This window comes from Rosa chinensis, chromosome 6 (genome assembly GCF_002994745.2).
Source record: "Rosa chinensis cultivar Old Blush chromosome 6, RchiOBHm-V2, whole genome shotgun sequence".
In the NCBI taxonomy this organism is placed as follows: Eukaryota; Viridiplantae; Streptophyta; class Magnoliopsida; order Rosales; family Rosaceae; genus Rosa; species Rosa chinensis.
In genome coordinates this window covers 67,462,750-67,599,895 of record NC_037093.1, presented here as the reverse complement: position 1 = coordinate 67,599,895, position 137,146 = coordinate 67,462,750, and the positions used below count along the sequence as shown (strand labels likewise).

At 39.0% G+C, this 137,146-nt stretch overlaps 12 protein-coding genes, 1 long non-coding RNA gene and 1 pseudogene across 41 annotated transcripts; 5 read left to right on the top strand and 9 right to left on the bottom strand.

Moving 5' to 3' along the window:
- The first annotated feature begins 7,899 nt into the window (after window positions 1-7,899).
- On the top strand, window positions 7,900-9,050 carry LOC121049664. The gene is made up of 4 exons (XR_005801000.1): window positions 7,900-8,069; window positions 8,166-8,192; window positions 8,303-8,387; window positions 8,939-9,050. It is a non-coding gene; the product is annotated as an uncharacterized LOC121049664 (long non-coding RNA).
- A 7,307-nt stretch (window positions 9,051-16,357) lies between these two features.
- On the bottom strand, window positions 16,358-21,829 carry LOC112168978 (annotated as a pseudogene).
- Window positions 21,830-22,924: 1,095 nt separating this feature from the next.
- On the top strand, window positions 22,925-25,615 carry LOC112172175. 2 transcript variants are annotated; one of them, XM_024309414.2, is made up of 7 exons: window positions 22,926-23,236; window positions 23,327-23,368; window positions 23,562-23,690; window positions 24,100-24,335; window positions 24,706-24,742; window positions 25,042-25,099; window positions 25,194-25,615. In XM_024309414.2, the coding sequence occupies exons 1-7, from the start codon at window positions 23,093-23,095 to the stop codon at window positions 25,265-25,267; spliced, it is 720 nt and encodes a 239-aa protein (XP_024165182.1). In that variant the 5' UTR covers window positions 22,926-23,092; the 3' UTR covers window positions 25,268-25,615. The 2 variants fall into 2 exon arrangements, with proteins under 2 accessions (XP_024165183.1, XP_024165182.1); XM_024309415.2 differs by lacking the exon at window positions 23,327-23,368 and having other exon boundaries at window positions 22,925-23,236.
- Window positions 25,616-25,838: 223 nt separating this feature from the next.
- On the bottom strand, window positions 25,839-29,586 carry LOC112172174 (squalene monooxygenase SE1). The gene is made up of 8 exons (XM_024309413.2): window positions 29,168-29,586; window positions 27,939-28,050; window positions 27,640-27,814; window positions 27,314-27,482; window positions 27,000-27,218; window positions 26,614-26,889; window positions 26,219-26,497; window positions 25,839-26,135 (listed from the first exon to the last, which is right to left on the bottom strand). The coding sequence occupies exons 1-8, from the start codon at window positions 29,405-29,407 to the stop codon at window positions 25,998-26,000; spliced, it is 1,608 nt and encodes a 535-aa protein (XP_024165181.1). The 5' UTR covers window positions 29,408-29,586; the 3' UTR covers window positions 25,839-25,997.
- A 7,538-nt stretch (window positions 29,587-37,124) lies between these two features.
- On the bottom strand, window positions 37,125-37,868 carry LOC121049875. The gene is made up of 2 exons (XM_040508180.1): window positions 37,510-37,868; window positions 37,125-37,210 (listed from the first exon to the last, which is right to left on the bottom strand). Exons 1-2 carry the CDS (start codon window positions 37,847-37,849, stop codon window positions 37,176-37,178), a joined length of 375 nt encoding a protein of 124 aa, XP_040364114.1. The 5' UTR covers window positions 37,850-37,868; the 3' UTR covers window positions 37,125-37,175.
- Window positions 37,869-40,551: 2,683 nt separating this feature from the next.
- Window positions 40,552-42,501, top strand: LOC112173161. Its single transcript, XM_024310734.2, has 4 exons — window positions 40,552-40,953; window positions 41,071-41,266; window positions 41,358-41,444; window positions 42,023-42,501. Exons 1-4 carry the CDS (start codon window positions 40,736-40,738, stop codon window positions 42,176-42,178), a joined length of 657 nt encoding a protein of 218 aa, XP_024166502.1. The 5' UTR covers window positions 40,552-40,735; the 3' UTR covers window positions 42,179-42,501.
- A 2,789-nt stretch (window positions 42,502-45,290) lies between these two features.
- LOC112171820 (putative glycine-rich cell wall structural protein 1) lies at window positions 45,291-46,825 on the bottom strand. Of its 3 annotated transcripts, none has more exons than XM_040507714.1 (2): window positions 46,697-46,825; window positions 45,291-46,135 (listed from the first exon to the last, which is right to left on the bottom strand). In XM_040507714.1, the coding sequence occupies exons 1-2, from the start codon at window positions 46,816-46,818 to the stop codon at window positions 45,643-45,645; spliced, it is 615 nt and encodes a 204-aa protein (XP_040363648.1). In that variant the 5' UTR covers window positions 46,819-46,825; the 3' UTR covers window positions 45,291-45,642. The 3 variants fall into 3 exon arrangements, with proteins under 3 accessions (XP_040363648.1, XP_040363649.1, XP_040363650.1); XM_040507715.1 differs by lacking the exon at window positions 46,697-46,825 and adding an exon at window positions 46,280-46,686; XM_040507716.1 differs by lacking the exon at window positions 46,697-46,825 and adding an exon at window positions 46,507-46,686.
- A 5,909-nt stretch (window positions 46,826-52,734) lies between these two features.
- On the top strand, window positions 52,735-55,486 carry LOC112172600 (amino acid transporter AVT6A). The gene is made up of 5 exons (XM_024310002.2): window positions 52,735-53,178; window positions 53,270-53,422; window positions 53,549-53,752; window positions 54,242-54,707; window positions 55,116-55,486. The coding sequence occupies exons 1-5, from the start codon at window positions 52,776-52,778 to the stop codon at window positions 55,231-55,233; spliced, it is 1,344 nt and encodes a 447-aa protein (XP_024165770.1). The 5' UTR covers window positions 52,735-52,775; the 3' UTR covers window positions 55,234-55,486.
- A 17,019-nt stretch (window positions 55,487-72,505) lies between these two features.
- On the top strand, window positions 72,506-75,918 carry LOC112171126 (probable xyloglucan glycosyltransferase 12). Its single transcript, XM_024308355.2, has 5 exons — window positions 72,506-73,727; window positions 73,808-74,116; window positions 74,295-74,585; window positions 74,688-74,801; window positions 74,917-75,918. Exons 1-5 carry the CDS (start codon window positions 72,963-72,965, stop codon window positions 75,538-75,540), a joined length of 2,103 nt encoding a protein of 700 aa, XP_024164123.1. The 5' UTR covers window positions 72,506-72,962; the 3' UTR covers window positions 75,541-75,918.
- A 6,520-nt stretch (window positions 75,919-82,438) lies between these two features.
- Window positions 82,439-86,144, bottom strand: LOC112173753 (transcription factor bHLH74). Of its 2 annotated transcripts, none has more exons than XM_024311437.2 (8): window positions 84,318-86,144; window positions 83,960-84,193; window positions 83,809-83,874; window positions 83,651-83,719; window positions 83,401-83,472; window positions 83,131-83,184; window positions 82,961-83,042; window positions 82,439-82,869 (listed from the first exon to the last, which is right to left on the bottom strand). In XM_024311437.2, the coding sequence occupies exons 1-8, from the start codon at window positions 84,915-84,917 to the stop codon at window positions 82,844-82,846; spliced, it is 1,203 nt and encodes a 400-aa protein (XP_024167205.1). In that variant the 5' UTR covers window positions 84,918-86,144; the 3' UTR covers window positions 82,439-82,843. The 2 variants fall into 2 exon arrangements, with proteins under 2 accessions (XP_024167205.1, XP_024167204.1); XM_024311436.2 differs by having other exon boundaries at window positions 83,131-83,274; window positions 84,318-86,137.
- Window positions 86,145-95,249: 9,105 nt separating this feature from the next.
- On the bottom strand, window positions 95,250-100,312 carry LOC112169406 (AP2-like ethylene-responsive transcription factor ANT). The gene is made up of 9 exons (XM_024306430.2): window positions 98,351-100,312; window positions 97,677-98,265; window positions 97,482-97,564; window positions 97,291-97,299; window positions 97,113-97,201; window positions 96,947-97,020; window positions 96,799-96,849; window positions 96,626-96,702; window positions 95,250-96,283 (listed from the first exon to the last, which is right to left on the bottom strand). The coding sequence occupies exons 1-9, from the start codon at window positions 98,664-98,666 to the stop codon at window positions 95,598-95,600; spliced, it is 1,974 nt and encodes a 657-aa protein (XP_024162198.1). The 5' UTR covers window positions 98,667-100,312; the 3' UTR covers window positions 95,250-95,597.
- A 4,272-nt stretch (window positions 100,313-104,584) lies between these two features.
- Window positions 104,585-106,627, bottom strand: LOC112173296. Its single transcript, XM_024310907.2, has 5 exons — window positions 106,239-106,627; window positions 106,030-106,157; window positions 105,831-105,943; window positions 105,484-105,669; window positions 104,585-104,901 (listed from the first exon to the last, which is right to left on the bottom strand). The coding sequence occupies exons 1-5, from the start codon at window positions 106,589-106,591 to the stop codon at window positions 104,872-104,874; spliced, it is 810 nt and encodes a 269-aa protein (XP_024166675.1). The 5' UTR covers window positions 106,592-106,627; the 3' UTR covers window positions 104,585-104,871.
- A 762-nt stretch (window positions 106,628-107,389) lies between these two features.
- On the bottom strand, window positions 107,390-108,958 carry LOC112173295 (RNA-binding protein 1). Its single transcript, XM_024310906.2, has 3 exons — window positions 108,941-108,958; window positions 108,596-108,845; window positions 107,390-108,415 (listed from the first exon to the last, which is right to left on the bottom strand). The coding sequence occupies exons 2-3, from the start codon at window positions 108,815-108,817 to the stop codon at window positions 107,627-107,629; spliced, it is 1,011 nt and encodes a 336-aa protein (XP_024166674.1). The 5' UTR covers window positions 108,818-108,845; window positions 108,941-108,958; the 3' UTR covers window positions 107,390-107,626.
- Window positions 108,959-132,032: 23,074 nt separating this feature from the next.
- LOC112173239 (GEM-like protein 5) lies at window positions 132,033-135,230 on the bottom strand. Of its 25 annotated transcripts, none has more exons than XR_005801281.1 (6): window positions 135,091-135,230; window positions 134,380-134,560; window positions 134,038-134,295; window positions 132,781-133,694; window positions 132,363-132,476; window positions 132,033-132,265 (listed from the first exon to the last, which is right to left on the bottom strand). XR_005801281.1 is itself a non-coding variant. In XM_040507866.1 (4 exons), the coding sequence occupies exons 1-3, from the start codon at window positions 135,127-135,129 to the stop codon at window positions 134,080-134,082; spliced, it is 432 nt and encodes a 143-aa protein (XP_040363800.1). In that variant the 5' UTR covers window positions 135,130-135,228; the 3' UTR covers window positions 132,033-133,694; window positions 134,038-134,079. The 25 variants fall into 25 exon arrangements, 5 of the variants coding, with proteins under 5 accessions (XP_040363800.1, XP_040363796.1, XP_040363797.1 ...); XR_005801278.1 differs by having other exon boundaries at window positions 132,033-132,649; window positions 132,781-132,805; window positions 133,029-133,694; XR_005801282.1 differs by having other exon boundaries at window positions 132,033-132,805; window positions 133,029-133,095; window positions 133,268-133,694.
- Between the last annotated feature and the right edge of the window lie 1,916 nt (window positions 135,231-137,146).

Here is a 137,146-nt window from a genome sequence, read left to right as displayed (position 1 = left end):
TACATTCTTAATTTGTCGTTATCTAGGGTTTTAGGGTTCATTAATATATAATAAAATATTATATAAGAAAATAGTCCTCAAATTGGTTAAATTTTTTAACCTCCAATTTTGCCCTTTGCTTATTCAACTATTGAGCTAATAATACTCACTTAGATGGAATAAAACTGTAAATAAATATATAAAATCTGCAAATTAGTTTATAAGGGTTAGACATCTTCATTCATTGTTAATTAGTTTTAAATGCGATGTCTATATTAGTTCGCCAACTGATGATGAGGTGTTGTTGGTGTAAATATTGAAATAATCTATCAAAAATAATTAGCAGCATTATTTTGAGATATATTTTTATGACATTAGAATCGATCTAACCAGTAATTAACATTTTAATACAATTTTAGTTGTTTGTAATGGATAGGATGATGGTATGTTGAAGGTATGAGAAAAGTCCCTTAATGTTTCCATGGATGCACCGACAAGACAACGTCATAAACTTGTGGTCTAACTGTTTAAAGTACGAATGTCTTTTGATTATCAACTTTCAGATCAGGTTAAATAATTGGGATTTGGATCGATAATTAATCAAAACTACATTCATAAAAGAACATAACGTACTCTATCATATGCATGCATGCAGTTCAAATTAACTATCTAGCAACATCTTACGTACATGTAGCTAGATAATTAACTAGCTAGACAGACCAAAATAACTTCTTCCTATATAACCAAATATTTAAAACCCTATATATGAATCAACTCTGTATTTAACTTCTTCTTTTCTTTTCTGTTTTTTCATTTTTTTTTAAGATATTTAACTTGTTTTCATATGCCTGACTGAAATGTCCAAATGATCACTAGTTAATTTTTTTTTTGTGTATTAACCAATGATGATGCAATAAAATAAACTGTTTCGATGATTGAATTATAAAATATTTCATCCAAATTGTGATATTTGTATTTTTTTTTTTTTTTTATGTGTCCGAGCGGTACCTAGTAGTCAATCATGGCCTGGAAACCAGGAGCTCTGGCAATATAAGCAGAGTAACCTCAAATCAAGCAACCCATTTGGAGTACATCAGAGACTTTTGTGAATTCACTCGGCTATGTTTTTATTAGTCGAAAGAGCTCCATGATTTGAGTAATCTCGACCTAACCAGCAAGCTAGTACACATTCTTATCTATCCAGAGCTTCAGGGTGGTCCATGGCCACCAACCCTATTAGGAAGAAAGTTTCTGATAATGGCCGCTTGCGCCACGTGTTCGATCCCAAGCCAGACCCTGGGGGTCCATAGGTATCTTTGTAATGCTCCTATTGAGGTTGAGCAAAAGCAGTGCAGAAAGGTAGAGAAAATCCAACTGATCTGGGGTCCCTTCAAACCCTCATTTCCTGTCGACCATTTTCTCACCGTCTCCCATCAGTGTTTTTCACTTTCTTTACTTTTACTGTATTTTGGTTTTGGGTCTTCGATCAGTCCCGAGTTTAAAATTGCTTCAGCATTTGATATGAGTTTCTGGGAACCTAAACCAGATAACGATCGAAAAGAATCCAACTACACGTGCCCGATTAATATACAACCAAAATGCATAATTAGGATTAAGGCAGTGACGGAAAGGAGTTGGTGTGGAGTATTTTCCGCCCATTGCAGAATCCTTGTCTTGTTTAACATAATCACACGCGTTATAGAGTGAGGTACAGCTCGATGGCAAAGATTTCTTCTTGATTCTTTGGCTTTGATCAAACTGCAATTAATTAATTAACTTCCACGGATGTATTTATGTTCTGTCTTAGAAAAATAATTTATCTAGAACTTCAAAGGGGTGATTTTAATATTCAATTATTCATGCAAAGGAAGTCATGCTAGGCTATATTATATATTATTTTGGCAATGGTAACCATCATGATGAGCTGCCTGAAAATGAGTTACATCATGAGTTAACGCGGTTTTGTAATATGCCAAAACTCATTTTTTCTGCTTAATAGGGCTAATGGTTTAATTAATTATGATTCAATCTTTTCATTTGATTTTGAAGTGGGCTAGCGCTAGGTTTTTGCTTCGAGTCAAAGTCTCTCTCCCTTTGCAGTTAGCACACCAAATGACCAAATGGTAACTTGTTTTCTAGTGAGTTGTTGATGTGTTTTGGAAATTGTTACCTTCACTGTCTTTCACCAAAAAGTTATTTAGGAAATAAAGTTGGGATTGGACTAGGTAAAAAATTTGGTGAGCCTTGGTGGTAAGTACTTTCCCCAAATATAATTTGGGAAAATTTTCTAAAACTAATAGTATCGATCTTAACATTTTCGTAATGTGTATCTCTTTAAAAGCTCCATGTATGACAGTACTATTTTTGTGCCATCATCTCCATGAGGTGATTCTTCTTTTGAATCCGTCAATTCGAGCCTCTATAAAATGCAAGATTAAATCTAGCCGAAGTTATAATAACTTTTCTGCGACTTCAGTCAGTTGAGTTCATAATGCGAGCGTACGCATCGAAACCAGAAAAGAAAATATTAGTACGCACGAGATGATGATGTTAGGTCTTGTGGGAGCACACCCAGTGTAGTGCCATGTGGAAACCACGATTGATCAGGATGAGGTACTCACCCTGGTTGAATGACTTTAAGGCAACTGGAAAAGACCCCAATATATGCTTTCTGACAACCAAGAAGGCAGGCATACTCTAAATATCTACCAGTAGTTGGGTAATAATACATACTAGCTCTCATTTAGGGTTTTTCTTCTCTCTCTTTCTTTCTTCTCCTAAAACACTTCTTGAATCAGCAACTGATCGAGAGATGATGACATTGGATTTAATTTGCGTTTCAGTATATAATTTATGTCTCTTGGCTAATTCTTCGCTCGTTGTAAATTGCATTGAGCCACACGTGGTTTAAGTTTATAGGAAGTTAAGCCTTTCTAATTTAGATCGCAATCCTTTCTAATTTAGATCGGAAATATTGGCATGGAGCTTTCAGACTACATAGTAGATGTGACTTATTTTTCGAAGTATATATATCAATGATGAGATGCTTATGCAAGGAGGTCGAAGTCAAAAAGTCAAAACAAACCGCAAACAAGATAGATCAATATGAATTCTATGAGCTGTAAATCTTTGACAGTGATCCAGAATAAGTACATAGTAAATAGTAGTACTGCTAGTAATGTGTCTGTTGTTGAGAGTTAGGGAGTATGGGTTTCACATGGGAAAATGTGGATTTTATCTATGAGTTTATAAGAATTTAGGTCACTTCATCTATTGCCTATTAGTTTATGATGTGAACTTCATATTTCTTTATCGTAGTCTGGTGAATAATGAAGAGTAGTTTCAACTTGACGGATATAGGGCGTGGGACCTGTCCTGTAAATTAACAAACGTTCTACTGCTATAGGCTCTTAATTGTCTGGTGAATAAGCTTCGAAGGACATAGAGTCTGGCAATACACTGAGTTCTAACTTGGTCTGTAATCTCAAGTGGTCAACGATATTCAGTCATGGACGCAAGCTCCAATTATTTAAGCTGGCCGGCCCATTCTTGTTCTCCTAAAACTTTCACGAGGAACTGTCCTGCCCTAAATAGAAGAAGAACAAGTTTATGTATGGCCTCTCCTCTTTTTTTTTTGGGTACAAAAATGTTGGGGCAACTTCTGTACTCTTCGGCTTATCTCTTCTGCATCTTCCCCATTTTAGCAAATGTCGTGAAGTATACGAACTATATATGTGATAACTGATAACACATGATGATGACAAAACCCTAGCTAAACAAACATATCTATCAATAATCAATCTATCATATAATACCTTATTGAAGTCATCACAGCTTGCAAGCGACACCTAAGTCTAAGTTTGTAGATCATGGGATATGGGATTTATCCGATTAACTGCCAGCTCCTTAGAAGAATGTACTTATCCTTGACAACTTTTCATAACACATTATCCTAAAACTCTAAAAGATAATGAACAATTTTGTCTGCATGGAAATTAAAACCAAGAAAGTTTCTGTTTTTGTTTTTTATTATTTTTGCCTTCCTAATCTCCAAACTCTCATGTGAGTCATGTCCGAAAATATTGAAAATCAGAGAGAACTTCCTTAACGATTGTTCTATGTGAGGAACATAAATTTAAGAAATGTACGTAGTGCAAATCGCTTTTCTTTGACGATCAAATATAGCATGATGCTATTATCGCGCGTGCGTAAGAGAAAATGTGGTAACAATAATTGGGGAGGGGGGGGATGATGTGGTCCGGATGAGTGACATATGGAAACCACAATACATTGATCGGGACGAGTGGATCGAATGACGTTACCACCCCAGCCCACTCTGACGTTGTATATATGCCATAAGTCGAGAGGAACCGAGTACATATTCAGTGACAACTAGCAACTAAGTTGAAGGGGTTTAAAAGCTGGTTTAGTTATGATAGTGGTGGTTGTGCTTACCGGTAAGTTGAAGGGATTCGAAAGCTAGTGTAATCGTGGTGGTGGACGTGGTTGTGATGGCGGTACGTGGTTGTTCTCCCCAACACACACAAAAATGAATAAATAATAAGGCACTAGTATGCTGTATGTAGGTAGCAGCTGTCGTATAGATTACATGTACTCTTTGCAATTCCCATTTTGGTTTCATAACAAGTACTCTTGTTAATCGGTTGATCAGTGGTCGATCTCCAACTCATAAAATGACTGGTAATTATCATAAGTAGAAACGGTATCCCTATTGGCGCTTCAAGGAGGGATAAGCGTACGTAGACAATTACGTCCGGTCGATTGAATTCCTTATGTGTCTATGAAGGTGCGAAGTCTTTTTTTTATAATAAAAATATATATGAAGGTGCGAAGTTATTTAAGTATAGATTCATTAAATAAATAAATAAATGGATATGAATATATTTAGAAGAATGTATAGAGTTATAATGAGTATATACAGAAGTTCTAAGTCAAAAAAAATAACACAAATTCCAATGTCTAATGAGCTAGATCGATTTCATCGAGTACTTGTATATGTTAAGCATAAACAAGCATACTAATTTCCTGGTCAACTTTGGATACATTAGAGGTCATTCAGATCCTAGTCTATTTGTAAAAGCTACTAGTCATGGAATTGTGGCCTTGCTCTTATATGTGGATGACATTATTATAACTGGTTCAGATAAAGATGCTGTGTTTGATATGAAGGATCTTGGACCTCTATCTTATTTTCTTGGAATTGAGGTCCAGTACAAGAAGAATGGCTTGTTCCTGTCACAAGAAAATATGCAAAAGAATTGATTGCTAAAGCTGGTCTTGAAACCTGTAGAGAATGCAATTCACCTTGTCTTCCTCATACTCAGCTTCTCAAGAATGAAGGTACACCTCTCTCTAATCGCACTCTTTACAGAAGTGTTGTTGGAGCTTTGCAGTACTTGACAGTATATAGTGTAAATATCTAACGGTCTACAGCAACCATTAATTGCAATATACTGTTGGTTTCTCGGCAGAAAGCTAGCCAGAGACAAACTATACAGTACCAGCTAGCTAGCTAGCTAGCTAGGCTTCTCCGGTAAATGAAGATTTGAAGTACATAAGCTTTTGACCTCCGAGTACCAATACTGAACCGTGCAACTTCCATGGTTGAAAATCATCTGCATGAGGCTCTTATTTCTAACTCTAATAAGCACGCAGTAGTAGTACGTACATACTCAAATAACTCAAACCTAGCTCGGAGTTGTAGCTAGAGTACTTAGCTAGGTGCCTAGGTCTTGGAAAAAATGCCATATATGGCCAGGCTGCAGCCAGCCATAGATTCACGTTAATATCTGATCGATCATCCCTCTTTCATTTGGAAGATGACAATTGATAAACTTGGTCCGTGAATGCATGCCTGCGCTAACTCAAGTCAAGGATATGTTCAGTCATGGACGCAACCTCGGATTATGTATGCCGGCCGGCCCATGCGTGCCTCGTCTTAATCTTTCACGGGGACAAGTCATGCCCTACCTAAATGAGTTAAAAGGACCAAGAACTTGTTTTTCTAACATTCACCTGTCCTGCACCGGAAAATCGACGTTCAACTAGGACAACAAGGTTGAAATTTTGGCTCACCGGTCAAGTAATGCGTATTCCCAGATCCGCTTAGTATGTCTAGGACAAGGTTGAAAAATATGACATACTAAGCAAAACAAAGAAATGTAGCTAGTATATTCTTGAACTCTAATCTGTATGCGACACCTAAGCCTGAGTTTGTCGTGGATTGTAGGGTTATATCCAGAGCCTGTGTTCCCACTGAAGCTGGTAGCAAGTACCTTATTCTGCTAGCTTGGCAACCATTAATAATATTAGCTGTACGTAGAGTACATCATCATAAAATGAAACTGAACTCTCTTTTCTTTTTTCTGATCAGTACTTGGTGTCTACAAGGAAGCTCTTCATGTGCTTGCTTCGCTGCTTTGCCACAGCAACATACATCATCATCATCATCTGCTTTAATCGATTTAGTGGACTGTGAATGATGCGATGGTTAATTGTACCTCTATCTTATCCCCTGAGCATCAACAACAGGTTATGCTGGTTTTGTGGACTGTGAATGATGCGATGGTTAATTGTACCTCTATCTTATCCCCTGAGCATCAACAACAAGTAGGCCATTGGCATTGAGCTTTCATGGCAGTGGCTTCCATATCGATGTTGAAGATGTGATCCACCTCATGCTATATACAATTTTCTGTTAATGATAGAGGAGCGAAGTGTAATTCCAATCCTAATATATGAGTGGAACACAACAACAAATAATCCTATCAGAAGCCAACAAACAAGAGGAGTATTGCAATGCAGTTTCAATCCTAACTCAGAATTGAAACACCAAAACAATCCTACCACAAATGCAGTGACCTAGAACAAAACAAGAATGACTTGGCATCTTTCCAGTCACCAACAACACCTGCCATCAAGTGTCCTCACAACCTTATCAAGACACCGTCCGGTGCTGCAAAGCAAGTCTGAACATAAAGCAGAACACACCGAGCCTAAAAAGGGATCCTCTAAGTACACCATGGACAAATGTCCTGTGTGCTGTTGTAAATCACACCACAAACTCAATCATGATATGTACTCATAGATCAAGCACCATACATCTGTATATCATCTCAGTTCATACTAGGGTTTTAGAATTTGAACCATTGTGAATGAATATGCAAAGTTATATATCAGATTTCTGTATTTTGTATTGAAATCTTAGTTTTTCTATCATTTTGGTCTATATATGTTGATTAATGGGTTTGCTTTGTTATTTGCTATGCTCTAATGAAGGCACGAGTTGTGCGACTTTGTCCCGTGCACAAAACCCGATGATTACAATTCATTGTTTTATTTTTATTGTTTGACAACAGATTTTCATAAACTGAAAAACCGAGAAGTAATGAAAGAATTGGTTTGGGTTTGGTAACTAGAAAAGGAAAACAAAATCTAAACAATTACCGACACTACTAGAATTTTGGCCTTAGACATCACGACAATTACATCGGTGAGGAATTCACGCGATGTAAAAAAATGTCATTAACATCGATTCCTCAAATACTGATTTCTATGCATATTACTGACATCGATTTTTAATGTTGACCGATGTCTATATTTTCATTTTAAAATTTTCAAAAACGCGGAAATACTAAGTTAAAACTTTTCGGGAACGCGGGGAACAAAATTTTCATTCCCCACACTTAATATTTTTCCAACTCACTTTCTCTCCTCTTATTCCCCGAACCCTAGCCCTCTCCTCCGTCCTCTCCCACTCTCTTTCCACAGCCACCAGCACTTCCCTCTCTTCCGCTCACTCCCGCTATTATCTCTCTCTCTCTCTCTCTCTCTCTCTCTCTCTCTCTCTCTCTCTCTCTCTCTCTCTCTCTCTCTCTCTCTCTCTCTCTCTCTCTCTCTCTCTCTCTCTCTCGGATCTCGGATCTCGGATCTCGGATCTCGGAGGACTAAAAGAAGGCAAAGAACCTTCAGTTTCAGTTCTCAGTTACCGACATTCAAAAACCGGAGATGGGATCTGGTGCTGGAAGTTTCCTCAAAGTTCTCTTTAAAAACTTCGATGTTCTTGCTGGGTATCAACTGCTATTACCCACTTTACCAAAACCTTTTTTCTTTTTCTTTTTCTTTTTTTGGTTATGTAATCTGATTTGGGGGTTTGTTTCTTGCAGGCCTGTGGTTAGTTTGGTTTAGCCACTGTAAGTTTTGGTTCAAAGATTATAGCTTTATGAATTCTGATCTTTTTTTTTTCTTATGCATTGTTCTGTGTTCATGTTAAATCCTCTGTAATCTGGTTAACTGATTCTAGGTTGTTGTGGAGTATGGCTTTGTTCATTTCCAGAAGAATCGTACGTTCATTTGGTTCTGGTTTAGCATCAGGCCATGTTTCCAAGGTATTTCTAGCATTGCATTTCAAGTTTTCTAAGCTTCTTATACTAGTTTATATTGTAATAATCAGATCAATGATGTAGATTGTTATTTATTCATGGGTGCTGCTGATTTATGTTGATGCTTTGTTTTCTTGTATATATAACTTCCAATATAGGGTGGATCAGTGTTTTGTGCTTGTCGAATGCTTTCGACATTAGTCTTGACCCATGAGTCGAGTGGAGGTGCATTTTGCTCTGATTCATTGTCCTTATAGCCTCCCGGGGCTTCGGAGTGCACTACAGGTATGTGGAACAAGGTCAAAACATAACATGTCACAAGTTTCGGTTTATATGTATTGAAAGTTACCTGCAAGTAGTTGTTATAGAATAGATTACAGAGGATTAGTTACTTTCTATTTATTTTCGTTGTTAATTTAGTTATATATCTGCATTTACCTTTTATGGTTTCTGTGTGAATTTCATTGTTGTTTTCTTTTTTCAGATCTGACCTTAAACTATATATGAGTTTGGATGTACTTATCAAATTGGACTAACACTTGTATAAATTATTTCAGAAACTACAATTTCCAGACCCAGCGACCTGTTTCTGTAAAACTGTAATTTTCTGTTAATAATTTGAAGTTATTTTCTTCTGAGAATTTGTAGTGGACTTGTTAAAGAGTATTTTTTTTTTAGGGCAACGGAAGACTAATCCATTGATGAAAATCATAACTACCTCACTCGGTCAAGCATGAGGGGTACAAGCACCCTTCATATTACAATGCAAGCTCATCAAGAACTCAAAAAACCAAAAGGAAATCCAGAAAACAAAGTTCAAAACCAAAGAAAAAAACTACCAGCAAAAGCATAAGAAACTAAAAAGTAATAACCCTACAACTACCGAAAGTGTGACACCTCCTTGAGTCAGTTGACGCCTAAGACCCTTCTGGTGTACGTCGCCCAAAACAAACAAGCAATATCACACCTAGTAGGCATGGGAATCCTCTCCTAAACAGCCCGGGAATCTGGGGGAGTTGTCGCTCCCTCAAGTCCAGGAGCATTACCAATGCCATCCTCAGGAGAGACCATGGACCCCGAACCCTCACTCACAGACATCACCTTCTTGACCTTATTTCTATGTCCTCGAGGCCTGCCCTTCTTCTTGTACACTTTGGGAGGCGACGTTACCTTCACCTCCACCAAACCCTCAGATGAGAATTCCAGCCCGAGGTTCTCCGGTTGCAGAATGCCTGGAACCAATGCTAAGCTATGTTTAGCTCGTTTTCCACCATCCTCATTCTCCTCTTCCCTAGGGCGACGCATCCCAACCACAGGGTCAAGAACAGAGGTATCTTCAGACCCAGGCGAAGATTCCACCTCCGGGAGAGGACGAATCTGCACTGGTTTCTTCTTCAACAGAGTTGGGACCTTGAAATTCGAAGGCAAGGAAAAAGGTGGCTGGGTATTAGCCCTAAACACGAGCCCTGGAATAGCCAGCCTTGGAACTTGCTGCGAACCATCGTCCACCACAGAGTCAGTCGCCTCCACCTCCTCCCTTGAACACCTCTGTCCTCCGTGGTTCAAGAAGGTACACAATCTGCACCTTCCCAATAGCCTCTCATACTGAAACCTCAAAGTGAGAACATCAGTGGGCGAAACCCTAACACGACGATCCAAACGCACTGGATCATTGATGGCCAAAGTAATCCGAACCCGAGCATCACCACGTCAGATAGCCGGTTGATCAACCTCCAAAACCTCACCGATCGTTCCTCCCACCAGCCGGACAGTGGGTTCCGTCAAGATACCCGGTGGAAGGCCATGGATCCCAACCCAGATCCAAACGAAATCAAGCTTCACCGCATCAATCACTGAAAAGCCATCGTAGTCATTCAACAAAAGCATAGCCCGTTGAAAACTCCAAGGGCCTCCCTTCTTCACCCGGGCGACATCACGTTCAAGAGTGAACGTAAACAGAAAACGATCCCCGCGTGATTGAACCTCCACAATCCCCGTCAATCTCCACATTGAACGCACCGCGCTCCTCAAAGAATCCAAAACCACCGCCCTACAAGTGTTGAGTTTCCCCACCAAGTAGAAACGGCGAGCGAGAAATTCCTTCCCCGGAATCCTAAGGTTTCCCAGGTCAACCGGTTCCTCACCCTCTCTGAGCGACAACTTGGTCGCTAGCCTGGCTGTCATGGAAGCAATAGCTGCTGCCATGAAGTGGGACGCCGTACAACTTTCAAAAACTCCAAACCCTAACCCTAGCAGAGCGAGAGAGAGAGGGGAGAGAAAGTCGGGATGTTCAAAAAAAAAAAAATCTTCCTGTTACAAACCTTCACTTGTTAAAGAGTATTTGAGACTTGGAATCTCCTAAAAAAGATTTTTCTATAATTAGTTATGATTTTTCAAAGTTACAGGTCTGTTGCAGGAATTTCTGAAAATAGTATCACTGTCATGTTCTTTGTTTTTCTTTTAATATCTTTTTATGTACAATCTTGCTTCAAGAAACCAGTACTTCAAAAGTAGGCATTCCCACCTTTCATATGAATCTAGCCTGCCTCCATTTGGAGTTCGTATGAAAGATTTATATCACAACAAATTTGGCTTTGTGCATTAGCATTTCTGCTGCACAGTTTTACTTTACAAATCAGATCTCAAATAACCATTTCTAGATGTTCAATGTGTGCTATAATCCAATATTTCTATTGTATGATAAAGCAATTAGTTTTTTTTTTATTTGGGGGGGCTACAAGGTGATATTATTGTTGCAACCTTGGACCTTAAAAATGATGGGGTTCCTTGAAAAGGAAACCACTTGGGAATTTTAAAAATTTAGCTGCTTGTTCTATCATATTGTGGAGTGCTTTTACATTCTTCTTGTCTAATAATGTACATAAATATGATATTTATTGGTTCAGATCCGCCTTCTTTTGGCTATCAGTTAAGACATAGGAGAGGAAAATCAAAAACTACTCGTGCTCAGAACATAAACACAAAGGATGTGAGGTTTGTCTATGTTTTTCTACCTCCTGCAATGCTAGGCCTAGAAGTAGCACCAGTTTGGTTCTTAATGGAATTTCCTGGGGCACATTGTTTCAGGTAGGCTGACAATAAGCACTTGGAATGTTGCTGGAAGAGTTCCGGATGAAAAGCTTGATATTGATGATTGGATTTCTTCAGAAGAGCCATCGGATATCTACATGTTTAATCGAATGGCAGAACTTTCGATGACTATAGCCAAGCTTCCAGTGTTTTATAAGCACAGAAAGCTGCTCTTCTTTCCACCATGGGCATATGCACTTCCAGCATGGCTCCTCAAGATCCCTCTCACCTGTGTTGAAGTTGGTGTTTGGGTATTTATCACCTATTATGTCATTGGCTTTGATCCAAATGTTGGAAGGTAAAAGTAACATACTAGAAGCAAAATTGTTGATCACTTTCTCCTTAACATTTGTTTTCATGTTGGTTCTGACCCCAAATCATATACTGTCATGAACGTGTAATGCAGATTGTTTAGGCAATACCTTCTCCTCCTACTCATGAATCAACTGGATTATTCCAATTCATTGCTGGAGTAGGTAGAAGCTTGACTGTTGCTAATACATTTGGCTCATTTACACTAGTCATGCTTTTCGCTTTGGGGGGCTTTGTCTTGTCAAGAGGTAAAAATCTAAGTAAAGATACTTGACGTCTGGTAACTAAATTTCTGTATCAATTAATTCCATGTTTCTCAATTTTTTTTGGTTGACTCCACAGAAAATATAAAGAAATGGTGGATATGGGGCTACTAGATATCACCTTTGATGTATGGGCAGAATGCAATTGTAGTTAATGAATTCCTTGGCAAGAGTTGGTCACATGTAAGTCCTTCATTGAGCCATTTTAAACATTTTGTAGTTGTTCATCTCTAAGTAATTCTCTGATTTTGATCTATTACTGTTAAAGGTTCTTCCAAACTCAAACAAATCATTAGGAGTTGAAATTCTGAAATCTCGTGGATTTCGTACGCATGCATATTGGTATTGGATTGGCGCAGGAGCATTGGCTGGATACATGCTCTTATTCAACATTTGTTACACTCTGGCTCTCACTTATCTAAACGGTGAAGCAATATGGATACTTGATGTTTCAAGAAAGGTTGTAGTTTTACTCAATTTTTGATGTACTTAAGGAAATAAGATGTATTGATTCGATTTTGGAGTGGTTTGTATGTCCAAAATCTGTTCACTGGCTGATGCTTTAAGATTGTGTGTAATTAGATTGCTTGAATTAATGCAATATATGCCCCATATTTAAGAAGCGATGTTAAAAAAACTAATGGACGTCGATGTAAACTACAGGGAACGATGTCTAGTATCAATATGGATATCGATTTACAATTTGGAAAATGATGTATAGCATCAATATGGACATCGATTTACAATTTGGAAAACGATGTCTAGAATCAAAATGGGACATCGATTTACAATTTGGGAAGCGATGTCTAATATTATTATGGACATCGTTGTTAACCTAAAACCTGATGTAATATAGTAAAATGGACATCACTTTATAAAAGGAAACGATGTTTATTATAATATTGCACATCATTCATACAATACTAAGGAATGTAGATTGAATCTTAAATAGTAGGATATATGGAAAATATGCGTGAACCTCACAAACGACATGCAAAACGAAAAGAATCCGATGTCTAATACCATATAAAACATCGTTTCTAATATGAGTAACGATGTTAAAATGAATACTTCTGCTATTGGACCTATACTTCATTAAGCATTAAATGCCAAAATATGAAGATTTAACAATATCTAAACACACTAATATGTCATCGTAATAACGGTTTTACATCGGTTCCATAAGCTTATTCGATGTCTATTGTTGAACTGGACATCGGTTTTTGACCGATGTCTTTTTGTTCGTGATCTTGAACATCACCCACTAAGACATCGGATGAATTTTTTTTTAACATCGGTTTCTAGCCGATGTCTAAGGCAAAAATCCTAGTAGTGCGACAAGAATCAAATTGTATCCAGAAAATCAAAACATAAGCTGAGATATAACATGAACTGATGCTTACATGTGTTTTTAAAGAAATGGATAATTTCATTAAATTAACTTATCATTGGCCAGAAAACATGTACATCAGATGCTGTCTCATACCAGAATTAATCATAAATGGTATAAGCTAACAAACAAAAGACAAATACCCTCATTAGTAACACATTTGCTGATCACTTATTGAGCCTAAAAACAAGAAACAAAACCCTCCCTACCAACCTCTCATGAAGTAGCAATATAGTAGCGTAGAGACCTTAATTAGTGTACAACTAGAAAAAAAAAGATGAAAGTAGTAGAAGACTCCACTTCTAGCATTAGGCAAAAAGGAAGCCATGAAATCAAAGTTTTCCTTTGCCCTTGTCTCTAGGGCTAAAATCAGAACTAGTGGTTGTAAGATAGGTGAGCTTCAGAAGGCCACCATTATTCTTTTTACTAGAGCGTTGATTCTTATTCTTGCTGCCAAGAGGCCTGCCAGTCTTCTTCTTAAGGGTTACCAAAGCAACATCACTGTCATCTTCAATCAATCCCAATGCATCAGCCTATAGGATTGGAACCTTTCCACCCAATATAGTTTTGAATTTCTTGGGGGAAGGGTTGCAAACACTAGTGCGGTTTCGTTTCTTGGAAGACAAACCTGTTTCTTACTGCACCCGCATACCTGTAGAACCATCCAAAACACATGTCTCACTGGGAAGTTCTAGCGCTGGACCCTGATCTTCCTCCAATTCGTGCTTTAAAGGAGAATTAGCCACAACAAAGTCTGTTGTAGGGACTGAACCCGAAGGAGAAGTAGGAGGAATTGGCCGCTCCATTCGACGAATGACTGGTTTCCTCTTCAAAGGGATGGAAGAAGAGGTAGTGAGAGATCATTCTTGTCCTTTGCCGAGAAGGAGAAAGAACCCCCAGAAGTCAATGGTCCAGGAAAATGCAAAACCCTGGGAGTAGGGTTTGCCATACTCAGTTTCGCACAGGTAATTCCAATATGAGTGACAAGTCCACACTGAGAACATCTCCCTTTTAGATGTTCAAACTGAAACTGCAGAATAGGTTCAACACCAACAACTAGATAAACTCTCCGTTCAAGCAAGATCAGCTTGGAAATATCATGAGTGAATAAAACCCTAATCGAGCCTTTCTTGATCTCCTTCTTATCATAATCCAAGAAACCCCCTAGGAGATTCCCGATCAGTGTAAGATTCTCAGGCTCTTCATAAAGGGGTGGGATTCTAAAAACCCTAACCCAAACTCTGAGGTGCTTGAACTGAACTTCATGCAATGGTTTGACTCCATCATACTCTGCAAAACACACAGGGGCTCGATCATAGCACCAGACGCCTCCCCGTAGTACTTTATTACGATCTCGAATAGATTCAAAAGAGATTAGGAACAGATCCTCAGCCCTCTCCTGGATCTTGAATTCCTTATCCACCATCCAAGTTCGGTGGAAGTGAGTTTTGAAAGCCTTTGGATCAACCTGCTTTCAGGTCAATGGTTTGCCAAGAAGAAAGGATTGGGATGACCTGTGCACAAGGCCACCACCAATTTTTCCTAGATCAGGGGAGCTGCCACCCTCGGCGAGAGGCAAGAGAGGCAGAAAGCTCACCATAACAACATCAATGGAGGCCATGGAATTGGAAGAAGTGGTAGAGTAGGGTAGAAAAGTTTGACGATGGAGGCAAGGGCACCGTAGGCTAGCTAGGGTTTGAGGGAAAAAAATCTCGCTAGGGTATCTCAAATTGACCTCACTAATGACTTGGAGAATATTATATGCTTACATGTGTTTTTATCAATAGGTTTGATACTTGAACAGTTACATATCAAAATTACGGACATAAACCCAAAACTCTCATATCCAAAAATTTGGAGACAAGGGACCTTTGTTTGCCCCTTTTTGTTAGGTGATATTAAACAAACACAATCAGTCAATAAGACCAGCAAAAGAATTAAGGAATGTATACTGGGAGGGGGAAAACAAAAAGGTAAATCATACACGTACAATGCCTTTATCAAATGTACAACAGCTTCAAGTGTTTACTTTGATAAGCATCCTTATTTCCCTATATTACTACAAAAGTGAAGCACAAAAATAAAAAATTTAACAATATTTTGGCCTGAATGTTGAAAAGATGAAATCCTAGATTGATTCATCTTGAAAGAAACTAGAGTGCAAACAAGACTACAAGAGTATACAGACCTCCATCTCAAATTACAGCAATGAATCAGAAAACCTAATTTATCTGACACAGCTGAGCACTCATGACTCACCATACTAATTCATGCTTCACTTCCAAAACAATTTCAATAAAAGAATAAACATATGAAAAGAATAAGGCTACACAGATTGTGGTAAGTATTTCTGAGCCTAGCAGCTCCGAGATAGTTGTATAGTGTAAGCCCCCTTTAGGATCGTTATGTTTTACTACTTAAGCAAAATCAGAATAATAGATAACTAAAAACATAAACAACACAGCAGCTTTTAAAGTGGTTCAGCCAAAACTTTAGCCTACGTCCACTTCGTGATCTCTCTTGAGAGATTCACTAGCACTCTGAAGAATTTAGGTGTTTACAAGTACTTATTGCAGATCCCTCAAACCCCTTAGACTAGTTCTTATCTCTCTATCACCTTGACTCTCAGTTTTCTGCACTCTCTGTATTCGTTTTCAGAAAACCCCATGCAGCTCCTATTTATAGGACATAGAAGCTGCTGATACGACATGAGATTAGGGATTCCTAATCCTAATAGACTAACCTCTCTAAGCCTATATTACAAATCCTAGCAGATTCTGAAAGATTAACTTTCCTAGAACTTATAGAAAAGTTGTGTGCAAACCTCTTTCCTTTCTAGACTTGGATTTGAATTATGCATCCTAATTTTCAGATTGTATCAACGAGCCAAAAACACAACAAGTTGCAAATATGTTAATATGTCAATTGAATGACCTGAGGTGGAAAACTTGACAATTTGAGACAAATGACATCTTTGTTGCAGCAATATTAAACTTCTTGCTAGCACCTTCGTTCTCTTCTAAGCTAACCTGCCCAAAAAATTTAGTCCACCAGGCTTTGTTCCTCAATTTAGCCTTCAAAAAGAAACCAATTCACCATTTCAGTTTTCGAGCGAATAAAAACAATGATATATACCCTGATTACAAATTAAGATATAGTAGAATGATAAGAGGAATAGTCTGAGTAATGATTCTACTATTTATGTATATGAAGTGTGTACCAAAGCAACCCTCCCTCCAACAAAGGAAAAACATATTTAAACATTACTGCCCCATGGGGAAATCATTAAAATTGTAAACGAGTACAAAAAGACACTGACAGTCCGAAGGATAGGAAGGCATTCACAACTGAACACCTAATTACTATCCATTTCTGGATACTGAAGGTTCATGAATAATTTACACAAAATATAGGAAACTGGGCAAAGACTTGGAAAATATTATGCAATTATTAAAAAGTTAAATTTATAGGACAAGAACTTTCAAAAGATTGTCTCGATCACTATCTAAACTAAGTAGGATCCTTTCAGCAGCGGTTACTTACCACCCTACCAAATTTGGAGACCTCAACTGCTTTAGCTCTCTGCTTTCCAAGAGAGCCTACATGGAAAATCACACAGATCTCCCAAAGTCAGACGCTTTTGTATCAACTTTCTACTAAAGTATAAGTTTGATCTTGCACTTGACACTATTAGAAGATTATAGTCCTAAGAAGAAATAGACAAGATATTCTCAAACAACCAAATATATAACACAAACCGGTGATCATTATGGCAGTCAAACAGGAACACTTCACTAGAAGAAAACAAAAAAATAATATATAACACAATCATTTCAAAAATTACATGAGATGTTCTTTTGAGCTTCTTAAAGCAATTTGATAATGCCAACTATCATAATCTGTTGAGCTTCTTAAAATAGAAAACTTGGCCAAAGAAAACAGAGGTGAAAAGTTTTCCAAATTCAAATTCATGACCTAGGGTGTAAGGAGATAAGATGACAAGTGTAGAAATACATGAATGAGGTTTACATTGTTTCTTAACATCGATAGTTTGGTGTAGGATGCAGCCTGGCCAATAACCAATTATTCATTGTGGGGGGTAAAATGTGCAATGATGTAACTATAAGTAAGTAACATGAACCTCAAGGACAACAAGAGTTTGTTGAGTACAAAAGAAGCAAATACAGTGAAAATATGGTTCGACAAACAAAAGACTTTCTAATAACACATAAGAGACACAGTTATGAGATCACATGTAGAAAGCAACACAGATAAATGGATTTTACAAGTTGACATAAGATCTTGCCTGTAAAGATTACAACACCATCAGCTGATACCCTAGCCAGATCCAGAAGGGTCTTGTTGAGGTATCTTTCAGACAAATAATCCAAAGAATCCAAAACAATGACAACAGAAAATGATTTTGGCCTGTATGGAAGTGGCTACTTGATATCATCAACACGCACTATGCCTTTTGTTAAATATGATTTTCATTGATCTATATGTTTACAATTGTACCATTATATAGCTAAGATTTGCTCTACTGTTACCAACATAATTCAATGCTATAAATACAAATATTCAAAATTAATCTACAGTTACACAATCAGTTTTGATTGTGGAGAGATTACACAATCAGTTTTAATTGTGGAGAGGAAATCAATGGAGGAGAGTGATTTTCTCGAACACCCCCCTTCAAACTGGGTGGCTCAGGACGCACAAGTTTGGTACACAGGAGATTATGGCACTGCTTGTGAAGTGGTTTAGTAAGAAGATCAGCTGGGTGATCGACGGAAGGGACAAAATGAACTTGATGACTCCCAAGAGCTACCTTTTCACGAACAAAGTGATAATCTAACTCGATGTGCTTGGTGCGAGCGTGGAAGACCGGATTAGAAGCCATGTATGTGGCACTTAGGTTATCACAGTAAAGCAGAATGGGGTACTGAATATGGAAACTAAGTTCATATAGTAAGAAGCCTAACCAAGTTGTCTCGGCACTGGAATGAGCAAGGGATCGATATTCAGATTCTACACTGGAGCGAGCAATGGTAGGTTGCTTTTTGGAACACCAAGAGACAAGGGTATTGCCAAGGTAAATGAGATAGTCGGAAGTGGAACGGCGAGATTCTGGGCAGTCGGCCCAATCGACAACAGAGTACGCATAAAGGTGGGCAGGTTGGCTTTGAGGACTAAAATGGAGTCCATGGCCGAGTGTGCCTTTGACATAGTGGAGAATTCGTTTGGCTACAATGAGATGCGGAGCACGAGCGATGGTGGACTGAGCAGGCGCATCCACCGGTCGGTGACGGCAGCAGTAAGTCATGATCGGAGGAGCGACCAAAGGAGCACGACCAGGGGGCTGCGATGAGGGCAGCTGGGCGGGTGATGAAGGAAGCGGAAGCACGAGATTGATGGAGTGCCTGTCTGATTCGAGAGATGCCAAGGGTGGATTTTGACCAGAGTGTGAACTTGGGGCATTGGGCTGTAGACTTGGAATTGGGTCAATGGGCTGTGAACTTAGACTTGGGTCATTGGGCTGTGCTGTGAGAGAAAGGAAGGGTAGATTGCTCAAATTGGTGATCAGTTGGGAGTGGGCCAGATGACACTGAGCTCGGCAGGATGGCCTGAGGAGGTACAATGTTAACTCGATTGGAGAGAAGAGTGAACTCGAAGGTAGCAGAAGATGAATTAGCTTGTACCTGCAAGTTTTTGTAGGGAAAATTGGTTTCGTGAAATAAAACATAACGCAAGATATAGACACGACCAGTGTTTGGATCGAGACAACGATAACCTTTGTGTTGGGGACTATAACCAAGGAAGACACACTCGACACTACGACTAGACAATTTGTTGGGAACATTTGTACCTAGGATAGGAAAACATGAGCAACCAAAAACACGAAGGGATGAATAAGGAGGAGGATGACCATAGAGACGTGTGTGAGGAGTATCCCAATTTAGAGTAGGAGTGGGAAGAAGGTTAATGAGATATACAGATGTAAAAAAAGCATCAGCCCAAAGATTTTGAGGAGCACCCAAGGTGAGAAGTAGAGTGCGAGCCATAGTGGCAATATGTCGATGTTTTCTTTCAGCAAGCCCATTTTGTTGTGGAGTGTATGGACAAGAAAATCGTTGTTGGATGCCCGAAGAGGCACAAAACTGGGAGAAGACATTGTTGACATATTCTGTATCATTGTCACTTTGAAGATATTGTACAAAATTGTGGAAAATATTGCAAATCATGGCAACAAGGCTTTGAAAGTGAGTAAGGACCTCATTTTTCTGGTGCATAGGATAAAGCCATGTATAAGGAGAGTATTCGTCTGTGAAAAGAACATAATATTTGAAGCTAGTGACAGACAAGGTAGGAGACATCCATACATCACTATGAATTATAGAAAATACAGAAGAGGCAGAAATATGGTTGGAAGGAAAAGGTAATTGATGGGACTTGCTAAGTGCACAATTATTACAAAAAGAATTAAAAGAAAGTGTGGAACCAAGAGTAGATCCTAAAGGAGCTAAAACGGAAGAGGAGGGATGACCTAAGCCATTGTGCCAAAGAGACGAGTCAACAGAGGAGAGTGCATGGAGAACCGTGGACTCGGAAGACAAGCTAAGCGGATAGAGACCATCTTTGCATAGGCCCTGAAATAACAAACGACCAGTACGTAAACAATAGATTTGATAGAAATATGGAACAAATAGGAAGAAAACAAGATTATCCTTGGTGAAACGAGTCACATAGAGAAGATTTCTACGAATTGACGGAATGCGAAAGACATTTTGTAAAGAAAAGTTGGAAGAACCTAATGACAAGGGGAGGTTACCAGTATGGGAAACGGGCATCGAGTCCCCATCACCCATATATACATTATGAGGCCCACCATAAGATTGTGAATTGTTGACAGGCATAGCGGTCATGTGATGGGAGGCATCGGTGTCCGGGTACCAAATTGGATCAGCAGTAGAATGGACTCCAACAAAAAGGGGAGCAGTATTTGGGCCAAAAAAACCTTTGTGGGCCTTGAGAATAATAGGAAGCCTAGGTAGGAGAAGAGAACAACCGAGGCACATTGTGTTGCATCGTGTACAGAGGTTGTGGGAAAATGAATACTACTGCTGCTGCTGAGAGAAAGGATGACCATTCTGGCCAGTGTTTGATGGTAGGAAAAGGAATATTGTTGTTGCTGCTGCTGCAGGATGAAGGTATGATACCTAAAGGAAGATGGAGGAATATTGGAAAAGGAAGAAGGAGAACAGAATAGGTAAGGATCCTAGTCTGATACCATATTGAATATGATTTTCATTGATCTGTATGTTTACAATTGTATCATTATATAGCTAAGATCTGCTCTACTGTTACCAACAGAATTCAATGCTATAAATACAAATATTCAAAACTAATCTACAGTTACACAATCAGTTTTGATTGTGGAGAGGAAATCAATGGAGGAAAGTGATTTTCTCTAACACCTTTGCGCACAAGAGCTTTGCAACTTCTATCAGCATCCTCTACGTCATACGGATCCACACCCCAGGCTTCAGTTTCCTCTTCACTACACAATTTAGAAACCACTGTACAAGTATCAGGGCCAATGTGCAAAACCTTATGCATGCTGTCACCATATGCTTTTTTCAAAACAGGAATTGGTTGTTGGACCTCCATTGTGCATGAGTAATCACCTGCAAGTAAAATCTTCACATTAGATAACTAATCAACAAATTCAAAGACCACCAAAAATTCTCTCCCATAAACCAAATGACACCACACACCTGCCATAAACCAAAACCAGCTCGAAAACAAACTTTGAATCCTAATGAACGCAACTCATACCATTTTTTACAGTAAAAATTGAGATTTAATTTCACAAGAAAACAACAACATAATTTCCACTGCAACAACATGTTTCTCCTATCAATGTCACACAAGCAAGAATCTTAAAAAGCAAACATGGTCACATAAAAAGCACACCAAACTTACCTTGAACCCTGCTAATAGCCCCTCTAGTATTACCAAGTCCACCTGCATTCAGTCACAAATACACAACTCAATTCCACCAGAGCATAAAGCAAAACAATTCAAATTGAAACAAAAAGAAAAGTTAAAAAAAAAAAAAAAAGTGCTAAAAAGCAAAGACCTTTGCCACTGTGTGAATAGGCAAGAATAAGCAATGCTCCCTGAAAAGCAATAATCACCATGCATTATTTTTTCTTTCAAACCAGAAAAACAAAAGAGGAGGGAAATGGGTGTTAAATTACCACGGCAATGAGAGTGACATATAAGATGGGAGAAGACCTTGATTTAGAATAGGACGAGCCTGAAAGCCAACCGCCTCCGGTATCTCCCAATCACCGAGATAGGTTCGCATTCGCTTGCCTCCTCGACATTGCTTTGTTTTTATATAAACTTTATATAATAATTGATTTTACTATGTGAATAGTTTAGATTGGAGTTGATATAGAACCGACATTGGATCGGATTGGTTTGTCTGGTGCGCCGTGCGCGGAGTGAGACTGTTTGAGAGTCTGTTATGTGTTTCAACGACCTTAGTGAGAAATGGGCTAACTTGGGTGTGTCTTTGGGCCAATTGACATTAGCCCATTATAATATGGGTCTATCATTTTTTTCTTTTTTCTTTTCATAATTCAAAATGCTCTTATGCCTCTAATCTCTCAAATGAAACTATGATATTTATAATATTAATTTCATACCATTTTGGGTACTAATTTCCTTTTCCTTAATTGGTATTTTTACGTTAGATTTAATTCTCTGTGATGAATTGTTATTGGATTTATCAATGTTACAAATCCAATTAGATTTAATTCCAATTAATAGTAAACATTGTCAATGAAAATCATTGTGTGAAGTCATGTCCTCTGTTCAGTTGTGTTTGATTGTCATTAGATTTAAATCAGACAATGGAGAATAATAAGGTGATTGAGTACAATTGAGATGCAAACTTATTAGAGATGTAGCAAGTTGTAAGGAGTTTTTGAGTAGGGATTGGAATGTGTCCCTTACCCATGTTTATAGAGAGTGTAACTCAGTGGCTGATTTGTTAGCAAATATTGGGCCTGGTTATGAGCCTGGCTGCAGATTCTTTAGCTCCCCTCATGCTAATGTTGTGTCTCTTTTGAAAGCTGATCTATTGGGCTTGTCTAAGCCAAGATTAATTGTGTTTTAGGTTTTTGTCATTTGCCTTCGGGCATCCTTGTAATAAAAAAAAAAAACTTATTAGATATGTGAACAAGACTCTCATCGATAGTATATTTCGATTCAACATGGTTTAAAAACAAAGCCAATGTGAATGTACCAATTCCCCCACCCACCATATTAAGTTAAGTTAATTAACTGTGCTTCATGAATTTCGTTATTTCAAGTGAGTATTAAAGTAAAGGAAAATATCATTATAACCCGAATCTAAGGCCCAAAGCAAGAAAGGCCCAACTCCATTCGCAGAAGAGTGTCTCTCTCATATTTGATAGGAAGCGGTGGAACGTGGAAGACCGGGGAAACAAATAAAATCAAAGCCTGGGTTCTGTGTTGGTTTGAAACCCTAACCATGCGTGCTGGGTTTCTCGTGCATTCACTATCTGCAAAGAGGAAGAATCGCTGAATTCGATACTTAAACTTTCATATTTCGCCGGAAAATGAGCGGCGACGATGATAACCGGAAACGGAGCAGCCAATGGCCGCGGTCGCCGGGCAGGCCCTATCAGAACAAAGAGGAAGACATGAAGCTCTGGGGGATTTTCGTCTTTGGCTTCATTGGCGCCACCGCAACTACTTTGGCGGTAAGCTCATTTCCTCTCTCCTTTTCTTTGTGAATGCGAATCGAATCTGCAATAGCTTGGGAATTGAGAATTGCGTGGGAAAATTGGCAGGTTTTTCAGCTTCGTAGGACTGTTGATTGGGTCTATACTCAGGTAGATATCGATTTGATGAAGACGAAAGCCTTGTGTGTTACTTCTGTGATTGAATGAAGTCCTTAGTTAATAATGTAGCTATTGGCCTTTACTTGGAATCAATCCGCTTTTCGTTCTTTTTTTGCTTGGAGTTGATTTATGTGTTGGTTGGAAATTACTGGAGCTGATCATGTTTGTGATTGAATTACAAAAGTTGTTCAGATCACAGTCATCATGGAGAGGAGGGAGTGGTGGTACAAGTCGGACATCTTTTCAGGAGGAAGCATGGAAAAGATATAATCGGCGCATGCAGGAGGAGTATGAAGAAGAATTGGAGAGAGTGGTGAGTTTTCTTCCGCAACTTTTCTTTTAATTCAGCCAATGTAGATTTTTAAGCTTTTGCTTAAAAATTTTTAGCAATGGAAAATGGTAACATGACATCTTCCACCGTTAGGCTAAAATGCAATAATACCGGGTCCTCTGTGAATTACTATGAGAGCTCTTTTTCTTTCTTAAGCAAATCACCAGAATTGCAGTTGCACCTCTACTCAAACTTTTTGGCTGCATATCATCATCACATTGAACCCCTGAATCCTGCTTAGCTCAGAGTTTACGTTTTCAACCCTAAAGTGTTAGAATACCTCTTAGTAGGTTGAACTACATTCTGACTTAATATGTCAAGCCTTGCTTTAACAAGTAGTATTTCTAAATTGACTTGTGCGTTTTCTATACCATGACTATATTGTGTGTAGGAACGTATAAGGCGTATGCAGAATGTGTTCAATAGAGAGAGGAACAAATACAAAAGGAGCTATGAGACCTGGAGGGAAAATGGTCAGGGTCAGTATCATCAACATTTCCAAAGAGAGGATTGGTATTGGAAGACTGAGACATCCTTCAAAGACCGGAGGAGTAACTACAGGGAAACTCCTAGAGAACATGGCAACTATTTGTTATCGCAGCACTACTCAATTTTAGGCCTTGACAGGTAAAGTTGCTTACATAAACCTAGAAATGATCAGAATTGGAAATGTTGTCAAACATTTATTTCACTTTCAAGCAAGATGCGCAAGTTTCACTTTGTGTAGTAGGTTAAGACTTGATCACCCTTTATGTTCGGTGTTGATAGTTGATATTTGGCTGATGTACCAAGTTGAGCTTTTCTAATTTCTATCACATGCAGTGCTGATTGATAATGCTGGAGTCTTTTGTTATCCAGTCAGAAAATAGTTCTGAATTCACTTTTCAATTTTGTTCCCCGTGTACAGAAATCTAAATCTGTTGGTCATGCATTTTCACAATTACTTAATCTCATCAGTAGCATCAAGCTTGACATTTTCCCTCTTGTTTTTTGACAGGTTTAGAAAAGCACCATACACAGATGCTGAGATTAAGGTATTCAATTTGAGGACTTCAACTAGCTCCTATGTTTGATAGTTCACAGTTCGTTGACTTGTGTCATTTTATTTTCTTGAGAGGAATATTATGGTCCTATATTAACTTACAAGTTCTTGTAAATAATTGTGTCCCTCTTAATGAAAAATTTGAAAATAGAAGGGCTGATGTATGCAGTAATCACAGGATGGTTCTCTGATAGTCATAGAAGAGCTTCATAGAGTAACCGAGTTATTTCTTTTTATGTCTTGTTTGTTTGCTTTATCCTCTTATCCTCATATATACAATAATGCTTGCAGACAGCATTTAGGACCAAGGCAAAGGAATTTCACCCAGATCAAAACCAAGATAATAAAGGTGTGCATCATTGGCTCTTACCCAATTTTTGGAAGTGTGTGCCATTACTTCGCATTGGGCTTATCTCAAGGTTATTGCTTGTATTCTTTTGCAGAGGCCGCTGAAGCAAAGTTCAAAGAAGTAATGGTGTCCTATGAGGCCATAAAGAAGGAGAGGGGAAACCTATGAATCTATGAATTTGTTGGGTACAGATTTATGAATCGTTAAGTCTACTGGAAGCACGAAGGGTTATGAAGCGGCAACAGGGCACCGCATTTCTTTACCTTATTAGTCAACGGCAAACAACCCAACTTTGGGGTAGAATAATTTTCACATTTCCAGGAAGAGCCCGAAAGTGAGTCTGTAATATTGTATTACACAGGAATAATTGCTAATTTTTGATACCTGCATAAAGTAGAGCTTTGTATTTGGCGAACATGCTTTTATACATGCAGAGGCTTTGTAATATATTCTTCAAATACGTTTCACAGAATGTATAACGTATATAATTCTCAATTCTGTTGCTAGTTGTGACCATTTATCATCTACTGATCTTCGTGACATCCTTGTGGTTAGTGATGAAGCTGCCAACTAATATGCAATAATCTTGAAGACTTCAACAGCATTTACTTTGTTCATCACGCCAATAGAAGCCAATATAATTTACTTTTCCTTTCGGCTACTTTTTTTCATAGCCTATTCTTCTGAACCTATATCGGATCTCACTTGGATCGATCAATAAAATAAAATCAAGATTATAGACGTCCAATAAAATGAGCAATGCATTAGAATTTAGAAGTACCGTCTTTTTTTGGGTCAATTATATACTAGAAAGAATGAACTTATGAAGTCCCTAGGATACAAAATCTACTTCCAAGGATCTACTGTCCATTTAATGCATTGAATTTTCACGGCATCTTCAATTTCTGCCATCAGCTTTCTTTGTCATCTTTTCACTTGAGACGGGCGTTCTGTAATACGCTGGAACTGTTGCAGGAAAAAACATTTGTCTAACCCCTTCTGCCTTAATTATGGGGTAAATGATTCCCGAGGCACTCTGCAGCAAAGACACACATTTAGAACTCAGATAGAAGCATCTCTCTACTCTATTGAAAGAAAGAAGAAACAGTTTATACTCACAGAAATTAGTCTGGCACCAATCCAAACGCGTTTAGGTGATGGGAATGGCAGCAAAAGTCGACCAACACCATATACTGCAACAGCAAAGAAATGGGTAACCAAACTCAAGGGGCGAGGGTTTAGTCCTGAGAGTAGAGAGATTGGTCCCATAGAGAATACACCTCCGAGACTTAGATAATCAAAGCAAGCCTGGCGCATTTCCTTCCTTGCTTGATCAGGAGAAGAAGAAAAGACCTTATAAAGGGCCCCTGCCAATGTATTTATGGTGGATGCCACTGGCTGCAAATTAGGAGTTCAGACAGATTGAGTTAAAAACTTTTTCCATGGTTCAGAAACCAGAAGAAAGAACCACAGTTGCAGCTACTTTAAAGCATCAGCGTATTAACAGAACTTACCTTCCGCAGAGTGTAAAAAGATTCAAGATATTTGGACAGAGTAGGTGCATCATTTAGGGCGCGCAAAGGCCTGAGAAGATCCCGGAGCACAACAATATCAGACAATGCCACAGTCATTCCTCCCCCAGTTAGCGGGTGGCGCATATTGAATGCATCCCCCATCAATAAGGCTCCAGGAGTAGGATAGGGAGCGGCAGGCATGCTTCTGTTAGGCATTGTCCTGATGTTACCTTTATCAACTGCAGCTATGAAGGCATCATAAATTTGAGGGGGAATCTGCAGCAGTAGTGTCATATGGTCAGCCTTGGAAACCATAAGTTTGTAGAAATCTTAAAATTGTATATCAAATGTTATCTGGACAGAAAAATGCAGAGCATATAATGCACCTGAGAAGCCACCACAGTCTTCAAATACTTGGCCATTTCACCATTTGAAATGGAAGGAACCTTTTGTCCAGGTACATCAACCAGACAACGAACCTCCGTACTACTGATCTGATAGAACAAAATAGGGGAAGGGTCTGCTAAGATAACATGCCCATGATTTGCATGTGGAAGATCACAGTTCTCCAGAACCAACCCAACAAAACAAGAAGGCACATCCACCTGCAAAACACAAAACTGATGAATAAGATCCTAGGCCAAAAAAAAAGGGTTTGTCTGCTCTTAATTACTTTGCATGGTAACCATCCAAACCTCACCTTAGGATCGCAAAGAGAGCGTCGCAAGTTAGAGAAACAACCATCACAAACAATAGTAAGAGGTGCATATGCTGTCATCTCTTGACCTGTTTTAGTCTTGTATTGCACACCCTTAATTGTTCCCTTTTCTTCAAGCAGAGAAGTAACTGTTCCTTGCTCCAATTGCACACTGAAGGAGGGAAAAAAAAGGAGAGCACATCTATTAGCAAATAGAAAGTCTTCAAACAAAGAAAGTTTGTAAAAATCATCAGAGTCTAAGGACCAGAAATAAACAGTAGAAAGACCCCAACATTTAGTTTACATCAACCAAGGGAGAAAAGATATACTTGGGAAGAGTTGCCGCTTTCTCTCGCATCCTCTGTATGAAACGGCCATTGTGAAAGCTCCTCCCAGACACATCTGAGTGAAATTTCTCCAAGGGGTAAGAGAGTCTAGTATTTTTCCCATCCTTGAAAAGGGCATAACCAAACACCCTCTGAGCATCAATTTTTTCCACACAATCTACAGTGAAATATAACTTGGTCCATTAATACCGTTGGATTAATTGAAACTAATACATTATCAAAAAAAAATCGTTGCACTTCATTACACGGCCACATGGTTAGAAAGTTGAGAATGAGACTACCTTCAAGTCCCAGCTCAATTAATTTGAGGTAGCCTCCAGGTTGTAATAGTTCACCAACAATTCGGTCTGGCTCTGTCAAGTCTCGTTCAATCACATGCACTCGACGTCCATCCTGTATTTCAAAGTATTACTATCAATGTGCAAGTCTAACAAAATTAAATGTTACTGCCAATTTCCTTTTGAATAATGATATCTGCCTCGCACCAGCATGGCTAGAGTAAGAGGTGTGGGATCCGAACCCATTTGAAGCATGAGTTCAGTTAAACATGGATAATATTAACCAACAATGGATAACAGACAAACTAATAAATAACTCTTATGCTCATTCATGGCAGAAGCTGATATATATACACTATCAGGAATTCAGGATATAAATGTATTTCAATCTTGGAACTTCCAAAGTCCCTTTTTGATTACTCTTTTTGCTGGTGGGTCGGTCTTCAACTTAATGTGTGTTTGTTATCAAAAACGAACAGTTGCCTATTTCAACTGTTGTGTACAGTATAAACAAATGTAAAAGGTCAAGCACAGCAGAATATGAGCAAGAATAATAAGGCTGCATCAACCCTTTATATCAGTTACAACCTCTATTGTAAGCTTGGATTCGGTGATCAAAGTGAAGTCACACAAAACTGCAGGCCATTGTAACTACAGGAATTGACAAAAGCATGGGGTACAAAATGGATTCTTGCTTCAGCACATTTTCCTTTTGGTAGGAACACTAGGTCAAATTTAGACATCTGTTTTTGACTACATCATCAGAAGGCCGTACAACTACTTTGTCCTTTACAAACCCTCAGTTCTAGCTGGTAGAACATTTCAGGAAATACGTAATTATTCAAAGGTATTATTAGAAACAATAATATAAAATTATAAACAAGAAATACAAAAAAAAAAATGCAGATTTTCACCTCTGAAAAAGTCATCAAGACGTTTAATCTTCGATTAAGTGTTGATGATGAGAACAAATGACTCACAGAATTCGAGTCACTTTTCTTATCAAGAAAATGAAATATTTTTTGGTGCTGCCTAACATGATCGATAGGTTTATTAATAATATGAACTTGGAAGCATCTGTTCTCAACATGCCTGAAATGCAATTATCTGATTTGAATCAAGGTAATTAGAGTAATCATCATAGAATTCCGTACTGACGCAAATCACCAGAAAAATGTGTCAAAATTTTTTTACCGAGCAAAAAGTGAAAAAGAGGCCGAGGAAATCATCACCTTTCCGAGAGTGTGAGCCAGAGCAGAGCCGGCAACACCGGCTCCGACGATGATGACGTCAACGTCGTCGTGAGCCGATCTGCATTCCGCGTTTGAGACGGTGACACTGCTCTTGAGGCACTCGCCGCTGCTTCTCTCCTCCGGCGAAGCTCGGGGATTGTTGCTCCGCCTCTTCACCACCGCTATGAGACCTAACACGGAGGCGAAGATCCAGGCCAACAGGTACTGCACCACCGCCATTTTGCCCTAATGCGAATCGGAGGCGACGCGTCTATCTCTCTTCTCTCTCTCTACTCACTCTGTCGCTTTTTGCTTTGCCTTATTGTTGGTTTGATACCTGGCTCTCTCTCAGTCACGCTTAGCTGGATAGCCTGGATGTGCTGCCTGGTTTTTCTATTTTTGTGACTGCTACCATTCACATAGTTGTTACGCTATTTATAGGCCTCACAGGTCACACTTACTGCGTTCTGTTACTTGCTGACTTGTTGTTGCTTCTAAATTAGAGCCCTGTATTATTAATCAACACTCTTCCTACGTGGTCAAATTTTCTTCGAAATTTCTGTAATTTTATGTTATTGGTATATGGTTGAATTTAAAAATACAGTTGAAACTGTATCTGACTATTAATATTGACCGGTATTTATGAAAATTTCAATAGACACTTGAAATTTTCATTGAATTAAAATTTCTTACTATAAATCGCCTAATTTGCCTTTTGATTAGTTAATTTTTATAGAAAATTACACACAAGTGTTATTTTGAAACTTTAATTAGCCATAAAGCCACCTGATTTTTCTTGTTTACATAAGGCCACTTACATCTTCAAATTATTTAATTTTTGACAATTTTGCCCTTTCACCCAAAAAATATTCCTATATTCTGATCTGATTCAAGCTCTCTCTCTCTCTCTCTCTCTCTCTCTCTCTCTCTCTCTCTCTCTCTCTCTCTCTCTCTCTCTCTCTCTCTCTCTCTCTCTCTCTCCGACTTGCGACTGTATCTCCGGCGACATCACCAACCAGCTAAGCTCCGGATCTCGAGGTTGTCAACGGTTATGTCCAAGATCGCCGGGATCCGCTTCTCCAGCGAAGGTAACTCACCGTCGTTTGGCGCATCTTCACTGAATCTCAGTTTCTCACCGGCGAAGCCATGTTGCAAAGGTAACTCGCACTCTTTCATAATCTCTTCCTCAAAATTCCATTACACAATCTCCGATCACTTTCACCGACGCTTCTTTTTCTTTCTTCTCAGTTCAATTGTCCAATTCTTGTTGAGTCGTGCAGATCGGAGGATCTAAAGTCAGGCATGTAAATTCTCTTTTGCAGATTTGTCTATGCATTCGTCGATACTAGTTCACATTCAAAATTCGCAGCAATTTTAGTTAGACTATAAATTTTGATTGTTGAATTTTCACGCGGGGGCTGTTTGGATGATGGCGATGAGTCTTGGATGGTGAGATCAGAGGTAGGGAAGAGCGAGAGTACTAATTCCAGAGATCAAAGCTTTGTTTTCGGCCATTCCAAATACAACTATGGTACCTTCCTCTTCTTCCTCTTGTTTCATGTTATTTGGAATTCATCAGCAAAGACACTTCTCTATTTAGATATCACTAGATTATTATAGTTGTTAGTTTGTTCTTAGGGTTTGAGATGATTGCTGATGTTTGTATAGCGCTTATTTGATACGGTTTATTGGTTTCTTTTATTGATTTTATGCGTCCTCAAGTTTACATGACTCTTTGTTCTTTGACAATCTGATTGCTATTGCGGGCATGAGTTTGCAGATGGCTTGGGGTTGAGATAGCTATAACACTAGAATTACTGTATTTTTTAGGTTCCTCATGTATGATGCTTTACTAGCCAAGTGTTGATTTAATGCAAACAAGGTGAGTTCTGGTAAAAAAATAAAAGATAAAAACTTTTTGCATTTTCGTGTATTTTCAGTACCAACTTGGTTTAGATGGATTGTAGTTGTTATTGGTGTGCTTTAGGAGCATTTTGGTTGCTGTGTCGGTGGTGTTGCCAATTTTTGTTCTAGGCTTACATTGGTTTAAGCTAACAACTCATTCCTTCTAAATAGATATGGCTGGTCAATTGGTTTGAAGATAGGGACCTTGTCATAAATAATTTTATTTTGAAATAAAGCCATGCTGGTATGTGATATAGTGCCAATTGTATCGCTGACTTTTCAACACAGTGAGAGTAGCTTTCTATCCCTATGTTAGTACCTTTCAATCTAATGTTAGTAGCTCTTTTGTTTTCACTTTGATTGATTTCAAGATAACAGCTCTCTATAACTGTTATAGTGGTTTTTCAACACAATGATAATAGCAATCTATCCATATGTTAGTAACTTTTCAATTTGATGTCAGTAGCTTTTTGTTTCCATTTTTATTGATTTCAAGTCATTAGCTCTCTATAATTGTTATAGTGGCTTTTTAACACTATGATAATAGCTTTCTATATCTATGTTAGTATCTTTTCAATCTGATGTTAGTAACTTTTTGTTTTTATTTTGATTGATTTCAAGTAGTCTTTTGTTAATAGCTTATCAAATTTAGAAAAGCATGATTTTGAATGAAATTTAATTTTCTTTTTGTTATGATTTCGTATCTCTAGCATTTCTTGTTTGAGATTTTTGTTACACTATAAACACGGATAATCAGCTGGTTTTCTGCAATCAGTATGTATGTCAGTAGCTTTTTATTACTGGTTTAGTAACTTTGTGCATGTGTCATAGTAGCTTTCTGTGTCTATGTCAGTTTATTTTTAAATTGCTTGTTTTTAGTCTACATTTCAAATACTAATATTTTGTTGTATCTTCTTGCAGAATTCTTTCCCTTTGCATTTGCAATAGTAGATTTCGAAAATCATGTGAATTTGAGTACTGAAGCCTCCATTGACCAAGAGATTATCCGGCCAACCAAGAAATGTTGAAATGAAGTTTGATGTTGAAGGTGGCAAAATAATGTCTATGGTTAGCGTAGTGTGGTAGAGTTTGACAGTAGTTTTATACAACTATTGTAATAGATTTTCACAACTGTGGTAGTGGTTTTTAACAACTATGGTAGTAGCCTTTTTACATAATTATATCATTGTTGAACCTGCATACTTTTTGTAGCATTGAATATGTTTTCATTTCTCGATCAATTGCAATAGCTTTTTTATTTTGGTTGTATCCTTTATATTTCCATATCTTTGTTAATCTTTGAGAATAGCTTTTTCAGTCTCTCAGAGTAGCTTTCGTTTTGCTTAGTTATTGCTTTTGGCGTTGTTGGAAGTAACTTTTGATGATGGTGAGAGCAGCTTCCTGATATTGGTGACGTAGCTTTCTTGTGTTGGTGACAGTAGTGTTTGTTAGTGGTGAGAGTAGTTTTTGGTGTTGGTGACAGTAATTTTTGTTGGTAGAGATAGTAGCTTTTGATTTCATAGAGCGTAACTTTTGTTAGTGACATTAGTTTTTGTTGCTTGTAACAGTAGCTTTTATGATCTCGTCAGAAATCTCACACTAGCGTAGTTTTTGTTGCTGGTGATAGTAGCTTTTGTGACCTCGCCGAAAATCTCACCAGCGTAACTTTTGTTGCTAGTGACAGTAGCTTTTATTACTAGTGATAGTAGCTTTTGTGACTTCGTCGGAGGTTGCCGGAAATCTCATCACAGTAGCTTTTGGTGTTAGTGGTAGTAGCTTTTATGGTCGCCGGAGTTCGCCGAAGGTCGGCCGGAGACTAGCCGGATTTTGGCCGGAGGTCTGCCGGAGACCTGCCAGAGTTGACCGGAAACCTCGCCGGAGAGGAGAGAGAGAATGATTGTTGACTTTTTACTCTAGTGGCATTTATGTAAATATATTGATTTTTATATCCAAAATATAACACCTTCTTTAATCTAGTGGTCTTATGAGGGAAAAAATTAGTTTGTGGCCTTATGACTAAAAAAACATTCAAAGATGCACTTACATGTAATTAACCCTAATTTTTAATTAGATGAGTATTCAACTTGAGTGTTGAACAATTTTTTTTTTTTTTTAATATATCATAGAATGTTGAACAAACTTGATAAAATTTTCGGCTTTGATTTGATTTTTTATTTATTTTTATTGTGGTTAATTGAATTTCCTGTTATCATTAAGCTTTGCTATTGCCTTTCCTCGACAAGAATTGGACAACTATCCATGAACAATAATAGAGGTCAAATAGGGGTGCGTCTGGCCGTTGTGGGCCCAATTTGAGTTGTTGGTTTCTGTCCACAGATTTTGAAATAGAAGGTCATTGATGTAATTGCAAACTTAACTATCGTTATAAGTAAAAACTGAATCCGTTACTATAAAACTAAGTCTCACAAACCGACAAGTGAACGAGAATGAAACAGAACACGACCCATTTTCTATTTCATCCAACTCTCTCTAGTCTCTGCATTCTTGAAAACTCCTTCAGTTTCAATTAGCAGGAATTTATGACTGAAACATTCAGAGAATTTCCACACTAAATTGAATTTCAATACTTTCCTGCAAATCTTTCATTTGGAGCAAACCTATTCTTGATTTGTCATGTTTTTTTAACTGCTGAGTTGAAATCTCTCATGAGGAGCGAAGAAGGAAGAACAGAATGACTCATTATGGTTGTAAGTGATCTTTACAAAACATATTATAAGCTCATGATTCATTATCCTCTTGAAACAAAAGTCCTTGTTAAAGACCTCAGCACAAATTTAACAGATCCCTTCACCTCTATTGCCGCCCGAAGCATAACAGATCAAGAGGAATTATATGCTGATAAACAGGAAACTTCCTGAAAGAAAGAAGATTTGGCTGAATTGAATTTCATTGATATGCAGCTGTGTACATATACAGGAAGTAATTCCTATCCTCACGTCATCTACTCCTATAATTAAGCTATATTCTAGGGAAGCAATCTACAATTAAGGGATACAAATATTTATAGATTATCACAACTTAATATATAAGATATGCTAAATCAACTTCCTAACACTCCCCCTCAAGTTGGAGGAGAGTGAATGTCCTGTACTCCCAACTTGCGAATCATAGGAGTAAAAACTTCTTTTCCCAAGGCTTTAGTCAAGACATCCGCTAATTGATGTGCTGAGCTCACAAATCTCGTAGCAACGGATCCATCCTGAATTTTATCTCTGATGTAATGGCAGTCCATTTCAATATGCCTCGTTCGCTCATGGAAAACAGGGTTGGCTGCAATATGCAGCGCAGCTTTATTGTCACAGTACAACAAGGCAGGTTCTTGATGCAACAATCCCAAATCTTTGAGCAGATATCGTAGCCAAGTTAACTCACAGCATGCTCCAGTCATAGCACGATACTCAGCTTCGGCTGAAGAGAGAGACACGGTTTTCTGGCGTTTCGACCTCCAAGAAATTAGTGAAGGTCCAAGGAAAACACAATAACCTGTAGTGGACCTTCTAGTAAGTGGACAGCCTGCCCAATCTGAATCACAATAAGCTCTCAACCTGAAATCACTATTTGAAGAAAAGAACAACCCTTGGCCAGGCGCATTTTTGAGATAACGCACGACCCTGAGTGCCGCTTCCATATGAAGCTTCCGAGGTTGATGCATAAACCTGCTTAATACATGAACAGAATATGTGATATCCGGCCTTGAAACCATAAGATATATCAACCTACCGACCAATCTTCTATAAGAACCCGGATCCTTGAGCAAGTCACTTTTGTCAGATAATTTTAATCCCCGCTCCATAGGAGTATCAACAGGGGCTGCACCTAACAGTCCTGCATCCTTAATGATCTCTAATGCATACTTACGTTGGGAAATAAAAATCCCATTTGTAGAAGCAGAAACCTCAATGCCAAGAAAGTATTTCAAGCTACCAAGATCTTTAAGGCGAAAATGACTATGCAGGAATTTCTTAATTGCAGCAATACTCACAGGATCATTTCCGGTAATCAAAATATCATCAACATATATCAAGAGAGCAGTAAAGGACTTGCCTTGCTTTCTGGTGAATAATGAGTAGTCAGCTCGTGACTGTACAAAACCGGCAGAACAAATAGCCTCCGAGAACTTTGCAAACCACTGCCGGGATGCCTGTTTTAAACCATACAATGACTTATGGAGGCGACACACTAAGGTTTCCTCCCCCTGTCGCCGAAGCCCTGGCGGCGGAGACATGTAGATTTCTTCATGCAAATCGCCATGAAGAAAGGCATTGTTAACATCCAATTGGTGAAGTTGCCAGCCACGAGAGGCTGCCAAAGCAAGCAAACAACGAACTGAAATGATCTTGGCGGTGGGGGAAAATGTCTCCTGATAATCCACACCCTCCAATTGAGTGAATCCCTTGGCCACCAAACGGGCTTTGTAGCGCTCGATAGAACCGTCAGAACGGTGTTTAATTTTGTATACCCATCGACAACCGATCGGTTTCGTACCGGGCGGAAGATTAGTGAGTGTCCAGGTGCCATTGGCCTGAAGAGCCTGCAATTCAGAACGCATCGCGTCTTGCCACTCAGGATGAACGGCGGCCTCTGAATAAGATTGGGGTTCGGTGGCATGACTGATTTGGGCAAGGAACGAACGGTGTGCAGGTTGGTATCGGTGATAGGAGATATAATGAGCCAGTGGATATCGAGTGCCCTTGGTTGGACCTGGAAGCAAGGAAGATGACGGATCGGAGCAAGGATGCGTGACTTGAGAGCAGATATAATCTTGGAACCGCACCGGCGGTCCGGTGGAGCGGCTGGAGCGACGAAGGGGGCAGGTGGTTCAGGGGAAGGAGCTGGTGGATCGGGTGAAGGGGCGGGCGGGTTAGGCGAATGAGCTGTTGGATCGGATGGGGGCGCCGGCGATGATGGCGCCGGCAAGGCCTGGGTAGTTTGGGTAGAGGGCGCGATGCTTTCTGGGAAAGTAGATGATGTGGTCGTGGGATCTGGAGAAGAAGATGAGGGAATAGGAGCAGAGTTAGAATTAGGTGGAATAAAAGGAGTGGGGTCGTGCATTGGTGTGGGTATGGGTCCTGAAGAGTGGGCCAACGAAGGGACAAGGGAAATGGGCTTAACAGAAGCATAAGGGAAGACTTGCTCATGAAAAACGATGTCTCTGCTAGTGAAAAAATTTTTGGTGGAGAGATTCAACAATTTATAAGCCTTTTGACCAACAGGGTAACCTATGAAAACACATGCCATAGCACGATGATCAAATTTATGAGAAGTATGGACATTGGTAGCAAAAGCCAAGCAACCGAACACACGAAGGTGTGAAAAAGTGGGTGGTTTCAAGTAAAGACGTTCGAATGGAGTTTTGAAAGAGAGAACGGGTGTAGGTAAGCGATTGATAATGTGTACCGCGGTAAGTGCACATTCTCCCCAAAATTGAGTGGGGAGTTGAGCTTGAAATTTCAGAGCTCGTGCTACTTGTAGAATGTGGCGGTGTTTGCGTTCCACCACCCCATTCTGTTGGGGGGTGTAAACGCAAGAATGTTGGAAAAGAACACCATTATCTTTGAAAAACGAGTGGAGTGAAAGAAATTCGCCACCATTGTCACTGCGAAAGATTTTGATGTGAGATGCAAATTGAGTGGATACGTAACTAAAAAAACGCTTTAAAAGAGATTGTGTTTCATCTTTGTGCCTCATCAAAAATATCCAAGTAAAGCGTGTGTAATCATCGACAATAGTAAGAAAATAGTGTGCACCAGAAAGTGAAGGATTTTTATAACGACCCCAGATGTCACAATGAATAAGGTCAAATGGTTTTTCAGAGGAAATTGCACTAGTACCAAAAGGTAAACGATGTTGTTTTGCCAGAGGACAGATAGGGCAAGCATTATTAGACTGAACTGTAACATTCAAAAAGTTCTTAGCAATAAAACTTAAACGGGAATGGGAAACATGGCCTAAACGGTTGTGCCAGAGGTCGGTAGATGAGGTGGTGAGGTTGCACGTTGGTTGAGTATGTGAGGATGAATGAGGGTTGTTTGTGGTTTTCTTCGTCGCTAATGCCACTAAGTAGTATAGCCCATCACGCTGCTTACCCAAACCAATCATCTTCCTCGTATCCAGATCCTGCAAAATACACCAATAAGGAAAAAAAGTCACTGAGCAATTGAGACCTCTGGTCAGACGACTAACTGACATTAAATCCACTTTGAATGTGGGCACACATAATACATCATGCAAATAATATATAGAGTTCAGCGGTAAGGATCCCTTTGCAACAATGTTTGCCTTTTCTCCACTTGGTAACAATACCGGAGGTAATGAGCTATTTTTATCCTTACGCAAGAATAACTGTGGAGATGAAGAGATATGATCTGTCGCGCCACTGTCGATGATCCAGCGGCGAGAAGAGATTTTAGACAAACCTGGTTTGGTTACTGCCGCATTTGCTTGAGAAATTGTATTTCCGTCTTTGTCCTTGAGAAGAGACAAAAGCTGCTGTATTTGAGCCTCAGAAATTTCAGTTGTCACTACCGACTTTCCTTCATCTCGGCTTGAACCCTCAGAAACTTGATTGGCTGCAGGAGCATTCTTGAAACGGTTCGATTTAGAGTTAGAGCCCGATCTTGCTTTTGGGTGACCCGGAGGATATCCGTTCAGTTGATAACATCTCTCAATAAAATGACCCATCTCTCCACAATAGGTGCAGTGAGGCCGCCCTCTGAAAGAACCTGAGCGGCGCTTATCTTGGTCAAAACGTCGCATGTCCTGTGGATTGTTGTAGGTACGATCTGTTCTTCCAATTTCGGTTGAAACAGTGGAGTTGTTGGGCCTGTTGCTTCGTACAGCCGTGGCAGCACTTGAGTTGGTCTCTGCAATCGCATTGGTGGCACTAAGAAGTCTTTGTTTTTCTTCTTGACAAACCGAGGAATAGGCTTGGCGGATTGAAGGGAGAGGATTCATCAATAGTATTTGTCCCCGAGTAGCAGTGTAAGATTCATTTAGACCCATTAGAAACTGCATCAACTTTTGTCGATCTTGTTGTGCTCCACATGAACAAGATGACGCATCAGTATAGGAAGCCAACTCATCCCATAGACTCTTCAGCTTGGTGTAATAGGACGAAACAGACAATTGTTCTTGCCGGTGATAAGCAATCTCTCGCTGTATTTCAAAGATGCGAGGAGCATTACTTTGAGAGAAGCGCTCACGAAGATCCTCCCAAACCTCACGAGCGGTGGTGTAGTAGATGACACTGTCAGAAATTTCAGGAGTAATCGAGTTGATGATCCAAGAATGAATCATATCATTGCATCGAGACCAAGTCGCATAATCATCAGGATACTTGTCTGCTGAGGGAGGTTTGATGACACCATTGACAAAGCCAAGCTTGTTCTTGGCATTTAGGGCTATTGTCATGGCTCTCAGCCATGAGGAGTAATTATCTCCATTGAGTGGTTTGGAGACCAATACCAAACCGGGATGATCTGAATGATGAAGGTACAAGGGATTTGAGATATCAGCTTTGGATGAATCTGATCCTTCTCCCATGATTTAGGAGATTGAAGAATGAAGTTTTGCTGCACGAGAAGGAAAAGCACAGCGGCAAGAGAGAGTCAAGATTTTACTCCTGCTCTGATACCATGAAAGAAAGAAGATTTGGCTGAATTGAATTTCATTGATATGCAGCTGTGTACATATACAGGAAGTAATTCCTATCCTCACGTCATCTACTCCTATAATTAAGCTATATTCTAGGGAAGCAATCTACAATTAAGGGATACAAATATTTACAGATTATCACAACTTAATATATAAGATATGCTAAATCAACTTCCTAACACTTCCCAATCACCATTTTCAACCTCAAGAACTGATCGAGACATAGCTCCAACCATTTTTAAATGTGGACTAGGGTTGGAATTCAACCAAGGGCAGACAATATAGCCGCCGTGAAACGGAATTTCGCTGGTGGCCGAAACCACTCCAAATACCCATTCTTCCAAATTTGAAAATCAATTATAGAAAGACGTAGAGCACGACGAGAAGATCGTTTTTCATACTTCATATAGCATCGATTTCGGCTACAGTCGCCTGAATTTGCAGAACATTCGCCGGCAAAAACTCGAAGCTTTCGAAATCCAAATCTCCTCATCCAGTCGATGGTACCGGTGTCGAGGTCTTATTTGCACTGTCAATCTGAACCATTTGCCACCAGGAAGACCTCGGGAAGCTGCCGGAAGAGGGAGTTCTAGTCGGGTTCTTCGCGTTCCGATAAACGGGTCCAGATGCTTGTGAGTTCATTCAATTCGATAATTATGTAGTCCTCAATTGTACTCAACGGCTATGGCTGTGATGAAGCGGTAGAATTCCTAAACCCAGACACGAGGTCTTCGAAGAAGAAGATGAGGCCCATTGAATGGCATGTGAGAGGGAGGTGGCTCGGTTAAAACTCATTTACCATTGACATGGAATTGACGTGAATGCCCCTCCGTTAACTGATGTTTAAGGCGTAGGTTACGCCCGGCGTAACCAAGAATTGTGCGTGAAATAGATATAGACTATTGAGACACCCCTAAACCAAGTAGCCAACAGAATGAACAAACAAAATAGTAGATGCTTAAGACGCCGGCCGCACCAAAAGAGTAGTAAGATCAATGAAGACCAAGACAAACTTGCGTACAAACATTGAAGAATCACATAGTCAACAATGCATTACCATTATAATTAACCAAAAGATAATGACGGAAGTTACTCTATCAATTACATATGTCATCAAAACAACTTTGTTGGTCATGCCAGAGTAGTTGATTAACATCTTTACTTTGGATTTGGATTTATCGATGTTTTCTCTTAGGTGTTCCTCTTTTCCTTCTCAAAAGTTAAAAAGAGGGACATTTCCCTCTTAGTGGCTCAACTTTTGTTAGACAGCATAGTTTTTATTTTTTTATGGTATGAGTTGGGTAGCGTACTTGGTTTGGCTAATTAAACCCCGAGATTTATTTATTTATTTTTATATGAAAGTTAAAGCCCATTCAAGTTGGAAGCATCAATCTCACCGTCTCACTCTCAAAGTATTTTTTATAATTAATAAAATACATAACGTATATAATACGAGAAAAAATATGTACGTGTATTATTTGGACATTTCGTTAGATAGTTTGTTGAAAGGTTAGACAAAATATTTAATTATTCATTAATTTTAATTTTAATATATTAAATTTTAAAAAAAAAATTTGTTTAATAATATGTGTAAAATATGACAAAAAACATAAAAAAAAATCGTGTATAATATATTTATAATAATTTTTGACTCCAAAAGTACTGAAAATTTAAAAAGCCCCTTTTAAAATAAGAAGTCTAGAAAGATTAAAAAAAAAAAAATGTAAGTACATATTTTATTTGTGAATTATACAATAAACCAGTAACACAAAGTATGAAAATACAGGGGCAGGGAGAGGACACTTTACCTACATGCCGAGAGCTGTAAGAAGGGTCCGGTCCAACAGGAGGTAACGGATCACTTGGGGAATGGAATGAAGAGCCCATTTCGAATTGAATAACCAAACCCAAGTCCAAATCCTTGCCAGAAACGCAGAAATTAAAGCGGGAAGGGAAACCCACCAGAAGGCGGCAGGCAAGCAAACGGTTATGGAATTCGAGTGTGCTTGTCTCAGTCTCTGGAAGGAAGCCCTCTCTTCCTATTCATCTCGCATAGAATCTCTCAACAAACCCGATTTGATTTCCCTGGACGACTTTTACCGCAACCAGCTCCCTCCTCTCCTCCGCCACCGGAACCCTAACCCCCACCTCACCACCTCCGAGCTCTCCGATCTCATGCGCTGGAAGCTCACACGTGGCAAGTGGCGGTACCACCTCTTAATCTCTACATTAATTCCATTACTTGCATATATTGTGTGTATTTCAATTTAATTTGGTATGGAAGAGTGAAGAGCGTGTGAAATGTTGGATTGTGAATTGTTGAGGCCGAGGCTGTTGGATTTCGTTTCGGCATTGGACGAATCGGTGGTGAAATTGGCTTCAGAGAAGGCGTTTGGGTCGCTTCCTGATCTCTCAAAGGCGGTCTCTGAGCTCACTGTGCTGAAAGGAGTGGGACCGGCCACGGCCTCGGCTGTTCTGGCAGCTTATGCGCCGGATGTGGCGCCTTTCATGTCCGACGAGGTGCGTTTTAGGCTTTGTATGGTGACTTGATTTCGGTAGGTGCTATTGGTTTTGGATTTTGAAAGTCGTGTTGTTGGTAATTGATGGAAAGGCTATGGAGGCAGCTCTTGGAAATAGCAAGGACTATTCACTTAAGCAGTATCTGTTGTTTGCAGATAAGTTGCAGAAAAAAGCAAAGGTCAGTCTTACTCACGACCATTACAGACTGTTTATCGTTGTAATTATAGAAGTCATTTCTTGATGCGGGTAGAGTGTACTTGCCCATTTTTTCGTATTAGAGTATCATCTTAGATGACCGAGTTTGTAAATGCCCATGGTTTTTGAGAAGAGGGAGTATGGTAAATGTAATTGGGTTTACCGGTTTATGATGAATTGATCTAAAACAATCATTATTTAGAAGTTAGAACTAACTGATTTTTCATGAAGAAACTTTTGACTCACGCAGAAACAAGATCAAATGTCTTGAGTTCTACTTTAACCTTACGAAATTGTTTCAGATATCTCTTTTAGTTTTGATTACTGCACATCTGACAGCATTGCCTTATTGGTCAAAGCAACTGTTAGTTAGATTAGTAATAGCTTAGTTTGGAGGTAATCAGAAAAAAACTTTTTCATTTTCATGGTATGTGAGTGCATCGACGTAAAATGAATCATATAACTAGTCAAATTTTTTATCCAACTTATAGAGCTTTGCCCTTTCATCGATTAAATGTTCTGCTACCATAAGCATCTGATCTGTTGGAGGATTGTGTGCAGGAATTGAGTGCAGAAGGGGAAACCTTCACACCATCAGATGTAGAAAGGGCTCTATGGAGTTGTGCTGTGGGGGCCAAATTGCTATCTTCACAGTCAGATCCAGACCCCAAAGTCACTGATGAAACTAAAAACCACAAGAGAAAGAGAAAGCGCTGATTTGCTCCAAGAGCTTAACTGGCAATGCTTGAGAGTTATAACTTTGAAGAGATCCCAAATGAACTGTATTAGTCCAAGACAATGATGTGTTGTAACATATCTGTCTCTTCTTCTACTTTGTATTCTCGGAAGTATGAACTTGTTGCAACCCCTACAATTTACTTGGTCAAATGGTTCAGGCGATCAGTTGTGGTTCGGTTGTAGAAACTCAATTCCTAAATCTGAGTAATGGTGCATCTTCATTGTTCAACTTAGTGGAATCTTTGTCATTCTATCTTTGGTCATTGCAGATTATACTAATGTTGTACTGAAAGATTTCGTTGGGTTTTGGCAAAAATGTTGTGCATAAGCTAAATTGAACTGCTGGTATTCAGGTGCTGGATTTTATTACTGCAGGAGAAAGTGAAAGGGTAATTTGCAGATGTGGCTCATCCCTGTTCAGACAGGAATGGAGAAGCCATTATGAATCAAATCGATGACAGAATTGTTGACAAGGAACCAGGACATGAAAGTTTGTTGGGTAATATACTGAGGTTCTGATCTGAGTTAAAAGATGTCATATGAACTATACTTGGGATTTAAGTACACCTGGTATACACGAATCTTTATTAAAAACTGAATTACAGCTGCTTTTGAAATTTGAACTATAACATCTCAAGCTTTCTGAAATCTCAACGGAGAAAAACACGAAGACTCAGATTAAAACATGCAAGTTGCGGAGGTGAATGAAGTAACAGAACCAAACTCTCACAAACTTTGGTGAAGTTTGAGCCATCATCTCCTAACCACCCTCAGAAATTTGCGGAGGCTTTGTGGCGCTCTAGTCAACACGGAATGATGGAAACATAATTTCCACTCGTCACAATAGTAGTAGTAGTCTTCAACGACTGGCATCCAAGCGCCATGTGTTTCACATCACCCCAATGAAGATGCATATTTAAGCTCATAACAAGAGATTCTAAGCACCTGTGACTCGAGAATGCACGAATACAAGCACTAGTCACACAACATCCAGTTAAGTCTAGCGTCTCCAAGTTGTGGCAATTCTCAGCCAGAGCAACAATGCTTTGGTCGGAGACATTGCGCAGCCAACTCAAGTTCAATTTCTTGACTTTATCCCCACAGCTTTCCAAATTCAGCTCTTCCAAGCAACACATTTCCTGCAAAAGAGAGACGGAGAGACCCCATAATCGGTGATGCTTGAGCAGCAAGCAAGCACCAATTTCTTGAGGGTTTTTGAGGAAGCCCCATTTGCCAAAAGTGCTAGACTGTCGTCTGTGATCCCCCAACAGTTTTCCACATCGGAACTGTTGCGAGACGCCCCAAATGCTTTAAGGAAGCCGTCACCTTGGAAGCAATGCCCCAAATCCAAATACGTCAAGTTTTGTGCCTTGGTAAACCAAACAGCTTCGTCTATAAACCTTCTCCTTCTGAGCTAAACCTTGGATAGCTTTGACAGAGCGAGTAGATTTGACCCAGTCGGAACAGTAACCTAGGTTTACAAGCAATAAACCTAAACAAAGTGTTCTAGAGTCCACCAGAGATAAAAAAGAAAATTCTCTAGTTGATTGATAAAAAAGATAATAGATAATTATGCAGCCGTGTTTAAGGTTGCTTATATATAAGAAAAGAAACCCTAGAGTGACTAACAATGAAACTCTAAAACCCACGGGTAAAAATAAAACAAACCCAAAACAAACTAGGAAACTGAAAATTCTGAAAACAGTAACTTGCATTTTTTGACGCCCTAAACGACCCTGAAAGCTCGAAAAAGCCCACACAACTTGGCATTGCCACGTGTTTTGTTTCTAGCGCGATTCCCTTTCCGGAAAGCTATGGCACGATCGAATCGGACACCAAATGCGAAAGTTGCAATAGTAACTTTCGTTTTCCTTTTCCTTTTCCTCCTTTTGCACAATCGAATTGTTCTTCAAATCGGGCTGCCATTCGTTCTACATCAAGATTGTCGAGCGGAAATAGGTTGCTGAGAAACACCGGGCTGTTGAAGTTGATGACCTCGATTTTGGGACATGTTTGGGCTAAGAATTCGATATGGGTCTTGGAGATACACTGTGATGTTGTCTCAAACGTGACTAGGTTTGGAAACCGAGGGAGATAATCGAGATCGGAAAAACGAACCGATGTTCGGGTTAGGCCCTTGACCTTCAGCCATTGCTTGCACACCTCCAACACCGATTTCTATCATCTGACTCGGTCACCCGATTGAGGATTAAGCCTAATAAATCGTCGTTCAGCAAAGAAATTGGAGAAATGTTACGTGAGTTTCTGGAGCGTAAATGCAAAAGTGCATGTTAACATCACCTAATGAGTTGTTTCCGAGTTCGCGTGGAGTTCCCTCAAGTCTCAACATTCACTGTAAAACACATAAACACGACTTTGGTGGTCTGGTGGTCCCCTATGAATCTTACATGGTATTTGTTTTTTCACCAAGTACCATTAGAAGGAATACCAGATTGGAGTGCGATGCCGAATGGGTTGGTCTTGTTCATAGCTTCACTGCATACAACCAAAAAGAGTCCAATACTTAACATTATTTGTAGATGAATTTGTTTGTGGAAGATAAGGAGCAATGAATTAATTATGTTATTATAACAATTAATATTGAAAATGCTTCATTGTTATTACGAGGTAATTATAACGCATGCATTATTTGCCCACTAGTTGTAGCTAGAAGAAAGCAGAGATCAGTCATGACTCATGACCGCCAAAAACTCCTATCATCTCTGACTCAGGTAGCTTCTTTTCAATAGTAGATTATCGTCTTTGATATATGTTAAAGATATGTTAATCAAAATTGGGTTTCAATATGAGTAAATTTACTTACTGTACCGCTAATGAATTATGGTTAGTGAGAATAAAGTCATAAACTAACATGACTTCAATGAATTTTTTTATTTTTTATTTTGATTTCTGCACATTGTAGGTGAGTGAATGAATCATTTTGACACTAATGATCGAATTCATACTTTCTCATATTTTCGACATGAAAATGGAGAAAAAACAAGGCATCATATTCCAGTTTATCATAAACACACAAGATATATATATATATATATATATATATATATATATATAATAACCATATCTTCCTTTTACCACACAGAATGGTACAAATGCAGGTATTATGATTGCCTACTATGGCAAAACAGATTTCACTTACTTAGGTCCGGACTTCCATAGTTCAACTTGTTGATATGAATTAGATCTCCCCGTGTGTATATATTGTCTGTAACTTCACATGTTGTTAACTACGATCGAATTACCCCGAATGTAAATATTGAAATACAACTGAATTAGCTAGACAACACTGTTGAAATCTACAACATCTCAAGGTGTTGAAATCTACACTAGATAAAGTTGCTACTGATTTTCAAGACTGAGATCAAAACAAGTAAGTTGTAGATTTGATCACAGCGACTGCTGATCCAACCAAGGGGATTTGATCACAGCAAGTATTGCAAGGTCATGTAACAAAGCACAGCTGCTGCTGAACCAAGAGTGCCTCCACTTCCACGTCCACGTCCACCTCCTACATCGCCACTTACATGCCCTCCACCGCCTCCACGTCCTCCACCTCCTACATATCCACTTGTACCCCCTCCACCGCCTCCACGTTCTCCACCTCCTACATATCCACTTGTACCCCCTCCACCGCCTCCACGTCCTCCATCTCCTACATATCCACTTGTACCCCCTCCACCGCCTCCACTTCCTCCACCTACGCCACGTCCTCCACTTGCACCTCCTCCACCTCCGCCACGTCCTCCACTTGCACCCCCTCCACCGCCTCTACTTCCTCCACCTCCGCCACTTCCTCCACTTGCACCGTCTCCTCCTCCGCCACGTCCTCCACCTCCACCTATGGCAGCTGTTGATGTAATGATCAAGAACAACACGAACACAACTTTCCCAAGCATCCTTACCAAAGTTTCAGGACTGAAATATATAAAAGAGAGCAATTCGTACAAATCAATTACGGATATGATTGAACGACAAAAGAAATTTGGAAATGTAAAGACAAATATTGCCTGAGACTTAAAAACTCAATGAAAACAAGGATTCAGCTATGGATTGTCGAACCTAATTAAGCTGATAGTATATGTACCAAGGCTTACAAGAGGACTTGATTACTTTTGTTTGGGCTATCTTGGCGCGCGCGCTATAATTTTAATCTCAATTAGGTGTTCAAGTGGGTAGCTAGCTAGTACTAGAAATAATCAGGTAAGGGTACTTGTTTGAGATCCTGATCATCTTCATACAGATTTGCAGAAAAGTACTTAGCATGAAAATTTAGATTATATACTCACCCTGATCGAGCAACTTAAACCTTGTTATATATGACTAGCTAGCTTATATAAAATTACTCTCGATCAGCAACTGAAAAGGAGAATTCTCCACAAAAGAAGTTGTAAACAGCTAGGATTGTGCTCATATAGTTATAATGTAGTCAGCATATATGAAAATACCAAAGATAATTCGCTGTGCTTTAGTACTTACTGATTCAAAATGTGATGAGCCTGAGAGTATTGATGGGCAGTTAGAATAGTTATCATAGAGCTAAAAGCTGTGAGATAAAAAAGAGAGATGGGTGTGTACATATGCATGATGCATTGATGCATCTAGCTGTGCTGGTCAGTGTGAGAGGTTTAATCATGTATTTGGTGTTGTGATAGTTGGAAGGTAATAAAGCCGCACTAATTATAGCTAACATTTACTTTTCTTTTCCTGTAATGAAATAATGGATTGCTGTATTTGCAAAAGTCTGAAATCAAATTAGAAGTTTTAGGTCTGCTGCATTCTGAGGGTTCTGCATTTCCAAGTTTGTACAGTCTAGCTAGCATTGCCTATTGGGTACGTAGTATTACAGCTGTTTGGATCTTATGATCATTGTAGGGCTTTTAGCTTGTTGGGTATTCTACATTAATCAATATGTTAGTTGATATATCATATTCTGTGCAATGGTAATAATTTGTTCAAAAATAAACATATGTAAATGGTTATTATATAGAATCATTCAGACATAAGAACGATAATTAAAGTAATTCTGGCCAGAATATAATAGAAACATTTATATTATGTTGGTATGTGAGTAAGTTTGGGAATCTAGGCAATACCCTACGGAGAAAATTGAGATCAAGCTTAGACCCTCCACACTCAACCGTTGCTTGCAGACCTCGGAGAACAATCTTAGAATTCTATCATGGGTCTTTCTAAATGTACCCAGCAAATATCTAACTGCACCCAACAATATAAATTATGATTATTATTTCCAGTATTACACCTTATATTAATTTTAGGAAAAAAAAAAAAGACAAACAATAAAAAACTGCAGTTGCTATACATTGATGGCGGTTTTCTTCCTCTTCCGTTATTTCTTTGTTTTCTTCTTTGATCTTCCCTCTGTCTATCTTCCTCCCACGTTTTGAAGCCAGCAACTTGAATTGCTCCTCTTCCATCTCAGTTTTACTTTCATATGATATATATGTTGATTAACTTTTCAAACTGGTAATCATTATAAGAAACAGAGTGAATAGAATCAATAGCACACTTGCTTTGATCATATATTACAGTATTTATACAGAGAGTTTGAGTCCTATACAAACTAAATCTTAACATGCTTGATACTTAAGCAATAGATACAGAAAGATACAGAACGTGGAGAGCAAGTATAATTATTAAGAACATTCAGGAATATATGCAGACGTGGTTCTTTCCTTATTGTGTTCATTACACCCCCGCAAGCGAAGTGGCCTAGGAAGGACAGGAAGCTTGGAAACTAAGAATGTGAAGCGAGAGGGAAGAAGCCCTTTGGTAAAGATATCAGCTGTTTGATCAGCAGTACAGACATAACCCACTTGAAGCTCATGTCGAACCACCTTCTCGCGAACATAATGAAAATCAACTTCAACATGACGAGTGCGAGCATGAAACACCGGGTTAGAAGCAAGAGAAATGGCACTGATGTTATCACACCAGAGCTTAGGACAAGCAAGAGACAAATGCAAATCACGAAATAAGGCACGAACCCAAGAGATAGCAGCAGCAGTATAAGCAAGTTGTCGATATTCGGCCTCTGTACTGGACCGTGAAACATTCCCTTGCTTCTTGGAGCTCCAACAAACTAAGTTGGAACCAAGATACATACAATACCCACCGGTAGAGCGACGATCATCAGGATCACCCGCATAATCCGCATCGGAATAAGCAAGAAGATGAAGAGAAGAAGGCTTGTAGAAGATACCATGATATGGAGTATGCTTAACATATCGCAAAATGCGCTTGACTGCAACCCAATGTGTAGAAGTGGGACGATGCATAAATTGGCAGACCTGGTTGACGGCGAAAGAGAGATCAGGACGGGTGAGAGTGAGATACTGAAGGGCACCCACAACACTACGGTATTCAGTAGGATCAGGAAGAACGTTACCATCATGCGCACTAAGACGTTGACGAGACGCAGGTGTAGAAACTGGTTTGACATCAAGCATGTTGGTACGCTTCAAAAGATCAAGAGCATATTTAGACTGAGACAAAGAAAGTCCTGTAGAAGTACGAACAGCCTCAACCCCCAAAAAATAACTAAGAGAACCCAAATTCTTCATAGAAAATAGCTTGCCCAAATCAACAATCAAATCAGCTATATGACGAGAATTGTTCCCAGTAATAAGAATGTCATCCACATAAATGAGTAAATAGATAAGAGTAGGGCCTTGATGAAAGATGAAAAGAGAGTGATCAGCCATAGAAGCCACAAAACCCAAATCCTCCAAATAAGCAGAAAAGCAATGGAACCAGGCACGAGGGGCCTGTTTTAAACCATAAAGAGACCGACGGAGCTTGCACACATGATGAGGAAACTGAGCATCAATAAACCCAATAGGCTGCCGCATATACACATCTTCAAATAAATTGCCATGAAGAAAAGCATTTTGAACATCCAATTGTTGAATAGGCCAGTTAGCACTAACAGCAATGGCCAATATAATACGAATAGTAGTATGTTTCACAACAGGACTAAAGGTTTCAGAATAATCCAAACCTTCCTGTTGGTGAAACCCATTAGCAACCAAACGAGCCTTGTAACGCTCAATGGAACCATCAGACTTGCGCTTGATACGGAAGACCCATTTATTTGGCAAGATGTTCATAGAGGGTTGAGGAGGAACCAAAGTCCAAGTCCCAGCACGTTGAAGAGCATTGAACTCCTCAGCCATGGCCTCTCTCCAGTGAGCATGTTTAGCTGCTTGACTATAAGAAGTGGGCTCAATAAGATTAGCATCAACAACAGCAGTTAAGGCATATTTCGGATTCGGTTTCCGAATATTATCTTTCCCACGAGTTAACATGGAGTGAGCATTAGAAGAAGCCGGACCATGAGTACTGGACGAAGAGACGGTAGAGGATGGTGCAGAAGAATCAGGTTGAATGGGAATAGCGTCAGGAGGCGCCTGGGGAAGAATTACGGGACGACGTGAGTAAACACGCAAAGGTAAAGGAGAAGGAGACGTGGTTGGCAAGGCAGTAACGGTTGGAGAAGGAGAAGATGGAGGAGCAGATTCTTTTGAAGGCAAAGACGTATGCATGGGAGGTGATGGGGTGGGAATATGAGAAGGGCTAGAGAAGGACAAGGTAGATGGAGGTTGTTGAGGGGATAGAGTGTTCATTAATCATTCATACTGATATAATTTACATGACCAACTAATGAACAACGGGATTTATGCTTTCAGTATTAAAAAAAATAAAATATCAGTTTCAGCCAAAAGAAAAAGGAAGAAGAAGAAATTCCAGAATGTAAATAGGGAAACACAAATATATATGTTTTTCATTATGCAGGGTATTATATGACCGTCAAAACTCAAAAGGCTTGGGCAGAAATACAGAGAAGATGAGATGGAGTTTGGGGGTCACCAATGTTTTTTTCTTTTTTGATAAGAAGGAGGTCACTCTTTATTGAAATGAGGAAAAATTACATAATGCCAAGTTCTGCTGCAACTGCAACTAGTAAAGGAGTAGATGAAAACAAAAATTCCTGACAAGTAGATGCAGCATAGGCTGCCATCAAATGTGCAACAGAATTTGCACTTCTTCTAACATGTACAACTTTCAAGGCCTGACCATGAACTAAAGACCTAAAGTCGCCACCAGGTCATCGTATAAACGACCCAAAACAGAGGAATTAATACCAAAAGGTTGGAGAAGGTGGAAGAGTGCAGTCTAGGGATATTTAGGCGAGTTTGAGTTTTTTTTTTTTCCAAAATAAAGGATAATATTGGAAATATGAAGCAAAATATTGAAATGCTGGGTACATTATGAAATTTGCTGGATACATATAGCAACACCCTTGTATCATATGGCTTGCTGACCCAGTTGAGGACTGAGGCTAACAAATCGTCACCCAGCAGAGAAATAGGACATTGGCGCGTAAATCCATTGGATCCCTGCCTCCTCCTTTTTTAGGTGTATGAAGGAAGGAGGGAAGAGACGGCCGAGCATCTTCAATGGAGAACACTGCAAATATTTAAACAAAGTTGGGGCAAAGGTCAACTAGTACCAATTCTTCATAACCAAACCAACAAAACCAGAGGGCACATCCACCTGCCAATACAAAATTAATGATACTCTTTGATTTAACGAAAATTCATTCTTAAAAAAAAAATCTTAAAAAATAAGAACTTCTACTCCTAGGCATACATGGAATACTAAAATGTTTTTTCTGCTCTTGGTTACTTTGCCACTGTAACATGCAAAGCTCACCTTAGGATTGCAGGGCGAAGCAGAGAGAGTGGCCGTCACAAATAGTATTAAGAGGTGCATATATATGCGGTCATCTCTTCGAGCAATGAAAGAGCAGGGTAAGACCCCAATTTGTACAAACCTGGTGAAGTCCAAACACCATCACCCCTAGACCACATAGAGAGTCTACCCCAAAACATATGTCGAGCCAGCCTGACTCTGTGGTGCTATGGTTGATGGCCTCGAGTTTGGGGCCTGTTTGGGCCAAGAACCTGAGGTGGCCTTTGAAAACACACTTGGATGGTTCGAATGTCACCAAGTTTGGGTACCTGGACAATTCAAAACGAAGATAACCGAGATCGAGAACACGAATCGATGATCGGCTAAATGCCTCCACCCGAAACCACTGCTTGCAGACCTCGGAGAACGATTTTCGGTCGACCGGCTCGGTCACCCGGTTGAGGATTAAGGCTAGTAAATCGTCGGCAAACATAGAAATAGTGCAAAGATTCACCGGTTTTTTGGCAGGTAAGGACATTAATTTTCTTCCGAGTTTCTGGTACTGGATTTTCAATCAAAATCGATCTGATTTTGGTTAGTCTCGTCTAAAGATTTAGGACATCGTTTATGGGTCAGGAAAGTTATTTTAGTATTTGCAGGTTTTGTTAGTGGCCTCTTCAATCTGGGATAGTTGATTTGTTCTGTGCTGTAGCGTGTTTGGACTGGGATCCGGATCGATGTTCTTGCCCTAGTTTTTTCCTTTTTCTTGTAGGAATTTGACTCTCTTTCCTTTTAGGAATATATACGAAAGAAAAAAAATCTCATAAATGTTGTTTTCTTTTCTAGAATGAATCTCATAAATGTATGAGGCCTCGGTAAAATCAAAGAGTACCTTGCACTATTTTTATTTTATTTTAAGGAAAGCACTTTGAGTACCTTGCACTATATAAAACTAGATGGGCCTCACACACTATGTGCGTGAATGTTGTTGTATTTTTTTTTAATAGGAATTGGGATTTTTTTTTGTTACAGGAGAGGGTAGTTTTTTATAAAAGTGGGTAGTTATTTTTCAAGTTCTTATCTGTTTCACTTTCACCATTTTTTTTTCTTTTTCCTATTTTCTGTTTATTTTTTAATTTGACTACATTACCCCTATCTAATTTATGAGTTGTAAAGTTTTTTAATATTTTAGGGTCATTTTGGTACATTTTTTCTATTTTCTTTTTAAGGGAAAAAAAAAACCAATTTAATTTGTAGTCAACGAGATTGAATGAAATAATTTACAACTATTTATTATATATCATAGTATAAAACTAAACGATCGCAAGTATTTGATTATCTTTGATTATCAAAATCCTTCTTAATAAAAATCTCGAATTACCCCTTTGGGAATTTCAAGAACAATCACAATTTCACAAAAGGCTTGGGTAATACGTTAAATTGGGCTGCAGATTAATGGATTCACTTAACATCTTACTTAAATATTAATCGTTTTTTTTTTGTGGGTAAGAGTCCAATTTATCTCATTATTTGTTTTCTTTTTAGGGGACCGATACTCATTTATTCGGTTCCTAATATAAATTACTGGTTTGGGTCCCATCTGTGTTGGCATCACGTAACGGCTTTACCAAACTTTTTCTTTGGTCTTCACAAAACGGCAACGACCGGCAATCCCAATATCAAATTACCAAAATGCTCCAAATAAAACGTCGCTTACGTGTCAACTCTGTATTGGCTATCGGTTCGGTTCCACCACTCAAACAAAAATAAAAGACCGTCACCAAACTCCCAGCTCCCTCCACCACATCCAAAATACCCAACGGTCTTTCCCAACGGAAAATCGATGACAATTCCGACCGCCGACAGGAAATTCCGGCGGAGCCCCAAAGCCCCGCTGTTACCCCAAAAGCGCGACGACAATGAGCGCGTCGAGGCCGGCTTCTTCGGAGCGTCGTTCTCCGGCGCCGTGTTCAACCTCTCCACCACAATCGTCGGCGCCGGAATCATGGCCCTGCCGTCCGCCGTCAAGCAACTGGGGTTGATTCCCGGCCTAATTATGATCGTATTGGGCGCCGTGCTGACCGAATCGTCCATCGACATGATCCTCCGGTTCACACGCGCCTCCAAGACATCCTCGTATTCCGGTCTGGTCGGCGACTCGTTCGGTGGGCCCGGACGGAACCTCCTCCAGGTCTGCGTCGTCGTCAACAACCTCGGCATGCTCGTCGTCTACATGATCATCATCGGTAATTTCCTTTTCGGTTGGTCAACGTCGGTCAGAGGAGATTTTAGATTTTAGAGGGTCGGTGTTTGACGACGTCGTATTGGTTTTTGCAGGTGATGTGCTGTCGGGGACCTGGTCGGGTGGGGTCCACCACTCGGGTGTGATGGAGGAATGGTTTGGTCAGCGTTGGTGGACCGCGCGATTCTCGCTGCTACTTTTCACCACGCTCTTTGTGCTCGCGCCTCTTATTTCTTTCAAGCGCGTGGGTACATTCACCCGCTCTACTTTTTTTTTACTTTTTACTTTTTACTTTTGAACCCCTTGCACAGTAATTATTGCTGAAATGTAGTGACTGATTTCTGTAAATTTTGTTATTCCGGTGATGATGGTAGATTCGTTGAGATACACATCGGCATTGTCAGTTGGTTTGGCGGTTGTGTTTGTGGCGATCATAGCCGGAGTGGCGATAGTTAAGTTGATAGAAGGAGGGATTGGATTTCCACGGTTGATGCCGAAGCTTGAGGACCAAGCATCCTTTTGGAAGCTTTTCACTACCATTCCCATTCTTGTTACTGCCTATATCTGCCACCATAACAGTAAGTTTTTTGAAAGCTAAATTCGGGTTGATTTTGCTGAATATTTTCACTGCCTCAAGTACGTACATTTGCGTGCTATAGACTGCTAGGTTTGTGTTGTAAGTACTGTTGTTTTGACAATGTCATTAGCTGAGAAACTAATGCTCTGTATTCGATAGTGAGTGATTAAAAATGCTCGTTTCACTTGCAGAAGGTTTTGGTTGGTTGATGCATGTTATGCATACTTAATGTTGTTAGTTATTGCATCTTGCTCATTAAGCATACAGATGAAGAAACGTGGTGTCATTTTCAGTGTTGAATTCTTGATGTCTAATATGACATTTTGACGTGAATTTCATTCCATAACTTGGCAGTTCAACCCGACTCACTGAATAGTCTTTGATTCTAATTTTTGCAATGCTGATGGATGGCGTAATTGTAAGACTGCTCAATGCAACAATGTGTCTTGTTTTAGCTAGCTGATGACTTTCTTGATGTACTTGATTGCAGTTCACCCTATTGAGAACGAGCTAGTAGACCCTAACCAGATGAAGTCAATAGTACGAACATCACTTACATTTTGCTCATCTGTGTACGTTGCGACCAGCTTCTTTGGTGTTCTTCTCTTTGGGGATCAAACACTGGATGATGTACTGGCAAATTTTGATGGTGATCTTGGAATTCCATATAGCTCATTTCTTGATGATATTGTTAGAGTGAGCTATGGCCTCCACCTGATGCTTGTTTTCCCAATTGTATTTTTCTCCCTTCGCCTCAATTTGGACGGGCTTCTTTTTCCCTGTGCCATTCCTATTGCCTTTGACAACCGAAGATTCTACTCAGTAACAGCAGCACTCATGGGTTTTATCTTTTCGGGAGCCAATTTTATTCCTAGTATCTGGGATGCCTTTCAGTTCACAGGTGCTACTGCTGCGATCTCCGTTGGTTTCATATTTCCAGCTGCCGTTGCCCTCAGGTAAGCAAGCAACAGTGACTGTAATGATCGAACTTGTGATGATGCTAATGTTTGGTGTCTGATAAATCAGGTTTTTTTTTTTTTTTTAACAGCTCAATAGCCTATTTCTTCCCGTCAGCTGTTCGATTCTCTTAAACATCTGCTATTTTCTATGTTAGGTTTTTTTTTTATAAAAAAAACAGTGATATATCAGGTTTTCTAAGCTGCATGTTAAGACCTGTGTTTTAAAAACAGAAAGGACAAACTGCAAAAATAGGAGCTGCAGTTAGTACTGTTGTTTTTCTTGAATGAGAAGAGACCTCCTTTCTTTGATTTGATAGCCATGCCTTTCCCCACATCTTATTATGTGTCAAATAATGACGATTTTCAAGTATAAATGATATACATTATAATTTATATGCAATGCAGGGATGCTCATGGAATTGCAACAAAGAAGGACAGACTAATATCATGGGTGATGATCCTTTTAGCAGTCTCTTCCAGCATAGTGGCCATCTCTAGTGACATTTACAGCTTTTTTTTGTAGTAACAAAGGAGGAGCTCGAATCTGACATGCATACATCAATTTCTTTTGTTCTTTTTTTTTTTTTTACTCGGGAAAAATGTTAATCATTCTTTTCATCAGAATTGGAGTATACCATCTTTCTGCTATCGTCTTACTTCAAATTTTCAAGCACCATATACGACTGGTACTCGATTATTTAATAGAAAAATTTGTGTGCTCAAGCCATTATCCAATTACTGCCCATGTCCTTGCCAGTCATGTTTATCAATTCCCATTACCAGGAAGAATTCCCCCATTGGAGTAATAATGTTGTTAATGTTGTTCACCGTTAAAATGCTTCTACTCATGTTGTGTATAGCTTACGCGGTGTCATGCTGTGTCTACTATACTTGATCTGTTTACTTGATCAAGTATATTTTGGTCAGACTTTGGTTCTATTTGTCTACTATACTGATGATCAATTCATGTCGTGTCATGTTGTACTCATTCATGAGCCAACTGTTTACACCTCTATCTCAGAGTTCATCTCAGAAAATATATGCTCTTTGTATTGTTAATTTGAAATGTTGTAATTTGTAAAGAGGGCAAGGTTAGCAAAGTTGCAAACTGCTTAATGGGTCATTTACCGTCGATTCGTCAACCTTGAGACATTTACTCAAGGAGACAAAATGCCACAAGAGCAATAAGCAAACCATGTCCTCCTTCCCCTACATCCTCCACAAGATCAACAGGCAACCGGGAAACCCGCGGCCCCACTGGTTAGGGTAATGCTGGTTCATATCGGGTCTAGGCCTTGGGCCTAGCTCACGTTGTCTGTATGGGTTTGGATTAAAGGATTTCATTTAATAGCCCAAAAGAGAGAATCCCAATGTGACCTTTATAATCCATTAATAACCCTTCCATATAAATCCGAAAGCTTATATCTGTTCCATGAGTTAGCTTACCATTCAATTCGCTTCTGCATGAAGCTCTTCATTGTGTTCCCACCAATTTTGATGGTTCTCATGTGAGCCCCAGAAAATTTGTCGAGTTAAGTTGAGATCGTTGGAAATTAATTTATGATCTCGGTAATGATTAAAGTGCTTGAGAGTATTTTTGGAAATTTTCACAAGGTGAAATCCTTAATTTAAGGGTTGGATAATAAAGTACACGTCATGACGAGTTCGTGGAAATTTTCGGAGAATTTTCTGGACACCCGAGCTATTTATAGCTATTTTCCGAAGTTGTGGAATTCTAGAAAATAAATTAAAGAAATAGGATTTTCTGCGGTGCAATCCTGGCCGTTGATCTATCCACCGCTTCATCCTGGTCCTTGATTTCAATTTTGGTTCAGGTATATAAAGCCCTTGATCAGATCAAGGACAGAGATTCAATCAGAAAACACGAGAGAGAGAGAGAGAGAGAGCTGGGAGCTCTGACCCGGACGCAGCAACCCGGCAAGTGACCCGACTGGAACTTCCACGTCCGGCCACCCCACGACGGCGCTCGGCCACCAATAGCTTCATCTCGTCGTCACCGTCACGCCTGTGGCCTTTGATAGCCCATGCACCGGACGAGGAGGGAGACTCGACGGTGAGAAGCAGCAACTGCTCCGGCGAGTTTCTGCAATTTCCGGCCGCCGCTTGGGCCGCCTTCGGTATGGAAGTTCCTCCTCTCGCCTTACCCTACACGTTTATGTAACTAGTTTTTAAATTGGATCACGTTTTGACGATTTTGGTTTCTGGGTTCGTTTCGGGTTCACCGTTGATATTGCCGCCGGCGACCCTTCTGGCCTTTTCTGGTTCTCTTTCTACCTTGTCACCGTCTATTGTTGTGGGTTGGCTTAGACTGGAGCTAAATTCGAGAGGTACCAGCTGGAAGTACGTCGAATCCCTCAGCTCGTTCGTCGGAGTTTGGGCATACACATGAGGATGGTGGCTGATCGTTAAGTCGACCGTTACTAATCATAAGCTTGAGGGTAAATTCTTACTCTTGAATTGAAATACTGCTCGTATGGTTACTGTGAATTCAAGTTGGGCTTGCTACGTTGTTCTAGTTAGTAAGATGGGGTTAATTATGAATTGGAGTTGCTTGCTGGAGTTCGTATGTTGATCGTTAAGTGTAGTAGCACTTGGTAGTTTGAGTTTGTTTCAGGTTCTGCAAGTTGATGTTGGGTTAAGATTTGCTAGGACATTTTGTAATGTAAAAGGGTTGTGAAGAAAATAATTGTGGATGTGTAGAAACGGTTGGAATATGTTTTGGGTGTCCATGGTAAATTCCGTTGAATTACTATGTGACGACATTGTTAATTAAAGAAAAGGAAATAATATATTGGGTGGCCTTAGTAAATTACGGTACACCTAATATATTTGAAACTAAGTCATTGCGTGATTTACTTCGATGTAATGGTAATTGATCGCTATCGTAGGTTCAATTAATTGTTTGGTAATTCGAGTAAATTATCGAGCCTGCCTCGATTGGTCAAACAATGGTCAAAGTTGGTCAACTCCTGATCAAATCAGGAAAAGTTGGTTTGGACGATATATATTAATCGTCGAGATTTTCTGTAATTGTTCCAAAGATATTAACCATCGAAATGTCGGAATCTAGGACTCCAGTTACCCAAGGAACGGAAGGTTCGCGACTCTCGGAGTACATGACAGAAAGCATCGAAATCCAGGTAGGGGATTCAGGACTCTCCTCGGTTAGCGATTTTCTTATATTGTTATTAAATGATGCACGTTAGTGGGTATGGTTTGGTCATGTTCAAATGCAATGCATACTAACCAAACCATGTGAGAAATGTGATGGCTTGAGAGCGAAGGGTGGCTCTGACTTCCTTGGGTTCGATCCCCAAAACCTCCGGAGGGTTAGTTACACCGGTCGGACGGTGAGCGATCGCAATGACAACCCGATCCGTGTGTGTAGCTAGGTAGCGGACGCTCTCGCTACGCTTACCTGGTGATAAATTAATTTGAGGTAAGGTCGTGTAGTGGGTCTATGGGACCGGCCATCAGGTAATATTTGGATTTGGCGCCGTATTTATTTAAGCATCATGCATCTGTTTTCAAGATTGAAAAACATTAAAGTTTGTCGTTCCTTTAAAATGTTTGATTTAAGCATTTTTTTCATACTGGGATCCCAAATATATATTTAGTGGTTTCAAACCTAGTCGTGGTAGAGTTCCTGTAAGAGCAGCAAGGACGAAAGCTCACCCCTACAACAGTGTGGATGCAGGTACTGTGCACTGGTGACGGGACAATAGCGGACGGAGCTGGGTGTGCGGAACAAGTTCGGTAAATTTTGTCGTTTAGACCTTGTTCTAAATTCTATTTCTCGAACTTCGTATTTCGAGACTTGTTGATAGTTAGCTTTGTGTCAATTTTGGTTGAGTTCTCGTTTCCTTGAAGTTCGTACCTTGTGTGTGAGAATTCATTTCAAGTTCTCGACGAATGAAATAAATTTTAGCTACTGAAGGATTTTTCACCTCAAAAATATTTGTAGCTTCCGCTGTGTTTATACGAAAAGTTCTCAAATAAAATGCCTAGCGGTTCTCTAGAATATAAATCGAGCATTCGGTTTATGTTTTAGAGGCCCGCGGCACTGTGACGTGCTTAAGCTGGTGAGGTGCAGCTTGGGGCGTTACATCTCAGTTTATACATTCTTTCAATTTCGAAACAGAAAAATTTCGAAGACTACCACCGCCTTCAACATGCAGAGCGACTTTACTTTCAGGACGGTTGTTTGACGTACGTTTGGGGTGTGGGAAGGTTGTCTCTCATTGTGTGTGTTTGGTGTTGGTGGTAAACTTTATATGTGGGCTATGAAGGACTATGGTGTCCAAGTACTCTTGGACTAAAATTCGGGTCATTGAGTACCCGTATGCATGTACATTCCAGTTTGAAAATATATATGAACCGATTATGTTCTCGATTAATATGGGGAAATCCTGATGATGTGTGATAGCCAGCTTGTGGTCTCTTACAATCAAGATACAAAGACTTTCAAAGAAACTGAAATTATTCATACTCGACGCCATTTCTTCCATGCAGTTACATACAGTCCCTGTTTTGTTTCGCTCCATGATCTTGCAAAAGGAGAGAATAATGTGAAAAGGGTATGCAAAGGGGTATAATAAGAAATCTGACAGCTTCTTTGGTGAAGATTACTCTTGGCCATTAATGGCCATGCGATGAAGCTTTTGAGTGTTGGTAAAATGATTGAACACAGAGAGTGATCGAAGCCAAACAATCTTACCTTTTAACCAATTGGTACACAATAACACAAGGGCCTGCAGTATTTTGATATGATGGAGAAAGCATGTCGGGTCTTTCCTTAGATGAAGCAGCGTACGTATATGATAGGTTCCATGCCTGTGAAGCCTAATTACGTAGTTCGGGGTGCATTGCTCAGTGGTTGTTGTCTTGTTGGCTGTATAAAGATACTGAAGGAGAGGAGCGTGTTGATCAGGGCATTCTTGAACTTGATTCTGAGCATAGGAAGATATTGTTTATCTTGCTTATCTGTATACTTCAGTGGGCTGGCTTAATGATGCTTTTGAGTCCAAAATAGATTGTTCTTAGCAAGGACAGTAAAAATTCTTACTAGCAAAAATGTTTCTCCAATTTATTTGCATGTGGATGGATGAGGACTTTTATCATTGAATACCAATTTCAAAATTCATTTGCATGAGCTATTGAGCTTTATTTGGTCCCAAGCTCACATCTGCTTCAAAATGAAGCAATGTCCTGCAATGCAGGGACACTCAAGGAATAAGCTATCATAGGTGTTGATGATGCTTTTAGCAGACTCTTCTGGCACAGTGGCCATCTCTAGTGACATTTACAGCTTTTTCTGCAGCAACAAAGGTGCTCGGAGCTGACATTCGTGGACGCCTTTTAATTTCTTTTCTTCCTTTTTTCGATCTTTGTTGTTTCTTTACATTTGACACGATCAGAATTGGAGTTCACTCCTGAAATTTTAAGCACAATGTTTCATGGTAATGCATTGGTGTTGTTAATGTTCTTTGCTATCATTAACTTAAGAGGTACTATGATTGAAGGGAACCCAACAGCAAAAGCTTTCATGTTTCATCTTTTGCTACAGTTACGAGTGTTTTCCTCTCGTTTCTTTTGGGCTAGAGGTGTTTAGTGAGCCGTACGTCTTAGCCCGTTTAAAAATTATATGTTTCTATTTCAAAAAAAAAAAAGTATTATATGTTTCTGTTCGTCTCGTTAATCCAACTAACAATAAGAGTATAAACCTTGACCTCAATATATGGGCCCATCGTTACTCTTCTGTTATGCTGTTGTTGGGGTTGGATCTATGGATTCCATTCTCATCATGAATTTTACTCTCTTCTGACTGTGCAAAATCATTAAAAAAAAAAAGATTGCACTGTGGTTTGTGAGTTTTATTAGTTCGAAAAGTGTATAAAAATTAATTTTTGAGAGTTTTTATGAGAAAATAAGAATATGTGATTATATGTCTAAAAATGGTGTGCGATATGGTTGAAAGTTCTATCTAAAAATCATGCTCTTGAAGATTTTTTTTTTTTTTCAAATACATTGTATATAATATGGAGCATCAATACATATGATAATATAAATTCTTTATCATAACATTATACTCATTGATAAAAATTATCTTGAACGAAACTACATTATTCCAAAAGTAAAAGATGTGTAGGTTGATCGGATAGAATTTATGATGTTGGTGTAATAGCTGGTATAGTTGGAGAATTACTGAAGCTCGTTGTGATCCATCATCACTCCATAAGTGCATGAAGATTTAATATTTGTATGACTAGAGAGCTGTAGTTCTCCTTCCTTCTCTTCATTTCTTGTTTTGGCTAAAGAATGACGCAAACCCTAACACCAACACTAATGCAAACAAAGAAAACAGCTCGTACCTCATATCATCATACCCATACATGCTTATGACATATAGATATGTAGTTTACGTCCTCATTGTCATCATGCTTACTTGTATGGTTTGGTTTCCATCTCTTCCATAAAACACGAAGAACATGTCAACAAACAACATAATGCCCATATATATATAGCCCAGTTACACCGATCGATCAAATTAAAAGCTTCTCCGATTTAGCTAAGAAGTAGCAAGATTGGACAAGAACACAATGTATACATTATTTCTCTTCCAATTTTACGTTAAAGCCTCATCCTAGTCCCAATCTTGTACCAAAATTGTATCCTTGAATACGTCTTCATTTATCATATTATTACCCTTTTAAGTTTATTTGTTTCCACAACGTTTTAATATTATTGCAGCAAGTAACACCTCTAACAACGACTAAATAAGGAGATTATATATCAATACAATTTTATGACTCCCTTTGCCATCGACAATGTTAATTGATTGGCCTGATTATTCTATGATTCAATTCATCGATCCACATGGTAGCATTCTAGCTGATTGGTCTAATTAATTAGTTTCATGCTAGGTGTTTTTTACTAATTTGTTTTCTCAGTTCTTTAACATATAATTTTGCATGATGTTGGTATATAACTGGTTTGGTATTTATCTACAGTCATCACATATAATTCATTCTTAAAAGAAATGTTTGGAAGTTGAAATATATATAGAACTGGGGCAGTATCGATTCGTAGCCATTGTAAGACGAAACATGCAGACAAGAACAATATTATTATTTTCAGTTACACCTAGCTAGGTTAGTATCTGTACTTGATGTAAACTTTCACAAAATTCATAGTTAAATAACTAAAATCATTGGTGAGCCTGAAACGTACTTAATGGGCCTCTAACTAAGTAGGTAAATTAACAAATTAGGTAGATATGAAACAATGTACCTAGCATTTCTACTGGATATATTATTATTCCATACACATCAATAATTGATTTCCATTTGTTTATAGCAAGTAACCTTGTGAGAGATCATATTGGTTACTGCATACAGTTAAATGTTAAAACCCATGATTAATTTCGATCATATATGGCCGAATTGCCACTTGTTTATAGCAAGAAACTTAAAACCGTGGAAAGAGATTAGTTAGTCTCAGCCAGCTGCACCATACTCACCTACGTGAAATAATATGTTTATTGATGTTACATTAATTAGTATAGCATGCAGTGTTAAAAAGAGTCTAAATAATGTCGTATTCAACTAGATATTATAAGGTAGTTCCCCAATTATAGTCAAATTCGCTTTATTATTAAAAAAATAAAATTTATGAGGTTACATTCACCTTAAAATTATCACACTATTATACTGTTGATTAGAATTACGGACGCGAATGATAATTTACTCTATACCAAATTGATAGATTAACACATTAAGTAAGAAATTATGGAGCATCTGAATTCATATATTATTTTTCACGGTCAATAATTGGATTGACCGATCATATTGCCATCAACTTGTTTACCCTAAGTAATTAGTAAATCTCCGTAGAAAAGGTATTCTTCTTGCAGAAGAATGTTGTCACAAGAAAAACAGAAATGGTCCTGAAGGGCGATGGCGACCTTTGATAGAAATTTTGTATTCAATATTGGACAAAGTCATGTTGAGAAACAAATTGACCCTTCGTGGCCACGCTATTTAGTACCTACTTGTCAAGATTTGACTTCCACAACTGGAACTAGCTGTTGAAGCTTCTTCTAATTTAGGCATTATCTCAAATTAAACAAAGAAACGCATGCGTAATACTGCGTTATATGATATCTGCTTATAACCACAACCCAAATTTTGATCGTGATGGATTTGACACAGCCGTGACCGAGATTGCTTTAGAATAGTACGATGGCTTGACGGTTTATTTGAAGAGTAATTTTTTGGAGAGGACGTCTTTTTGATGAATTACTATTACCCCTTTGAGAGGATCCTCTCCTGAGCCTAATTACCTGAGCTTCCTAAGCTTTTTACCAGATGACAACACGTGTCCATTGTTTGATCTAATGGCCTACAATTCTTCCTATTATTTCCCTTCTCTTTTCCTTCCTTCCCCTCTCCTGTTTCTTCTTTTCCTTTATGTTCTTTCACTTGCACAATCCGGAGAGTATTGGTCTTCGTTCTTTTTAAGCTCAGTCTGCAAATACTGCTCCAAGCAGTATATCCCACCTACGAACTACAACCTAATCAACCTTCTGCCCTCTAGAAAACCAAAAATCCTCATATCTTGGACGAAAATCTCAGCTCTTGAATGAGCCACCCATTGAAGTACCTTTGTAAATTAAGATTAAGCATTGAAACAATTTTGGTTTTAATTTAAACGATACCAAATTGCTTTTGTTGATGTTTTAACTGATGCCCATATGGTAGAAACGATACAAGATGATGGTTGGGGTAGTTGATGGCGGTGGTGACGATGGGCTGGGTTGGGAGTGGTTGTCGTCGTCGATAAATGGATGAATGAAGAGAGCGAGAGAGAGAGAGAGAGAGAGAGAGAGAGAGGGAGATAGAGAGAGTCTGAGTCTGTTTCATCTCTGAGTTTTGATTGAAAAAAAAAAAAATTGAGTTCAAGCAATAGCAACCATTAGATGCAGTTTTATACATGTGGCATCCTGTCATCAAAAGCCTAGGAAGCTCAGGTGATTAGCTTGCTGGGAGAGGATCCTCTTCCTACCAACAAGACTTTCATTTCACAGTGCAAAGTGGAAACTAGTGATCTAATATCAAATTCATCCAAGGACCGTTTTGATGGAAGAAGAATTATTCAAATTATAAGATATTTAGTTATTTAATTGCCGTAATTATCATTTCAAACTAGTATGGCCAAACAATGACGAATTATTTTTGCCTATAAACTATACAGCAAACATATGACCAAACAATGTCTAATCGAGTCGATTTTTTACAATGATATTTCACCATATAATCATGTAGAACCTAAATGACGAGTTGTTCAAATCATTAAGTTATTTGAGGATGAGAGAATTTTTTTGTTTTTTTAATAAGACGAACATATCCTCTCTAAAATGAACTATTATTTAAACTCTTTTCTATTCACAAGTTGTGTGAAACTTCTAAACTTTTAAAGAAATAATCAATGAAAAGAGTAGAAATAGACTTGTATACGTATATAGACGTACGTAGTTAGTCAAAATTTCCATATACAAGACTACAACAAGAAGGACAGTGAAGTCAGACGGTTTGAACATACTCAAAAGTCACAGAGAGAATAGACGAACAGGGGTGAAGAAGAATGAGAAGACATGGACATAAATAATTGGTTTGATTAGGTTGAGGCGTTGAGCCAATTACATGGACATTGTCAATTCTTGATGGACATTACAAACTCCCAGTTTTTCAATGCAACCCCATTTCTATTTTCACGTAGACCTGTCCCTACTTTTCTTTTTTTTTGATGACTTATCCCCACTTTTCTTTGATGCATCACATTATCAAAGACGCAACTCATTGGGACACCTCTCCTTTTGATTTTGATTTGTCCTTTTAATTTAATTTAATTGGGTCAGCTTCGAAAATTATTATTTGACGATCCCACTTAATTTAGATTTCAAAAGTAATTTGACTACAAGGCATCATTTGGCAATTGCATATAAAAATATTAAAAATAAATAAATAACAAAGCAATGAGGGAGGCGTCATTAGATTTTTCCGAGTGTGTCATTTTCAACACAAAGTACCTATAATTTTAAAAGGAAGGGACAAACGAGTTACTAGAGTTCTTGCCCATTTATAATCCTCACAAACACATCAAATTATTTGCGTCAGTGCGTGAAAATAGTTGAAGAATTTTTTTTAAAAAATTAATTATAAATTCTTCATGACATATATACTTTCAAGTATTTATGTTGAGCAGTAATATTTTTACAGATGTGAGTGATTGTTGTTTAATCCCTTAGCGGTATTGTCAAGTTGTGATTCGGTCTAATAATTTTATCGGGATGTCATTTGCGAAATAATAAATACACAGAAAAAAAAATAAAAAAAAATAAAGTATGTCAAATGGACCAATCAAACAACAAGTCTCTTCCACGTATTTAGTTAGATCAGTCTAGACCACATAGACGTAATAATCCAAAACCCTATAGATAAACAAACTATCAAACTAGCTAGTCTGTCTTCGTGTTTCTTGCCGCGATAAAAAGAAAAGTATCCCAACTTTTACATCCTAATCTAATGGGTTTATAACTTTAAAATAGTAGTGGAACTAATCATGGATCTAATTTACCCTTCGTGTCGTGATTAATTAAAGATTTCATGAAATTGCCAGTTGCTATATACTGTCGGTGTACCTTGATACCATGTATATATGTATCTACCATGTGATGTAAAACATTACGGTTACAAGCATACATCATTGTGACATAACTAGTATGATTAATTATTCATCATATAGTATCTCAAATTTGCAATAAATCGTCCACTTGGTCATTAGTGATTGTAATATATTGTTTACGGGTTAAGAGCAGTGCTCTTTGATCGCACCCATCACCTAACCCTCGATTAGAATCTTAGATAAAGAAGATGCCACAATACTAAGGCCCTACTTGTTTAAACAAAGTTCAAAACATGCAACTTTTACGTGTTTAAAACTTTGTTTAGTTGGCTAAGCTGGGATTAAGGGACTTTCTATAGGATTCTAAATTATGTGTATTCAGGTGGGAAAGGGAAAAAATATCATGATCAAAGGCACTTAGGGATTAGGGAGAGCTGTCATCCACGTACAAAGTTGTTGATTATGGTTTGTAATTGGCGTTGCCAAATTGACTAATTAGAATAAACAATGTGAAATCTTATATGAAATGTCTTGGTTATGATTGTTACTAATGATTCTGAAATCTAGTCTACAGGTCATGTTCTGAGATGTTTGTTAATTATCAATTTCTTCTTCTTTTGTTGATGAGGAAATCATTATTATTGGAGAGGAAAGATCCCACATTGGAAAAGTGACAAATAAAATATAACTTATAAGTGGGTGGATCTCACCCAATTGTCCCGAGGCCTTTTGTGATTAAAACCCAACACCTATCGGGTGGTTAAGTTGAGACAATATCGGTACAATGGTGGGCCACAGGCCGCGCTTGTCGCTGTTTAACATGGTATCAGAGCGGGTCTCTCTCCAATTGCGTCTCCAATTGTCATGGGCCTGAATTTGGATTCCTTATATTGCCATCGGAAAATTCCAATTAGATTGTTACCAAGTGTCCGATGTGGGCCTTGGATTGTTATATTGGCCAAGTCTCCAATATCCCAATTTCCAATGTGGGAATTGGATTGTTAATTAATTTCACGTGCAGACCTAGAGTTAGGTTGCACGTGAGGGGGCGTGTTGGAGAGGAAAGATCCCACATTAGAAAAGTGACAAATAAAATATAACTTATAAGTGGGTGGATCTCACCCAATTGTACCGAGGCCTTTTGTGATTAAAACCCAACACCTATCGGGTGGTTAAGTTGGGACAATATCGGTACAATGGTGGGCCACAGGCCGCGCTTGTCGCTGTTTAACAATTATGTCATTCTGTTGGCTTGTTGCATACAATGCTGAAATGGTTACATTTCATGTCTTTTTTTTCTTTTTGAATAAGGGCTGGAACGGATAATACATAGGGGGGGACAAGAAGCCTAAATCCCTCATTACAATACATATCAAGAGAAACTCCGAAATAATATCAGTAGCCTCTACAACTACAATGTATTGAAACATGCACCTGATAGCAAAGAGTGTCGTATTGACTACTCTATTTGCTTTACAATGATGGTAGCATATCGGAAAGTTAAAACAGTGCCATAGTACCAATAAATTAGTAGCTTTCCCAATATGCTGCCGATCGGAAACAAAACCGATGACACGTTGTTTCATCCCGCCACCAGGAGGTTGCAACTAATGCATGATACGTTGTCTCGTTAGGGCAGACAAGGCATATTAACCTGGACAACGCCCACAAGTCCCTACCAAGAGGTGATAGGGATTTATTGTACATAAAATACACATAAACGTTAAATAAACTATTGAAAATAAATAAACTATATACCCAGCCCACCAGCAAAGGCCCATCAAGGCAACACAGGCCCATAACCCAAACAACCCACTAACCTCCACTGCAAGCCACACCATGGGAAGCACCACCACCGTCGACCAACCCTGTTGGCGAACCATGGCCAGTACCAGTGGCAAGACCACTTCATCATTGAGCCCTTCTGCCTCTAAAACATAGCGACATCGTCCAAGCGGTCCTTCCGCCGTATGCGTGCATACGTGAAAAACCACCACCGTTAGGACTAGATTACAGACTATTGCACCACCATAGCTGGAACTGAATTGCTGCCCAGAACGCCGTCGCGGGTCTCCAGGCTTCCATGAATGTGGTGGAATGCAGACGCAACCAACGAAAGTCGGAAGTGGCAGCTGTAAATGGTTCCGTAGAATACAGCAAGTCCTCCCTCGTTCCGCCTCACTCCGACCTCGAAACTGCCTTGGACCTTGACTGGTGGACTGAGATTCTATACCTACCCGTCCGATGACGACGTCAGGAAGAGGTGCCGCAGGATAGAACATGGGAACACGATGGTTAGACACCTCTTCAAAACTGAAACTGTTTTTCGTCTTCTCCTAGTAACCGCTGCAGAGCACTTTTGGCGTTATACATTTCATGTCTTATGGACACTAGGTTTGATGACTCCCTTCTTAAGTCTGGGATCACATGTTAGGAGGCGATTTGCTCTTTAAGTGACCATAATGGAAAACTAAAAATTACACCGACAAATACCGGTGTTTTTGGTCCGAGACAATGGTTGATATTGATGGATGGAGCGCGACAACGACTACATCAAGTGCTCATACGTATTCCTCTCTTATTCTTCAAATGCTTCAATGAATGAAATCTATATGGGGATGACATGTTCTCATGAGATGTGATCTGATCTCGTTCGTTAACAGAAAAATGAGCTTTGCTTTGGAGTTTGAAAATCGAAATAAGGAGATTGTCTGTTCAATTTATGGTTGCAAGCAAAAAACAATCGGGCAAAACAAATCTCTCAATTAATATAAATTGTCCATAAATTAAGAAGTAGTTTTGTATTATTCTTTATTTATACTATTATTAAGAGAATAGAGTTTTCTCTCCAAAATTGAAAAATTTGATGAATATAACCCTCCAATAAGGACAATAATGTCAATTTAAAAAATAAAAATAAATTAAATTCCTTAAAATAAAATAAATAGTAGTTATTTGTTGTAGAAAACTTAAAAAAAAAAAAAAAAAAAAAAAAAAAAAAAAAAAAAAAAAAAGCACCCACACACGTAGAGTGTGGGCACATGCTAGTTTCAATTGATGTAACTGAATTAAAGATTTTTAAAACTGGAGGGAATGGCTCTCAAACTCTTACCCTCACTGCGGGAGTTAAGATTGCTTGCAAACCCTGGCCGCCATGGCCTAGGACTCCATCACCGGCACTAAGCAGACAATCATCATCTGCCTCTCGCTGCCTTAGCATAGTAATCCAACGTCTCTCTGCAACAAAGGAATCCTCGATCTTCCCCTTCAATGCATCTCATCGGGCCGAACTCCAAGAGGCTAATGACGTTGCTGCTGCTGGCCTCTCAAGGTGGCAGTCGAGGGTGGAATCAGGTCAGATGCAACCACGGCGGGGGCCCGTAATGGCTTTTGACAATCGTAGACCAGCAAAGAAAGGGTGGATCCGGTTTGTCTTTAATACGGGCTGGAAGCAAAGGGAGATGATCTGATCTGAGGGTGTGGGCAATATCATGCACTGAATTGCCGGTCTGGGGGTGGATTTGAGTTGGGTGTCGATCTTGGGGGGCAGGTTTCAAATGGCAGCTGGTCCGACAAGAATAGAGAAGATTGCTGGTGCTTGGTGGCTTACTGCTCTTCGACCTGTAATAATGTGGAGAGAAACGACTCAGGATCCAGGGTGGAGATGTGAGCGCCTGCATCTTGTAGGTGCGGCGGCGATGGTGGTTGCGACGAAGATCGATGCAAGAGTGGGTGTGCCCAATCTGAGTTGGGTGCTTAGATCATGGTTGAGGCCCAATTCAAATTGGAGGCCCAAATTTGTTGAATGGTGTAAGTTTTGTGTGTCCAGATCCATTTGGGGGCCTAAAACACTTTGGAGGCCCAATTGTGTTAAGGTGTCCAATTTCTTTTCAGTGCCCAAACAGAGTTGGGTAAGGCAGTTAAATCCTGATTTGAAGCCCAATGTTTTGAGATCTGGTTCTATGGGGTTTCAAATTTGGGATCCAGGAGGCTGGAATCAGCCAAACCTCCTAGGCTTAACTTGGATAGCAAGGAGAAGAAATCTAGAACTTGTCCATAGATGGCAATGGAATATATGTATCCGTGTCATTCTGACTTGAGTTAAATGAGAATTGCTTGGTTCAAAAAAAAAAAAAAAAAAGATTTTTATTTGAAATATGTTTTTGATAAAAAAGAGTTTGTTAGAAGCACGTAATATCGTTAGAAATAGACTCTCAATCTCTATTTGCGGAAACATATCAACAAGTAAATCTGAAAGAGTTGACAGCAAAGTTTATTTAGGGAAACATATCAGTAAGTAAATCCGAAAAATTTGACAGCAAAGTCAATTCGCAAGGTACTGCTGTACTAGTAATACGCGCACCTCATTGCCTATGCTTGTTCAATTGTGGTAAATAAACTCGCCATTATTTCAAAAATAATGCGTAACGGATCGTTAACTGGCTCATCGTCCATGACATGTCGTTTTCTACCGGACGCAAACAGAAGCCAGCGTTTTCCATGAGAGGCGGGGAGTAAGATGACACGCCGGTGAGCCGGAAATTGCGGACAGGAAGCTGTGAGCTCGCCACGTCACAGCCGGCTATGGCTGGCAGCCTGTCAGTCACTCCCAAAATGTCCACCGCCGCTCCACGCGTCTCATCCTCCTTTCACCGTGGCACAATACTTTAGTAACAAAAACCTGCTCGTCACTTGAATCACGTGCGTGGGGTGATCCAACGGCTCACTTAAACTCTCCGACAAACGAACGGCGGCAGGTGCCTTTTACGGTTTTGATTTTGAAATGTCAATTTTACCCCTTATCCAGAAGGAAAGCGCTTTTGTGCTTTTGTCCCGTCAGCCAGTCATCTTCTGGCAACAGTGTCTTTTCTGCATTTTATTATATTAATATTTTTGAATTTTGAAAATGCGGGCTTTTTTCCGCTCTCACTTTCGGAGACTTTGTTACGGTGCGGCTCATCAGCATGGACTTTTTTGTGGTCGTGACCACAAGACAACCTAGTACTCCACAGAATATACCGAAATTATCCCTGTTCATAGAATAGACTGATCATTGTCGGTGGAAATTACAAAGCGAGGAGCCGAGGTTATTTTAGACCATGTATATTTCTGTGGGGATTGAATTTGACTGGCGCACCATTATTATCGTACTCACAAGAGAAGCGCGTCGCACTCGCCTTACACTGCTCGGTGCTCATGAAGGTGAAGTCTAATGCATGATCTCACTTCTCGATGGAGTGTTGATGTGATCAAGAAGCTTCAGTTCTAAATTTCTAATTATGGAATCATTTCACTTCTATTTGGCTAATCTACAACGATTTTTATGACGGCTATAAGTTTTGATTTGTTTTTCATTTAAAAAAAAGTGTTTGATTTCATGCGTCTATAATTGCATTAGATAAAAAATAGTACAACGAAAAAAGACATAAAATCAAAGCTTCACAATTTTTTATTTTTTAAAAATCATTACTAATAACATGTTAGAGCCACTATGTACCCCTCCACCAACCACATAACATCCTCAGTTCCTCACGAACAACAAATCAAGCTAGGTTATGTGATGCTGTATCATGGAATATAAAATATATAAATACATGTAATTGTTCAATCTCAACTTAAACTTTCTCAACAATTCTCACTTGTCATATATATGGTAAGACTTGTCATATATATGGTAAGAATAAAGAAAGACCAATAGAATAATGCGTAAGTTATAACTATTCACCTAAATAACAGTTTTTGAGAGACCGTAAGTCTTACAGTACAAGCATAATAATATTATGAATTTACGAGTTTTTCACTTCATAAAATTTAGTGAGAAAAACTCCAGAAAATTTAGTGATCAAAAAGTTAAAAAATAAAAATAAAAATATAGAAAGATGAAGTGAATTTGGTAAGCTTAGTCCATGAATTTTTTTTTGAAATGAGTCCATGAAAATTAGAGACCCTTTAATTTAAATCCTCTCACCATCCACATAAATCCATGATCATTGATAATGCAGGATCTCCATGCACCTTACCTAATTTTCATTAAATACCCACATGTAAATTGACCCATCACTGTTTTTCTTTTGGATTCTCTAAATCCAGTGTTTATAACTTTATATATTGCCAGTGTCATACACTCTCTCTCCTAGGGCGTGGATTGTGTCTTTAATTTTCCCCTTACTTTTAAGTTTTTACTATGAGTAATCTTAGACTCTAAAATGGGACAGCCATGAAAATTCTAAACCATTTCCTATTCTCCACCAAGAAAATTCTAAAACAATCCATTAATCAATTAACATTAATAAAAATTATTATGAGGAAAAAAAACAAGAGCAAAAGAAAAATAAATAATAAAAACAAAACCCAAAGTACTTTTTTTTTTTTCCCTCACTTTTTGTCGCATCGAGACGTATTTGGTGGTTGTTAGATCGTCACCTTTGTCCTCCCTTTTGAACAAGAATATTCTTATATTTTTAGAGTGAAATAGTAAAAAAAAAATTAAAAAAAAGGAAGAAGAAATGGTAAAAAGGCGTTTGGTTGTCCAATTATGAGGTTTGAATTCAATTCACACGCGAAGCAGCCCACCCAGAACCAGATGGATTTGGAACGACGAGGGAAGCTTCCGGTTTCCACCACGCGCAGGATCTCAGTAAATTTCTTGCACCCTTTTGTAAATTCTTGATTGTTAGCCACGGAGATAAAAACAAAATGCTTCTTTTGTAACCTGGGAAGGAAATTTAGAGTGTGGCTAGGGCTTACGTTATTGGTTGTTGCTGGATTGATTGTGTTTTCAAAGCAGTAGGTGAAATAGGAGATACCCAAAATAAAGAAAAGAAGGAAACTTTTATCTGGAAATCTGGGTGAATTTGTCCTTGATCACTTGGGTTTTCAATGGAAACCCAAAATCAGCACTAAATATGTGGTTCTGTGAACATTTATTTACCTTCCAAAATCTGGTGGTGTTATGGTAAAAAAAAAAAAAAAAAAAAAAAAAATCTGAAATCGGTGCAGAAGCTAGTGAAATTGACCTCAGAACGTGGATTTTCTCATTTTATTAAGTTTAAATTCCGAATCAACACGAAAGACGTGTTGAGCTGTTACCATCTCTTTCACAAATCATCAAAAGAAATCTCTTTTTTCGTTTTTTGCTTTCGCTATTATTGTTCGTCTTGTTTCTTATTGCTTCCCTCCCTTGAGGCCTCATTTGCAAGCTGTAATTGAATGGTAGCACATTAGGCCTCGGCCCCCACACAAAGTCATAAGCTTTCTTCTTCTTCTTCTTCTTCTTCCTCGTCTTCCTTTGTCTTTCTTCTCTCTTTCTCTTTCTCTTTCTCTTTCATATAAGGCCCCTCCCTCACCGAATGGTTTAGAGGCCTGCTTTCTCTCCACCACGCGTCCGCGTCCACCGACAATGAGATCAAAGTGTTAGCCTTTTTTTTTTTTTTTTTTTTTTTTTCTGTCTTCTGGGTCTTCTCGCTTCTCCTTCCTGCTGTTGTTCCATTCTCAAACAACTATCCTGATTTGGTTGTGTACACCGGGTTTCCGAGATCCGACCCGGGAATGGCGCCGTCTTGGTGGTCGAAAGAGGACAGCCACCGAGGGACGCCGGTGGTGGTGAAGATGGAGAACCCGAACTGGTCCATGGTGGAGCTGGAGGGTCCGACCGACGAGGACTTCCTAATGGCGGATTCCCCGAGCCGAGCCCGAGACAAAGGCCGAGGCAAAAACGCCAAGCAGTTCACTTGGGTCCTCCTCCTCAAGGCCCACCGCGCCGCCGGCTGCCTCACCTCCCTGGGCTCGGCAATGTTGGGCCTGGCCTCCGCCATACGACGCCGCGTCGCATCCGGAAGGACAGACGCCGACGCCGACGCCGACAGCGAGCCACGCGGCGGCGGCGGGCACGAGAACCCGGCGGTCAAGTCAAGATTCTATGTCTGCATCAAGCTGTTTCTGTTGCTCTCTCTGGTTCTGCTGGGGTTTGAGGTCGCCGCGTATTTTAAAGGGTGGCACTTTGGAGCTCCACACCTGCAGCTTCAGTACTTGTGGGAGATGGAGTTTGATGGGGTTAAGGGGGCTTTCGATTGGGTCTATTCCAAATGGGTTTTGATTCGGGTCGGGTATCTCGCTCCGCCGCTTCAGTTTTTGGCCAATGCCTGTATTGTGCTCTTCATGGTTCAGAGCTTGGATAGGTTGATTCTGTGCCTGGGGTGTTTCTGGATCCGGTTCAAGAAGATTAAGCCGGTTCCGAAAGGCGGTCCTTTGGATCTTGAGAATGCCTACTTCCCTATGGTGCTAGTTCAGATCCCCATGTGCAATGAGAAAGAGGTACGTCGCTGAATTCAAGTTCGGCTTGCTGCTAGTCTGTTAGAGATGTTGTTTCTGACTCTGGTGTTTGGAATTTTCAGGTTTATCAGCAGTCAATTGGTGCCGTGTGCAATTTAGACTGGCCCAAGTCCAGGTTGTTGGTTCAAGTTCTTGACGATTCCGATGACCCGACTACGCAGTTTATGATCAAAGAGGAGGTCCAGAAATGGCACAAGGAAGGGGCCAACATTTTGTATCGGCATAGAGTGATTAGAGATGGATACAAGGCTGGCAATCTCAAGTCTGCAATGAATTGTAGCTATGTCAAAGACTACGAGTTTGTCGCCATTTTCGACGCTGATTTTCAGCCCGCTCCTGATTTCCTCAAGAGAACAGTCCCACACTTCCAGGTACCAAATTGGCATTGCTACTGATAATTGTCTCTGTTGTGTTATGATCTATGCAATTATCATGAAGACGGACACACTCTGGTTTTAATAAGAAACTGCGGTTTGTTAGCATTTGTTAACATAACGATAATGATTACGATAAGTTAATAAAGATTGTAACTTTTGGTGACCTTTTCAGGACAATGAAGAACTGGCGCTGGTGCAAGCTAGGTGGTCCTTTGTGAACAGGGATGAGAACCTACTCACAAGGTTGCAGAACATTAATTTGACATTCCACTTTGAAGTCGAACAACAAGTAAATAGTGTGTTCATTAATTTCTTTGGGTTCAACGGGACAGCTGGTGTGTGGAGGATAAAGGCTCTCGAGGACTCTGGTGGTTGGTTGGAGAGGACCACTGTGGAGGACATGGATATTGCTGTCCGTGCTCATCTTCATGGCTGGAAATTCATCTTCCTCAATGATGTTGAGGTAAATTTTCTTTTGGCCAAGTTATTTGTGGTTAAAGTAAAATCTTGCTCTGTTGTACTTGTGGACTAATGGTTAGTGCCTCTTTATGTATGTGCGCCTCAGTGCCAGTGCGAAGTACCTGAATCTTATGAAGCTTACCGGAAACAACAACACAGATGGCACTCGGGACCTATGCAGTTGTTTCGCCTATGTTTACCCGATATCATCAAATCCAAGGTATATACTTTCTGCACTATTTGTTTCCTGTTTGTCAGAATTGCCTTTGTTTTGCTTGTGTAAGGGTTTGTGGTGGATAATAGTTCACTAATATATATTTGCTTGTCACATACAGATCAGCATTTGGAAGAAATTCAATTTGATTTTCCTCTTCTTTCTGCTCAGAAAGTTGATATTGCCCTTCTATTCTTTCACCCTATTTTGCATAATTCTTCCCATGACAATGTTCATCCCCGAAGCTGAGCTCCCAGCATGGGTTGTGTGCTACATCCCTGCAACCATGTCATTCCTCAATATCCTCCCGGCCCCAAAAGCCTTCCCTTTCATTGTTCCTTACCTTCTCTTTGAAAACACCATGTCAGTGACCAAGTTCAATGCTATGATATCCGGCCTATTCCAGCTCGGGAGTGCATACGAGTGGGTGGTTACCAAGAAGTCTGGGCGTTCCTCAGAGGGTGATCTTGTCTCCTTAGTTGAGAAAGAGCCAAAGCATCAGAGGGGGGTCTCAGTTCCAGACCTTGCCGAAATGAAGGAAGAAATTCGACAGCAGGAGCAAAAGGCCAAGAAGAAGAAGCATAACAGAATATACACAAAGGAGCTGGCATTGGCTTTCCTTCTTCTAACGGCTTCAGCTCGGAGCCTGCTGTCTGCTCAGGGCATCCATTTCTATTTCTTGTTGTTTCAGGGAATATCATTCCTGCTGGTTGGTTTAGACTTGATTGGTGAGCAGGTTGAGTGAGTGAAGACAACTAGAAAGTACACGTTAAAGTCTTTGTAGAGATATATGGATATGGATGATGATCTAAAACACAGTTACCACAGGCAAGAAGGATGGAAACAACCACGAATATTTAAGCAAAAAACTCGAGAGAGGAGCACTGGGGAGAAGATTGTAGAGGGGGGAGACTCCAAGACTCCCCATAGATTCAACCCAGAAGAAAAAAATATGTGCTAATTGGACAATGGTTGTCATCCTGGGGAAGTATAGGGTACGAAGTAGGGGATGCCGTTCAATCTTTTTTTGATGTTTTCTTAATTCTTTTGTTTGTAGCAATTCTTTTGTAAGAAAATTTGTCCTTCAAATTATCAAACACAATTTCTTTACGTTTTTGAGGCAGTCATGTTAGTGATGCTTTTACAAGGATGCCCCAAAGTTCTACTATCTTTAGAGAAACTCACATTTCAACCACTGAAAAGGATGTATTCATCACTATTGGCACGAAGTTCATATATAACCCAAATTGGTTACACAACCAAAGATGATCAACTGTGCTTTTTCCTATAAATGTTCATAAAACAATGGAAACTTTATGAATTGAAATAGACTTTGATTGATTTCCCTTTGTTCTCATTCAATTCAAGGTTACAAATAAACTTGAAAACTTTCTTAATATAGTCGTCTTTATTCTCTATCTGGATAAAAAGACTAGTTGGAGACAACAAATCCAAAGATATATATATATATATATATATATATATATATATATATATATATATATATATATATATATATATGGAAGTCTAATTTGGTGGAGGTGAAGATAAGATTGAAACTTAAGGATCAAACTCAATCTTAGATACACATAAAATGATATTCTTCAACATACTTACCACAAGATAGCTCAGATGGTTGCTGCTTCAGTAACTAGATGTTGAAACCACCATAGGAGAACGCAGAGACTTGTCTCCTGTCTATAATTTCTGTGCGCTTTTTTATGCAGTAGGTTTCAACTAAAAGAAGATTGCTTTGGCTTATATGATACAAGTCTCTGGGCATCTATCTTCTAATCTACTAAGGCGGTTGAGTTTGGATAGCAAAAAGAAGAGGCCAAAATCCTAGTCAATTTTTTTTTTAAGCATTCTGATTTTGTTTACAGAAACTTATTAATTTGTTATATAATGTCAAATGCAGATCTGCCAATGCATTACTTCAACTTCGGTGACATACTGAAGATTTTAACAATTTCATAACTGTTTTAGGATATGAGAATTGAGAGAGATTGATGAGAGAATTGTGTATTCCACTATTGATAATAGAAGCCCTATATATGGGGATTACAAAGTACATATTCTAATGATACAAGGAAAACTATTCCGAATAGGACTAGGAATTCTAGAACCTTCTATCCTATTACAATCATAGAACTAATCATAGTTTGATAAGGTACACAAATGTCAATATCTTTCAACACTCCCCCTTTGTGCCGCTCAAACTTGATGGTGACGCTTCATCCGTTGCTTTGTTAAAAACTTTGCTAGAGTGAAAAACTCTGTGGGACAAAAATAAGCTTGAGGAGGAGAAAAAGAGTAGTACACGTCATTCACTATTCGAGATCAAACATGTAGACATCATACCTCCCCCTGATGTCTATATCTTCCCCTGATTGCTACAATCATGGGAGTTCGGATAATTTTCTCAATCCGATGCTCTTCACATGTTTCTCGAAGGTGGATTTAGGTAACGACTTAGTGAATAAGTCGGCTACATTATCCTCTGATCAGATTTGATTTACTTCGATCTTTAGAAGTGATTGTTGTTGCTGATTATAAAAGAATTTAAGCGATATATGCTTGGTGTTGTCGCCCTTGATGAAACCTAACTTCATTTGCTCAATACAAGCTGCATTATCCTCATAAATGCATGTAGGTTCATCCGTGGTAGACTTCAAAACACAAGTTCCTCGAATTTGTCTAATTACAAACCTTAGCAATATACATTCACGCATGGCCTCATGTAGAGCAATAATCTCTGCATGATTGAGAAAGTTGTAACAAAGGTCTGTTTTGTAGACCTCCAAGATATCGCGGTGCTTCCCATGGTAAAGACATAACCCGTTTGGGAGCGACTTTTGTGAGTGTCAGAGAGATACCCTGCATCAACAAAACCCATCAAAACATCCCCATCATTTTGATGTAAGAGAGGTGGGTGAGGCCGGCCATGGCGTCATGGACGGTGGCATCATGCCTAATGGGGTCCAATCCCATTCTCCAGTCATTCTTCTTCTCTTTGCAGGGATAAAATATGCCCATATCAATCGTACCTTTTAAGTATCGAAAGATTGTCTTTACACCAATTCAATGGCGGTGTGTTGGAGCAAAACTGTGTCGAGCTAAAAAGTTCACTGCGAATGAGATGTCCGGTCTTGTGCATTGAGCTAAGTACAATAATGCGCCTATTGCACTTAGATATGGCACTTTGGCCTCTAATAACTCTTCGTCCTCATCATTTGGATGAAACGGATCTTTTCTAGGCTCAAGACTATGGCCAATCATGGGAGTACTCATAGGCTTTGCTTTATCTTCATTAAAGCGCCTTAGAATTTTTTGAGTATATGCAGACTGATGGATCAAAATCCCATCACTACGGTGCTCGAGTTATAAACCGAGACAAAACCGTGTTTTCTCAAGATCTTTCATCTCAAATTCAGATTTCAAATACTTAGCAGTTTCCTTTAACTCATCTAGAGTTCCGATTACGTTCATGTCATCGACATAAACGGCTATAATTGCAAATCCGGAACTTGTTCTTTTAATGAACATTCATGGGCATATTTCGTTCTTAATATATCCATTCCCAATCAAGTAGTCACTTAGACGGTTATACCACATCCGTTCGGATTGCTTTAATCCATATAGTGAGCGTTTTAATCTTATTGAAAACGCGCTCCGTGGTTTATAGCCACTTGATTCGGGTAATTGAAGTCCATCTAGAACCTTCATATATATCTCTGAATCTAGATCCCCATAGAGATATGCTGTAACCACATCCATAAGCTACATATCAAGTTTTTCAGAAACTACCAAAATGACAAGGTAATGGAACGTTGTAACTTCCATTACAGGAGAATATGTGTCATTGTAGTTGATTCCAGGGCGTTGTGAGAAACGTTGCACCATAAGTCGTGCTTTATATCTAACCACCTCATTTTTCCCGTTACGCTTTCTAACAAAGACCCATTTATGGTCAACAGGCTTTACATTTGAGGGTATATGTGCTATAGGCCCAAATACCTATCTCTTTGCTAGTGAATTTTTTTTTTTTTTTTTTAAGGATCAAAGGATTTCACTCTTACCCCCATGGTGACTCAAACCCAGGACCTGGATCCTAGGTAGTAGGCGCTCTAACAACTGAGCTAACATGATATATTTGCTAGTGAATCTAATTCAGCCTGGATCGCATCTTTCCAATTAGGCCAATCCGCTCTTCGTTGACATTCTTCGACAAAGCGAGGTTCGATATCATCATACTTTATAATTCTTTTTGCAACATGATACGCAAAAGCATCATCAATACCAATAAAATTTCTATTCATCATCTCATGTATACTAGTGTAATTCATGGAGATCTCTTTATTATCTGGAATTGGTTTTAACATTGGAGAGTCCCCTAATGATGTCTTTTGGACATAACCATAATCCCGAATATTCTCATGAGATGGATTATTTACATCGATGACTAATGGATTATTTTGTGCCAAACTCGCTTTCTTTCTTGGGTGAGAATCCATCGAACCTTTGGGCCTCCCGCTCTTCCTGGCAGGACCGTGGGCCTAGCCACAACATCACCATAGGGGGGGACGTTGGCGCCATGCTCAGTTTCCCTTGAGATGGCGTCATGTCTTCTAATTTTAGGGACATCAATCCTTGCAGACACGTTTGCAGTAGGTATGTGTGATCTCGTCACTTTAGCAATATAAAAAAACACATCAGGCATCAATTATGCTACGTTCTGAAGATCGAGAATTCTACGCACTTTAATTTCGAACTGTACGGTTCGGGAATCAAGATGAGACAAAGTGGGGACAGACCACGACAATTCCTGTCGTTCCTGTTGAACATTTAAGTTCTTATCTCCCACTAACGATGGGAAGAATGTCTCATCAAAGTGACAATTCGCAAATCTAGCGATAAAGAGATCACCTGTCAAAGGTTTTAAGTAGCGGATAATGGTTGGAGAGTCATATCCAACATAAATGCCTAATCGTCTTTGAAGACCCATTTTGGTGTGTTGTGGCGGCGCAATTGACACATAAACTACACACTCAAATATGCGCAAGTGTGAGACATCAGGCTCATACCCAGTTACCATCTTGGACGCAGAAAATGATTGAGTGGCAGTGGGCCTCAGACAAATAAACACAGTTGCATGCAATATTGCATAGCCCCAAGCAGAAATAGGGAGATTGGTGCACATTACCAATGCTCTAGCAGCCATTTGAAGTCGTTTAATTACAGCTTCTGCGAGACCATTTTGGGTGTGAACATGATGAATTGGATGTTTAACTTCAATCCCAATGGACATGCAATAATCATCAAAAGTTTTTGATGAAAACTCCCCAGCATTGTCAAGTCTGATAGACTTAATAGGATGATCAGGGTGGTGAGCCCTTAACTTAATAATTTGTGCTAAGAGTTTAGCAAATGTAGCATTCCTTGTGGACAAAAGCATGACATGTGACCAGCGTATCGATGCATCAACCAACACCATAAAAAATCTAAATAGTCCGCAACGTGGTTGAATAGGTCCACAAATATCGTCTTGGATTCTTTGCAAGAATGATATGTTTTCTTTAGTGTCCTTTGCATAGGATGGTCTTGATCCTAATTTTGCTAAAGAGCAGGCTTTGCAGAATGAAATATAGGCTTTTGAAGCAACCAAGAAGGATTTTGGTTGAGCCATGAAATCACAATTGACTTTAGAAGTAGAAAGAGGAGTCAAAGAAGAGTCCATAGGGTCAAAGCCATGTTGGTGTCGTAGGGGGTAGACAGCGCCGGCCCTAAGTGACCGGTCTTGCACAGTCTTGGCGCCGTGAGGCGTAGGTGCATCTCCTCGAACCAATTTTTGGTTCTTACTTTTCTTCGTTCTGAAGAATGGATATCCGTGTGAAGTCTTTACTATACGGTCATGCCAAAGCCTATATGTGTCAGAATCCTATAAGTCATCTCTCATGACATGGTTGATTTAATAATTTGAATAGTGGTTGTATACAACCCACTAGATCGACACTTAAGTTTCTCTAAGACTCTTTTATGTCCGTAGTCATTAGAGCTGATGCAAAGGAACTCTTGTCAATTCTCCCAATGTGTTTCCACATGAAAATCATTGGCTTTTATATCTTTAAAGCTCAAAAGGGTTCTTTCGGCCCTAGGAGCGTAGAGAGCTTCAGTGACATTAATGATTGTGCCATGTGGCAACAAGAATTGAGCTGGTCCTCGACCATGAATCAATTTAGATGACCTTGCCATCGTAGTCACTAAAGATAGGGTAGGCGTCATCTGAAGAAATGACTGCCTATTTCGAAGTATGGTGTGCATAGTAACACTATCCACGAGGCATTCTAGCTCTCCAGAAAACATACTTGAATGAATAAAGTTCGAATCAAAATCGATACTTTATTTCAATGAAAGCCAATGATTAACTCAAAGTTTCTAAATTAAAATTTAATCCAAAGAATGACAATTAAGCTTAGACAAGTAGTAGTTACTCAATCCTTTCGGTAACTCCAATTTGGTTGTGACCAGGTAAGGTAAGGCGAGATTTTAGTGGAGCTGTGCTCACTTTTAAAACCGTTATCTCAGTTCAAACCTTTCCTAGACATAACAATTAATTTTGGATGAGCCTACTTTGGAAAGAGTTATAACCACTGTCTTTGTTGATAGTTTCCAAATTTTGGATTTGGATTGAAACCAATGACGTTTATATGGTCAAATTTTGATGCTCACTAACGCTCTTAGTTCGTAACCTACGAATGCTTTTAGTCCATAAAAATTGATGCTTACGGACGCTCTTTAATCCGAAGATTACGAACTCTCTTAATTTATATATAACGTGAATCCCCACGATTCCACTTTTAGAAAATCGAACCCACATTACAGAAAGGTGAGATGTAGAAAAAGAGAGATTGCAAGTCCCCGAGAAAAAGAATTTAAATTAAAATTAAAATTAAATTCAAAAGTGGGAACTTTAATAAAAAAACTTGGTAATTTGAAGCTTGAAAAACCTTGATACATGCGTGTGTTGATGCAGGTGTTTAACAGTCTTTAAGATTGCTGATGTTTTTCGATCCTTTCTATAGGATTGCAAGGCATCTTTCGATCCTGATTCCGAAGTAGGTTTGCAAACATGCAGCAGGATTGCTATTGAGTTGCAATCCGGGCCGTGTTGGTGCATGCATACTTGTGCGCCGCTAGTCTTAGCCGAGGGCTGCTGATGCTTGGCCGAGAGGTATGGCCAGCAAGTCTGGCCAAGATGGCTGCAAGGGCAGGCAGGCAGGCTAGCATGGGCTAGGTGCTTGGCAAGGCTAATAACGTTGGAGAATTTTCTGGTTTTGGATTTTTAATCTCAAGGTTCAGACTCGTCCTCCTGATAATGTGTTTTAGGATATGAGAATTGAGAGAGAATGATGAGAGAATTGTGTATCTCACTATTGATAATAGGAGCTCTATATATAGAGATTACAAAGTACATACTCTAATAATAGAAGGAAAACTATTCCGAATAAGACTACGAATTCCAAAACCTTTTCTCATATTACAATCATAAAACTAATCATAGTTTAATATGGCACACAAATGTCAGTATCCTTCAACAATAACTTTTGGAAAGAAAAAGAATAAACATTAACAACTAAAAACACTTGGAGAAACACGAATCATAATCTATTGCAATAGAATGGAGAAATTTCTTACATGAATATCAAATCAATCTGTTACTCCATCTATTTGTTTATCATGGTGCACTCTACAAAAAACAATTCTTCCGAAGTTTCCCCCAAAAGCTTTCATGCATGGTCCTATTCTACAACAACAAACAATCATCTTCTTGACCAACCAACTCTTGCTTTCTTGCCTGATTATACACAGTTCGGGATATAACAAGTCATCTTCTTCTGCTAAAAATTCGAAGAACAAACAATTAAGAACTGAGGACCCTATACAACTGAAGAAATCTCTTTTTCTTTTCTCTATCCGAGTCAAATACAGTTAATGAAAATTTGAATCCTTGTTGGGAAGGAGTTCACCCCCAATATCTGTTCCGGAGATTATTGCTCGGGTTTCATGCGGCTTGCTGCAGGATGAAAATGGAAAGGATCTCAAGATTAGAAGAATCCCTTACAAAACTTTCAAATAATTGCAAACATGAAGTTTGTGCCGCTTACCATTTTGTCCCAAGCAATCAATATTCGAACTCGAATCAAAACCCATATGAAATAGACCTTGGAGCTCATTGTCCAATACAGTCTGCAACATTTATATGACCTTAAATTAAATGTTTTCCACAAGCAAGAGAATGAGGGCAGCCATTAATATTTGAAGATTTTTATATTACCTGAGGCAAGGAAGGAAATTGTGGAGCTGTAATTGGCATATTTTGCAAGTTTCCCTGGAAAATACCATGAGGGTATGGGTGAGAAGAGTTCATTCCAGGACTAAACCCGAAAATAGCTCCACTGCCATTCCGTGGATTCATAATCTATACAGAAGGCAAAACTGAGATGAGTTTTTTGTTTGGCGAATAAACCAAGATAAGTTAAGTTTAATGGTAATGAAGTGTCTGACGTAATTGACAACTTTTGATTAAGCACTAGGTTGGACTTACATCTTTCGATAGAATCCGTTCTATATCAATGTTCACTTCTGGATTTACTGTTGCGAGTTTCATTGACAAAAACTGAAACATAAAATAAAATCAAACCATCACTAAATCATAGACCATTAGAATAATTAGAATAAGTTATAGTTATCCTGTATAATTAGAATAAGTTGCAGTGAATCCATATACACTTGCAGGCTTAAATTTCATTACAAAACATAGAACCAATTCCATCAGAGACTGAAGAACAGCATACCTCAACTTGCTGTTGCAGAGATTGCACATAGTTGATGATCTCATCAAGCATTACAGCCTTCCCAGTTATCTAAAATGTTAATTGGTACAATACCGATCAGTTTCTTATATCAATTTAAAAGACCACTCAGAACATTCACCATCAAAAAATATATATACCTTATTGCACCCTGGAACAAGTTCTTGAAGCAATCTCATCCTCTCACTGATCTTTTCTCTTCTTACCTGCAAGCAGAAAGTTTAATCCCCTCAAGAAATTAATATGAACTAGAAATTCCTTCAACTATAAGACATGCTAAGGAGAACATACCCTTTCTGCAAGGCTATGACTATTTGTAGCCTGGCCCCTTCTAGCTCTCACATGAATGTAACTATCTTTTGCAGCATCTCCACTTTGAGAATTCTCTTTAGTCTGTTTGCTCGCCTGCTTACCACGCAAATTTGCAGCTGTGTTTTCTTCCAGTTTGGTTTTTTTCTCATCTTGTTCTTTCAGGTAATCAGAGCTTTCCCCAGACATATCCTTGTTAAGCTCCCCTTCAGCATTCTACATACACAGATAAAATAAAATAAAAAGCAATTAACATCAATGGATCACTGTCCTAAGGAGAAACAAAATCATCAATATCCTAACTGATAGTCTGATACTAGTACAGCATAGCTCAATTTACCTTATTTGGACTGGATTCAGGAACTCGCTTCCTTCTCCTGCCATTAGGTGAAGATCCTAAAGCACCCTCTTCGGATACTTGGCGATCATCAAGCGATTGTGTGCCCATTGTTGAAGTCCTATCAATGCCTCCATCCCTGTTTGGGTTATAGTTTGCAACACACCCAGGGTTAGAAATCCCAGCACACTCAGGCAGGCCAAAAGAACCCACCATTTCTGAGAAGCTCCCACTTCCAAAACATGGAAGCTTTGGAACCATCTCAACATAACTCGAATCAGATGGATATTGAACAAGGTGGGATGTGCTACTCATTCCCTGAGTTTCCATCGCTATAGGGTAAGGAGGATTGGTAAATTCACTCTGAGAAGCAACTGAGGAACCTCCAAAGTTATCACTTTGACTCAATGAAACAAGTGGATCCCAACCAGAACCAAAGAAAGGGTCAGGTGCATTTGAAGGCTTAAAAATAGAGCCTGAACTCATTGCCATTCTTGAAACCTTTTCAGGCTGTGGATTGGTGCTCATCCCTGAAGAGGGACAATTCAGAGTACCCTCATTCCTATGTTGGAACCCCATATCCTCATTGTCATGACTACCCATTTTGGAATTCCAAAAGCTTTAATCTCCAAAACTCTGGAGTTCAGCTAAATAGTACTCAAAGGAACCCCCCACTCAAGAGCTGAAGCAGACCCGGTCTATAACTAGAAATGGAACTTAGGAAATATATGAAGGAAAAGGCAAAGGTTGTGGCTTTGACCAAAATTGACTGGTGATATCTTGCAGACTCAACAAGGAACAAGCAACCTTTGCAGCTTTATAGACCTGAGAGGGTGCTAAAGTAACAGATGCCTCTGGTTGCAGCATCCCATGGACACAAAGTGAAAGGATAAATCCTGTGCACAAGGCATAAAATCTGATATGGCACCAGCTAAAATGAACTCTCTTCCTTTCAAAAACCCTAGGATCAAGCTTACTCAAATGCAGTGAAGAAAAGAAAAAGGAAAATGCTACCCACAGACAAGAAAAGTGAACCTTTCAGAGCATAAAGTAGACATGGACAAACAATGACATTTGCTAAGTAACAGCTCACCAGACTAAGTAAAAAGAAAGTAGATTCCCTTTTTCTCTTTAAACAAGAGGGAGAGAGAGCTAAATCTCCATTATCCTCAACTCAATCAAACATCAATCTGATTGATGGAAAGGACCAAAGGGGGTTTGAATCTCTTCAACTATGACCACAATTGGAGAGAATCACTCCCAGCTTCGGGCAATGAGTATTATAATGAAAATGGGGATGGTTTCCAACCAAGTGTAAGTCTTGAATCAAAACCCAATAAACACCCAGAAACAAGAAAAAGGAAAGTTACAGAAACCCTTTAGATGGGGGTCCAAGAAAGATAAAAGGCATCAAATTCTACTTGAATTGTGCAAGAACTGAAAATGGGACAGGGTTTTAGCACAGTCCCCCCTACTTGGGCATTTGATTGTAACTTTGAAAGGAATCAAATGCTTGGATAAATGCCAGAGGAAAAGCCCAATTTCACCAATTAGGTATTTTTGCATAAACAAGACACAAAGCATCTAAATTTTCTCCAAGTTTTTATTTATAGATCACATACAATGTAGGGAGCTATATGGCTAGAAAGAGACATAGGGAAGAAAGAGTGAGACTTTGCTTACCTGCCCAAGTTAACAGATGACATGGTATGATTTTAAAAGACAGAGAGACAGAGAGAGAGAGACTAACTACTGCCAACTGCTCTTGTTGGAAAAATTATTACACAACCTAATAATCCCTCTTTCCCCTTCCACACCTTTGCTCTCTCTTTACTTACTTTGAAGTTTGAACTTTTCTTTCTTTTACAATAGTTTTGAAATTTTCGTTATAATAATCCCCAATCTCCCCCCAGAAGCATTTTTATTTTCTTTTCTTTCTCTCATTAAAAATTAGGAGATGTGCTTCTCTTCAAGACCAAGCTTGCTTGCTTGCTTCCATCTTTGACATACCTTTCTTTCTTTCTTTCTTTTTTTTTACTGACACACTTGCCAACTATTCTAACAGACCTCTCTTTGCTGTTACACACTCATTTTTCTCAGTGCCAACTAACCCCTCCCTTCATTTCTTTTGAGAGAAAAACCTCATTATGCTCCTAACCTCCATCATTGATCATCCTGCATCCACACCACTGCCCCATCTGGTGGGCCCCGCCTCCATCTCCCACCATTGACCTCCCACTCGTGGGCCCCCCCCCCACATGACAGGTGTAGCCCTCTCTGTGGGGGGGAGATGCAGGGGATTAGGGTGTGCCTGCAGAGCAGGAAACAGTGGCCTCAGTTTGATTTAAGGTAATAGAATAGAAATGGGGTAGTCCTTGTAGTCTCTCTCTCTCTTTCTTTTTTTTTTACTTTGGAGAGGAACACAAGGAATAATGGAATCTAATCATCAATTTACCTCCTTGTCCTGGTACGGTTTTCCAGCTCGGAGCCAACCAACCCGGTCAAACCAAATTATCTGGTCAACTCTGGTTGTGATCTTGCTGGCTTGGGAAAAATTTAACCAAAAATTATTCCGATAATATCGGGCTAAGGGGTCGTGATCCGGTGTGACGCACGTAAATCTAGAAATGAGTCTTTAAGTATTGTATAAGTGTATAACAAATAATGGAGTGTGAATAGGGTTTTCTGGGAAGGGACCCAATGGAAGTACTGGAAACAAAATTAAAATAGGTAGATACGATGAGAGGGATGGTGTACCTAACTGATCAATGTGGGGACTCACACTGAAGTATACCTCTCAGTTCATTTCAGAGTGGGGTTGTGGAGAAGAACAGGATCTTGTTCTTCATAATTATTAATTTTTTGTTCTTAAGGAGATTTGATTGGTATATAAAGTGATTAATGGAACTCTAATTTGACTTACTTGAGAGTTTCCGCGAGTAAAAATGTTCAATATTTTTTTATATTATATTAGAGGTAATTCAACTTTAATTTAGTATAATCAAAACATAGTTCTCTACGTTCTCTTATCACTTAAACTAATCATAAAAATTAAAATATTTTATAAATAACATAAATTAATGCATGCATCCAAAACATAGACAATGAGTACGACGTGTTAGAATAAACGTATTCTACTGCTCCTCATTTTAGTTTAGGTTGAACACCCTTCTACTTAATTCTACATCAAGCTCAATGACTTTAGGGTATGAATTCTAGTGCCCCTCATTTAATTCCTTTTTCCTTTTTCTTTTTTTTTTCTTTCCCTTTTGTGAATTTTCCTGCAAATGGCAGATTTTAGCCAACTTCCTCATGAAAAATGTTTGAAATCCCATCCCAAAAACCCCACAAATAGTATGAATCACAATAATTCAAGTTGAGTTGTCACATTCATTTGCAAAAGCATATGGAGATTATAACATTTGGATCCGATTGGAATACATACATTGTATCACGTCATTTTTATTGGAGTTTTAATTTTAAACGTATATTATCCATCAAGTTACATGAGCAAGCCCGGAACTCATAAACTCGAGTAATGTTGCATCTGTTAAACATCAGTGTAGTGAAGAGCAGCAGAAATTGCTTACAAATAAGCAGCATCATAATAAAATGATAGTAATAAGTAGATTAATATGTTTATTACAGAACCAAAAGAGAGAGAGAGAGACTTAATCACGCGTGAGGCCGTGAGGGCATGCACTGAGGTTCAGGTGGGACTTTGTTCTTAAATCTACTCCAGATGGTCCAACAATCCACAAAAATGTGGTCCAAATCTGATTAGCAATGATGGGATTGATACCTAAGAGTAAGAGGAGACGAATCTCACAAGATCTAGCCCCCAATTATATAATTAACATGCAACTCTCTAAACCCCAAATTATCTGCATAAAAATATTGCTAATCTCTGCTTTACTTAGTTCACAACCCATGCTTCTCCTCTTTTTGGCCTCAAAGATTTATACTTTCAAAGAAAAGCTTTTCCCTTCTTTACATAAAAGTTGCCACCCCCTTCCTTTTTCTAGTTTTTACAGAAGCAAAAACCAGAAGACGTACACTTCCTTCTTCTTCCATATAAGAAGACACCAGCTTCTGCATCATTATATTAGACACAGTTCCAAGTACAATTCATCAGGAAGAACATTAAACAAATTATGGCAGCAGCATTATGAGTAAAAATCATTAGCTCATTTTTCTTCGAACCAAAAACTAGAAGCAAAGCATGCGCAGAAGAGAAGTAATGATCATCCTAATTTAGATATGATGCAACTCATCGAAACCCATGACGACGGACCATAACAATCATTTTAGTTAATTCTCTACAGAAAGATAGGTCGTTTCTCTATCTCATTTCTCAAGCTGTATGTAGAATCTTAGCTTTGTGTATTTAGCATAATGATGACCAGTTAGAAACCAAGCTGAGAACATATTCCAGGTACGTATAGAAGCTCTAGATGATCAGATTATATTCGTGCCCAAAAGAAAATAGTGACCCCTATCAATTCCATCAAAATCACAGCACAGTGCCACAGTACATAAAAAGATTATTCATATTATGGATCTATCAGTAGACCCTAGTATGTCTAGACGTCTTCTTCATCCTCATTCCCAATGTGTCATAATTCAATCCACCACAAGTAACAGTGTATGACCCTTTTTTTCGCTTGTCTTCGACTACTAAGATATGCCCTAGCTATTAGGGTTCTTTTTTCCCTGAACTTCTTCAATTAGATTATCAACAGGTTCAGAGTTTCCTCGGTATCCGATACTTTTTGAATGATTGGCTCATTGCCTAGGCATCAAATTCAAACATAATAGAAGGACAATGTACATGAAAGGCCAAGCGCAACCCACCAATGTTATTAGCTAAGATTTCTGCTTAGCCTGAACCACCAAAGCATTCCCCATGAAAAGCCATAGATTTATGTGACAGACTGAATCAATGGAGCGTTGTTAGCACCGACAAAATGAAATAAAATTGGCGGGTAAAGTTCGAACAAGAAATTTCCGCCAGTTTTAATCTTTACCATATCACTAAGCATATTCTGAAATGGGGCACTACTAACCCAATAACACTGATGGTTCTGTTGAGTCTATTGCCTTTCATAACACTGGAGGTCCACTGGACTTTCAAAATTAGACCCAAATCAGAAAAACAAAATGGGCCGAATGGTGCCATGTAAAGTGGACTATGGCTCATGGTGAGGAAGGACTATTACATCACAACTTAGGCTTCTGATATGAATGCCCAAGTCTTTTCTGGTTAGTGGTCATGGATCAAACCTGGAGAAGAAAAGGAATATGATATAAAAAAAAAGGTAAAAACTACAAATGGTACATGAAGTATTGGGGAAGGTATTTTTTAGTAACTATGAATTTTTTTAGGGGAAATGATCATTTACTCAATTTTAGCTTAAAAATTGCCCACTTATCCAAACATTCTAAGAGATTGTCCACTTACCCAAACACTCTAAGAGACTATTTCCCTAATACCCAATTAAGTATTTTTAAATTCATTTTTATTTATTTTTGAGACAATTTTGCCCTCTCCTTCTTTGTCACTTAGAGAAAGAAGTCATTGGAGACCTTACTTAACTCTGATGGCGGACTTCGGCGACTTGTGACCCGACTCAGGCGATCGGTGACCGGAATCTGGCTACCAGACTGGTGACTGGATTCAGGTGTCTGAATGTATTGCTCCCTAATAATACTCAGTAATCATATTATTACTCCCCCAATACTCATATTATTGCCCCCCAATATGCATATTATTGCCTCTCAATAATCATATTATTGCCCTCTAGTGAATTGCATAAACTCCAAAAACCAAAATGAATACACTACAGGCACAATTGATCAATTTATATGCATATTATTGCCCCTCAATACTCATATTATTGCCTCCCAATAATCATATTATTGCCTCCCAATAATCATATTATTGTCTCCAATAATCTTATTATTGCCCCGCAATAGACATGTATAACTGCTCAATAAAATTTTTTTTCATTCTTCTTTCTTCTTTCCTTATAAGCCTTCTACCAAATTTACCAAAAAAAACAAAAAAAACATAACGACACTGTCCAATAGAGCCCTGCCAGTGAAGCCCAGGCCCCGGAATAGACATTTTTTTTCTTCCTTCCTTCTGCCCCATTAGTTAAAAAAAAAAATTAAATTTTTTTTTAAAAAAAACTGATTTGGGCACCCATGTCTTCACCGGCCATTTTGCAAAGACTCCGGTTGCAGTCGTCAAACTGATAAATCTTGAAAACGGCCAGAAAATATTAATCTCTACTCCGGTTGACCATTTTGCCCACAATTCCAGTCATTTTGCAACGACTCCGGTTGACCATTTGCCTTCACACTGATTTGACTTTGACTCCGATTGCAACGACTTTGGTTGCAGCCCTAGACCGGAGATACAATCAAGTTGCGATTTCCGTGATGATCAGTCGTCGGCTAGAGAGACATAAGCAAATTGAAGACGTACCCAATTCTACTGGCGGTCGTCGACTCTTTCAGAAGGTCCAACCTAGCCTCGCTGAGCTCTCAGCAACGAGGACCGTCGGCTTGGCGTCGAGCCTGACCGAGGAGAGCACGACGACGAGTTTCGATGCGGTGATGGGCTGATGGCGAGAGACGGCGTCATGGACGTTCTGCTGGAGGGATGGAGGGAGGGAGAGAGAGATCCGACGTCGTTTGGAGAGAGAGAGAGACGCGGCGATGGCAAGAGTTGGCTTTTTTTAATCAAACTGATAGAAATAGAGAGAGAGAGAGAGAGAGAGAGAGATGAGTTTCAATTTAATCAAACTGACAACAGATGTTAGATTGGGTAAATGAGGTTAAAAAACTCTTAGTGGAGTAAGTGGGCAATTTTTAAACTGAAATTGGGTAAGTAGTCACAGCCTTTTTTTTTTTACTCCAAATGGTACAAGAATTATCAAATATAGTACCTGCATTAACTTTTCCGTTAAAATCGTCTACATTGCATGAATTTTTTTGGAAAAAACTCCAAATAGTGCATAAATTATTGCACAATGTATTTTTTGGTACCTGTAATTTTTTTTTTACCCCAAATGGTACCTCAAGTATTGCACCTTTACTATATTTTTCATCATAATATGATATTCATTCATCGGAAGAAGTATTACAAATAGGTTGAAACAATACAAGTTTCGTTATAAAAAAATATAATATTCATCAAATAAATAATTTATTTTTAGCTAAAAATTTTATCAACAAAAAAATTTTGGACAATACTTGAGGTACCATTTGGGGTTAAAAAAAATTTATCGATATCAAAAAATACATTTTGCAATAGTTTTGGTACCATTTGAAGTTTTTATTTAAAAAATACATGTCACGTATGCGAGTTTAACGGAAAAGTTAATGGAAGTACTATATCTGGTAACGGTGCAATACTTCAGGTAACATTTAGGGTAAAAAAATTCATAGGTACCAAAAAATACCTTTCACAATCATTCAGATACCATTTGGAGTTTTTACCCAAAAAAAAAAAAAAAAAAAACAGAACAAATTGGTAACAAAAAGTTAAATGAATCATTGAATCTGCCGCAGATAATGGATATGAGTGAGAGCAAAAAGCTTGTTGGTGAGTAAGTAAAAAGTCCATGCAGGGTTTCAGTAACTCAGTAGAGAAAAAGCCAAGGGACAAAACAAATTAAATCAAAACAAACCATAAGGTAAGTGATTGTGTTGATATTTTTTGACAGTGACAATTGCACCCATTAATTTTCTTGGGTCCCTGCGAACCAGCATTGTACCTGTCTGCTTCCTATATGAATGGTCTCACTATAAAACACAGGATCCTGTAAACTTGCCCAATTGATTTTATGTCTCAATTCTAGCTTCAAAGACAAAATGAAAAAACCAATTAAAAAAAAGGCAAAAAAATGGTACCGTCTTTGGAAAATTTGGATACTGGTGCTACTTGATATATTTCTATTAGAAGCTCAAACAAAATCATAAAATGGAAAACCCAGATGGATAAAGGGGGGAAAATTACAGTAATGTAGTATCGTGGTTAGCGACATTTATGAATTTTGATAGATATATTTCAAAAGCCTGGGTGGCTCTGAACAGTTGGGGCCAAGATGAAGATAAGGCTGAAGCATTCATCCACTCTCTTAAATTTGATGGACAGAAAATAAAGCCAACTGAGTTTGAAATCCTCAATTCCAGAGCTGCATATTACAGCCAAGTATAAATCTTTCATCCAGAAGCATAGCACTAAGGCAGGGTCACATGAGGTGCAAATTGAAAGAAACAAACAAATTATAGAGGGAAGAGTGTGGTCCAAATAAAAAATGAGGGTCGTTCAATTTTTTCTGTTTTGTAGGTCTCCTCGGGAGAAACAGGAGTCCTGTATAGGGAGCAATGAGAGCGAGTATTGACTATTTTTATCCCGTGTCAATTATTATTCCAAAGCTAGTTTTAACATTGAGAAGAGAGAAGGGTCCTTTCTTTCCTTCAGTGTATCCAATTTATTGGATGGATAATCACAGCACCTGAGATGGGTCACCATCTCATTGAGCTGTAAAACCTGCATAATATGCAGTTTGATACCGTTCATAGCAACACTTTCTCCAGCTCAAGGATTTTGGGACCATTCTTGGTTATATGTGCTTTGGACTTTGGATGATGGAAAACAAATATATCCAAGAACTACAACTTGGGGATCTTTCTCAATCTTGTCTTGGATTTGATCTGTATGGTCTGTGTGTTTGTATATATATCACAATTTTCATTTTGACCAAAAAAAAAAATACCAGATGCTAATTAATTAGGCCAACATAACTTGTTTAGGAAGTAAGTTTTGTGATCAATTAGCTAACAAGTGTCCCAGAAAAGTAGAAAGTTTGATACAGTAATATCAAAAAGTTCACTGCATGAATGAATATTATCAAATGCATGAGCAGTTCCAAAATTGAATGTTGAGGAATAAGTGTTCTTCTACCAAGTTGCATTGATAACTAGCTATGAGGAAAGTCTCAAAGGGTTGGGTGAAAATTTAATAAAGCTTGCTATATGGTTTTGCAGTACTAATGTACTAAAGGTGTCATTTCTTCATATTGTCCTTTTCAGTGGCTTTATCTTAGAACAGTACTGATTCTGCTAGATATTGAGAAATTATTGGAGTAGATTATAGCCATATAGTAGACGAGGAAGTTTAATGTTGAACCTAGTACATGTGTACTGTTGTCATATTCTTGATGATCTATATGGCTTGGGCTAAGCCAGCACAGATCAAATCATATGTATGCAATGTACCTAGATATATAGTACCTATGATGTGGTTCTTATTTAAACACATCTGCTTGTTTGAACTTTATTTACCTACCTTGATCACATTCACATGGTTTCACCTTCTATATATACCATATCCTAGCTTCTCTGTTTGATCAACTGACTATGTTTTGAGCTATTCCAACCTGTATACAACCGGAAGGTAATCATAATTGTTGACTAATCTCAAAGAGGGTTGAAAAATTGATACTAGTGATATGATCCTTTCTTTTCCTTTGTTTAACTTTTTTAATAAGAGGTACCAATTGCTTTGCAATCTTTTTCCACACAGACAAATTTGTAATCTTTTTGACCATTGAATTCTGTTGTCATTTCTGTCAACTCCATATATGCTGCTGTGGGTTGTTTCCCTCTTCAAATCTATGCCTCTCTGTCCATGTCCTGTCATGGATTTCTCGCCTTAAATGAAAACTGGTTTTGGTTTCCACTGTTTTCAAAAGTTCATTGACAATAGGAAGCAGTCCAAAACTCTAAATCTCTATTCGGAGATAATGTGAATCTTAAGAAAGTCATTCAAGTCGTAAAATAGAGTCGTTGAGTGTTCAATAAAACATAGTTTATGAGTATTGAGAGTAATTAAAAAAGTAGACAAGTTCGACAAAGTTTGTGAAGGCTAATCAGTGCAAGTAACCTAGTGGTCCTTGTCTAGTTAGGTGTGCTCCCCAACCTAGATTCGAACTCCGAAGTTGTCAAAGTGGCCAGACACTGTGTTGCAATGCACAATTGGAGCATTTCACATGCGCCGAAGGGGTTTATCTTGGGCCTAAGAAGCCTTTGGGTTCCCCTTAACAAAGTCAAAAAAAAAAAAAAAAATTTGTGAAGGCTTTGTTGTAGTGTACAATTAACAAAATAGGGTTCTCTTATAACAAACAGCTTATTGAAATCATCTTTCACTAGATTCTATATAAGAAGTGGTGCGAATTTCCAACGTAATGGTCTCGATAAGATATTGAAGAAAAATGTGAAGGTCATTTTTTGGAGGTAATTTAATCTGATGCTTTCAAATGGATTTAGATGAACAAAACGCTTTCATAGATAATGGAAACATAGCTTCCAGCTTTCCCGGCACAAATTCCTCACTGTCCTCTCTTAAAAATTAAAATTAAACACTTTATAGGTCAATATTGCACTCGAGCTCACACGTGAAAGGCAAGCACTTAGAAGCGAGATAGTGAATGATTTCAGTTGAACAAAATTTCTTAAGCAATCCACACCACGACATGGAATAGCTTTTGAGACAACCATATCTCTTTGGATTAGAATTAAGAAAAAGCAAAAGAAATTTCTAATCACAGCAGACAAAGTGCTTATTAGTAGTGATGAACAAAAAATAAGCAACTGAAATCATAATCTCTCTCTCTCTCTTGAATGACCTGGTGGGAGGGAAGGAATGAATGTTTGTTGCTTTGAGGAAAGCTGAAATACAAAAGGGGAAGGAATAGAATATGCAATGATGGTGTGTAATGCAGATTGATGAGCACGGATGAGATTGGTGTAGTCAAAGCAAAGAGTTGCATTGCATGCACCCTTTAGGCTTTTGCATTATTGGGAAACATTGAGCTGGTTTTGTACTTAACTAGACAGGACCGATAAAAAGTTTGAAAAGCAATTTCAATTATGGAAGGGCCACTTTTATATTAATAACCAAAACATCATTTCATGGAAATTTAATCATTAGGGCCTCCTTTTAATTCCCTCCATATTGCACATAATATTCTGCTGATATGAGCCAAAAGGTTTGGTTTGAAAAAGTTTCTTACACTTGGTTACAGACAGATGACTGGAACCCACCTTTGTCTTTTGATTAAGCCCTACTTTCCTCCATTAAACTCTTGAAATAACATAAAAGATCAACATCCCCTTTTCTAATTTTCTCCCCGTAAACACTAAAACCCACCAATTTCTTCCCTTTTCCTTGATCATGCAAAAACTTTAAGACATTTCAACCCAAGCTGTCTAGGTGTCACTCCAAGCAGCAAATAGAGGCAAGTGAGACATGGAAATGGCAGCTGCAGGCCTCAACTGAGCTGATGGGAACCAAGAGCTAACAGCAGCAGCAGTACTTGGACTTATGAACTTTGATGCCATTGGAGGTTTTGCAAACAGCATTGTGGGGCCTGATTTGTCAGGGCTATCTTCTCTGGAGCTGCTCAGACTGGTCACCAGCGACGAAGGATTTGAAAAATGAGCACCGGCTTTAGCTGATTCATCCATCAACTGCTGGCTAGAGTTCACTGATTCAACGCGAATGAGGTCTTGCAATGCCATTGAGAAAGATGCAGGACTTCTGTAATTCCCTGAAGACAATGATTTTTGATCAAGTGTTTGAACACAAGTAGCAGCAGTTGCTTGTTGTTGCTGTGCAGCTTGGTACAAAGCCATTTTCCAATCTGAACTAGTCCCATGACTATTTTCGGGTGTATTGGCTTCCACATTGTTCTGTGCTGGTGAGTTGTACTCAATGACTTGATTGTTAGGTTCAACCTCCTTGGTACGCCTAGCGAATTCTCCAGCAAGCAAAGTATTGCTGGCCATGATTTTCTCAACATCATATCTGGTAATGTCAAAGTTGGTGACCGCATTTACCCCACGGAACTTGATTGCAGCTATGTCATAAGCTTCGGCTGCTTCCTCTTGGGTGCCTGAAAGTTCAATTTTTTATTTTGTGAGAATTTGTTCGAAACTACATTGATTAAAGCTTTGCCATCAAAATTGTATTTTATTTTTAGCTAGGAAGTGTTTGTTGGTCCTCTTTATTATCTACTCTGAGATGAACAGCCTTAAAAAGGCTCATTTTTACCGTGCCAAAGCAGAATACTTCAGCCTTAAAAAAGTGTGGGAACAGAGGCGCCATAAAAAAGAGTCCTTTAACTTCGGAAAAGTGATTAATCACAGCAAGAGAGCCCTTACGGAATTAAGAACATGACATAAAACTAAAGAAAATATGCAAACAGATAAAGAAATTTTAGCATGTAAGAACTTACCAAATGTACCAAGATAAAGGTCCTTGTTTCCTGCAACCCTGCCAATTCGAGCTTGCCACCTCCCATGCTGGTGATGTCTGCAGAAAATCAAGAATATGATTAGTCTAAAAAAAACTACATCCACCTTAAACACTGGGGTTTGTGTTTCAATGGAAATGAAAAACCAGCAAAACCTTGTAACTCCTCGGTAAATTGAAGCTCCCCTTGAAAATCCACTGCTTTTCCTGAAAAAAAAAAAAATTGTACAAAAACTCATGAATACTATTCTTTAAGATTAACAAGCACAAGAAACACATTTATAAGACAAATGATAAGCTCTACCTCCTCAGATGCGCAACATACTCTTGCCGGTTCATATTCTTCATTTCTTCAATTTGTGTTGTGTAATCATCCAACTGCCAAAAGAGACCAACAGAATCAAATTTCAGCCAGTAAAATCTTCCACAAACTGATATTAAGTTCCATGAGTTGAACCAAATTTACATACTGGGAAGTTTATGTGGGTTGAAGAGCCCCAGTACTTAAGAGCAGCAAGATCATATGCCCTTGCAGCTTTCTCTTCCATATCATATCCCCCTGTAGTTGGTTCAAATTAATAAAGTTTAAGAATTACAAAGGATGATTATTAAAATTAAATTCTTCACTATTAAGGACAAAAGCCTTACCAAGATAAACTGCATTATTTGATTGGAATGGCATCCAGCAGCAGCATAAACACGACAGGTAAGAATTAAATAGCACAAGTCAGATCAGCACAGACCAAGTAGGGACCAAAAATTGCAGTAAAACTAAACAAAACAAATACTTCCAAACGTATATACTACGAGTTCTATTTTCATGTTTCTGATTGACCAACCTTGCCTTCCTTTTCTGGTTTGCCCCTCCTTCTTGCAACTGTTGTCCCATAGATGAGCTTCATATCTACCAGTCCATCTATGCCTGGTGTGAGTAATAATTAACAAAGGGTCACATAAACATTCAGAACAAAAACAAAATTTTGACTAACATAGTGAAATTCAAGGAATTAACTGGTTTTAGGAGAAACTCTGACCTTGTGACTCCTCTATACTGTGAAGTTCTCTGGCCAAATGTGTCAATGGACTTTCTGTGCACTGGCTGCTTTGTTTGACTAATTTTACCAGAACCTCTCTTCTTGGTTTCCATGGCTAGACACTCTGTTTCAGTGGGTGAGATCTGCCTTGGAGCTGTGACACAGCTGGACTGAGATCCAGGGCTCATGGACAAAGTAAGAGACTGTAAATCCCCACACTGCATTCCACCATTAACAGACCCAGAAACTCCTCCATTGTCCAAGCTGTTGTTACTCATGTGTTGTTGATTCAAAGCATGATGAGCAGCAGAGTACTGCCTAGTCACCCAGTTCTGGGTCATTTGGTGACTATCAGAGCCCACAATGTGGGCTTGCTTAGAGGACTCTTCCTCCATTTGAGTTTGGTAAGCTCCAGGGAAAGGGATTCCAGAGTAGTATTGTTGCTCTGCCTCTGCATTTTCGTTGTAATACAAGCTGTCTAAGCTGAGAGCCATTGCCACCTCTCTTTGATGGGTTCCATAGTCATGAGCTCCCATGCTTGCTCCTCCTAGAAAGTCCTCAAGCTTTGGGGACGAGTTCGGCACCATTCCTGTTCACACAGAAATCAAACATTTCAGGAATTGAAACACAGAAGATGAAAAATATGTGTGCAAGTTTTGAAGCAGAGTGAGTACCTTCAGCTTGTGAGCGAGTGAGAGCTTCCATGATGCAAAGAGACCCATCTGACTTGAGTGGCATTACAGTCAAGGGAGAGTGAAACCCACCATTTTCATAGCAGAGTGGGGTCAGATTGTAGAAGCTACTTGGAAGCTGAGCTGAAGCAGAGGAGGCCTGAGCTTGTTGATGACTGTAGTGTTGATGAGGGTCAGTAGAAGAAGTGACCTCCATTTTCATGTGGGGAGCTGAGAGTGAAAACCCCAACCAGTTGTTGTTATGACTGTTAATATGGCTTCCATTGTTGTTATGACTGTGATCATTTATGGGCTTCATCTTCTTCCTCCCTCTGTTTTCTCTCTCTTCCTTTTTTCTAAACTTCTAATTACTCTCACTTCTTCTTCTAACTTCTAAGCTTAGCATTTGCAAGGCAACAACTCAATCATTGACAGCAAATAAACTAATCATCTCCTACATGAAAGAATGAATAAAAACTTGAGCTTTTTTGTTGTCTAGCAATTCTGAGGATTTTCATGCCACACCTACAGAACTCTCCTAGTTTCTCTCTCTAAGGACAACAAAGCCTGTGGTCTCTTTAAACCTAAACAAAAAGAATGAATATATATGATGATACCAAGCAAGTAAACACGCAATGCTGGAGAGCACCCCAGCATATATCCCATAGGGATCCGTGTATGTGAGAAAGACCCCAACTTTAGTTTTTTTTTTTTTTTTTTCCTTAAACCCTACCAAAACCCAAGATCCAATACTAAGTCCTTCCTCATTACCCAATAATAACCCAGAAATTATAAATAATACTGTGAAATTTGTTTGTACTCTCTTTCTTTCTTGTTCATTCATTCATTGACAGGAGTCAGAAACTGAGTTGAATCTAGTGGGTGTGAAACAGCCAATGGGGGTGAGAGAAAGGGTCAGGTATCCAAAACTGGGTCTGCAATTGCTTTATTTTTTTTACAGTCACAGAGCCTAAGATAGATTGGACGAGCAGGACATCTGCCCATCCAGTCACCTCACCACACACTGGTACAGCTTTTGTGCCCCTATCTTACATTCAATTTTCAGAATCTAAGGCTACCCCTTTCATTTCAAACTTTGAAAACTGCTCCAGTTTTGGTTCACACCCTTTAATTCTTTTCTTTCCTTTTCTTTGTTATCGTACTATTTCAGTGACAAAGTTCACTCCTTTCCAATAAATTACAACAGTGGAAACTCGATTTTATTTTCTTTTGGCCAAGCACTTACTCAAGTAATTAAGATTTTGTTTCCAATTGTTTCTCTAACAAGTGGTTTACTGGTTTTGTAAGAAAGCACTTCAACCGGAAGCAATAGTTTACTAATTTTAATAATAATTCCAAACAGAACCTAAATTCTAGTTGTTTAGAAAAATTTAAGAGTATTGAAATTCTGAAAATGAGAATTAGTCAGTTAAAATAATGTTGGTTACCGGAAAGGAGCGATTTGATGGAGATTGGAGTGGATTGTGTGGCTACATTTGTTCAGACGGTATGAGATCAGCTAACCTTGGACTTTGTTCAATACTTTTTCTGAAATGGTCTGAAGGCCATTGACTACTTGGTCATCAGAATTGGATCCGAGCTAGATTTCCATTTTTTTATTGGTTCGTTTTGGCCTGGCATAACATAATGCTCCTATGATTGGAAACTAAAACATCGTAACTGCATTACATTTGACATATTTCTTGGTAATAACGAACTTGGTTAAATTTTTTTTCCCATAATTATAATTCTTTTGGACACATTACATTACAGGATCAAACTCGAGCTATCTTCTATACGTGATTGAAGCTAAAATCTGGAGAAAACCAGATGCACTGGATTTCACTTTGGTAGAATTGCAAGAAAGATGGTCTTCCTTAACTTTGTTATAAATCCGAATTGACGATTTTATTATTATTAAGTATTTAATTCGGTGAATTCTGAGAATCTTATTCATTTAAATAATATTAAATTATTGCTTATGTAACACGATATAACACAAATTGAATGTTACCATTATTAAAGCATATCTGCCCCCATTATCAAGCTCTTTGTTTGTTAGAAGAACAGAAATCCAATTAGCCAATTGCTTTAACATAGCAAATCAAGTGTTTAGTCAACACCTGCTTCCAGACAAAAATAAAGAGTCGTGGGTCTTAAAATATTCCTGAAATGATTAGTAAAGGCCCCGTTAAAGACAAGCTTTTTCCTAAAATTTCATTTAGAATTCTTATTAGATCATCTTTTAGGTTTGATTCTCTGATTAAGTTTTTGTCCTGCTATTCATCCATGCATAAAATTCGTACTCAGTTTCTGTTTCATCACATGCATATATAGATTGAGAGAATTGTTTAATTGCATCCGAAATGGGTCAAAATTTTCTCTTTTTTCTTCTTTCTTCTGCTGAAAATGGCAGGGAGTTGTCCACATAAATCTTTTTTCAGTGATGGAGCCATGGAGGGTTTTCTTTTTGAGTGGGGAATGTTGTGTTAGATGGATCAAAAAGTTTTTCATGGAGAGACAGATTTTCAAATGGAAATGATTTTGTTTTGAACCTTGGGAGATATTAACCCAGTTTTTGGAGGGAAATTTGGTTTTGCCTGTTCTAATTACTGCAAGTAACTGGATTCACTTTCATGCTCTGATTTTTTAACTTTTACTAGCCTCTTTACAGTGAAAAATTAAGCAAAAGGTGGTAGGGTTTGGGTGGTCTCTGCTAAGTAGAAATAACTTGCAGTAATTAGCTATCAAACAATTAGGTAACAGAAAACTTGAGACTCAGCTAAAGGTCATCTAGCTGAGTATATAATTGTTTGATGGTGTATACAGCTGCATTTAACAGTTTTCTACTGTATGATTTAGCTGCAAATTATTGAGATGTAGTTTTGTCTCTACCAAGTGCTAGCTCATCAACTGCAGCCTAAATCAAGATGGCCAAAGCATTCTGAAACCAGAATTATTCATGTTTAATCTATCATGTCATTATCGTTGATAATGTGGATTAGAGTAGAGAAAAGGGCAGGAAAGAGGGATGACAGAGAAACATAAAAGTGACAATATTTGCAATTTGTATTTTGTTGGTTTCAATTAGTCAGGGATGTGGACCTTAAATCAAAAAGTAGAAAACTGTTAAATGCAGCTGTTTACAGTTGACAAGAAAAAAAAAATGCAGCTGTATATGCTATCAAACAATCACATACTTAGCTAAATGTCTGACATTTAGCTGAGTTTTGAGATTTCTGTTACAAAAGTAGCATAATTAGATATATAGCTCGGATATACCTGATTTTTCAAGTATATTCGAACAAACAAATTGTAACAAAATTATTTCAAATCACATGAGTACAATTCAGCTCCACTGCAACCACAAAAATCATTCATAACTTTTAACTAAATTTTAAACTTAATTCTACTCGAACCAATAATAGCCAACCGATCGAACTTTGAATTCACTAGGTTAGAATGGTGAAGCATTCCAATTCATTTTACCCTCAGATTGAAGTGTTTTCTTTGATGAGTACTCTACATGGGTTATAAACTATAAGTTCAATACAAATATGTATGAAAGTAATGACTCGATCAGGTACTCTACAATGTTGATTCTAACATTGTACATCATATAATTTTGCATCCTTGCTAGAAACCCAAAGGCTTTTAAGGAGTCTCATAAATTAAAAGCACGTAGTACAGTAGTACTCTGGAGTTTTGGTGAGATGACAAAACTAGCCTCCAGTGCATTCAGCAAGTTGCGGTCCATTATAACTGGTTCCCAAGCTTGAAGCTCTTAAAACTATACCAGTATACTGTATACCACACTGGTGGTGCTCTGATGCTTAGAGAGAGAGGAATTAAATGGAGAGCAGGACTTGATGAGAATCACGTGAGACATTGAGAGAGAAAGTACAAAAAGAAAAGTAAATATCACCCAGGCAGGCCACATCACATAAGCCAACAGTTGAAAAACTGGAATTATAATATCACTGGACTGCCTCCCCTCTCTCTCTCTCTCTCTCTCTCAGTACCAACCACGGCAAGGACAACTTCCTAGGTCTATTATATCTTAGCCCTACTAGTCTGTCTCATAAGTTATAGTCCTCCTCAATTTATCTGTTCAAAAATGCCTAGCTGCTATCAGTCTCCCTCCATCTCAGACAGAAATTTTGCATTTCCATTTTGCATGCATATAGCTAGCTGCAGCGACATTGATGATATGTCAATATCTGAGGCTACCTGTCTTGTCACAATCACTCTTAGATTCTCTTCCAACAGATGCTGGCTTCTTCCCCTTAACCACCCCATTAATTTAATTCTCCAGCCTTCTCTTATACATACTCGATATCTAATAAGGGCTCCATCAACTGATGATGTTTTATAATGCTTATGAGTATTAAAAATTTATAAACATAAATATTTAGATTAGCTCAAAAGACATACTACAAATAATGAATGATCCAACACTTAATATGTTCCGAGATTCAATACTTCAGAGTGTTCTATAACTTTTGCATCAACCTAATTAGTGAATACTCATATAATATCTCTATACTCCTATAGCTAGCTAGGGTTTTACAAAATTTTCAAATGCACACTTCATACTTATTTCTCACTATGCATTAGATAAATGAGGCAGGTGGGTAAAGGATTCCATTACTAGTTATGAGTTATGACCCCCAATCTCTTAGACACACAGAGAGACCCATATGTATGTAATGTACGGTTGAGACACAGGCTTTAATGTTTGATGCTGCATTTTCTGGGAAATGCATAATAGATGGGGATGGGTTGATTGATTAATGATTTTTCTTTTTTTTTGGTTACAATTGATTAATGATTTTTTCTTTGTGGTTTCGTTTTGCTTGTTAAATGGAACAAGAATACAGAGAAGAAAGCATGTTTCTTTTTGTGGTATTTTATGTTTATGGGTGTTTTTTTACTGTGCAAACATTTTCTGACCCCCCAACCCCCCCCCCCCCCCCCCCCAAATGCCTATTCCCCAGTCTACCCCCAAGAATTTGGTGAAAAGCACGCCTATCCAAATTCCAAACCTTCACCAGTAAATAAGTAATGGCCCTAAACCCTATATAACTAATTACTTGGGGCTTTCATTTTATACATTATGACGATCCATATTTATCTGAACTATGAATATGTTGCTCTAGGAAAGAAAGAACCTGTTCCTCGTGAGAATTTTGTTACAACAGAGTAAAAGGGCACGTGTTGAAATGAAGAGAGTAAAAATTATCCTCTGACAACAAAACAAAAACAAACAAAAAACTATACTTAAAAGTTTAATTATGAGTATATTCAATACAAGAAATCTAAATTAAACGCGAGATCAAAGAAGAAAAGGTTAGCATTCAGAATGGGACGATATATCAGAAATCAACATTAGGCGACTGAAATGAGCGATACCAGGAAGAAAGTAAATGAAAGGGGGTTAAGATAGGGGCAGTGGGTCCTCAATTGGCAGATTCTGGGGGATGGGACGTCCTAGGCAGCATGAATTATTACAAGAGAACGGCTACAGCAGCCTCTTCCTACACACAAATTACAGTATAGCTATGCCTTTTGTAACAGACACACAGACATGTCAAATCTACTTTCTTTACCTTATTTCATTCTTACTTCATTGTTGTTCAAGAACTTTCAACCCTAGTTGATTAGTGGTTATTGACTTATTTTAAACAGCAAGTCCCATTTTGGAGCTCATACAGGGTTTGCAACTCATTGTCATCAAAACAAAACTTTGCACTAGTTTTGGGTCACCATATTTTTGTTTGTTTTCTTTTTTGGTCAAAGTCATCATGGCTTTGTTCAAGACCCACAGCATTATCTTTACAGGCATAAAAGAAGCTTGCCCAATAAGATGCTATCAAACACCAAATCCATAAGTTGGCCCAGTTCCTTAAATCCTATCAATAAGCCTGGCCCATTTCTTTACATCCTATCTACAAGTCAGGCCCATTTCCTTATATCTTCCACAAGTCATGCCCATTTCCTGGGATGGCCTTGTTTCTTCAGTTCAGCCTGTCCATAAGACTCACTACTCCTGCTTTGCTCAGCAGTAGAAGCAATGAGACAATGAGTAGTGATAACTTTTAAGGAGGCAGGTCAAAGTTTGAACTATATATATTCCCACTCCGTCAGTTTAAACTTTAAACAATGAGCTAGGTGCTTAGAATGAGCAAATCAGAAAATTTCATCATGGGATTCAAAACACTACTCAAGCACGGCAAATAACAATTTTGAATTCTATGCTGATATACCTTATATTTGTAACCATGCAACCAAGCAAAAGATCCTCTATCAAAACACCTTCTCAGCCAAATTATATGGAAAACAAAGCATCTATATAAACATATTAGTTGACAGTTGTTAACACTCAACCAAAGAGCGCACGAGAAGCAGTTTCTTACAGAGTCAATCTATTCTCTTAGCTTTGCGTACAACTTCTTAAGTATGAGAAGAGCTGATGTCAGAATCAGTATTCGCCATATGGTACAGGGACATTCAATAACTGATCATCACCATCTTCGTACTAGAGATGTGAGCAACTGCAGCAATTATCCAGTCATTGATTAGGAAATGTATGACAGAACAGTTTTAAGAAACGTCAAAAGAGTGATAAAAGAAATATAAGAGAGGTTGATCTTAATTGGGTAATTCAATTAGAATAATCAAATGCAAGGGTAATATGTTGAATTTGTCCAGTTAAAGTACACTATAAACAGAACATATGATTAGAATTAACTTACAGAGCACAACTGTATTCTCATGCTAAAGGTAGTTCATGACTCATTTGCTTCTAGTATCCTCCAAGATTTCAGAATAAAAAGATCAGAGGTACCATTTTCAAGATTTCTAATTTCAACTGCAGTAAGTTTCTAGGACATAAATTTTACTTACCAACAAAGACCAAAACTTGAAATAGTAAGTTGTAAAATATCAACTCAAATTTTCCTATGCAGTGTAAAAGTAAAGACTAATGAACAATGAGCAGCTTCCTGGACATGAGTTCATGCGAGACCCTCTACGAAATAAGTACATGCACCAAAACCTTGCATTTAGAGGGAAATGATTATGATTACAAAGGTAAAACTTCCAACCAACCATTCAGACACATAACAGTTTCGTACCTCAAACAACTCAAACGGGCTACCACGGCGATATACATCACTCTTTTTGCTCTTATCACCAGGAAGGAATTTATACAATAACGTCCTCCATCCCAAAAGTAGAACAGCAGTGCTCCCCATTGATACCAACACAAAACTGAATGAGGGAATGTGACCTGCTGTTGATGCCCTTATGACTATCCCAAGCTGCCCAACAAAGCATCTCAAGTTTCAGCATGTAAACAAAATGTGGCAGAAATACACACAGCTATTCACTAATCCAACGAGGCACAGCTGAATGAACAATGCCAGAGCCAAGAACCAAATTACACCGAAGAAACTATAGGATACAAAATGTTTAAACATACTGGGATTCCGAGGGCCCATGACTTTGCAGAAGCAGTAACAGCCTTAGGCAGACCATTGATTCCACGTCCGTCTTCCCCAAAGCCTCCGAGGAAATAAGCACTCAAAAACCAACCTGGTCAACCACATTTCCAATTTCCATCAACATAAAAACACCAAAGTCTGAATCTTTTTTCTTGGAAAACAGAGAAGCAAGCCTACCGGCAATAAAAGGGTCAGCAGTGCGGAGGGTTTCAAGGTCCAAAACAGGGAAGCCATGACTGAATCTCCCAATTGCAGCGAACGTCAGCAAAGCCAGAACATCCCCGCCGGCGAGCAATGCCACCTTACTGAAACACACACAGCAATCCCAAAATTCCTAAGTAAAAGTTTCAAGGAAATTAGGGTTTCTGAATCGATGAATTGCTCACCCCCATTTTCTGATTCGAGCAGAGGAGCTGGGCCTGGGCTTGTCGAACTGAATGACGCCTTCCAAGGGCATATTCTCGCCGCCGACGAAGACGGGCTGGTCATTGTCTAACGGCGACGGAGGAGGAGAGGGGAGCGGCTTGACGGCGGCGGCGGGTGAGGTGGAATCGACGCCTCCTCCGTCGACGGCTTTAGCGATCGTGAGGTTGAGGGACTTGGACGGGTTGGGTCTGGGAAGGAATTTGGGTTTTCGGGTCGAGAAGATTGGCGGGTTCGGGTTGGTGAATTTGAGAGGGGGCTTGCGAGAACAGCTGGCCGATAAGGCTCCGGTGGGAGCTTGGCTCAGAATTAGCATCCTTGCGCTTTCACCTGTTTTCTTGGCACACCACCACGTTCTGTGTTTTCATATGAACCTCTCAGCACACGTGCACTGCACGTGCTGCCTAATTAGACGAAAATCAGAAACCTCTTTTTTCTTTTCTCTTCTTTTCTTTTCTTTGTGGAAGATAATTAGTAATTTTCCTGGTTCTACAATTTTTTTGGATGAAAACTATTTATTTAGGCTTCCATTTCAATGATAACTATTTTCTTACCAAAATTGTTCTTCCCCAATTTTCAGTTATTGTTGTTCCTTCCATGCCAATTAGCAGTTGTTGTCCTCCAAAACGGGGGGGGGGGGGATAAAGCTCCACAGACAGCTTGAAGTCGGAGAATCCTGTCCTTCTTTTATAGCACTGGTAAGCTTGTTACGTCAAATGAGGACCAGAACATCTGATATAGGAGTACGATAAGCGAATATCGAACAATATTTTGTTGTAGGTGAAGGAGAAGAAACGTACCGCAAGAATGATAAACAAGCCAACCAAAGCTCCATGTTGAGGATCCGGCCAAGTACCCAGATTCGTATCTCCAATCCATGTGGAAAGAACAATATATATGTTTGGGTAATGCCAATCAATTACAACAGAAAAGGGTTGCAAGTACGAAGGGGAAAATTTATGTACATTTGTCAACAGACAGATAGAATCACGACTAATCACTTTTATGTTGCAGCGCATCCGGTCATGTACCCAGATCCCCATCTGCCTTTTTGTACAAGTGCAAAGAACTCCGCACCTCAGGGGGATGTTTTGGTATGTCAATCAATTACAAATTAAAGAAAAAGAGTTTCTAACAACAAAAGGAAAAACTATCTACATTTTCAACGCAGATTGAAAAACAATTCCCAAATAAGACTAATCGTTTTTACAGATTAAATCAATCCTGCAAATGCTTAAGCTCCAAAGTCAACTGTCTGAACCGTGAATGCAATTATATTACAAAAGGTCATCCTGTACGGATAAAATGGTTAGGCTAAAGTCATCTGTCGAGACCCAGTTGATTTTCCCCGTCAAGCAGCACCATCAACATCAAGTTTCTCCCCTTCAATCCCAGACGACTTCACATCCGCTGGTGCATGCTCAATGACAAAACCACGCCGATTCACAGCTGGCTCGGACACTCTGTTATACAAGTTATGCCCACCAGCAGCAGCCGCCACCCATCCCCCGCCACTCATGTAGGCAGGATAAAAAGTGTTGCCGTATGGAAACACCCACGCCTGAGGAACAATTGGGGTAATGCCATAAGGAACCCCAGCGTATCCACCCGATGGGTACCAACCGCCATAAACACCTGTTCCACCAGTAAACCCTCCGAAACCATTATAAGGTGCAGGAGTAGGAAGAACTCCATATGTAGTAGGACTACCAGTATATCGAGGACGATTACTGCCCGGCTGATAACCCCTCTCATTGTTGCTGTAACTCTCCTCCCTCGGCACAGCCCTCTTGACCTCCACAAACTTACCATTCAACTCATGAAAGTTCTTCTGCATTACATTCTCAACCGACTCCTCTGAATCAAAAGTGATAAAACCAAAGCCCCGAGGGCGGTGAGTTGCGCTGTCCATCATCACCACTACATCAGTTACCCTACCAAACTTCTCAAAGTAATTCTTAAACTCCAACTCAGTTACACTCGGCGACAATCCCCCGACAAAAATCTTCCTTGTTCTAAAATTACTGCCACTCTCAAAACTACTACTTTGCAGTTGTTGCGGTGGCAGTGGTTCTTGGTTTTTGGGGTTGGGGATGGGGTATGCCCAGGCTCTTCTGGGCTTTGCTTTCTTCACATCTACCTATCAACATTAAATTATGCATATTCCCATAAATTAAATGTACCACATTAACTAAAAAAAAACCGATTCTTCAAGTTAATTTTCCAATTCCGCTTCAATTTTCCTTTCCCAGCAAACCTAATAGATACTTACCTAAAGAAGAAACACCGAAATTGAATTGAAATTTACAATGGTGTGTACCTTTCTTCCGAGAATGACATGCGAGTCTTCTAGGGCTTTATCAGCGGAAGACGGATCAGAGAACCAGACGAAGCCAAACCCTCGAGAACTGCTTGTGACGCGGTCCTTGGTAACCGTCGAGCCCGAAACGACGCCGTATTGGCCGAAGTGTTCTTTCAATGTGGCTTCGGTGGTGTCCTTGGAAAAACCACCGACGAAGAGCTTCGCTTGATCAGAGTCCATTGGACGAATTACAACCCAGAAAGCGAAGCTGCACGGAAACCCTAAAACCCTGAGAAATCAACCAAAATCCCAAAACAGGGGGGAAGGCAAAATAAACAAAGATAAAAAAAAAAAAAAACTGACCCTGAAGCGTTGCAGGACTTTACTGCCCACTGTTGAAAATTAGTAATAGTTTATATCTGAAAAGGACTACGAGGCCTCTTCGGATCAGTATTGGGCTTACTGTTTATTGGCCCAATATACATATCAGAAACCATTTTCCTTCTTTTCTCTTTACTGCCTTTTTAAGGAAGAAAAAAATTTGTACTATTTTAATCTAGTGACAGAGGTATTTTATTCTAAGTATGACTCAAAGACAATATGTTGTTGCATAATCAAACAAAACAGACAAATGTTGAGTCACAAATTACTTATGCAATTGTGTCTCATAATTATAAAAATTGATTTGTATTTCATGCTATTTTGCCTTTTTTAATCCATTTCCTTTTATTTGTAGGAAACCTTACATTGAGAATGAAATGACTATTTGAGGCTTGAAATGCGGAGATTTGAAGCTAGGGGAAGAAGACACGGAGATTGGAAGAAAATTGCAAATCGACTTTTCCGGCGATTTTTCCGGCAAATTTTTCCGACGAGCCGCCACTCATGGAGGGTCTTTTCTCCAGCAAATGAGGACCATGGTGGTGAGAATCTCCCATCACTTGAAATTCAAATATCTCCCTACACCTTGTCTTTTTATTACCTTGCCAATTTGGGACCATTTTGGAGACAATGGTGTAAGAGCATCTCTTGCACACTTTGGAACCATAGAGGACACATATAGCTTATCAATGAGAGGCTAAAGACTAATTATTCAGCATTCTTGACTCCATTCAATCATCTTCATCCTATCCAAGATCAATTTTCTCTCTAGAGAATACACCACCATTTCCACCACAAAAACCTTCATTTCCACCACTACAACCTCAATTTCCTTCACCACTCAACACCACAACTCACCTTAGAGATTCCAAATTTCACTATTCTTACCAATATTAAGAGCTTGGAGTAAGGAGAAGGAGGTGACTACCACCACATCATGTTCTTGGAGACCCATCTCCACCATCTCTTTCGGCATCATCAATAGTCACCATTTACTCCCTATCTCTTTATGTATTTGATGTTTAATAGAATGTTGAAGCTTGTATATTTAGCTATGTGTGAGTAGTGAACTAGTTGGGACTACGGTTAAAAGCCCCAGCTAAACTTGCTTGTATTGATGCTTTTGTTTATAAATTGATGCAAATTCATGTTGTCATTCTCACATGCTAAGTCAATAGTTGAATGCATTACTTAGACCTAATCAATTTGAGTTATGTGTTTGCCATGACATGAAGTTTTTCCTAGAGATTGATTACCTTTAGGCAAAAAGGGAGCATGAAAGCACACCATGTGTGCATGTGAGGGTAGTGAGCTAAAATCACTTAAAGATAGGATTGGTTTGCTTGCTTGGTTATCTAAACTCTAAGCTTTATGCATTTAGGGGCAAAGGATTGAGACCTATCCAGTAATTGAATTTGTCTCTAGGTAGTTAACTCTAGACTTATCCGGTTAGAGTTAATAAAATGAAAGGAGTTTAAGCCTTAGTAGTCATATCCGGATGCTAAGAGGGTAGTTGGACAATTAGCTTTGCATCATTCATATTCAATTGTTTTAATGCTTGCAAGCGAGGCAAAAGGTGAAACCCAATGCCCTAACTCCCATCCATTTGATAACAACTTGTTTAGTTTTGTTATTATTACTTGCTTTCATTGTTTCAATTTGAATAGAAATCAATCTCAAAATCAAAATCAAATCTCTACACACCATCTTGCACATACTCACCATGAACTTTGGTTCACTTGTGAGCCTTTGTTTGTGATTGTACATTTGCATATTTTTCTAGTTTTTCCTTAGGTTTTCCCTAGCTAGGAAAAAATTTACCAATCCTCGTGGGTTCGACATCCTTACTTAATCCCCTATTCTATAACTTGTATCTCTTGCACTTAAGGGTGGCTTCAATGCTAACAACAAACAATGACAATGATAATATAACAAGTATATTAATGTAGTTGCGAACTAGTTGAATTATAGATGCGACAAATAAAATTAAAGAGCATAAGAAAAGATTTCGACTTGAACATTTTCCATTAGTAAGAAAATGCATCCAAATCTCTAACCAACTCAAGCGGGACTTTTAACTCTGCAAATAAGCATTTGTTAACCGTTAACACTATAGCCTCGTTTGGTTCACATAATTGAGGACTCAGGAAAGGAAAGTCATTACTTTCCTTTGTTTGGTAACCATAAACTCCGGAAATACTTTCCTGACAGAGGGGAAAGTAAGGGGGAAAATCATTCCACTCAAGCCCCATGGGATTGATTTTCCCTTCTCATTTCCCAGCATTTATTACAAAAGTTTTGGACAACAATACCCTTTCTTGCATAAAAAATTGGTGTACTTTTGAATTTTTATGATGTTGTTTTTATTTTAAAATACAAGGGTATTATTGAAACATTGATATATTTTTACTCTCCTTTCCTGCACCAACCAAACAACAGAAGGGAAATCAAATGGTCTTTCCTGAATACTTTCCCTGCTTTACCAAATAGAGGAAATGAAACTTGACCGGAACTTCATTTTCCCTTCCCCATGGGAAAGACAAGGGAATTGATTTCCCTTTCGTGAACCAAACGAGGCCTTATCACTATCTAAAACTATCCGTGAGAGCATATATGCCTAGTTATTATTTATTAAGAAAATTTTGATTTTGTTTGTCAATAATCAATTTTGTCATTTGGTTCTCTAATTTGTCTTGAGATTTTCAAAGTACTGATTTAGTTAGAGGAAATGATCATTTATCTAAATTTAGGGTTAATTAACCTCATTTACCCAAACACTCCAAGAGTTTGACCACTTAAACAATAAGTTATATTTTTTAAACCCAATTGCCCAACTCATTCTCTGTAGACCTGTTATCTTCAAAAATTTTGACAGTTTTACCCTTTTGTAATTGTCAAGATTCAAATCTTTAACAAAATGAGATATAGAGAGAGAAGCCTCCGATTTTAGAGAGAGAACCTCCAGATTTTAGAGAGAGAGAGAGAGAGAATCGGCATGATTTCTAGAGAGAGAAGCTCCCCATTTTTTAGAGAGAACGTCTGCCATTTTAGAGAGAAAGAGAGAGGAGTTGTGCGATTTCAAGAGCGAGAAGCTCTGCGATTTATGGAGAGAGAAACTCTACTGTGATTAATAGCATGGACAGAGATCGAGCTCTTATTTGTGCTCCTTTATTGCGGTTTGCTTGTTTTCTTCATCGATCTCTAATTGTTTGATTTTAGCTCGGTTTAATCTGTTTGATTTGAATTTCTAGGTCTTTTTGTGTACATTGTGTTAGTTTTGAATTGCTGTGTTAATTTTGAACTCATTTGGTGAATCTGAGCTTCGTGTTAAGTTTGAACTGGTTGTGAAGTGTTTTTGTAGTTCTGATTTGAATTTCTAGGTCTTTTTGTGTACATTGTGTTAGTTTTGAATCTTTGTGTTAACTTCAAACTGATTTTGGTGAAACTAAGGTTCGTGTTAACTTTGATCTGGTTGTGAAGTGTTTTTATAGTTCTGACTATATTATTAGGGGGCAATAATGTGTTTTAATTGTTATTCAGTCTCTATAATTGTTGTGTAGTGATCTTTTACTTTGTGTTCAAAGCAATTTGTTACAGTTTCTGAAGCGTTTTGGTAGTACTAACTATATTATTGGGGGACAATAATATGTTTATTAGGGGGGGGGGGGGGCAGTAATGTGTATTAAGTGTTATGAAGTCTCTATAATTGTTGTTAAGTGATCTTTTCCTTTCTGTTCAGAGTAATTTGATACTGTTGTGATGTGTTTTGGTAGTTTTGATCATATTACTGGAGGTCAATAGTCTGTTTATTGGGGGAAAATAATATCTTTGTTTTGTTATTTTTTGCATGAATATGGGTGATTCTTTGGATGCTAGGTGCATTTATTCTGGCAAATGTTATATAGTTCTTCTGAATCAATGTATAAGCTATTATGACTTGTATGAAGACATTTTCCATAGGTTCCAGTTTTTGCCAAGTAGTGTTATTGAGCTTCAGTATTCAGTTCCTGGTTGTGAAGTTTGTTTTCTTCATTCCGATCGTGATTTTCCATATGTTGTTCTGCTGTGCATAAGTTAGATTGTGTTGAGATTTTTGATTCAAAAAATTGTGGAAGTTGCAGCAAAACTTATTCAGTGGATAGCGTATTTGTCTGATGAGTGGAGTTCATAAATCCATTATGATGTAAACTAATTAAAAACCCAAATGAGTTACTTCTGATCATCTTTATAAAGATTATCGAGGGCAATAAATTTTCTATGACCCCCTAATAAACCTGATTATTTTGGGGAATGAATCTATCAGCAACTTTTTGAAAATGACCTATGATAATTTGAAGGCAACAGAAGTATATCATATCATCCAAATCACGTCATTTCACATAATTGGAAAATAAGTACAATACAAGAATCTTCAATCCCTACTTTTGGAATTTCTAAGTTAAATTCATACTTTCAAAATAAAGATCCTACTTTACTGTACATTAGAAGTTAGATATCATGTTCAGGATTTCAATCTTCACTTCCTTGCTTGAATCATCAAGACTCATGATTTTCTCTAGAATTCTTTTCCTCATGTTGTGCCCAGCTTCCTTGCTTGGATCCTCTTTGAAATCGCTCAATAGGTTGAATCTTGGTCTTGCCATTCTGTGCGCAAATAAAACCAAAATGATTATTTATGTGTATTTCCCCTCAATAAACCATCTTAGACTTTCAAAATCAAAGTTTCTAACATTACTGACCCCCAATAAATACATTATGAGGGGGGGAGGGTGCAGTAATCTGTCTAGTGGCCCCCAATAGACCACCAAATAAACTTCATTTTCAATCAATAAGAGATTAGTGTACTTTAATAAACACAAAGCAACATTCGACTTTACAAAGCCCTAATTTAAGTGATTAATGAACCACAGTTAAGATATTATTGGGGGCAATAATCTGTCTATTGCCCTCCAATAGACCACTAAAAATACACTCAATTTTCAATAAATAACATATTAATGTACTTTAATAAACAGTGCAGTGATTATTTCCCCACAATAGACATATTATTAGGGGCAATAATTTTTTTATTTTATTTTTTTTGTGTTTCGACTCCACAATAGGCTTTCAATGAGTCTCCATTTTTACTGAATTAATAGTTTATAATCAAAAAACAACATTCACAACAGTATTTCACACGTATGAACCAGAAACCCTAGATTTCACAGATTTTTGTACATGCAAATTCTATTTCACAGATTTCACATATATGAACCAAATTTAAGCTATCAACAAGGTTAAATCGAAGATTTATGTAATCGATTTCGCTGAAAACTTGAAAATCTGAAAAACGAATTGGAAATTCAATTTTTTACCTCTTTTGATATTTCCAAAGCCTGAGAAAATACAAACACTGCCAGACCTTGAATCTTAATTGCCAATGTTCGATGAGTATCGTGGTTGTTTATCCAGAGAGAGAGAGAGAGAGAGAGAGAGAGAGAGAGAGAGAGAGAGAGAGAGCTGAAAAGGTAAAATGAATCGAGTCGTGCTGTTAGTGGGTAGGGAGGAGTGGCACGGTTTGTAATTTATTTATTTTCGGAGTCCAGAAGCGTCGTTGCACTGTTAGTTTGGATAAGTGGGCACAAATATCTCTTGGCAGAGTGTTTGGGTTTTTGTTTGGCCTAATTTGAGTAATTGGTCACGGCCCCATTTAGTTAATAGTACATTTCAAGAGTCATAGACACTTTCCAATACTTTAAAAAACTTAAGAAAAATTAGAGATTTAAAATAATATTAATAATAATAAATAAATAAATAAATAAAAAGGACATCAAGCCTTTCATATAATTAAATATATGTGATTACACAACATGACTTACCCCCAAGAAGGCAACGTCAATATCAAGCCATGAAGACTACCCTAAGGCAACCTGGTGAAAACATCCAAGAGGTAACACCTTAAGTAACCAGTGGCCAACACTCTAGACAATGTTATGGCAGGAAAAAAAAACCCAAGACCTCCCTACGTAGAGGGGGCATCCCTAGGTTCCACAGTCACTAAACTCATAGGAGTAGCCTCCTCCACGACGGTCTCTTTCACCACCGTAACCTTCTCAACAGGATCCTCTATCACCACCGTGTCTTCCTCCATATCCAAAGCTCTCTTGGTAGAATGAAACTGACGCTTCTTACCTTTCTTTGATGCTACATCCCCCAGCTTCCAAGGATGAATCTCTTCAACCCTAGCTTGTTTTTAGCTCCTAAAGGTCGACCTACTTTACGCTTCTTTGGAGGAGAAACTAGCAGTATGCCAGCTTGGTGAAGGAATGGCTAATTAAGGGACAAGACCTACATTCACACTCTGAGAACAAGAACTGGCACCACCACTCTAGCCTTCTTGTTATACTTAACTGTCACGCCCCTGATTTTACACACATGAAAATCGATATATATAACCCCATAATTATATATGCGTGAACGTCCAGTCATCAATACGAAATACCTGAAATCTTTTTCCCTTAACTTACACACATATTGATGCCCTGAACCCCCAAAGTTAATATACACTCGCTCCAAAGAGTTATATATTACACAAGCTTACGAATTAAATTGTCAACAACAAAATAAAACGTAAAGGCTACTCAGAGTAACTATACAACGGAAGTCCTTATAACGGTAAAGTCACAAAATTGGCTTCCTACCGTAAAGCTGCAAAGGCGCTACCTCAGCTTCAGCGCGATTATCCTAACCTGCAGGATTAACCCCTACACCGTTGGAATGGTGCACCGGGTTGCCACACAACAAACCTGGTAAGCTTTTGCAAGCCCGTATGAGTAACTCAAATCACACATGCACAACTCACGCCAAAAACGAGGAAAACCTTTCAACTCGCGAATAAGGAAAACATACCATGCTTCCAAAAACAATACTCTTTTCCCAAAAGAAACAACGAAAGTCACACCGTGACAAAATCATATAAATCGTTAACCTAACAATTCAAATATGATAAATCGATCCAACCTGGATAAAACAATAATTGGGTCCAACCTGGACAAAACAGCAATTAGGTCCAACCTGGACAAAACAGCAAATAGGTCCAACCTGGACAAAGCATCAACACAAATAAATCATACCCATTGTTAACCTAACAAGTAGAATATGATAAATCGATCCAACCTGGATAAAACAACAAATCGGTCCAACCTGGACAAAACAACAAATCGGTCCAACCTGGACAAAACATCAAATCGGTCCAACCTGGACAAAACATCAAATCGGTCCAACCTGGACAAAACATCAAATCGGTCCAACCTGGACAAAACATGTACCCAGGAGTCTTAAGTAACCTACTTAGATCCCTAAAGTACGATGGCAGACAGACTAGAGCTCTAACTGAATATATCGTAACCTGTCACCTCGGCCAAGGTTCAACCTTACGATATATGCTGCCTGAGGATGCAACCTGCAACCCCGGATCCTTAGGTCAACCTGACCCTCAGATCAAAACGTTAAATCAACCCAAAAGGAGAAATCACAACCTGTGACTCTCAAATCCTCAGACCACCGGTCGTTAGATCAAAACGTTAAATCAATTCAAAAGGAGAAATCACAACCTGTGACTCTCAAATCCTCAAACACTTTTCAAAACAATAGAAATACCATTTCCCACCAATTGTTTTCCAAAAGCCACAACCCAAAACAATAAAAAGCATCGTTCATGCATATTGTTTCACAAATCCACAACTAATACATGAATACGTATGTATATATATACATCCCATAATATATATATATATATGTACACACATAGTCACCTACTCATAAATGTCACTAATACCATCTATAGTTTGCAGTTAACTAAATAACTTTCAAAACAGTATGGTGAACCCGTTCGTGATATGAACTTCGTGAGATTACTCACCTCGAACTCCTGCTGCGTCTTCAATACATAACCGAACCAAACTATCACCAACAACTCGTTCAAATACTTCGTCAAGTACCTAATCACATACGGTTCCAACTTAGTAACGATTTATATTTGATTTAAGTTCGAAACCCCTGTTTTGAACTAAAATCCTCCAAAGTGGTGCCAATCGAGGCGAAACCACATCCGAGACCTCCCAAAGTCTCTGGAATACGCCCACGATCGATGTGACCAAACCACAAGTCGATCGAACGCTCGAATCCTCACGGATCGAATAAATTCACCGATATGAAACGGCAAAAATCATAACAAATCCATTCGAACTCCAAAATTTGCATATTATATATCGAAACGCTCGTATCGACGAGTAGAAGACATATAATACCAGAAACAGTCCCATACATGGCCGGAACACCGCCGGAACGCCACCACAGGCGGTGGCGCACCGCCGCCGGCCAAAAACACATTATTTCACAAAACTCCCAACATCAAAAAGCTTCATCTAAGCATGCTTGTGAATTCTCATAACTGGATCGAAGTCAGAAAACAAGCCTAAGGGATCGAAAACTACCTCACAAGCCGTGAACAGTGATCCAATCCGAGTTGATCGAAGTTTCACGTGAATCGATCCAAACAACCACCAAGGATCGATCAACGAGGCCGCTCTGAGCTCAACCAAGGAATCGTTGAAGCCATGAAGTCGCCGGAGTTGTGTTTTCCGGCCGGGTCCGAAAACACCAACCTGCACCGCCTTCTACCGCCGCTACCACCGAGAATCGGCGCTAGAGAACACCACAGGGACCACCAGACGGCGGAGACGATCCTGTCTGGAAAATTTCGTCGCCGGAGATGGCCGGAGCTCGCCGGAAACGTCGGGTCGGATCGACCGGGTCCGGGTCGGGTCAGTCGAAAAACTTCGACTCTGAAGACGCGGACGAGAGAGAAGAGAGAGAGAGTGTGGTTTCCGGAAAAGGAAAGTGGAAAATGAAATATTTTTCTGATTTTTCCTATATATACTAAAATGGAAACTTCTTTCCATAGCCATAACTTCCTCATACGAACTCCGATTTACGCGTTCCGCATGTCCACAAACTCGTATCGACGCGCTCTACAACTTTCGTGAAGGAAGTTTTTGGAGAATCTCAACGTATCAAAAGTCAACCTTGAAACCCCCCTAATTCCACACTTTACGAATAAAAATTCGTCCAAAACACTTCCGCTCCGTCCACGAGCCACGAAAACGTCCGATACCCACAATTTAAATTCCGGAAAATCCTCGGAAAGTAAATACGAATTTCTGGGGCATCACATTCTACCCCCTTAAAGAAATTTCGTCCCGAAATTTAAACGTACCACTCCCACAGTACGTATAAATCATCCCCACATCCAATTCTCATTCCTCAACAACCTGTTCTCACCTCGCTGTACAATATCCTAGCTCATTAATGGATACAGGTACCCTACCTAGTATCACGACATTAGGAATCTTTACCACACCACTTGGTGGTAACCCAAACATTTCATGGATCTCATCCTTGTACACTATCTAACAAAGCCTCTGTGGCTGTAGCACCACATTACAGACCACACAAGAGTCCAGAATCCTGTTATCACAACAGTATCTGCATCATATCATCAATAATGCAAACCTTGCATTACAAGAATTGAAAATGAAACCTTCATTTCAACTCACCTCGAACCTATGCATCACAACTTAATAAGTGTCTACCCAACCTGGGAACACAAAATCAAGCTAAGGTCTGGCCCCACCTGACCCGCACACACATCATCACCTGTCATTGTAATTACAATCAAAGTGGTATAGATCCCCTACTACCACAACAATGAAGGATGCATCACATCACATGCCACACTCAAAAGTCTAGCTATAGACAACAGACAAAACTCAACACAACACAACACATGGAAAGAAGTACACAACTATCACACATTATTCTAGCACACAAGCAGAATTAGATAAGGTACTTTCTTATCCGCACACACATCAGCTTGAGGAAACCATGCAACCATGATTCCATCTAGCACTCCATAACCTTTCCATCTAAAGGAAAACATAAATCACCGCTGTGACAATGTTCTATTTGCTAACTTAACCATCAAGAAGCAAATCAAGTCTCATCTAGACAATAAAGGAAGAATACTCTCGGAATTCTCCTATAATTACATACTTATGAGTCTCCAGCAACCTCGACCGTTACTCCCATAAACTATCCTGGCAGATAGACAAGAACTCTGACTGACATCGTAACCACTCGTCCGGCCAAGGACGTGATTACCTATTTCCTGCCTTGATCACCGTCTGCGATCAGTCACCGTCTATGACTCAATATATCACCATCTGTGATCAGTCACCATCTGTGATTCAATATATCACCATCTGTGATCAGTCACCTTCTATGACTCAATATATATCACCATCTGTGATCAGTCACCTTCTATGACTCAATATATATCACCATCTGTGATCAGTCACCTTCTGTGACTCAATATCTATCACCATTTGTGATCAGTCACCATCTGTGACTCAATATATCACCATCTGTGATCAGTCACCATCTGTGACCTCAATATATCACCATCTGTGATCAGTCACCATCTGTGACGCAATATATCACCATCTGTGATCAGTCACCATCTGTGACCTCAATATATCACCATCTGTGATCAGTCACCGTCTGTGACTCAATATCGATCACCATCTGTGATCAGTCACCTTCTATGACTCAATATATATCACCATCTGTGATCAGTCACCTTCTATGACTCAATACATATCACCATCTGTGATCAGTCACCTTCTGTGACTCAATATCTATCACCATTTGTGATCAGTCACCATCTGTGACTCAATATATCACCATCTGTGATCAGTCACCATCTGTGACCTCAATATATCACCATCTGTGATCAGTCACCATCTGTGACGCAATATATCACCATCTGTGATCAGTCACCATCTGTGACCTCAATATATCACCATCTGTGATCAGTCACCGTCTGTGACTCAATATCGATCACCATCTGTGATCAGTCACCGTCTGTGACTCAATATCGATCACCATCTGTGATCAGTCACCATCTGTGACCTCAATATATCACCATCTGTGATCAGTCACCGTCTGTGACTCAATATCGATCACCATCTGTGATCAGTCACCGTCTGTGACTCAATATCGATCACCATCTGTGATCAGTCACCGTCTGTGACTCAATATATCACCATCTGTGATCAGTCACCATCTGTGACCTCAATATATCACCATCTGTGATCAGTCACCGTCTGTGACTCAATATCGATCACCATCTGTGATCAGTCACCGTCTGTGACTCAATATCGATCACCATCTGTGATCAGTCACCATAACTTAGACACGATATACACATAGCTCACACTCACGGTCATCAATTCCCTAATCTTCCATATCGTGCCTACATAAGTCAACTGGTGACTACATCCTCATGCTTAGATTCTCAACTAGCGTTCCATTACACAAATTAAGCCAACAATCAATCAAATCAACCACACACTACGTCAGAAGATACAATTCTATCCCCTACGTAAACAAGAGTTAAATCTAAAGGTCCTCATTCCTCAAAAGACTATAACTCCTAGAAGCTACCTTAAGCTCCTACAACTTATTCACTGAGCCAACACTACCCTGAAGACTCACATTCCAACACTCATTGCATACCCAATGACTATATCAATACCGAAGAGCATCAGATGGGGATCCGCTGCAGACGGGCCATCACTCGAGGAGTATTGATTGTCACCAAATATGCACCTTACGCTCTGATACCAAACTGTCACGCCCCTGATTTTACACACATGAAAATCGATATATATAACCCATAATTATATATGCGTGAACGTCCAGTCATCAATACGAAATACCTGAAATCTTTTTCCCTTAACTTACACACATATTGATGCCCTGAACCCCCAAAGTTAATATACACTCGCTCCAAAGAGTTATATATTACACAAGCTTACGAATTAAATTGTCAACAACAAAATAAAACGTAAAGGCTACTCAGAGTAACTATACAACGGAAGTCCTTATAACGGTAAAGTCACAAAATTGGCTTCCTACCGTAAAGCTGCAAAGGCGCTACCTCAGCTTCAGCGCGATTATCCTAACCTGCAGGATTAACCCCTACACCGTTGGAATGGTGCACCGGGTTGCCACACAACAAACCCGGTAAGCTTTTGCAAGCCCGTATGAGTAACTCAAATCACACATGCACAACTCACGCCAAAAACGAGGAAAACCTTTCAACTCGCGAATAAGGAAAACATACCATGCTTCCAAAAACAATACTCTTTTCCCAAAAGAAACAACGAAAGTCACACCGTGACAAAATCATATAAATCGTTAACCTAACAATTCAAATATGATAAATCGATCCAACCTGGATAAAACAATAATTGGGTCCAACCTGGACAAAACAGCAATTAGGTCCAACCTGGACAAAACAGCAAATAGGTCCAACCTGGACAAAGCATCAACACAAATAAATCATACCCATTGTTAACCTAACAAGTAGAATATGATAAATCGATCCAACCTGGATAAAACAACAAATCGGTCCAACCTGGACAAAACAACAAATCGGTCCAACCTGGACAAAACATCAAATCGGTCCAACCTGGACAAAACATCAAATCGGTCCAACCTGGACAAAACATGTACCCAGGAGTCTTAAGTAACCTACTTAGATCCCTAAAGTACGATGGCAGACAGACTAGAGCTCTAACTGAATATATCGTAACCTGTCACCTCGGCCAAGGTTCAACCTTACGATATATGCTGCCTGAGGATGCAACCTGCAACCCCGGATCCTTAGGTCAACCTGACCCTCAGATCAAAACGTTAAATCAACCCAAAAGGAGAAATCACAACCTGTGACTCTCAAATCCTCAGACCACCGGTCGTTAGATCAAAACGTTAAATCAATTCAAAAGGAGAAATCACAACCTGTGACTCTCAAATCCTCAAACACTTTTCAAAACAATAGAAATACCATTTCCCACCAATTGTTTTCCAAAAGCCACAACCCAAAACAATAAAAAGCATCGTTCATGCATATTGTTTCACAAATCCACAACTAATACATGAATACGTATGTATATATATACATCCCATAATATATATATATATATATGTACACACATAGTCACCTACTCATAAATGTCACTAATACCATCTATAGTTTGCAGTTAACTAAATAACTTTCAAAACAGTATGGTGAACCCGTTCGTGATATGAACTTCGTGAGATTACTCACCTCGAACTCCTGCTGCGTCTTCAATACAGAACCGAACCAAACTATCACCAACAACTCGTTCAAATACTTCGTCAAGTACCTAATCACATACGGTTCCAACTTAGTAACGATTTATATTTGATTTAAGTTCGAAACCCCTGTTTTGAACTAAAATCCTCCAAAGTGGTGCCAATCGAGGCGAAACCACATCCGAGACCTCCCAAAGTCTCTGGAATACGCCCACGATCGATGTGACCAAACCACAAGTCGATCGAACGCTCGAATCCTCACGGATCGAATAAATTCACCGATATGAAACGGCAAAAATCATAACAAATCCATTCGAACTCCAAAATTTGCATATTATATATCGAAACGCTCGTATCGACGAGTAGAAGACATATAATACCAGAAACAGTCCCATACATGGCCGGAACACCGCCGGAACGCCACCACAGGCGGTGGCGCACCGCCGCCGGCCAAAAACACATTATTTCACAAAACTCCCAACATCAAAAAGCTTCATCTAAGCATGCTTGTGAATTCTCATAACTGGATCGAAGTCAGAAAACAAGCCTAAGGGATCGAAAACTACCTCACAAGCCGTGAACAGTGATCCAATCCGAGTTGATCGAAGTTTCACGTGAATCGATCCAAACAACCACCAAGGATCGATCAACGAGGCCGCTCTGAGCTCAACCAAGGAATCGTTGAAGCCATGAAGTCGCCGGAGTTGTGTTTTCCGGCCGGGTCCGAAAACACCAACCTGCACCGCCTTCTACCGCCGCTACCACCGAGAATCGGCGCTAGAGAACACCACAGGGACCACCAGACGGCGGAGACGATCCTGTCTGGAAAATTTCGTCGCCGGAGATGGCCGGAGCTCGCCGGAAACGTCGGGTCGGATCGACCGGGTCCGGGTCGGGTCAGTCGAAAAACTTCGACTCTGAAGACGCGGACGAGAGAGAAGAGAGAGAGAGTGTGGTTTCCGGAAAAGGAAAGTGGAAAATGAAATATTTTTCTGATTTTTCCTATATATACTAAAATGGAAACTTCTTTCCATAGCCATAACTTCCTCATACGAACTCCGATTTACGCGTTCCGCATGTCCACAAACTCGTATCGACGCGCTCTACAACTTTCGTGAAGGAAGTTTTTGGAGAATCTCAACGTATCAAAAGTCAACCTTGAAACCCCCCCTAATTCCACACTTTACGAATAAAAATTCGTCCAAAACACTTCCGCTCCGTCCACGAGCCACGAAAACGTCCGATACCCACAATTTAAATTCCGGAAAATCCTCAGAAAGTAAATACGAATTTCTGGGGCATCACATTCTACCCCCCTTAAAGAAATTTCGTCCCGAAATTTAAACGTACCACTCCCACAGTACGTATAAATCATCCCCACATCCAATTCTCATTCCTCAACAACCTGTTCTCACCTCGCTGTACAATATCCTAGCTCATTAATGGATACAGGTACCCTACCTAGTATCACGACATTAGGAATCTTTACCACACCACTTGGTGGTAACCCAAACATTTCATGGATCTCATCCTTGTACACTATCTAACAAAGCCTCTGTGGCTGTAGCACCACATTACAGACCACACAAGAGTCCAGAATCCTGTTATCACAACAGTATCTGCATCATATCATCAATAATGCAAACCTTGCATTACAAGAATTGAAAATGAAACCTTCATTTCAACTCACCTCGAACCTATGCATCACAACTTAATAAGTGTCTACCCAACCTGGGAACACAAAATCAAGCTAAGGTCTGGCCCCACCTGACCCGCACACACATCATCACCTGTCATTGTAATTACAATCAAAGTGGTATAGATCCCCTACTACCACAACAATGAAGGATGCATCACATCACATGCCACACTCAAAAGTCTAGCTATAGACAACAGACAAAACTCAACACAACACAACACATGGAAAGAAGTACACAACTATCACACATTATTCTAGCACACAAGCAGAATTAGATAAGGTACTTTCTTATCCGCACACACATCAGCTTGAGGAAACCATGCAACCATGATTCCATCTAGCACTCCATAACCTTTCCATCTAAAGGAAAACATAAATCACCGCTGTGACAATGTTCTATTTGCTAACTTAACCATCAAGAAGCAAATCAAGTCTCATCTAGACAATAAAGGAAGAATACTCTCGGAATTCTCCTATAATTACATACTTATGAGTCTCCAGCAACCTCGACCGTTACTCCCATAAACTATCCTGGCAGATAGACAAGAACTCTGACTGACATCGTAACCACTCGTCCGGCCAAGGACGTGATTACCTATTTCCTGCCTTGATCACCGTCTGCGATCAGTCACCGTCTATGACTCAATATATCACCATCTGTGATCAGTCACCATCTGTGATTCAATATATCACCATCTGTGATCAGTCACCTTCTATGACTCAATATATATCACCATCTGTGATCAGTCACCTTCTATGACTCAATATATATCACCATCTGTGATCAGTCACCTTCTGTGACTCAATATCTATCACCATTTGTGATCAGTCACCATCTGTGACTCAATATATCACCATCTGTGATCAGTCACCATCTGTGACCTCAATATATCACCATCTGTGATCAGTCACCATCTGTGACGCAATATATCACCATCTGTGATCAGTCACCATCTGTGACCTCAATATATCACCATCTGTGATCAGTCACCGTCTGTGACTCAATATCGATCACCATCTGTGATCAGTCACCTTCTATGACTCAATATATATCACCATCTGTGATCAGTCACCTTCTATGACTCAATACATATCACCATCTGTGATCAGTCACCTTCTGTGACTCAATATCTATCACCATTTGTGATCAGTCACCATCTGTGACTCAATATATCACCATCTGTGATCAGTCACCATCTGTGACCTCAATATATCACCATCTGTGATCAGTCACCATCTGTGACGCAATATATCACCATCTGTGATCAGTCACCATCTGTGACCTCAATATATCACCATCTGTGATCAGTCACCGTCTGTGACTCAATATCGATCACCATCTGTGATCAGTCACCGTCTGTGACTCAATATCGATCACCATCTGTGATCAGTCACCATCTGTGACCTCAATATATCACCATCTGTGATCAGTCACCGTCTGTGACTCAATATCGATCACCATCTGTGATCAGTCACCGTCTGTGACTCAATATCGATCACCATCTGTGATCAGTCACCGTCTGTGACTCAATATATCACCATCTGTGATCAGTCACCATCTGTGACCTCAATATATCACCATCTGTGATCAGTCACCGTCTGTGACTCAATATCGATCACCATCTGTGATCAGTCACCGTCTGTGACTCAATATCGATCACCATCTGTGATCAGTCACCATAACTTAGACACGATATACACATAGCTCACACTCACGGTCATCAATTCCCTAATCTTCCATATCGTGCCTACATAAGTCAACTGGTGACTACATCCTCATGCTTAGATTCTCAACTAGCGTTCCATTACACAAATTAAGCCAACAATCAATCAAATCAACCACACACTACGTCAGAAGATACAATTCTATCCCCTACGTAAACAAGAGTTAAATCTAAAGGTCCTCATTCCTCAAAAGACTATAACTCCTAGAAGCTACCTTAAGCTCCTACAACTTATTCACTGAGCCAACACTACCCTGAAGACTCACATTCCAACACTCATTGCATACCCAATGACTATATCAATACCGAAGAGCATCAGATGGGGATCCGCTGCAGACGGGCCATCACTCGAGGAGTATTGATTGTCACCAAATATGCACCTTACGCTCTGATACCAAACTGTCACGCCCCTGATTTTACACACATGAAAATCGATATATATAACCCATAATTATATATGCGTGAACGTCCAGTCATCAATACGAAATACCTGAAATCTTTTTCCCTTAACTTACACACATATTGATGCCCTGAACCCCCAAAGTTAATATACACTCGCTCCAAAGAGTTATATATTACACAAGCTTACGAATTAAATTGTCAACAACAAAATAAAACGTAAAGGCTACTCAGAGTAACTATACAACGGAAGTCCTTATAACGGTAAAGTCACAAAATTGGCTTCCTACCGTAAAGCTGCAAAGGCGCTACCTCAGCTTCAGCGCGATTATCCTAACCTGCAGGATTAACCCCTACACCGTTGGAATGGTGCACCGGGTTGCCACACAACAAACCCGGTAAGCTTTTGCAAGCCCGTATGAGTAACTCAAATCACACATGCACAACTCACGCCAAAAACGAGGAAAACCTTTCAACTCGCGAATAAGGAAAACATACCATGCTTCCAAAAACAATACTCTTTTCCCAAAAGAAACAACGAAAGTCACACCGTGACAAAATCATATAAATCGTTAACCTAACAATTCAAATATGATAAATCGATCCAACCTGGATAAAACAATAATTGGGTCCAACCTGGACAAAACAGCAATTAGGTCCAACCTGGACAAAACAGCAAATAGGTCCAACCTGGACAAAGCATCAACACAAATAAATCATACCCATTGTTAACCTAACAAGTAGAATATGATAAATCGATCCAACCTGGATAAAACAACAAATCGGTCCAACCTGGACAAAACAACAAATCGGTCCAACCTGGACAAAACATCAAATCGGTCCAACCTGGACAAAACATCAAATCGGTCCAACCTGGACAAAACATGTACCCAGGAGTCTTAAGTAACCTACTTAGATCCCTAAAGTACGATGGCAGACAGACTAGAGCTCTAACTGAATATATCGTAACCTGTCACCTCGGCCAAGGTTCAACCTTACGATATATGCTGCCTGAGGATGCAACCTGCAACCCCGGATCCTTAGGTCAACCTGACCCTCAGATCAAAACGTTAAATCAACCCAAAAGGAGAAATCACAACCTGTGACTCTCAAATCCTCAGACCACCGGTCGTTAGATCAAAACGTTAAATCAATTCAAAAGGAGAAATCACAACCTGTGACTCTCAAATCCTCAAACACTTTTCAAAACAATAGAAATACCATTTCCCACCAATTGTTTTCCAAAAGCCACAACCCAAAACAATAAAAAGCATCGTTCATGCATATTGTTTCACAAATCCACAACTAATACATGAATACGTATGTATATATATACATCCCATAATATATATATATATGTACACACATAGTCACCTACTCATAAATGTCACTAATACCATCTATAGTTTGCAGTTAACTAAATAACTTTCAAAACAGTATGGTGAACCCGTTCGTGATATGAACTTCGTGAGATTACTCACCTCGAACTCCTGCTGCGTCTTCAATACAGAACCGAACCAAACTATCACCAACAACTCGTTCAAATACTTCGTCAAGTACCTAATCACATACGGTTCCAACTTAGTAACGATTTATATTTGATTTAAGTTCGAAACCCCTGTTTTGAACTAAAATCCTCCAAAGTGGTGCCAATCGAGGCGAAACCACATCCGAGACCTCCCAAAGTCTCTGGAATACGCCCACGATCGATGTGACCAAACCACAAGTCGATCGAACGCTCGAATCCTCACGGATCAAATAAATTCACCGATATGAAACGGCAAAAATCATAACAAATCCATTCGAACTCCAAAATTTGCATATTATATATCGAAACGCTCGTATCGACGAGTAGAAGACATATAATACCAGAAACAGTCCCATACATGGCCGGAACACCGCCGGAACGCCACCACAGGCGGTGGCGCACCGCCGCCGGCCAAAAACACATTATTTCACAAAACTCCCAACATCAAAAAGCTTCATCTAAGCATGCTTGTGAATTCTCATAACTGGATCGAAGTCAGAAAACAAGCCTAAGGGATCGAAAACTACCTCACAAGCCGTGAACAGTGATCCAATCCGAGTTGATCGAAGTTTCACGTGAATCGATCCAAACAACCACCAAGGATCGATCAACGAGGCCGCTCTGAGCTCAACCAAGGAATCGTTGAAGCCATGAAGTCGCCGGAGTTGTGTTTTCCGGCCGGGTCCGAAAACACCAACCTGCACCGCCTTCTACCGCCGCTACCACCGAGAATCGGCGCTAGAGAACACCACAGGGACCACCAGACGGCGGAGACGATCCTGTCTGGAAAATTTCGTCGCCGGAGATGGCCGGAGCTCGCCGGAAACGTCGGGTCGGATCGACCGGGTCCGGGTCGGGTCAGTCGAAAAACTTCGACTCTGAAGACGCGGACGAGAGAGAAGAGAGAGAGAGTGTGGTTTCCGGAAAAGGAAAGTGGAAAATGAAATATTTTTCTGATTTTTCCTATATATACTAAAATGGAAACTTCTTTCCATAGCCATAACTTCCTCATACGAACTCCGATTTACGCGTTCCGCATGTCCACAAACTCGTATCGACGCGCTCTACAACTTTCGTGAAGGAAGTTTTTGGAGAATCTCAACGTATCAAAAGTCAACCTTGAAACCCCCCCTAATTCCACACTTTACGAATAAAAATTCGTCCAAAACACTTCCGCTCCGTCCACGAGCCACGAAAACGTCCGATACCCACAATTTAAATTCCGGAAAATCCTCGGAAAGTAAATACGAATTTCTGGGGCATCACATTAACCATCTTCATAGTCTCAGCCGTCCTCTTGCTCCCACTAACCACCGCTCTCTCCACCGCAGACTGGCATGGGGGAGGTGGGATTATAATTAAGGAGGGCCGTTTGGGGGCGAAGATGCGCCAGTTGCTTAGTCAGATCAATTGCTGAGACACAAGGCACACAGAGGACAAAGCCAAAGGAGACGAAGGGATTGGCAATCGCTGCCGACTCGCTGCAGCCCACAAGTGGCCTCACGGAAACATGAGGCACAGAACCTGACCTGGCCTTGTCCAACATGGTGAAGGCTAGCATTAAGGTTAGAAGAATAGCTCGCCTTCGAACTCCCTGGCTATTGTTGCATTCCAACCACCACATGGGTCTCGGACATGTCTGGTGCCCCTGCATAGCGGAATCCAAATGTTTCAACAAGCCACAGACCCTACAAAAGCCAACCATCTTTTCATACCTGAACGTCACCCTAGCAGAAGCACCTGATTTTCCGGTCCAGAACTCAAAGAGCATTGGAGGATAAGCTTGCATCACCGGTGTCAAGATCAAATTAGAGATGCGAACCCTAGCCTTCAGACCACTACTGATGTTTGATTTGTCCAATTGAAGGACCTGAACAAGGGAAGCACCGATCATGGAGACAGCTTCAATGATCATCAGGATAGGAGGAAGACCGAGCACTTCCACCCAAACCAGGATCGCTGGGGTAGGTATCGTCTCCGCCTCACAACAACCATCATAAGTCGCTAGCGCCAACATAGATCGACCATAGAACCACGACCCCCCAAACAAGATCTTGTCCCTTTCCTTTTCCTTATTAAATCTCATAATGAAACGGTCACCTTGATTTCGTATGGAGAGTCTCTGCTTCAAGCCCCAAACATTAATCATGGTAGCCATGACTTTTGCGAAAGGAGTCTCCCAACTACATAGGAGTGGCTAGAGATCATAGACGAGCCAGCAATACCGAAAGGTACCCTCCCATTGTCATTGATTAATGTAAGAGCAGCAACCATGGGCTGAAACTTCCTCTACCATCATGGACGTAAGACGGCTATGCCAAAATTTTCAACCGTAAAAAGAGACCCTAGCGTAGAGGGAGTTTTCCTCTTGTTTTAAGGAAAAGTGAGACTTAATTGGTCATTACCCACCTATCTTCTCTCTATGTTTTTAGAGTTTTGCTATTGGAACCTCTAAATTTACTCACTTAACCTCTATGCTTTTTGCACCTCTTATCAAATTTTCAAATACTAAATTTACTCACTAAACCTCACTAAAGTTCCTCAAATAACCTCACTCATATAATTTGCAAACAAATTATTATCTTTAAAATAAAATACTTAGTCTTTTCAATTATTTGATTACTCTATAAATCTTAATTACATATACATTTCTTAATCAAACAACATGCATAAATCTCTTTTCCAATAAAAATAAAAAAACCAAACACAAGATATTGAGTTTCAAGAATTAATTTCTAATCAATAAGAAAATAATATGAACTATTCTATTTTTTTATAATTTTTTTTCTATTTTAGCCGTGCAAAAAAGATATATGAAGAAATCATTTTTTTAATGTTTATTTTTTTCTCTATTTTTTGTACCTCATGATTAATTATTTAAATATTTTTTTATTGCTAGCTAGCTCCTTTTTTTATTTCCTTTTATTTTGCAAATATAATAGATAGACTTAGATTTAGTTCATAAATCATAATAGGATTTATTTTGTTTTTCCTCACCAATATGCGTTTAACATATATATCATACATTTTTATGTCACATGATCTTACTCATATTTTTAATTCTTATTGAATATATATGAAAGCTTTAATGAGTATCTAGTGAAATTGGAAAATGAAAATAGATAAGGAAAATAATAAAGAATACAATCTAATATTATTGAATTGGAAAGTTTACATAAAATAAATATAATATTTTTTTGGTATCATTATTGTCCTTAATAGTCATTTTATAGTAGGTTATATATGTCATTTAATAATTGATAATAGAGTGAGGTCAAGTGAGCAAATTTAGAGTTCCCAATACAAACACTCATGTTTTTATTTCTTTACCATTTATATTATATAAAACAATAAAATAAAAATGTCATTTATCATACGCAAGAAGAGCATGCTAGAGACTAATTTATATAGTAAAAACATTATAGCCATTGATATAAGTGAGGTGCTTCAGGTAATATTCTCATGACCCAATCATATCATGAGTTTCAGTTATCCATTTTTATTTATATAGAAAAATTAAAAGTAATAGCATTCTTCCTTTCAACCAACCAATCCTGTTAGATTTGCTTAAACAATTTTATTGAGAACTACTAAGAGCATTTTTAGTAATGCTAGTAATTTTTTAGTCAAATTTTAGCTCGGTCTTCCTCCTATCCTGATGATCATTGAAGAGATTTTTTATGGGACTCACTTTTTGATTACATATCAACATCTCGACTGATCAGTTTTTAGGTCTCCATGAGTATATCACTTCTAGAAATTATCAACCAAATTAATTATAGTTAAGGTATTCACAATTATGATTATCATTATGAACATGAACGGTTCATGTTGAACATATTTAGTTCATTCATTGATTTGATCTAATTCGATACCTTCATGATTATCACTTTGGCCGAATTTGCAGAAGTTATCTACTTATGAAGACCTAAAAACTGAATGATCAAGCCGATATGTGATAAAAAAAAGTTTATTTAATAAGCAATCTCTTTAAATGGCCAAAAAAAATTGGCATGTTTAAGGGATTTATTGTTGGACCTACTTTTCAATCACATATTGGTATCTTGACTATTCAGTTTTTAGATCTATATGTTCAGTATATCAATTTTGTAAATTTTATGCCAAATTGATGATGGTTTGGGTATTCCACTACGCCAAAACTGGTCTTTTACGACCCACCATGTGCGTCGTAAAAACCTATTTAAGGCGCACAAAAGCAGGCCGTAAAAGCTCACGCCGTAAAAGACCCCATGTCTTTTACGGCGTGCAAAAATGCGTCATAAAAGAACAATTAACATGCCGTAAAAGTAGTTCCACAAATGTCATTTAGGTCATTTACGGCCCACATTGCACGCCGTAAAAGACATTCTATTAAAGGCACACACTGCACGCCATAAAAGAATGACTAAATTCCTATTTATGGTGCACACTGCGCGCCATAAATGAGGTATATTCAAACAAAAAAAAAAAACTTTTTGTTCAAATATCATACTCATATTACCCTCACTATAATGAATCTCATTTACAAAGTAAAAGTTGGAAATGTATTAGCAGAATTCATTACATCAATCAATTAAACCCCTGTCCCTAAATTCTAGTAAGCAAAAGACCAAACAAAATTTGAAACAATGCATAGCTGCTGCTGAAGCCAGCAGTGCTTCACATTCATCAAGCATGGCTTTCTTCTGCGCTGCTACAACAAGAAGTTCTGAAACCAAACCATTCACCCCCTCCACCTGCTCATATAAAGTTTCAAACTATTAGGTACTTATCTAGCTAGTAAACCAAACGTTAGTTAGAAATTGCTGAACCCATCGGATAAACAAAAATTACCAACTGCAGTAAGAGGCTTTATTGGGATATCTGAAGCAAATAATTTACCAACTGCAGGGGTGAGGCTTTATTAGGATATCTGGCCTTCCATGAATAAAATTTGCAATCTAGCCGCTGTTATGTAGGATGTTTGACATAATGCACCAGCAATCCAAACACATAAGCAAAGCCAAAATAGAGCACCGACTGAAAGCCAAACTAAATCCAAAAGAACTCCCAGTCTAAAGTTTGTGGTAACCATAGTGTCTTCCAAATAATAGTTTGGCACCATGGTATATAGAGGAGTTCTGTGTTTTTTTACAAGAGAATATACAATATAAGATGGGAGCGATGATCAACTGCACAAAAATTATAGTTTGCTTTCGGTTCAAAATTTATTCTTAATAAAACAACCAATTAGCCAAAACAACAAACTCACCTTTACACAAATATAGAGGACATATCTGAAAGCATAAATCAAATATAGAGAACCTTGTCGTTAGAATGGAAGCAAAATTCAGCCATGATAAAGAGAATCAATAATAGTGAAACGAAAAAAGACAAAAAGAAGAAAAAAACTGAAAACAAGAACATACCTAACAAACATATATATGTCAACTTGCCAGCAAAATAGACAAAAGATGAGGATTATCACATGGTTGTAATTGTATAGATAAAATACTTTACCTTTCATTTGATTAGGAAGAAACTTAAGCTGCTCCCCAAGCTTGACTGAGAGAGGAAGAGAAAAGTACTTCATGTTTCATAGGTCATCAAATGTGACTCAAAGCATTTGTGATCATACCCCATGCATTGAGAAGTCACACGAGATAGATAGTCAGAGGCACTAAACATGTTGAGAATTCAACTGAGAATTTAATGTCCTCATAGTTTATTCAAGAAAAAGGTCATGTCCAGTGTAGTACCTTTTATATATAATACCCTTATAGCAAGTGATTTCCAAGCCAAAATCAGTAGCAAAGACAAGTAAATCTTTTCACACCTGCAAGATCAAGACCAATTAATGAACAAAAGTAAAAAAATACTATAATAACAATAATGTGGTTAGATGAGCTTTAAAAAGTGAAATATGCCAAATGAACCTACTAACTGGTTAATTCATGTGAACCAGTACTCTATCATTTCTATGAGACAATCAACTTTTTCTATGAGGCAATCAACTTGTGGCTTCTCCTTAATTCGTTCTTCTTCACTACTTGCTGATCCCCTGCCTCTCTTGTCTACATTTTTTGCGGTTTGGCTGCACTTTGCTGCTGCTTCCTGGTGCACACGTGCTGCTTTTAAATAGATGCATCAGTTCTTGAATTTCTATGATGAGTGGTTTTGGTTGTTCTGGGATAGTAGAGTGCAACATTTACAAAATGATTTAGATAAATAAGGGGAAGAGTTTTTGTATTTCAAGGAACATTATGTGATTCTAACGTAATATATAGAAAATTTTCTCATGTCCTTTCATTCTCTCATTTAGAATCAACTTGAATCTTCTATCTTGCGGAAATTCACTATATATATTGAACTAAAATTTTCAATTAAAACATGCATGGAATGTGTATATAATAACTATATAAAATACAGGGAAGCAGAGGATATAAGAACTACAGGAATCAGATAAACGTGATTACTATAGTACAATATTTGCATCACAAAAATCAAAGCAAACCTATTGAACTCAGACCTTGAAACCAAGATAGGACGATTCAAAATGAAACCTCATCTTCTAAGCAAGAACAGGTTGCACTTCATTGGTCCCAACTGCTCTGAAATTCGACACACTGTCTAGTACATGATGCGAAGCTTTCTCAAAGTTAACAAACCCCATAAACCAGAAATCATGTCCATCGGTGGTGACAATCTGAAGGTACTTCTCCAGCGTCGGGATCTCTGTAATCACCACAGGATTCATTGTCCCTACATTCATCATAGGTATCATCACCTGTTCATCAACACAGATATTTTCAATCAATTTACTCAAATACCAAAAACCAATATCCACAAAATCAGTCAAATTAGTAGTTACCTTGTAGTAGCTCCAAGTTGATTGTCCAGACGGAGCAGTAAAAGTCAACGGTCGGTCGCTACAAAAACCGATTCTTGCCGTCGACAGATACAGAGTCCCAGCCACAGGTCCGGTGGAAGTCGAAAGATAGCAAGCGAATAAATGCACACACAATAAACCAACTGTATCAAAAGCCAAACTCCTGCAGCCCAAACAAGATTCCAAACACGCAATTTATCACTAGAATCCCACATGAGGGACACAATACTAAACAGAGATTCAACATCAACAGTAAAAGCTCAAGTAATTCCATCACTCACTGCAAATATACACCCAAATTGCAGATAAAACAAAACCTAAAATTAGTTAGAAATCAAACACTAGACAAATGAGTATTAGAAAATTAACTTTTCAGAGCAGCAAGAATAAGATGACAAAGTGGCGTTTGGGTATATGGTTTTAGATAAGGGTTCGTGGTGACAGGAAGGGGAGTGAGAGAATGGTATAGAAGGCGACGAGGAAGACAGAGAACCGTGGTGAAGGTTTTCATTTTGGGTTTCATGGTGGGGTGATCTGGTCTAGGTTTTCGAAGTAAAAGAGCATAGAGAAGAGAGGCAGCGAGATCAGGTTCTCCATATCTGAAGCGATGCATGTTAATCTCCAATCTAATAGAAACCCTAAAAAGTGAAATCCGATACCCAAATTTGGTATGCAGATGACAGAGAAATTTACCCACTGCAATTGCGGGAGGATAGGCTTTTGCTTCGACATCAAGAGGGAGATTTTGCAAGAGAGATAGCTGGAGGTTCTTGTTGGGCGTCTGAGAGGAGAGAGGTTTGTTTTCAATGGGAACCTTTATTTCCTTTCACCCAAAAAAAAAGTGGGAAGTTCAAGTTTCGGCTAAAAATTTGAGCGGGCAGAGGTGTAAATGGCTCATCCCATTTACGGCGCGCAAACTAATGCACGCCGTAAATACATCATCCCATTTATGACGTGCAATCAGAGAATGCCGTAAAAACCTTTACATAATACTACATTAACGCGTGCTATCAATGCAAGCCGTAAATAACTCAAGATAGGATCTCATTTACGGCGCACTTTTAAAGCACGCCGTAAATAGCTCTATGTTACACTACATTTACGGCATGCTTAAAATGCACGCCGTAAATGACTAGCTTTCACGGCACACATATATGCACGCCGTAAATTTTAGGCGGTAAAAGCCCAGATTTCTTGTAGTGTTCATAATCCGTGATTTACTATTATGAACATGAATGGTTTAGGTTTGATAGATTTAATTAAGTTAATAATTACATTTATAAATATTAGTTAAGTGGTTATATTCAATTAACTAACTCTTCAAATCTTTCAAAATTAATTTTTGTTTAACAAAAAAAATGTCAATTATAGAAAACAAAGCTTACGAAATCAGTCACAAAGAAATAGATAAGTTGCATGTTATAGAAAAAAAAGAGAAACATGATTAAAAAATAGAAAATTATTAGGACTTGATTGGAAGGGATTAAAGAGCCGGACCGGGGCTTCATTTGCATGGCTCATACCCTACCCTATTTGGAAAAGGTTTTGAGCCGGCCCAAAATTAACGCAAGGGCCTGGTGGGCTTAGAGCCGAAAGGCCAAATGATGACCCATTTTCTAATCATGGAGACATAAAATGAATGATCTAGATGTCGATTTCAAAAAAATGAGTTCACAAAAAATCTCTTCAAATGACAATAAAAAATTCATTAAAATGCGGATGGGAAAAACTTGGTTGCAAGTTCAAGTTGTTGCAAAATCTAGAATCCCCAGATCCCTTCACATGCTAAAGCAAGAGACACCAGATCAATTAGTAGTAGTATTACTATCCACTTAGTGTTGTCTGCGTGCGAATATTCGAAATCGATCGTGTGAACATTTTCATTTCAAATAAACATGTATGTGAACATAATATATGAGCTAATTTAATAATCTAATCAATCTATATGCACACTTGCATGTGGCATAGCATTTGAGCGAGTCTCGTTGTTGTGTGAGGCTTGGACTTTGAGATTAAGAAATCTTTAGACTTAACACAAGCGATTTAGTGTGTTGCATGCATGAAAAAACAAATTTTGATACCTTAACTAGTGCCACGAGTGATGATGTGTGTTCATTAGACAATAAATTGATATTTTTAAATTTTTTAAATCAATCAATAAATGGAAATTTTAAATGCATGATATTATAGAATATTAATTGTTTTTTTTGCCTTGAAGTATGCTCAATAACTTAGTTCTATAAAGCCAGCCCTCTATAACTCCAAGTATCATATATATACCGCTATCAACTGCCCTTAATTATTGTAATAACTCATCACCCTCCTAATTCACGACTAGTAATATACCGTCACGGAGCAGGGTCATGTCACCTTGATCACTTGTCTTCAAGCTAGTTTAACTGTCATCTTCAATGGACGATAAATGCGAAGCAATGCATGACGTTAATGACAATGCACATTCGGCCAAAATTCAAAATATTAAGGTTTTGAATGCTCGTATCAATCGACTAACTTGATAATCAGAATTTCTTTAAGGTGTATTTGAAACCAAAACTATCTCTCTTCAAAGACCTGGAAATTAACTTTCTACAACTCACTGAGGCTTCCGCGAGTATCGTAATACCCAAGAGGCCAAGAACATACTCCTAATTCCTAAACAATCATGCATGAAGGTAATTAAGTAGTAACCTTTAACATAATGAAAGGTCAAGAGTGAAGGCAAGAACAAAAGGATTAGTTAAACGAAGAG

Coding starts and splice junctions, on each gene's coding strand:
- LOC112172175 (XM_024309414.2), top strand. CDS start 23,093: ATGAGCGGCGACGATGATAACCGGAAACGGAGCAGCCAATGGCCGCGG. Junction 24,336..24,705: donor TCAATTTTAGGCCTTGACAG/GTAAAGTTGCTT, acceptor GTTTTTTGACAG/GTTTAGAAAAGCACCATACA. Junction 25,100..25,193: donor TCAAAACCAAGATAATAAAG/GTGTGCATCATT, acceptor ATTCTTTTGCAG/AGGCCGCTGAAGCAAAGTTC.
- LOC112172174 (XM_024309413.2), bottom strand. CDS start 29,407: ATGGCGGTGGTGCAGTACCTGTTGGCCTGGATCTTCGCCTCCGTGTTA. Junction 27,219..27,313: donor GCTCTCTTTGCGATCCTAAG/GTGAGGTTTGGA, acceptor TGTGTTTTGCAG/GTGGATGTGCCTTCTTGTTT. Junction 26,890..26,999: donor AGACTGTGGTGGCTTCTCAG/GTGCATTATATG, acceptor CTACTGCTGCAG/ATTCCCCCTCAAATTTATGA.
- LOC121049875 (XM_040508180.1), bottom strand. CDS start 37,849: ATGCGACGTTTTGACCAAGATAAGCGCCGCTCAGGTTCTTTCAGAGGG. Junction 37,211..37,509: donor TGCGGCAGTAACCAAACCAG/GTTTGTCTAAAA, acceptor TGTATTTTGCAG/GATCTGGATACGAGGAAGAT.
- LOC112173161 (XM_024310734.2), top strand. CDS start 40,736: ATGGAATTCGAGTGTGCTTGTCTCAGTCTCTGGAAGGAAGCCCTCTCT. Junction 40,954..41,070: donor CTCACACGTGGCAAGTGGCG/GTACCACCTCTT, acceptor TGAATTGTTGAG/GCCGAGGCTGTTGGATTTCG. Junction 41,267..41,357: donor CGCCTTTCATGTCCGACGAG/GTGCGTTTTAGG, acceptor ATTGATGGAAAG/GCTATGGAGGCAGCTCTTGG.
- LOC112171820 (XM_040507714.1), bottom strand. CDS start 46,818: ATGCATCAATGCATCATGCATATGTACACACCCATCTCTCTTTTTTAT. Junction 46,136..46,696: donor GCTCATCACATTTTGAATCA/GTAAGTACTAAA, acceptor TATATATTTCAG/TCCTGAAACTTTGGTAAGGA.
- LOC112172600 (XM_024310002.2), top strand. CDS start 52,776: ATGACAATTCCGACCGCCGACAGGAAATTCCGGCGGAGCCCCAAAGCC. Junction 53,179..53,269: donor CGTCTACATGATCATCATCG/GTAATTTCCTTT, acceptor TGGTTTTTGCAG/GTGATGTGCTGTCGGGGACC. Junction 54,708..55,115: donor CCAGCTGCCGTTGCCCTCAG/GTAAGCAAGCAA, acceptor TATGCAATGCAG/GGATGCTCATGGAATTGCAA.
- LOC112171126 (XM_024308355.2), top strand. CDS start 72,963: ATGGCGCCGTCTTGGTGGTCGAAAGAGGACAGCCACCGAGGGACGCCG. Junction 73,728..73,807: donor CCATGTGCAATGAGAAAGAG/GTACGTCGCTGA, acceptor TGGAATTTTCAG/GTTTATCAGCAGTCAATTGG. Junction 74,802..74,916: donor CCGATATCATCAAATCCAAG/GTATATACTTTC, acceptor TGTCACATACAG/ATCAGCATTTGGAAGAAATT.
- LOC112173753 (XM_024311436.2), bottom strand. CDS start 84,917: ATGGGTAGTCATGACAATGAGGATATGGGGTTCCAACATAGGAATGAG. Junction 84,194..84,317: donor CTGAATCCAGTCCAAATAAG/GTAAATTGAGCT, acceptor CTGTGTATGTAG/AATGCTGAAGGGGAGCTTAA. Junction 82,870..82,960: donor TGATTGCTTGGGACAAAATG/GTAAGCGGCACA, acceptor TTCATCCTGCAG/CAAGCCGCATGAAACCCGAG.
- LOC112169406 (XM_024306430.2), bottom strand. CDS start 98,666: ATGAAGCCCATAAATGATCACAGTCATAACAACAATGGAAGCCATATT. Junction 97,021..97,112: donor CAACCCACATAAACTTCCCA/GTATGTAAATTT, acceptor CTCTTTTGGCAG/TTGGATGATTACACAACACA. Junction 96,703..96,798: donor ATTTACCGAGGAGTTACAAG/GTTTTGCTGGTT, acceptor GATTTTCTGCAG/ACATCACCAGCATGGGAGGT.
- LOC112173296 (XM_024310907.2), bottom strand. CDS start 106,591: ATGCTAATTCTGAGCCAAGCTCCCACCGGAGCCTTATCGGCCAGCTGT. Junction 105,944..106,029: donor TGCTGACCCTTTTATTGCCG/GTAGGCTTGCTT, acceptor GTGGTTGACCAG/GTTGGTTTTTGAGTGCTTAT. Junction 105,670..105,830: donor CATGGGCCCTCGGAATCCCA/GTATGTTTAAAC, acceptor TTTGTTGGGCAG/CTTGGGATAGTCATAAGGGC.
- LOC112173295 (XM_024310906.2), bottom strand. CDS start 108,817: ATGGACTCTGATCAAGCGAAGCTCTTCGTCGGTGGTTTTTCCAAGGAC. Junction 108,416..108,595: donor ATGTCATTCTCGGAAGAAAG/GTACACACCATT, acceptor TAATGTTGATAG/GTAGATGTGAAGAAAGCAAA.
- LOC112173239 (XM_040507862.1), bottom strand. CDS start 135,010: ATGCATCGCTTCAGATATGGAGAACCTGATCTCGCTGCCTCTCTTCTC. Junction 134,561..134,765: donor ATTCTTGCTGCTCTGAAAAG/TTAATTTTCTAA, acceptor TTTGGGCTGCAG/GAGTTTGGCTTTTGATACAG. Junction 134,296..134,379: donor CAACTTGGAGCTACTACAAG/GTAACTACTAAT, acceptor GTTGATGAACAG/GTGATGATACCTATGATGAA.